The 121,896-nt window shown below is 39.3% G+C and overlaps 1 protein-coding gene, 1 long non-coding RNA gene and 1 pseudogene across 2 annotated transcripts; 2 read left to right on the plus strand and 1 right to left on the minus strand.

Moving 5' to 3' along the window:
- Positions 1 to 42,695: 42,695 nt before the first annotated feature.
- Positions 42,696 to 51,219, minus strand: LOC116277745 (uncharacterized). The gene is made up of 5 exons (XR_004187210.2): positions 51,116 to 51,219; positions 49,822 to 49,984; positions 46,683 to 46,740; positions 45,206 to 45,274; positions 42,696 to 43,148 (listed from the first exon to the last, which is right to left on the minus strand). It is a non-coding gene; the product is annotated as an uncharacterized lncRNA (long non-coding RNA).
- On the plus strand, positions 49,912 to 121,269 carry MAOA (amine oxidase [flavin-containing] A). The gene is made up of 15 exons (XM_006213397.4): positions 49,912 to 51,352; positions 66,952 to 67,046; positions 76,692 to 76,829; positions 96,391 to 96,495; positions 98,032 to 98,123; positions 103,550 to 103,691; positions 106,588 to 106,737; positions 107,027 to 107,186; positions 108,036 to 108,132; positions 111,454 to 111,507; positions 114,637 to 114,694; positions 115,883 to 115,980; positions 117,929 to 118,040; positions 118,246 to 118,308; positions 118,498 to 121,269. Exons 1-15 carry the CDS (start codon positions 50,056 to 50,058, stop codon positions 118,642 to 118,644), a joined length of 2,808 nt encoding a protein of 935 aa, XP_006213459.2. The 5' UTR covers positions 49,912 to 50,055; the 3' UTR covers positions 118,645 to 121,269.
- Positions 105,674 to 106,576, plus strand: LOC107034461 (large ribosomal subunit protein eL33 pseudogene; annotated as a pseudogene).
- Positions 121,270 to 121,896: the final 627 nt, after the last annotated feature.

A 121,896-nucleotide genomic window follows, 5' to 3' on the forward strand; every position in this document is an offset into this window, starting at 1 on the left:
TACATTCTGAATTCTACATTCTATATTCTGTATTCTGTATTCTATATTCTAAATTCTGTGTTCTGAATTCCATGTTCTAAATTCTGGGTTGTGTATTCCGTATTCTATAATCAATATTCTGTGTTCAACATTCTATATTCTACATTCTATATTCTGTACTCTGTATTCTAAATTCTGTGTTCTGAATTCCAAGTTCTAAATTCTGGGTTCTGCATTCTGTATTCTATATTCTATATTCTGTGTTCTACATTCTGTATTCAACATTCTATACTCTGTATTCTGTATTCTATATTCTAAACTCTGTGTTCTGAATTCCATGTTCTAAATTCTGGGTTCTGTATTCTGTATTCTATATTCTATATTCTGTGTTCTACATTCTATATTCTACATTCTATACTCTATACTCTGTATTCTAAATTCTGTGTTCTGAATTCCATGTTCTAAATTCTGGGTTCTGTATTCTGCGTTCTATGTACTATATTCCACGTTCTACATTCTATATTCTACATTCTATATTCTGTATTCTGTATTCTATATTCTAAATTCTCTCTTCTGAATTCCATGTTCTAAATTCTGCGTTCTGTAATTTATATTCTATATTCCATATTCTGTGTTCTACATTCTATATTCTACATTCTATATTCTGTATTCTGTATTCTATATTCTAAACTATGTGTTCTGAATTCCATCTTCTAAATTCTGGGTTCTGCATTCTATATTCTATATTCCATATTCTGTGTTCTACTTTCTGTATTCTACATTCTATATTCTGTATTCTGTATTCTATATTCTAAATTCTGTGTTCTGAATTCCATGTTCTAAATTCTGGGTTCTGCATTCTATATTCTATATTCCATATTCTGTGTTCTACATTCTGTATTCTACATTCTATATTCTGTATTCTGTATTCTATATTCTAAATTCTGTGTTCTGAATTCCATGTTCTAAATTCTGGGTTCTGCTTTCTATATTCTATATTCCATATTCTGTGTTCTACATTCTGTATTCTACATTCAATATTCTTCATTCTGTATTCTATATGCTAAATTCTCTGTTCTGAATTCCATGTTCTAAATTCTGGGTTCTGTATTCTGTATTCTATATTCTATATACTGTGCTCTACATTCTATATTCTACATTCTATATTCTGTACTCTGTATTCTAAATTCTGTGTTCTGAATTCCATGTTCTAAATTCTGGGTTCTGTATTCTGCATTCTATATACTATATTCCATGTTCTACATTCTATATTCTACATTCTATATTCTGTATTCTGTATTCTATATTTTAAATTCTCTCTTCTGAATTCCATGTTCTAAATTCTGGGTTCTGTGTTCTATATTGTATACTAAATATTCTGTGTTCTACATTCTATATTCTACATTCTATATTCTGTATTCTGTATTCTATATTCTAAATTCTGTGTTCTGAATTCCATGTTCTAAATTCTGGGTTCTGCATTCTATATTCTATATTCCATATTCTGTGTTCTACATTCTGTATTCTACATTCTATATTCTGTATTCTGTATTCTATATTCTAAATTCTGTGTTCTGAATTCCATGTTCTAAATTCTCGGTTCTGCATTCTATATTCTATATTCCATATTCTGTGTTCTACATTCTGAATTCTACATTCTACATTCTGTATTCTGTATTCTATATTCTAAATTCTGTGTTCTGAATTCCATGTTCTAAATTCTGGGTTGTGTATTCTGTATTCTATAATCAATATTCTGTGTTCAACATTCTATATTCTACATTCTATATTCTGTACTCTGTATTCTAAATTCTGTGTTCTGAATTCCATGTTCTAAATTCTGGGTTCTGCATTCTGTATTCTATATTCTATATTCTGTGTTCTACATTCTGTATTCAACATTCTATACTCTGTATTCTGTATTCTTTATTCTAAATTCTGTGTTCTGAATTCCATGTTCTAAATTCTGGGTTCTGTATTCTGTATTCTATATTCTATATTCTGTGTTCTACATTCTATATTCTACATTCTATATTCTGTACTCTGTATTCTAAATTCTGTGTTCTGAATTCCATGTTCTAAATTCTCGGTTCTGTATTCTCCGTTCTATGTACTATATTCCATGTTCTACATTCTATATTCTACATTCTATATTCTGTATTCTGTATTCTATATTCTAAATACTCTCTTCTGAATTCCATGTTCTAAATTCTGCGTTCTGTAATTTATATTCTATATTCCATATTCTGTGTTCTACATTCTATATTCTACATTCTATATTCTGTATTCTGTATTCTATATTCTAAATTCTGTGTTCTGAATTCCATCTTCTACATTCTGGGTTCTGCATTCTATATTCTATATTCCATATTCTGTGTTCTACATTCTGTATTCTACATTCTATATTCTGTATTCTGTATTCTATAATCTAAATTCTGTGTTCTGAATTCCATATTCTAAATTCTGGGTTCTGCATTCTATATTCTATGTTCCATATTCTGTGTTCTACATTCTGAATTCTACATTCTATATTCTGTATTCTGTATTCTATATTCTAAATTCTCTCTTCTGTATTCCATGTTCTAAATTCTGGGTTCTGCATTCTATATTCTATATTCCATATTCTATGTTCTACATTCTGTATTCTGTATTCTATATTCTTCACTCTGTATTCTATATTCTAAATTCTGTGTTCTGAATTCCATGTTCTAAATTCTGGGTTCTGCATTCTATATTCTATATTCCATATTCTGTGTTCTACATTCTGTATTCAACATTCTATATTCTGCATTCTGTATTCTATATTCTAAATTCTGTGTTCTAAATTCCATGTTCTAAATTCTCGGTTCTGCATTCTGTATTCTATATTCCATCTTCTGTGTTCTACATTCTGTATTCAGCATTCTATACTCTGTATTCTTTATTCTATATGCTAAATTCTCTATTCTGAATTCCATGTTCTAAATTCTGGGTTCTGTATTCTGTAATTTATATTCTATATCCTGTGCTCTACATTCTATATTCTACATTCTATATTCTGTACTCTATATTCTAAATTCTGTGTTCTGAATTCCATGTTCTAAATTCTGGGTTATGTATTCTGCGTTCTATATACTATATTCTATGTTCTACATTCTATATTCTACATTCTATATTCTGTATTCTGTATTCTATATGCTAAATTCTCTGTTCTGAATTCCATGTTCTAAATTCTGGGTTCTGTATTCTGTATTCTATATTCTGTGTTCTACATTCTATGTTCTACATTCTATATTCTGTACACTGTATTCAAAATTCTGTGTTCTGAATTCCATCTTCTATATTATGGGTTCTGTATTCTGCATTCTATATACTATGTTCCATGTTCTACATTCTATATTCTACATTCTATATTCTGTATTCTGTATTCTATATTCTAAATTCTCTCTTCTGAATTCCATGTTCTAAATTCTGGGTTCTGTATTCTATATCCTATATTCCATATTCTGTGTTCTACATTCTATATTCTACATTCTATATTCTGTATTCTGTATTCTATATTCTAAATTCTGTGTTCTGAATTCCATGTTCTAAATTCTGGGTTCTGCATTCTATATTCTATATTCCATATTCTGTGTTCTACATTCTGTATTCTACATTCTATATTCTGTATTCTGTATTCTATATTCTAAATTCTGTGTTCTGAATTCCATGTCCTAAATTCTGGGTTCTGTATTCTATATTCTATATTCCATATTCTATGTTCTACATTCTATATTCTGTATTCTATATTCTAAATTCTGTGTTCTGAATTCCATGTTCTAAATTCTGGGTTCTGCATTCTATATTCTATATTCCATATTCTGTGTTCTACATTCTGTATTCTACATTCTATATTCTGTATTCTATATTCTAAATTCTGTGTTCTGAATTCCATGTTCTAAATTCTGGGTTCTGCATTCTATATTCTGTATTCCATATTCTGTGTTCTACATTCTGTATTCTACATTCTATATTCTGTATTCTATATTCTAAATTCTGTGTTCTGAATTCCATGTTCTAAATTCTGGGTTCTGCATTCTATATTCTGTATTCCATATTCTGTGTTCTACATTCTGTATTCTACATTCTATATTCTTCATTCTGTATTCTATGTTCTAAATTCTGTGTTCTGAATTCCATGTTCTAAATTCTGGGTTCTGCATTCTGTATTCTATATTCCATCTTCTGTGTTCTACATTCTGTATTCAGCATTCTATACTCTGTATTCTGTATTCTATATGCTAAATTCTCTGTTCTGAATTCCATGTTCTAAATTCTGGGTTCTGTATTCTGTATTCTATATTCTATATTCTATGCTCTACATTCTATATTCTACATTCTATATTCTGTACTCTGTATTCCAAATTCTGTGTTCTGAATTCCATGTTCTAAATTCTGGGTTCTGTATTCTGCGTTCTATGTACTATATTCCATATTCTACATTCTATATTCTACATTCTATATTCTGTATTCTGTATTCTATATTCTAAATTCTCTCTTCTGAATTCCATGTTCTAAATTCTGGGTTCTCTATTTTATATTCTATATTCTATATTCTGTGTTCTACATTCTATATTCTACATTCTATATTCTGTATTCTATATTCTAAATTCTGTGTTCTGAATTCCATGTTCTAAATTCTGGGCTCTGCATTCTATATTCTATATTCCATATTCTGTGTTCTACATTCTGTATTCTACATTCTATATTCTGTATTCTATATTCTATATTCTAAATTCTGTGTTCTGAATTCCATGTTCTAAATTCTGGGTTCTGCATTCTATATTCTATATTCCATATTCTGTGTTCTACATTCTGTATTCTACATTCTATATTCTGTATTCTGTATTCTATATTCTAAATTCTGTGTTCTGAATTCCATGTTCTAAATTCTGGGTTCTGCTTTCTATATTCTATATTCCATATTCTGTGTTCTACATTCTGTATTCTACATTCAATATTCTTCATTCTGTATTCTATATTCTAAATTCTGTGTTCTGAATTCCATGTTCTAAATTCTGGGTTCTGCATTCTGTATTCTATATTCTATATTCTGTGTTCTACATTCTGTATTCAGCATTCTATACTCTGTATTCTGTATTCTATATGCTAAATTCTCTGTTCTGAATTCCATGTTCTAAATTATGGGTTCTGTATTCTGTATTCTGTATTCTGTGTTCTACATTCTATGTTCTACATTCTATATTCTGTACACTGTATTCAAAATTCTGTGTTCTGAATTCCATCTTCTAAATTATGGGTTCTGTATTCTGCATTCTATATACTATGTTCCATGTTCTATATTCTATATTCTACATTCTATATTCTGTATTCTGTATTCTATATTCTAAATTCTCTCTTCTGAATTCCATGTTCTAAATTCTGGGTTCTGTATTCTATATCCTATATTCCATATTCTGTGTTCTACATTCTATATTCTACATTCTATATTCTGTATTCTGTATTCTATATTCTAAATTCTGTGTTCTGAATTCCATGTTCTAAATTCTGGGTTCTGCATTCTATATTCTATATTCCATATTCTGTGTTCTACATTCTGTATTCTACATTCTATATTCTGTATTCTGTATTCTATATTCTAAATTCTGTGTTCTGAATTCCATGTCCTAAATTCTGGGTTCTGTATTCTATATTCTATATTCCATATTCTATGTTCTACATTCTATATTCTGTATTCTATATTCTAAATTCTGTGTTCTGAATTCCATGTTCTAAATTCTGGGTTCTGCATTCTATATTCTATATTCCATATTCTGTGTTCTACATTCTGTATTCTACATTCTATATTCTGTATTCTATATTCTAAATTCTGTGTTCTGAATTCCATGTTCTAAATTCTGGGTTCTGCATTCTATATTCTGTATTCCATATTCTGTGTTCTACATTCTGTATTCTACATTCTATATTCTGTATTCTATATTCTAAATTCTGTGTTCTGAATTCCATGTTCTAAATTCTGGGTTCTGCATTCTATATTCTGTATTCCATATTCTGTGTTCTACATTCTGTATTCTACATTCTATATTCTTCATTCTGTATTCTATGTTCTAAATTCTGTGTTCTGAATTCCATGTTCTAAATTCTGGGTTCTGCATTCTGTATTCTATATTCCATCTTCTGTGTTCTACATTCTGTATTCAGCATTCTATACTCTGTATTCTGTATTCTATATGCTAAATTCTCTGTTCTGAATTCCATGTTCTAAATTCTGGGTTCTGTTTCTGTATTCTATATTCTATATTCTATGCTCTACATTCTATATTCTACATTCTATATTCTGTACTCTGTATTCCAAATTCTGTGTTCTGAATTCCATGTTCTAAATTCTGGGTTCTGTATTCTGCGTTCTATGTACTATATTCCATATTCTACATTCTATATTCTACATTCTATATTCTGTATTCTGTATTCTATATTCTAAATTCTCTCTTCTGAATTCCATGTTCTAAATTCTGGGTTCTGTATTTTATATTCTATATTCTATATTCTGTGTTCTACATTCTATATTCTACATTCTATATTCTGTATTCTATATTCTAAATTCTGTGTTCTGAATTCCATGTTCTAAATTCTGGGCTCTGCATTCTATATTCTATATTCCATATTCTGTGTTCTACATTCTGTATTCTACATTCTATATTCTGTATTCTATATTCTATATTCTAAATTCTGTGTTCTGAATTCCATGTTCTAAATTCTGGGTTCTGCATTCTATATTCTATATTCCATATTCTGTGTTCTACATTCTGTATTCTACATTCTATATTCTGTATTCTGTATTCTATATTCTAAATTCTGTGTTCTGAATTCCATGTTCTAAATTCTGGGTTCTGCTTTCTATATTCTATATTCCATATTCTGTGTTCTACATTCTGTATTCTACATTCAATATTCTTCATTCTGTATTCTATATTCTAAATTCTGTGTTCTGAATTCCATGTTCTAAATTCTGGGTTCTGCATTCTGTATTCTATATTCTATATTCTGTGTTCTACATTCTGTATTCAGCATTCTATACTCTGTATTCTGTATTCTATATGCTAAATTCTCTGTTCTGAATTCCATGTTCTAAATTATGGGTTCTGTATTCTGTATTCTGTATTCTGTGTTCTACATTCTATGTTCTACATTCTATATTCTGTACACTGTATTCAAAATTCTGTGTTCTGAATTCCATCTTCTAAATTATGGGTTCTGTATTCTGCATTCTATATACTATGTTCAATGTTCTATATTCTATATTCTACATTCTATATTCTGTATTCTGTATTCTATATTCTAAATTCTCTCTTCTGAATTCCATGTTCTAAATTCTGGGTTCTGTATTCTATATCCTATATTCCATATTCTGTGTTCTACATTCTATATTCTACATTCTATATTCTGTATTCTGTATTCTATATTCTAAATTCTGTGTTCTGAATTCCATGTTCTAAATTCTGGGTTCTGCATTCTATATTCTATATTCCTTATTCTGTGTTCTACATTCTGTATTCTACATTCTATATTCTGTATTCTGTATCCTATATTCCAAATTCTGTGTTCTGAATTCCATGTTCTAAATTCTGGGTTCTATATTCAGTATTCTATATTCTATATTCTGTGTTCTACATTCTGTATTCTACATTCTATATTCTTCATTCTGTATTCTATATTCTAAATTCTCTGTTCGGAATTCCATGTTCTAAATTCTGGGTTCTGCATTCTATATTCTATATTCCATCTTCTGTGTTCTACATTCTGTATTCAGCATTCTATACTCTGTATTCTGTATTCTATATGCTAAATTCTCTGTTCTGAATTCCATGTTCTAAATTCTGGGTTCTGTATTCTGTATTCTATATTCTATATTCTATGCTCTACATTCTATATTCTACATTCTATATTCTGTACTCTGTATTCTAAATTCTGTGTTCTGAATTCCATGTTCTAAATTCTGGGTTCTGTATTCTGCGTTCTATATACTATATTCTGTGTTCTACATTCTATATTCTACATTGTATATTCTGTATTCTGTATTCTGTATTCTAAATTCTGTGTTCTGAATTCCATGTTCTAAATTCTGGGTTCTGTATTCTATATTCTATATTCCATATTCTGTGTTCTACATTCTGTATTCTACATTCTATATTCTGTATTCTGTATTCTATATTCTAAATTCTGTGTTCTGAATTCCATGTTCTAAATTCTGGGTTCTATATTCTGTATTCTATAATCAATATTCTGTGTTCAACATTCTATATTCTACATTCTATATTCTGTACTCTGTATTCTAAATTCTGTGTTCTGAATTCCATGTTCTAAATTCTGGGTTCTGCATTCTGTATTCTATATTCTATATTCTGTGTTCTACATTCTGTATTCAACATTCTATACTCTGTATTCTGTATTCTATATTCTAAATTCTGTGTTCTGAATTCCATGTTCTAAATTCTGGGTTCTGTATTCTGTATTCTATATTCTATATTCTGTGTTCTACATTCTATATTCAACATTCTATATTCTGTATACTGTATTCTATATTCTAAATTCTGTGTTCTGAATTCCATGTTCTAAATTCTCGGTTCTGCATTCTGTATTCTATATTCTATATTATGTGTTCTACATTCTGTATTCTACAGTCTATATTCTGTATTCTGTATTCTATATTCTAAATTCTGTGTTCTGAATTCCATGTTCTAAATTCTGGGTTCTGTATTCTATATTCTATATTCTATATTCTATATTCTGTGTTCTACATTCTGTATTCTACATTCTTTATTCTGTATTCTATATTCTGTGTTCTACATTCTATATTCTACATTCTATAGTCTGTATTCTGTACTCTATGTTCTAAATTCTCGGTTCTGAATTCCATGTTCTAAATTCTGGGTTCTGTATAAATACAAAACAGAAATAGACTTATAGACATAGAATACAAACTTGTGGTTGCCAAGGGGTTGGAGGGTGGGAAGGGATAGATGGGATTTTAAAATTGTAGAATAGATATACAAGATTATACTGTAAAGCACAGAGAAATATACACAAGATCTTATGGTAGCTCTCAGAGAAAAAAATGACAATGATTATATATATGTTCATGTATAACTGAAAAATTATGCTCTACACTGGAATTTGACACAACATTGTAAAATGATTATAAATCAATAAAAATGTTTTTAAAAAGTGCCTGGATTAAGTGTTGTCTCTGTTAAATTCTTGCATTACCACGTACTTTCAGCTATTTATTACAATTCCCACACACTGGCTACACTTAGAAATTTATGTTTCATCTTAACCCAGGATATAGTAAAATTGGCCCCCTGCCTTAATTTATTGTTAACAAACAATTTCATTACTCACCTGGACCACTAACTCCCAAAGACCAGGGACTGACAGGAGAAAACAGCAAAGAAAGTTAACTAGAGAGAGAGCTATGGTGCCTCAACAAAGGACCAACATAATTAAGAAGGGAGAAGTTTCTGTCTGGACAACATCCAGAAAACTTAAATGCTGCTCTCTTTATCTAGACTGGCTTCCTGACCTGCTAGTTGAATGCTGATATCTGGGACTTATATTTGACCTTATCAAACAGGTATTCTCTTTTATCCTTTTTTTTAAAACCAATATTTGTTTATTTATTTATTTATTTATTCATTCATTCATTCATATTGAATGATTCTTTAGATTCTATGGTGCTTCACAATTTTCAAGTTTCACACACATGATTTCATGTAATCCTGTAATAACCACTTTTACCCCTACCCCAAGGCTGCCCCTCCCCCATTTTATCTTTTGACTCAGAGGTATTCCTATTAGAAAACCATAGCCATCAATAGCCTGTTGTGGGGAAAACTGATGAGATTCTAATAAAGTAATAAAGTCTTTAGTTAACAGTATTATACCAATGTTGATGTCTTAGTTTTGATAACTATACACAGTTATATAAGATGTTAACATTAGGGGTAGCTATGCAAAGAGAACACAGGAACTCTCTGTAGTATCTTCCCAATTCTTCTTTAAATCTAAAATTATTTCAAAATAAATTATTAACCAAACAAGCCCAATGTTTGCCAGCACTGTGCTCCACAAGGCAATAGTTGGCCTCTGACAGCTGAGTATGCCCTTCCTGTCAACTGTACAGCTTCTACAGCCAACTCAGGACTGTAAGGGAGCATCCAACCCAGACTGCACTGATGCTCTGCAAAATGGCTTCTCTGATGATGAAAAGGAATGTTTCTAGGAGCAGAGTTCTGTCCATGATGGGACGGAACAAAGAGCTCTGAGAGACTTGTCACTGCCTTTCTCACCCCCACCCCCTGGATTCTGCCGCATCAACTGGATTCTGGAGGGAGTCCCTCTAGAAGGTCTCAGGAGGAACGTGACTGTCAGATAAACCTTTACTACTGGACAGACTGTTAGTACTTTCTCTCCTCTTGCAAAAGCTCCTTTAAAGAAAGCTCGTGTGCTACTCCACTAGCATGTGGACAAATGCTGCCAGTTTGATCTGTAGGCACAGTTAGTTCTCCATTGACACTTGTTGGCAGTCTGTTTTCATGAACGGAGTTTCTGCTTAGGCAAACCTAATGGTTCTTAGAAATATCCTTAGCACCCTTGTATGGAAGCACTCATACTGAGGATTCATAATAATAATCTAATGAGAGGAACCATGTAAAAGACTCTAGTGGGTATTTTCCTAGGTAGGGGTATTGTGCTAGATGATTTTTTAGCAAATCACTTCCTTAAGACAGTAGATTATTTACCTTCTTTGTTGCAGGGTTCCTGCCTCAAGTTTCGGATGTATTAAAGCTAACATTCTCTGCTCCCCTTCCCCAATATATTCTGTAGCCTTTCTTACTATTTAAAGGAGTTTTAAAGCCTTTTGGGTAAGCTTTATTTATTTACAGGCTTCATTACTAAGCTGTCCAGGTGACTCAGTGAAAGTTTTTACTGAAAAGGTGAATAACTCAGACTGAATCAATCAATAGTTTGCTCTGAATTTATCAAAAACTTTATACCATTCTTTATCCATTAGATACAGATGGAAGGAAGGTAATTAAAGATTGTGAATAGTAAAAGGGTGGGGGCAAGCTAATGTTTTGTATCATTCATTGTAAGATGCAAGGAGCACTGGGAAAATGATGATGAATGAGACAAGCACCCTGCCTTCATGGAGCCCACATGCTTATAGAGGAGAGACATAAAAATTAACGAAACACAGACATCAATAAAATAATTACAAGTTGTCACAGATACTACACAGGAGAGAAATAAGGGGCTGAGATAGAGAATAAGGTAGAAGGAAAGGGACATGTGCTTTGGAATGGGCTGTCAGGGGATGCTTCTCTGGGAAGATGACATTTGAGCTGAGACCTGGAGCGAGAAGGCAGCAACTCCACAAAGACTGGAGAGGAAGAGCTTGGCAGCAGCTTACATAAATGCCCAGAGCGGGAAGGCTGGGCATGTTGGAGCAAGTGAAAACGATTGGGACTGCAGCACACCAAGCAGGGGCAAGTGGTCCACAATTGCGTTGGAGAGAGAAGCAGGGACAAGAGATGCAGGGGTGACATGATCTCTTTTAGACTTTAAGAAGGTTACTTCTGCTGCTACTTGGAATGATGCACTAAAGCAGACCAAGAGTGGAAGAGGAAAGCCAGTCTGAGGCTGTTGCCATGCTCCATTCCTGGACTGGGATGGTGCAAATGGTGAGTGACAAAAGAGGGCAGATTCAGGATATATCTTGGAGAAAGAGAGCACTGGACTCTCTCATGGATTAGATATATGGGCTGAGGGAAGGAAGTATTATTGATATAATTAATAAAGTAATAATACATAACTTCAATTAATATGCACTGAGAAACACTGCAGTAGGCACCATGAAATATTATGGAGCACGGATGGGTAGAAGGCATGAGTGACGGCTTACAGTGATGAATAGGGGTAGAAAGGAAAGAGTGTCTACCATGTGACAGACTGTTAGTATACATTATTTCACTGAGCCCTTATAAGGCCACTGTGAGACTAAGATCATTGTGATTGTTTCAGAAACAAGGAAACCAAAGCTCAAGGACATTATGTACCGTGCCTGAGCATTAGCAGTAGAGTCAGAATTCAAGCCCACATCTGTCTGGTTCAAAAGCTTGTCTGTGCTTTCTTCTTTGCTCCACACAGCCCACAAGGAATTTACAAACCAGTGAGGCTATCACAATTACAAACCAGCTTAGCACTCAAATGTATGTTTATATTTATGCCGCAAGTTTTGTAAGTACTATAAAATACAGAAACAAATTTCTAAAACAGTCCCAATTGTGTGGGTGTACTGGTAGAGAAAAGCAAGGCAGACACTCATCTCTCAAGATTTTCAGCCAACTCTTGATGGAAAGATAGGAGAGTGATAGGGTTGCTGAAAACCAAAATGTTTCTTCCTCCCAACATTTTGGACCATTTCTCAAGTCCACCGGGAAACGACATGACTTTGGCATCACCACCAGATAGGCAGGCCATGGTAACAAGAAGTGCATAAACTCCAGTGTGTCCTGGAGCACAGCTGCTGTAGGACTGCAAATCAGTTTTGCTGCAAGTATTGAATCTTTGAGGTTCCCTGAAGTTTGACTTCAGCATAATATTAAATTAAGCAAACATATTTTTTCCATGGGAAAGGAGGGGGTAGGTTTGGGTTTGGGTATGTTAAATACAACTTTAGGTTAAATACAGTTTTGGGGAGCAACAATAAGGCATGAAATCCATAGGAGGTTTTTGCCTCTGATGAGGCATTGACTCCCTTGGAGATAGCATTCATCATTCAAACACAGAAAGAGCAAAGCAAATTATTCAGTTTTTTTAATATCATGAAGGTGGCACGCTCTTATGAAAATTACACAATTTTAAATGCAGAATTTCCTTCAGTTCTTTCCACAAAACCTAGAGATGTTGAGTCTTTATTCTCTACAAATTATTGGTTTCCCTGTTCTCTGTGTCACAAGATAAAGTCAAACTTCGGGAAAGAACTGAAAGACGCTTTTCCCATCAATATTGTATGTATGAACCCTTCACCCTCAGCTACCCAACATAGTGGATCATAGCATTAGTTACCTATGGCTGAGTAATAATTTGCCCCAAAACTTGGTGGCCTAAAACAACAAATATTTATATAACACTTCCTGTGGGTCAAAAATTTGAGAGTGGCTTAGTGGGTGGTACGGATTCAAGGTCTGCCATGAGGTCATAATCAAAATGTTGGCCAGGACTGCAGTCATCCTACACTCAAAGAGAAGGAAAGCCTAGGGCTGGAGGATCCAACTCCAAGCTCACTCATGTGGCTGTTGGCCAGAGGCCTTAGTTTCCTCACCAGATGGGTCATACCGTAGGACTGCTTGAGAGTCTTCACAACAAAGCAGCTGATTTCCCCAAGAGGAAATGATCCAAGACAGAGGGAAGCAAGGAGGAAGCCACAATGCCATTATGACTTAGTCTTGGAAGTTATATAGCATCACTTCTGCCATATGCTATTCATTAGAAGTGAGTCTCTAAGTCTAGCTCACACACAAAAAGAAGGAAATTAAACTCCACATCTTGAAAGGAGAAACAACAAAGAATCGGTGAACTTATTTTAAAACCACCATAATTATTGAAGTAGAAAACTAATGTACTTCCCCAAGAAACAGAGAAAGTTTCTGTTAAGTATTAGCGGTGCTCTGTTGTGATTGCCAGTTAAGAGTGATGAGTTGCTTAGTAAGAAGACAAAATAATGGTGACCTACTGTATCATGTAGGAAATCATTTTGATGCAACGGTGGCCATCACCAATATCAGGCAAGGTATCCCAGAATCCTTGAGGTTACAGAACAGAAACGTTCACAGACTACATTATGATGCAAATAATAAACACAGTTCATTAAAATAATTTAAAACACAATGAGAAAGAAAAGGAAAAAGATGGGATAGTTTAATACACTTAGGATAAGACAAGCAGGGTAGAAGAACCACACACCTGAATCTTTAGGATGTTTTCTCTCTCTCTCTCTCTCTCCCTCTCCCTTTTCTGCCACATCAGCCTTCCCCTACTGATGGTATAGTTAAAAACTATGTATTATCAACTCCAGGGACAGGCATCCCTAGACACAGATGTAGCTTGTCAACAAGCCTGCTGGACAGCTATGAGATTAATCTGTTTTTCTTGGGAAGAGCACATGTGAAGCCATAATTGTACCCTACAAGATGTCACCAATGGGTGGCCAATTTAGGGATGACATAACTGTCAATCAGAGATAGTATGATCAGGATTTGGTACTTAGTTTTTCCATTACTTTCTATTCATAAGAACACTCTTGTCTATTATATACTTATTTCATCTTTTAACATATCTTTTAGGTAACCTAAAGTTACCTAAACCCTACTTACTATCTAAATTTAAAACCTATTATATATTCTACCTGTCTCACAAGCTACGTGCTTACTCATTATCTATACTTAACACAGTCTATGAATTTTGCATATATATTATGAGCATCTAACTTTTTACTATTTATGCTTAACACGTCTTATGACTTTCATCTATCCCATTTAATTTTCTTTTCTGTAGCAGAATTGAATTATTGAATTATAGCAGAAATATGAATGGTAGCAGTTGTATTATTCTCAAATAATACCAAAAAAAGACATTTTATACTGTCTCTGAAAGCAGAGGCAGCCGTTTGCTAATTGAGGGAATTTTTTTTCTCAATATGTATTTGGATTACATGATCTCTAAAAGAAATGAATGATAGCATTTAAAAGAAGTGATTAGGTCACTGAGTAATGGAGCTGTGTGGCTGACAGCTCTCTTAGACAACGACAGATTTTCACCCATACACACAGCCTACACTACCCCCACCACTGCCCGATGCACTACCAGTGACAAACATCAAGGTCTACCCAGCAAAATGCAGGTGGTTTAGTGATGACCAGAAACCAGACAGGATCCAGAGAACCTCTTGCGGGCTGAGTTCTCTGGAAGCAGATGCTGTGATAGAGTTTGGGGTGCAAGATCCTTCCTAGAGATCAATATGTTTGAAAGAAAGGGGAGCAGAGGGAGAAGCTGAACCACAGTGCAGGCCCAGTACAGCCTAGTTCAATCCAGTGGGGATCTCTGAAAATACGACTGCCCATCAGGGTTGTCCCTCATCAGGACAAAACAGGTGGGCCTTTATCCCACTGCCTCCCTTAGTCATTGGATGTGAGCTGCCCCGGAAGGGCATGACCTCCAACAAGGCTGCTTTCTGCAGATGAGGCAAACCCTGAAGGCGCTGACAGCTGGCGGCTTCTTGCTGACTGCACTCCTCATAGCTGGGTAGCAAATCCTTCCCTAAAGAAAGATCTGGATGATGCATTTCTGTGTTGAACAGACAGCCAGATAAGTCTTTCCCTGTGGGAATGGGATGTGGTTCTCCTGACAGGGAGGAGAGAGTATTCAGATTAAAAAATTTGAAAGAAAGGATTCTCGGGAAGCAGAGGCCAAAACTAACGATAGAAAAGCCAATTAGGAATTAGGGGAAGCTAGTGAAGGGTGGTCTTCACCAAGGGAAGACCTATGCCTCTGGGTGCATCTCTCAGGAGATGGAAAGAAAACATTTGAAAATATTTTCATTTGAAAACAAGAACTTTAATTTCTACCTCCACTCTCTTTCCTCGTTCCTAAAGACATTTCATCCCTTTAGGGACATGGTAGCCAGAGGATATCCCGTATATCTGTGAGAGAGTACACAGTGGTGATTTCAGGCCCTGGAAAGCTTCCCACAGTTAAGCCAAAGGCAGCAAAAAGCACCAAGCCCATAAGAGAAGTGCTCTGGAGAGAACATAGGCAGAAAATAAGACCAAACCTTTTGGATGTGTTTATAGACAGGCAAATGATACCTCTTAAGAAAGAAGGAAGGAACCCCAGAAGAGTCTTGTTTACTTACAGACTCCCCTCATCATGGAGTACAGTGACTTTTTCTGAAATGTTTGCCTAGAACCAGAATATAAGTCTAATCTAAATACTGAATTTTTCAGTTCAGTCACAGGTTCCTATCAATGGTGGGTAGATTAGTCAGGAAACAGTAACAAATAAACCCTAAAAACATAGTGGTTTAACAATACAAAAGATTATTTCTCACTTATGTTATACAATCAAAATAGTCAATGGGAGACTGTGCTACACACTCAGTCACCCAGGTATAGATGCTCTACCATCTTGTGGGGGTGGAGGATTAAGTGGTACAAACCATCAGGTATAAATAAAATATGCTACAAGAACATATTGTACAACATGGGGACTATAGCGAATATTTTATAATAACTATAGATGGAGTATAACCTTTAAAAATCATGAATCACTGTATTGTATACCTGTAACATATAATATTGTACATTAACTATACTTCAATTTTTAAAATATGATATAAAATAAATACATAAATTAAAAAAAAACTCACAAAAAAAGAAGCTCCACCATCTTGAAGAAAACATGTTTTCCACCCACTTCTACATGCCAATTCATTATCTAGAATCCAATCTCATGACTGCAACCTCAATCCAATGGAATTTGGGGATGGTAACCTCCCTATGTATTGGGATATGAAATGGGATTTGGTGAGCACATAGTATCACTTCTTATACAGTAAGGAACAGATGGCAGTTTGGTTCTGCAGAAAAACCTGGTGAACCTTAAAACCCAGAATCAATAGAGGACTGGTAGTCTGTCAAAACACCAAGGAGCAGGATAAGCATTCTTCTACATTCTTCCTCAAACGGTAAGATAAGGTAGCTCCTTGAGGTTGTTTCTGTAGATTATTTCTTCTAAAAAATATAAATACACAATGTTTCCATAACATTCATACCATCCAAACTCATAGATAAGATGGCATCTGAATCTTTTATTCATTCCATCTCTTTTTCTTCTCAATAAAACCATGATAGACAGGTATCACAGGTTGCCTCCTTGAAATGAGTAGATGATTTACTTTCACTCTACAAATACGTATTGAGCATGTATTACATGTGAGGCAGTTTCCTCTGAAGATGTGACAGTGATAATACAGAAAAATTCTCTGCCCATCTAAAGCTCATATTCTAATGGGTAAAGACAGACAAATAATTCAGTAAGATAGAGTGTTGAAATATTCTAAGTGCTATAGAGAAAAAGGAAGGAAGCATGGAGACTCGGAGAAGACAGCGGAGTAGAAGGGCACTCATAGCTCACCCTCTCCCACAAATACACCAAGACCCACATCTACAGACCCACTCAGCCAACCAGAGTACCTGCGGAACTCCAACAGATCATCGCCCTCTTCAAAAGATAAAGACCCCAAAAATCTGGTAGGAGAAAAGGAAAAAAGAAAGAACAAAAGGCAAAGCAGCCTGGGACGGGTCCCGCAGGGAGGGAGCGGCAAAGGAGGACTGACGCTCGCTCGCTGGGTCTCCCCTCTCCAACTGAGAGGCCAGCGGGACGGAGGGGGAGCCTCCGAGGCTCAGATCTGTACAGAGCAGCCCTTGTCTGACAGAACTAAGTTAAACGGGCACAGAGCAACCCCCCCCCCCCGGCACCCAGCCTGAGACGCGGGCCGGCAGCGGCGGGCAGGGCCAGGCTGCACAAGCCGGGCGGAGGACGGGGGCGGCTGCACGGAGGCAGCTACGGGGGACTGCAAGGGGCTGGGCGCCGTGGCTGTGGGTGTACAGGACAGAACAACCTGGGCCCTCCATAAAACAGCAAGGTTGATGTGCTCTCGGGGGAAGGGTGCATACCCCCATCTCTGAAAACCCGCGGAAACTTTTCAGGGGAAGAGAGGCAGGGCCCAGGCACAGCCGCCATATTCTCCAGCGCTGAGCACCCAGGCAGGGGCAGGGGCGAAACCTGCATCCGCACCGAAGGGCTCAGCAGCCTCAAGGGCCAGACTGAGACGGGCCTACAGCCCGGGGAAGATAGGATCCTTCCATCCTGGTCCCTCAGAGAACTTGCTCCACAAAGACAAACAAGGAGCTGGGTCTTGGCTCCGAGCAGGGACTAGGCTGCCCCTCGGTCTTCCCCGAGCCCACCCGCGGAGCGCGGCCAGGGCGGAGCGCGCAGCCGCACAGAGCAGCGGAGCTACCGGCGGCGCAGGCAGAGGGAGAGCGCCCCCCCCCCCCGCCTGTCAGGCAGGAAAACAGCCCCTGACCTAGGTGCTGGGAGGGGGCACGACCCGCCCTCCTACCTGGCCAGTCTGCAACATTTGACTGCGGCATCGGGAGGGGCAGTGACCCGCCCGCCCGCAGCAGAGGAGAGCTGCACCTGACCCCGTGTTAGGAGGAGGCGCGATCTGCTTGCCGACAGGTGCTGGGAGCAGCACAGAAGAGGGCGCCAACGGAGGGCCTCTGAAAACAGCAAGCTGAGCTTCCAAAACAGGACGAAGACAAAAAGACTTCACATTAAAAGCACACAGACTTCTGGAGAACACCGACAACCACCCCCCCTGTTTTTTTAATCTGTTTTTACCTGTTCTATTTTCTATTACCCTCTTAATTTTTACTTCTTAATTCATTTCTATTTCTCTTGGGTTTTGATGTCCTGTTATTGATTAGACACAGGTTTCAAATACATCTATTCATCTTACCCCCCTTTTTTTAAAAGGTTTTAAAAGGACGTCTCAACCCGATTAATACTCTGCTTCAACTCACTCTTCTATTATTCATTATACACTGTTTTCAAACCCTCTTTCTCCCTTCTTTTAAAATTCTTTCTATTTTTCTTTTTTTCCTAAGTTCTATTCCTAAATAGGCATTACATAGATAAAATCCTTAAGGACCAAAATAGACAACTGATACTTCATAAACCACAGTGCCAGAGGTATGAGCAAGATGAAGAAGCATAGAAACCTTTCCCAATTAAAAGAACAAGAGAAATCCCCTGAAAGAAAGATCAATGAAATAGACATCTATAGCCTACTAGATCAAGATTTCAAAAAAGGAGTGATCAAATTGCTGAAAGAATTAAAAGAGATAGTGTTTAGAGATATAAAACATGTCAAAAATGAAATTGAAGCTATAAAGAAGAGCCAAGTAGAATGGGTAAACTCATTGACAGAGATGAGGAATGATCTAATAGCTGTGCAAAGCCGACTAGATAATGCAGAGGAATGAATTAGTGATCTAGAAGACAGGGCAATAGAAAGCACCCATTCAGAAGAACTACAAGATAAGCAAATAAAAAATAATGAAAATAGCATAAGGGACCTATGGGATAATATAAAGCATCCCAATCTTCGCATAATAGGGGTCCCAGAAGGGGAAGAAAGAGCAAAGGGGATTGAAAAGGTTTTTGAAGAAATCATGACTGAAAACTTCCCAAACTTAAAGAAGGAATCAGATATCCAAGTACATGAAGCTCAGAGGGTCCCAAACAGGAATAACCCAAATAGACCCACACCAAGACATATCATAATCAAGATGGCCAGAGTCAAGGATAAAGAAATGATTCTAAAGGCAGCAAGAGAAAAGCAAAGAGTACGTTACAAGGGGACCCCCATAAGGCTCTCAGCTGATTTCTCTACACAAACACTACAGGCCAGAAGGGAGTGGCAAGATATATTCAAACCCCTGAATGAAAAAAAGATGCAGCCTAGGATACTTTATCCAGCAAGGCTATCCTTTAGGATAGAAGGAGAAATAAAGAGTTTCACAGACAAAAAAAAGGTGCAGGAGTTTAGCAACACTAAACCCACGCTAAAAGAAATATTGAAAGGGCTATTCTAAATAGAAAAGCAGCAGGATACTACAGAAATGAGAAACTCACAACTGGAAAGGTAATAACTCATGAATTACAAATAAAGTAAACACGAAATTATAAAAGGACATACAAATCACTGAGAGTGGGGGAGGGAGGCAGGGAAATATAGAATTTTTTTCTTTCTTTTTTAAATTTTTTTAACAGTAGGATGGGTTTGAGATCATGTTACTATCAGTTTAATAAAAACAGTTATAGTAATGGGCTAATATATTTACAAAAAAGGGTAACCACAAGCCAAAAACTTACAAGGAAGTAACAAAAATTAAATAAAATCCATGATAATACAAAGAAAAATTACCAAACCACAAAAGGAAGAAGAAAGGAACAAAGAGGATATACCAATTCAACTGCAAAGATAAGTTCAAAATGGCAATAAACACACATCTATCATTAATTACTGTAAATGTTAATGGACTAAATGCTCCAGTCAAAAGACACAGAGTGGCAGACTGGATAATAAAGCAAGAACCTTCAATATGCTGCATACAAGAGACCCACTTTAGGGAGAAGGACACATATAGATTGAGAGTGAAAGGATGGAAAAGGATATTCCATGCAAATGGAAAAGCCAAAAAAGCAGGTGTTGCAGTACTGATTTCATACAAAATAGACTTTAAAACAAAGGCCATAAAGAAAGATAAAGAAGGACATTTTATAATGATTAAAGGAGTGATACAAGATGAGGATATTACACTCGTTAATATATATGCACCCAATATAGGAGCACCTAAGTACATACAAGAATTACTAACAGAGATAAAGGGGGATATTGATGGGAATACAATCATAGTTGGAGATTTTAACACTGTATTAACATCACTAGACAGATCTTCCAGACAGAAAATAAACAAGGCAACAGAGAAATTAAATACTACAATAGAAAAACTAGATTTGGTGGATATTTTCAGAGCATTACACCCCCAAAAAATAGGATATACATTCTTTTCAAGTGCACATGGAACATTTTCCAGGATCGATCATGTACTTGGGCACAAAAGAAACCTCAACAATTTTAAGAACATAGAAATTATCTCAAGCATCTTTACTGACCACAATGCCATGAAACTGGAAATCAACAACAGAGAAACAAAGGAGAAAAAAAGAAAAGCATGGAGATTAAACAATATGTTATTGAAAAAACAATGGGTCAATGAGGAAATCAAAGCTGAAATTAAAAAATACCTTGAGACAAATGATAATGAAAGCACAACCACTCAAAACCTATGGGACACAGCAAAGGCAGTGCTAAGAGGGAAGTTTATAGCAATATAGGCCTTCCTCAAAAAAGAAGAACAATCTCAAATAAACAATTTAACCCACCACCTGAATGAATTAGAAAAAGAAGAACAAAAAGCCCCAAAAAGCAGCAGAAGGAAGGAAATAATAAAGATCAGAGAGGAATTAAATACAATAGAGATTAACAAGACCATAGAAAAAAATCAACCAAACCAAAAGCTGGTTTTTTGAAAAAGTAAATAAAATCGACAAACCTCTGGCCAAACTCACAAAGAAGAAAAAAGACAGAGCATAAATTAGCAAAATAAGAAAGGAAAATGGAGAAATTACAACAAACAAAATAGAAATACAGAATATCATACAAGAATATTATGAAACACTATACGGAACCAAACTGGATAACCTAGAGGAGAGGGACAAGTTTCTGGAAACATACTGTCCACCAAAACTGAATCAAGAAGAATCTGAACACTTGAACAATCCGATCACTAGAAAGGAAATAGAAATAGCAATTAAAAACCTCCCTACAAATAAAAGTCCAGGACCGGATGGCTTCACTGGGGAATTCTACCAAACATACAAAGAAGAACTCATACCAGTCCTTCTCAAACTCTTCCAGACGATTGAAAAGGAGGGAATACTCCCAAACTCATTCTATGAAGCCACCATCACCCTGATACCAAAACCAGGCAAAGACACTACAAAAAAAGAGAATTATAGGCCAATATCACTGATGAACATAGACACCAAAATCCTCACCAAAATTTTAGCAAATAGAATCCAACAACACATAAAAAAGATTATACATCATGACCAAGTGAGGTTCATCCCAGGGACACAAGGCTGGTTCAACATACGCAAATCAATCAATGTAATACATCACATCAACAAGAGAAAGGACAAAAACCACATGATCATCTCAATCTATGCAGAAAAAGCATTTGATAAAATTCAACACCCATTTATGATAAAAACTCTCGCCAAAGTGGGTATAGAGGGAACATATCTCAACATAATAAAAGCTATATATGACAAACCTACAGCCAGCATAGTACTCAACGGTGAAAAACTCAAAAGCTTCCCACTAAAATCTGGGACAAGACAAGGATGCCCACTATCACCACTCCTATTCAACATAGTCCTGGAAGTCCTAGCCACAGCAGTCAGGCAAGAGAAAGAAATAAAAGGGATCCAAATTGGAAAAGAAGAGGTAAAAGTGTCACTATATGCTGATGACATGTTACTATATATAGAAAACCCTAAAAGGTCCACAAAAAAGCTACTAGAGCTGATTGAAGAATTCAGCAAGGTAGCAGGTTACAAAATTAATGTTCAAAAATCAGTTGCATTTCTTTACACTAATGATAAATCAACAGAAAAAGAAAGTAAAGAAACAATCCCCTTTAAAATAGCACCCAAAGTAATAAAATATCTGGGAATAAATCTAACCAAGGAGGTGAAAGAATTATACACAGAAAGCTATAAACCATTGATGAAGGAAATTAAAGAAGACTTTAAAAAATGGAAAGATATTCCATGCTCCTGGATTGGAAGAATCAATATTGTTAAAATGGTCACACTGCCCAAGGCAAGCTACAGATTTAATGCAATCCCTATCCAATTATCCAGGACATATTTCACAGAACTAGAACAAATCATAATAAAATTTACATGGAACCATCAAAGACCTAGAATTGCCAAAGCATTACTGAAGAGAAAGAAAGAGGCTGGAGGAATAACTCTCCCAGACTTCAGACAATACTATAGAGCTACAGTCATCAAGACAGCATGGTATTGGTACCAAAACAGACATATAGACCAACGGAACAGAATAGAGAGCCCAGAAATGAACCCACAAACTTTTGGTCAACTCATCTTCGACAAAGGAGGCAAGAATATACAATGGAATAAAGACAGTCGCTTCAGCAAATGGTGTTGGGAAAACTGGACAGCAGCATGTAAAGCAATGAAGCTAGAACACTCCCTTACACCATATACAAACATCAACTCAAAATGGATTAAAGACTTAAACATAACACAAGATACAATAAACCTCCTAGAGGAAAACATAGGCAAAACATTATCTGACATACATTTAAAAAATTTTCTCCTAGAAGAAATAAAAGCAAGAATAAACAAATGGGACCTAATGAAACTTACAAGCTTCTGCACAGCAAAGGAAACCAGAAGTAAAACAAGAAGACAACCTACGGAATGGGAGAAAATTTTTGCAAGTGAAACCAACAAAGGCTTGATCTCCAGAATATATAAGCAGCTCATACGACTCAGTAAGAAAAAAATAAACAACCCAATCCAAAAATGGGCAGAAGACCTAAACAAGCAATTCTCCAAGGAAGACATACAAATGATCAAAAAGCACATGAAAAAATGCTCAATATCACTAATTATCAGAGAAATGCAAATCAAAACTACAATGAGGTATCACCTCACACCAGTCAGAATGGCTGTCATTCAAAAATCCACAAATGACAAATGCTGGAGAGGCTGTGGAGAAAGGGGAACCCTTCTACACTGCTGGTGGGAATGCAGTTTGGTGCAGCCACTATGGAAAACAGTGTGGAGATTCCTCAAAAGACTAGGAATAGACTTACCATATGACGCAGGAATCCCACTCCTGGGCTTGTATCCAGAAGGAAATCTACTTCAGGATGACACCTGCACCCCAATGTTCATAGCATCACTATTTGCAATAGCCAAAACATGGAAAGAGCCTAAATGTCCATCAACAGGTGACTGGCTAAAGAAGAGGTGGTATATTTATACAATGGAATACTACTCAGCCATAAAAACTGACAACAGAATGCCATTTGCAGCAACATGGATGCTCCTGGAGAATGTCATTCTAAGTGAAGTAAGCCAAAAAGAGAAAGAAAAATACCATATGAGATCACTCATATGTGGAATCTAAAAAATAAAAACAAAAACAAACAAACAAAAACAAAGTGTAAATACAGGACAGAAATAGACTCACAGACAGAGAATACAGACTTGTAGTTGCCAGGGGGGTGGAGGGTGGGAAGGGATAGACTGGGATTTCAAAATTGTAGAATAAATAAACAAGATTACACTGTATAGCACAGGGAAATATACACAAAATGTTATGATAACTCACAGAGAAAAAATGTGACAATGAGTGTGTAAATGTCCGTGAATGACTGAAAAATTGTGCTGAACACTGGAATTTGACACAACATTGTAAAATGATTGGAAATCAATAAAAAATGTTAAAAAAAAAAGGAAGCATGGAAGACAAATGGGGAGTTGAGATGGTAGTTGTCATGGGCTTCAGGTCATGTGAGATTACTCCTGAGGCTCTCAAGGCAAATAGTTATGGTCCGGCTGTGATGCGGGAACAGGTGTCAGATACAGAGGTTTTACCAGAAACATGCAGAGCTCTGGTCTCCTTTTCATTTCTGCCAAGGTGATATGGAGACTGAGGAATAGATTACTATAACCAGAGAATGTAGAGTTCTGGAACTCCCTCTGGACTCCTGCTCTCCATTGATTTTTTTTTTCTCCTTTTCCCATTAAACTGTGAATTTCCTGAAGACAGGGACTGTACCTAGCACCTATTGGGATTCAATACATGTTGGATGAATAAATCTCTATGGGATGCATTTTTTTAAGTGCTGTGGTATTATTGATTAGCTAGCAATCTACAGGAGTGGTTTGGTAATTGTGGTGGCTTTATAATGTGTCAACTTGGCTAGGCTGAACTACATTTTCCAGAATTTCATTTCGTGTATGTTTTCAGTTAGGGTCAGCCACAGGGGAGATTTTGGGGAAATCTGGAGCACGGAAGGGAAGCAGAAGGCATTCTGTAGCTCACGTAAGTTGTTGCTCATCTGCTGACTCACTCATTGGTGTGAGGCAGTGGCTGGACCTTCAACTGTTGTATCTTTCCCTGGATTCTCCTGCAGCTCCTCCAACTCCTGAGGCAGGTGTGTGCACGTGTTTAACTCCCTGACAAAGCATAATAGCCACATCCACTAAGGTCAAGGGCTACAAAAACTGACATGCATTTTAGTCTGTCCTTGTGCATGCTAGTCTGTGTTTCCTCTTCCCCACTTTACAGTCATCTTTCCTTCCTGATTGCCTGCCCTGTGGACTTTCCATTCTAGCATCAGACACAAAAATTTATACACACACACACACACACACACACACCCTCATGGCTCTGCCTCTCTATGTGAACCATCATGGATACAAATATTTTAATTGTTAATGTCTTCAGGGAGTTAAGAGAAAATATTGCACCTGTGAAAAAATACTAGGATACTATAACAAAAGGAACATTCAGAAAATACAACCAAAAGAAGTTATTAGAATTCAAAAACAAGATAGCAAAAATTTAAAAACTCAATAGAAGGTTTGGAAAATATGGATGAGGAAAACTCCCAGAAATGAGAGCAAAAAGATTGTGACTTCTGCCTTGCCCACACTTTGGCTCTTCTCACCTGCCCTGATGCAGCCAGCTGCCCTGTTGTGAGCTGCCCTATGGAGACACCCACGTGACAGGAAACTGAGAATGGCTTCCAGCCAGCAGCCAGGGAGGAACTGAGGCCCCCAGCCCAATAGCCCGGAAGGAATTGAATCCTGCCAATAACCACAGGAATGAGCTGGGAAATGGGTCCTCGTCCAGTTGAACATTGAGATGGCTGTGGCCCCAGTGAATGCCTTCACTGCAGCCTCGTGAGAGGCCCTAAGCCAGAGGACTCAGCTAAGCTGCACCTACATTCCTAACCCACAGAAACCGTTAAGATAATAAAGGTTTGTTGCTTTAAGCTGCTAAGTTTTGGGGTGATTTGTAATGCAGCATTACATAACTAATATACTAATGGTAGATATCATTAATTTAAAATTAATTGATCTGTATTTAGAAGTTATGAGTAAAGCATAAGCACTCATTACAGACATCTCCTAATGCAATCATGTGCGGGTAAGACGGAAAGCATTTTTAGAGTATAATACACAGTGTACACTTTGTTCTATTCTTTGTCCCTTCCTAAAAGTATTATGGAGTAAACTTGGCAGTGAACAAGACATTCTCAGAAGAGAAAGATAGGTTTCCATGGGTCTAGGAGTAACCCCAGAATTTGGCAAATCTAAGAATCTTGATGTCTGAGGAAAACAAAAGACGCATTTGTTGGTCAGTGGTTAGGCTTTCTTGGGAAGTTTTCAGAAGTGAGTAACTCATCTCGTGATACACCAAGATACCTAACCCTAGGTGCAGTGTGTAATTATTAAGTTGTGCTATATATGTGTGTGTGTGCAGGACTGCTTTACTGTAAGTTACAAATCACAGAGAAAGGCCAAGATTATACAATTTCAAGATTAGTCTTAATTCTTTTTTTTTCTGATGTATAATTTTAGGGAAATTTGTCAATGTGCCAAGTTGTGTCGTATTTATAATGCCAAATATGTATGTTGGTCTCATATATTTTCTATACATTTGCACAGTATGTGTACCCATCATGTGACTAATAATTTCCTATATTTAGGAAATCTAGTCCACGAAAGCAGTGATAGCTATGGTATTATTTAGATAATGGTTCAAGGATTTCTGTATGAAAAAATGCATGTCACATAGAGCTGCTTTTGTAGTTTTTAAACAGAGATTTCATATTGCAATGACTCTTTCATACATGTTTAAAGATTTTGAAAATATAGAAAATACCAAAAATAAAGAGGATAAAATGGAATCTACATTGTTGAGCTCTAAAGGAATTAGTAGTCTTAGATTACAAAGCCTCCCAGGTAATATTCCACCAATATTATGCAATGCTCACTTAGCATTGATTTTTTTTTTTTTAGTGTTTATTTTCTCACTTCAACTGTATGGCTTGCCAAGTGAGTAGGAAAAACTCACTTGTCCTGTGTGTGTTTTCTTTATTACTCAAACAGAACACTTCAGTTCTGACACTTCTGGCCACCAAATGTGTGGTGGATTTTCCCCCACCAAGCAATTCTCTGTGACACTAGCTGGGTGTCCAATAATTCAATTCAATTTAATTATGACACTATCTATCCGGAGTTAGCATCAGATCCTTCAAGTTAAGAGTTCAATCCCACAAGACTGCCACATCCCCACTTCAGATGCCAAACCCAAGCCCCAGGCTGTCAACTGTATTTCTGACCAACCTGCTATAAATTGAATTCCCACGACCCCCTCCTTGGGTTGGATAATTTGCTAGAATGACTCACAGAACTCAGGGAAATGCTTACTATTTACCAGTTTATCATAAAAGGATAAGATAAAAGATAAAGATGAAAGTCCAGAAAGAAGAAATGCACAGGGCGAGGTATGTGGGCAGGGGCACAGAGCTTCCATGCCTTCTCCAGGAGCACCACTCTCCCAGCACCTTCATATGTTCAGCAATCTAGAAGCTCCCTGAACCCCACGCCTTTGGAATTTTTATGGAGGCTTCATCACTTAGGCAGAATCCATCATTAACTCAATTGCCAGCCCCTCTCCCCTTCCTGGAGTATGATACGGGGTGGGACTGAAAGTTCTAAGCTTCTAGTCATAGCTTGGTCTTTCTGGTGACCAGTCCCCATCCAGGAGCCCATCAAGCATTGCTTCATCAGAACAAAAGATGTCCTAGCGCTCTTATCACTTACGAAATTACAACAGCTTTAGGAACTCTGTGCCAGGAATCAAGAGCAGAGACCAATATATATTTTTTCTACTACTTCACACTAAGACATAGAAGCAAATCAGCAAATAAAAATGCATATGAACAATTATAGGAAAATATCATAATAAAAATTGACTTTAATCATTTAAAACTCTAAACACAGGGGCACTGTCAAATTTATTTTTGAGTATGATACTAGACTTTAAAAATGGAAGAACTGGCTAGAACAATTAGCAGAATGGCTTATTAAAAGAACAGCGTAATTTCCCCTGAAATTTAGGTTATCTATTTAATTTTTAACTATTTTTGCAGGCAGTGATGGTTTAAATCAGGAAAGCAGTTACTTAACTTCAGGTCTGGAACTTTTTTTGCCCATAAATATGAGAGGAAGAGTGCTAAGGAAATGTCTAACACCACACAGGAAACATCTATGCATTTTCCCCACCTTCTCTTTAATAGCTTAAAAGAAAGTCCATGCACTAAGTCCCATGTGAGTTATTCATACTAGAGAGCCCAAAACTGTCACTCTGAGTTTATTCACAATTCTAACAGGCTTCATTCATTCATTAAACAAATAACACCACTATAGGTAAACTCTTTAGGCTAGTTGTTGGGATTATGACAATGAAATAGAAACAGTTCCTGCCCTCGAGGATCTTGCATTGTATGGGGGGGTGTAGATAATGGAACAAATGGCTGTAATAAAATATATAGTTCTATAAAATAAATTTTTAAATGTAGTGCCATCATTGGAGGGAAATTATGGGAACACATGGCAGGGAGAACTCAACCAGAGAAGGCAATGAGGGAAGGCTGATTATCCAGCCAGGTAAGAGATGATGTCATTCATTAAGGTAATAGAGGAGGGGGAGCAGTTATGGCAGGGGGAATGAAGAATTTTATTCTAGACCTGTTGAGTGAGCTTATGGTGCCTACACACAAGTTACAACATTTTGGTGGCAGTCAGATGTATCTTATCTGGAGCTCACAAGAGACATCTGACTTGGGAGTATTCACCCTGTGGCTGGTAAAGGAAGCCAGCGGAGTAAATGAGCTTTCCTGATCAGAGGACGTGGGATGGAAGAGAGGATGCCGAGGGCAATATAGTGACAGACAAAAACATCCAGAAACAGGCAGAAGAAAAAGAGTCAGCGAGAGAGCTGACAGAAAAATAAATAGAAATCCAAGAGTGTGGTGTTCCAGAAGGGAAGGGAGAAGATGGCCTCGGGACAGAGGGAACACTGAGTGCTGTTGAAAGCCAATTGAAATGACAACTGAGGAATGTTAATTAGATCAGCGACAAAAAGCATACTGATAAACTTGGCAACACCAGTTTGAGCAGAGTGGTAGAGACAGACAGACTACAGATTGCTAACAGGTGGGAGCTGAATCAGGAGAAACATCAAGGACAGACAACTCACTCTAGGAGTTTGGTTGCGAAAGGGAGTTGAGCAAAGTGGAGACTGAGAGCAAGAAAATGAGAATGAAGTGAATAAGTGATACGTGAAGCAGCATGGGACAAAAAGAGACTGTTTTCCTTAGTCTTTTGAACGGGAGAAATGAGCACATTTACATTTCGATGGGGAAGACAGCTTAGAAAAGAAGGGTTAAAAGTAAAAGTGGGAGGGAGGGGAGGAGGAAAGCGGAGATGAAGAGGGAGGGAGAGGAAATGAAAATAGCCAGAAATAACACGAATACTAAAGGAGATAGGATTCAAAGCACAGTTTCTACTGGGGAAGGAATGAGGAAAAGACTGGTGCGAATGCTGATAAAAGTTTATAGATTTAATTGCAGGAAGTTGAGAGGATTTTGTTAGCTGGTTTCCCATAAGATTAAAAACAAGAAACTAGAAGGTGTGGACTTATTAGGAACAAGCATATTGACAATTATAAAAGGAACAGTTGATCTGAGAGGATATTCAGTTCATTTATTTAACAAACATTTACCTAGCACTATAATAGATTTTATGAGAAGACTTTGATGAAAAAGATATTGTCATTAATTTTATGAACGGGTAAAAAAAAGCTTTCCCCTTTCAGTAAATGGTGACTTTTCATCTAGCTGCTCTGAGGAGATACCCAAGAGTCAACATTTAAACTTCTTTCTTTCCCTCACATACCCTCTGCTACCTCCCTCTCCCCACCCCAACACACACACACACACACACACACACACACACACACTATCCAACTCACTGGGTAGCCCTGTCAATCCTATTTTCAAAACAGGTCTGGAATTTGACTGCTATTTCCATCTCTACTGCCTCAACCTTGATTCAAATCACTAGCTCTTTTCGTCTATACTACTGCTAGGTGAAAATGTGCTCTGTTAAAGAATAAAAATGCAACTGAGTAAATTTTAAAGATCTTATTAGCTTCATTCAGTGATTCATGAATTGGGCAGCATCCAATCTACCAGGATAGAAAAAAGCTCGGAGGAGCTATACAAGGCAAGAGATTTTATGGGAGGAAGGAAGCAGAAACCAGGAAGTTGGACTCAGCAAAAAAGCAGATTGATTACTCCAAGACTACTTTCCTTTAGAGGATGGCAGGGGCTTATCAGGCAGGTTACCTGACTAGTGCTAATCAGGTGATTCCTGATTGGCTGGTTTAAGATTCCAGTTCTGGAAGTGCCGAAATTGTAATTAAGTCTTGGTTTGGTGACCTGGGGCTTAGCATAAGCAACTCCATTTTGAGCCTGTTGTCTAGTCTTTAACACCTAACTTGTCTCCTCCCTGTATCCCCTTTCATCCATTCTCCTCACAGCAGCTGGAACATAGATCAGATCAATATACTCAACTACGTAAAACCTTCCAATGGCTTCCAATTGCTCAGAAAATAAAATCCAAAATCCCCATCATGCCCTGAAAGACCCTACATGAATGTTCTCCTGTACACCTTTCCAAATTCATCCTTAACATACTTCCCTCATTCAAAACACCTCCTCCACATGGGCCCCATCTTAGTTCCTAGAATATGCTAAACTCTTCATCAACTCACAGGCTTTGAACGTGCTGTTTCTCTGCCCCTGGCTTTTTGCATTTCTGGCTCTTACTCAACTTAGATGTCACTCCTGAAAAAGACCTTCTTTGACAATTTCACCAAAGGTATTTGACTTTATTCCCTGTCATAGCACTTTAATGATTCCCATCATAACAGTAAAGACAATCTGTATTAATTTTATGTGTTTTTTTTCTGTTTGTATTCCCCACTGGAATGTAAATACCACGAAGGCAGGGACTATGTGTGTCTTGTCCCCAATTCCTAGAACGCTGCCTGACATATAGCACATATTCAGAAATGTAGCTTGAATAAGTGAACTGATCAAAAACAGCTAACCAATTAAACGAGACAGAATGAAAGTATACTGAGTTACACATAACATAAAAGTTGTGAACATATAAGAAGAGGTGATAAATTCTCCTTGTTAAAGAAATATAATTCAATTAGACAGTGTTTAAGGTAAAACTAATCTGTGCTGGTAGAAGTCAGAGTGATGGTTTCTCTCAGAGGGGTGCAAGTTTTCTCTATTTGAGTGCTGATTTCCCAGTTGTGTTCTGTGTGTGCACTTTTCTGGATGTATACTGTGTTTCAATAAAAAAAAACTGAGGAAAAACACAGTTTATATGGACCATATGACGTCATGATATGATAACTGATGTTCATAATGGTGGCCAGAGTCAGCAAAAGATTATGTTTACTGTGAACTATTTTCAAAAATGTCAAGTGTATAATGGTAGTTTTTAAAGATTTCCACTAAAAATAGTTAACATTATGCCACCTAGTCAGGTCTATCGATCTGAAAAAACTGACTTGCACAGAACACCTTCTACGATGCTCATGAAATAAAGTATTAATATTTTAATGCCATTAAAACAACCAGGCCAGGACTACTGCTCCCATCTTACAGAAGAGAACACCGAGGCTCAGGGAAATTACTCAATTTCTTTATAGTTGCACATGGAGAAAGCCTAGAGTCAAGTTCCTCTGACTCCAGGAGCAGTACAGTATGCTTCTTACTACGGTCCACGTGGTCCTTTACACGGTCCATATAAACTCTGTATGAGTGCATGGCAATCTGGATGAGAAGAAGCAGAGCCAATGGGGTTGCACCATCCCAGGGAGTAGGGTGGGATAAGATGTTCCATGAGTGGCTCCAATCTTCAAGACTCCCCTTAACGTCTCCCATGACTCCTCCTTATCTGCTTTGAGTGGCACTTGGCATTCTTTTGAGCAATGAAACTATGATTCTTTATTAGGCATTTACCCAGTCTTAATATAGATATAGCTGGGCTCTGAATACAGCCATCTTTTATTTCTAGGGACCTCTGTACATCTGTTCCCTGGTTGTACATAGTAATATATATAAACAGAAACGACCCTGCAAAATGACTATCCTCTGTTGGGGCCTAGAAATTTCACCTCAAAGCTGAGAAGCATTTAAGCCAATGCCTGGATAGCCACTCCTTTAATATCCAAGTTCAAGACTGATTTATGACTAAAGCAAGGGCTACCGGGTCCAGAGTGAGTGAGAATGTGGGATCTCAGAGGAAAAGAAGGGACATTTGCTGTGTCTGCAGCAGTTCACCCACAGCAGGTCCTGCTTCCTTTCACTTCTCCACAGACGCTGATGCTGAGAATGATGCTGAATTTACTTCCCATATAATAAGCTATACGCTAAGCTCTGGCTCACAGTCAGCTTTCTGGGAATAGGGAACTTGACCTCAAACAAACCCTTATAACATATAAAAGGTATTACAAGTGTGGGAAACAGAAAGGCCAAGAACGCAAATAGCTAAAATACGAACGCAGACGAAAATAGCTTCCTTAGAATATTGTTTCAGAAGTACGTAAATGGAAACACTTGGAAAGGAGATCTCGACGAAACTGTCACCAGCCATGCCCACTAACAATTCCCGGGGAATACAAATAGAAACTGAGTAATAAAATAAAGTCTAACCTTTTTCTCTTCTTTTGTGCTTAGCCGCGTACAGAGGCCTTGTACCGGGTACTTCAGACGGGAGTTCCTAGGGCGAGCGGCTGTGGTGACACCTCAATTCAAGATGGTGTCAGCGGCAGCGGCCGCGGCGGCGGCTTTAGCGGGCGGTGTGCAGAGACCGGGCACTGCGCCTGCGCATACCGAGGAGGGGGGGCCCCCCCCACCTGCGCCTGCGCACACCAAGGAGAACCCCCGTCCCTTCACCGCCCTCCCCCCACACTAGATCCCTATACAGGAGCCCCGCCCACAGCCTGTGGGGAGAGCCCAAACTCTAGAGCTGGAACTCCCGCCCTCTGCATCCTTTCATCGAACAGTAAAACTTCCTTGTGCTTCTGAACCGAACTCAGTCTACTAGTTCGAATGACATCCAGCAGAAGGACTCTTGTTGGGGACTGACTCGGAAGGTAACAAAACCGCGATTAAAGAAAAGATTCAGGTGAAACTTAGTTGTAGGGATGTTTCAGCCTGGGGCTATTTTTGACCTGGAGACCCAGGCACAAGTGCTGAGGTTTTCATTTGTAGTAAATTGTGTGTAGATAGACCAAGAGTTGATATTTTTAATGTCTAAGAAGCTCATCTACATCAGTAAATAAAAGCATGGATACTTCAAAAGATATAAATGTTTAATGATATGAGTAGGTAACGCAAATGCAAGCAAATATTAAGAACAATCTTTAGCAATTAAAAATGCAATTAAAACAAAGGAATATTTTCCCTATTAAATTAGCATACATTAAAAAATTATAAAATGTCTAACTCTGGTAAGGTTTCATGAAACACCTTCTTTCTGCCAGTAGGGTGCAAGTTGGCACCGACTTTTTGGGAAGTGCTTTAATGTTTGATATTAAAACTGAGAGATTAATATCCTTTGTTAAAGTAATTCCATTTCTTGGAATCTATTTTCAAGAAACAGTTCCAAATATGGGGAAAGCTTTGTTCTACATATTTTTTCCATCACAGCATTAATTCAATTTGCAAAAACATGAAAACAAATAAATGTGAGACATTAAATAAGACTATATATGCATTTGATGGGCTATTATGCAAACACAAAAAGTCATCACATTAACACAATATTGTAAACTGACTATACTTCAATAAAAAAGTGATCACAACGAGTTCATAAAAATTGGGGAAATGCTCATAACTTAATGCTAAGTGAAAGAAAAAAGATACATATATTCTGTATTTCCTCTCTATTGTTGAACGGAAAATTTTTCTTCCAGCTGACACTGTTTTGAAACAATTATATCCTACACTTAAAGTATTATTCCTCTCAACAATTTTATACTGAAAATATATTATCTCTCTCAGTTTTGCTTAATTTTAAGGTGGTCCCTATTGTGTTGGACGTGCTTCATTCACATCAGTTGTCTCTAGCAATTGGACAGAATGGCTCGTTGAAACTTTGATTGGAACACAATGCAGTAGGAGGTTAAAACATTGTCCCATGATGGGATGACTTTCAAGAATTTTAGGGTTTTTAAATAGTCCAAAGCCCTGAATCATTGCCTAACTCTATTTTCTGTAACAAACGCAGTAAAAAGACTTTATTTACTGAACTACCAAAGGGATTTTGCCTCATGGTGACTCTCAACCCTTAAAGCCCTCAACAGTTAAAGCCCAAAGACTTTCTGGCTGGGAGACTTCATCCTGCTGGTGTTAGCTCTGGCGGGAAAAGCTGCTTCATCATTAACCAGTTAATTCCCATGTTATTTCAGTGGTGTACAGCCAGAAGTGAAGGTAATGGCTTTATGTTTCGTACAAATGTTCTAGTGTAAAATCTACAGTGAGGTACTAGAAACACAGATGAGCTTCTACTGCATTTCTCTGCATTTTTCAAACAATAATTCTTGAGGGGAAAAATGCTAATCAGATAGCTTGATCTGCAACTTACTTCCTTAGCCTCATTGCCCTGGATGAGTTTGATACATATAAAAATCTCTTCCTTTACCAGAGCAGTACTTGGAAAATCACTTTCATATTCCCCCCAAAATGCGTTCATCATCGAACACTCTGAATGTTTAATTTTACATTTCAAACCAAAAACAAATGTGATGAGAAATGTATTATCTATCTTTTTGTCATATAAATTTGCAAAAACTATTCCTAATATGTGTTAAAGTACCTTGGCTATTGAAATAAGAGGTCAATTGTTCTCTTATATTATATACTCGAATTTATTGCCTTATTTCTTCTCAGTGGGATATGTTTTTCTATAAGAAGGTAATAGGAACCTGAATTTTAAAACCAGGTAACATTTGTTCTAATAATATGATTATTTATGTCAACCATAGATTTACAGGCACTCCTATACCAAAAAGAAAAACAAACAAAAAAAACCTTCCTTAAGTGCAATTAGAGCAAGTCCATGTTGTCAAGATAACACTCTTAATATTCAACAGAATATAGCAAAGATATGGAGGAACTGGAACTCATATGTTGTTGGTAGGGATGTAAAATAGTACAACCTCTTAAAACAGTTTGGCAGCTTCTTAAAAGTTTAAACATACTCCTGCTGTATGATCCAGCCATTCCACTTGAAGGTATTATCCAAGAGAAATGAAAGCATAAGTCTATACAAAAACCTGCATGTAAATATTCATAGCAGCTTCATTTGGAATAATCAAAAACTGGCATTAACCCAAATGTCCATCATGAAGTGAGTAGATTAAGAAATTGTGGTATATCTACGATCGTCCATTATCTACATATACCACACATCAGCAATAAAGAATGAACTGTTGGTACACATAACAACATGGATGAATTTCAAAATCATATGCTGAATGAAGCCAAAATGTTCTGTTTTGAGTCCATGTATACAACATTCTAGAAAAGGCAAACTAATCTACAGTAACAGAAAGCAGATCAGTGGCTGCCTGGGTGTTAGTAGTAGGCAGGGGTAGGAGAGAAGGATGAAAAAGTAGCTCAATCTTTGGGGGCTGATGGACATGTTCATTTTCTTAAGTGTAGTGACAGTTTCAGTTGTATATATAGATATACAGTAAAATGTATGAAATTATACTCTTCAGATATGTGCAGTTTGTTTTATGTCAATTATACGTCAATAAAGCCCTTAAAAATAAATATAAATAAGATAGAAGGAATAATATTCAACAGAACAAAGTTTGTAAAAAATAATATATGATGACTGAATTTCTTTAAGAAGGGATATAAAATTTACACATCCTGTTTTTTAAAGAATTGCTTGGGAAGCTACATAAGGACTAGCCGTAGAGGTGGAAGAATCCTGTGGAAGGGACAATTAATTACTTAGTGACTTTCTATTGACCAGGTTATCAGCTATGTAATAATACCCCTGCGAGAGATAGGTATTCTATTAAAATATCCACAGTAACACAATCTCACCCTCAAAGATTTGGTGAGAGCCAAGTGGAAGACTGAGCAAATAAAATCCTGGCTCAAATATAATCTCAATTCCTCCATCCAAGAGAGAGGGATGTAGAAATTTTAAAGGAGCCTGGAATACACAGCAGGCACTCGCCTCACAAATTGCAGCCTATTAAGTAGGCAAGGAAAGGCAGTTTAAGAAGTGCCTGTGAGGACACACAGCATCCTGTAGAATCTCTTCTTTTAGTAAAACTCCACCCATGGCCAGTTTCCCCAAGCATCCATTATTATTTAAAACAAATGCAATTGAACGATTTTACATTTCACTTAGGTAAGAGCCAAGTGGAAAGAAAGAAAGAATGAGAGAGAGTCATAGCAAAGAAAGGCCAGAAGCCTGGGGGTCTGCTGTCCCTGATTTGATGTGCCAGCCACGGAAGCAGATATCCTAAACAGTTTAGGAATATTGGATCTGTCTTCTTTCTCAAAGCAAAGGATTAATACTACTGAATATATCTTCCCTCTGAGGCTGCTTTGGAACTGCTGTTTCACCCTAAATCTTCTCTGGATCCTTTCGGCGAATGACTTTGAGAAAACAAGATGAGAATGGGCTTTGGATCTTGTTTTTGATGGCTTTCATGTAAACAGAGAGAATAGGTTCGCATCTAAACGTTCTGATATGGACAGTGGCGAGCGTGGGGGTAACACAAGTATGAAACAGGCAAGAAGATGAGGGAAAAGACAAAGAACACAAAAAGAGATGAGAGAAGGGAAGAAAAACCCTAAGTTTGATTATTTGAGGGGAGGGGGAAAGAAAGGATATTGGGCTGCCTAGAAAGGCAGACCTTTGAAACAACTGGGACTCCACAACATTTACTAATAGATAACAGCTTCATAAGAAGATAATGATTAATTTAGCCTAGAAGAACAAATAGACATCATCCAGGCAGAAATTCATAAAGAGGGAGAATGAAGCCCAGGATGCAGCACAGATAAAGGTGTGGCATTATAAGACATTGTGCTGCTCTTGCTGGTACCTAGAATGTATGTGTAGGAGGCTGGGAAGTGGGGCAGGAGAGTACGGGGCCAAACAGGAAATTGACATCAGCAATACAATTAACTAGACCACCAACCTTGCTTGGATTTTACCAAATAACAATATTATTAAAATTGAAGTACTAGCATTTCAATAGTGATATGAATATAAGTCAAGGGTGCTTGCTAAAGGTTTATATGGACTATCAACTTCAGTGATGATGGTGAGCATGTACCAACCTATGCAAGTATATTTCCTGGTATGAAATGCAGACAGCCATTGCAACCAAATGCAGACAGTGGAAGCAGTCCTGTTGGAACAACTAGAAACTTGCCTGCAGTGATGACTCCATATAGTCCAAAGATAATTGGGCAGAAAATATTTTAGCCTAAGTGTTCAAAGGGCTGTTTGCTGTTTCTGCTTAGACAGCAGGTATTTATAAGCAAACCATGACTTTGACCTATTAAACTTGGCAGCTTTGTCCTTTGCTCCTCAATTGTGGGCAAGTGAGGTTTCCAAAATGGTGTAGGGGAGGAAAAGACTCTTTTTCCTCTCCCATCTTGGATTCTTCAGATGGAGCCCTATAAATTAGACTAATGAAAGACAGATTAACAAGGAAAAAAACAAGCAGAAGTTTATTAAAATGTGCATCATGCATACACATGGGAGCACTCAGTGATGAGTAACTCAAAGGAATGGTTAGGACTTGGGCTTATATAGTATCTTGACAACAGAAGAATAGATTTGCAGAGATTCAATAAGACAAAAAGGGTTTTAGGCTTCCAAGGGTAGCAAATGTAGGAAGGTAAATAAAGGGCAGAAACTAATGGAAGGGAAGGGTTATTTGTGTAAGTCTACTTCAGTACTGACTTTCCATCTTCTTCATGGCCATAAAACTTGCCTGGGAGAGGGGACTTATGATAGTCCTCATTTCTCAGAAGTGTCTGCTTTCATTTAGATAAGGAAAGCTCTGGAAGGCTTCATTTTGCTTCTGTTGATTCTCATTTGCCTCCAGTTCAAAATAATCTTTATGCCAAAGTGACATTTTGTTGTGGCATGTTCTGTTTCTCTTCAATGGTAACAGGCAAAGTAATAGAGAATGGATTTCTCTGATCCTAGGGACAGTATTCCTGGGAACATTATCTATGGATGTTACTCCCTCCTAGACTCAAAAGAAGTCAAACATCTGTTCTGATCATTCAAAAGTTAATGACTGAAGTGGTCATTGGGATCTAAACATCAATAGAGACTAGAAAACTTTTAAAGATTTCTAAGTTAGAGCTGGTTGACTAGGGCTGATGATTTTAGAGGTTTTTGTGCCATGGGCCTTTTTGGCAGTCTAGGTAATAATGTTTCTAAATTAATAAAGTAAGAGATCTAAGATTACAAAGGAAACCAATTACATCAAAACACAGTTGTTAAAGTATTAAAAATTTTCTAATATAATAATATGTGTGATTCTTTATTAGTGCATTAAATAGCAAGGTCTAGCAGTGGGTTTTGTGACTAATTTTGAAGTATTAAAATGAATATAAAGGATTTTCAAGATAGCTGCAAGAACTACTATATGATATAACAATACTTGTGATTCCTGTTGGTGACAAAGTCACAGGCGCTGCTAATACCACTATGGTTTGCTACCTACATTGATAATGGAAAGAAATGCTAATTTCAGTTGGAGGTTAGTGAAAGTAAAGATGTAAGATTTTCCCTTTTCAAGATTACAGATCCCCTGAATCCTATTAGTAGACCCTCAATTAAGAACCCCTATTCTAAAAATCTGTGGCCTTATTGTACCCCACCCCCCGCCCTGAGTCTGCTAGTGTGTTCTGAGAAAAATCCGCATTATATACCAAACTGCATGTGCAGAGAAATATTCAAGGCTTTCCAGACCCCTCCCCTTTTCAAATCATAGAGAAGTGGTCGGGAGTCTGAGCAGTGTCTGGAAATTCTGCTATTTGCATTGTATCTGTTTATGACTTTTTATCCATAACTCTCTTGGCTTCACCTGTCTCTGATATCCCTATGTGATTCTCATCTTTTTAAAGAATTTTATTATAATAATCATGATTTCAGATTTTAGTTCCCTCAGGAAATTTTTTAAAAACTTATCTTAATATATCACAGATGTAAACTGGAAGGATTTCCACAGACACAGGTGCTCTGTACTTGTAGCAAGAGCTGTCAGCTCCAATTTGTTTTTAATTTGGAACGTGAAGCACCTGAAAATAATGAGGCTAACTCATGCTCACACTTATCAATTCAAACTGTTCTAAAGAACTTTCACCCTCATGCAAAGGATCGTGGTAACTGATAACAGCTGTCAGGTCACACCTTCTCTTTTTAAACTTTCCATTCCTTTCCAACTCAGCAAATTTCAAATGGCATAGTCACCATGTATATACACTGTGATTACAAGCTCATTTTTGAAATATTTTTAAGAGATTCATTCAAAACTAGAACATACTAACTACTATATGTAATAGATAGACAAGCCTCTACTGTATAGCACAGGGAACTATATTCAATATCTTGCAGTAACCTATAATGAAAAGGAATATGAAAAGGAATATATGCATGTTCATGTATGACTGAAACATTATACTGTACACCAGAAATGGACACAACATTGTAAACTGACTATACTTCAATTAAAAAAATAGAACATAGAAAGTAAACATAGCTCTGAAGTCTTGCCTATCAAAGGGTCATATTGATGCAGTTGACCATTATTCCTGATCAGAAACACAAGACAAATTCAGCTGGGATTTTTTGAATGGACATGTTAAGAAGGGGATATTTACAAAGGTATGAGCTGCGTTAAGGGAACCAACAAGGGATGCTGAGACACACAGGGGCTAGCAATGGTGGAGAGCCATTACTTGATCTGACTGGATATGGGGAAGAAGTGATGTTAAGGGGTCCAGGCTGAGAGCTGGAGCTGTGAAAAACAGCAGGACGGGAGTTAAAGGGAGGCAACCATGGCCATGACCTCATATGTGTAGGGGGTGGGGGTGGGGAGAGATGTTGATGGCAATGCAATAAACACCCTGACCTTTCTCTCCTGCCCTTCAGTCTCTCAGCAACCCCCATCCCATGGACCAACCCAACCAGAAGCTAAAAGGCAGGGGTGCCAGACTGCGTATTTCATGGGTGTCAAAGCAGGGCAGAGAAAGGTAGAAAAATGTGAAGGGAGAAATGGAGAATAACCAGCACCTGCCCTCAGTTTTTTTGAACAGTATTTATACAAAAACAAGTTGAGGAAATTGAAAGCAGTTATCTGGTTTTATAATTCAAGTTCCTCTTAAGATGATGCTTTTAAGGAAGGTCTTGTTTACCTGTCCTTCCAGTTCCACATTGATCCAATTGTGTAGATAAGTGTTTGTTTACCTTACCATTTTACATTGCCCTCCTGGTCCCAGTCAGTGGGGATGCCTGGAGCTGCATCTCTTAAGTGAAGCTGATTTGAGCTTAATTGTTTATCCCCTCAAAGGAGAGCACTGCCTGTCTTTTTTTTTTTTTAATCTTTCTTCTTGTTCAAATTCTGTCCTGAAATATTGAAAGTTAAAGGGATGATTTAAAGAGCCTGAACTTCAAATTGCCTAGAGCTACATGACTCAGAGAGTTCTCCGACTCTTGTCTATTTAGGTGAAGGGAAGAGTAAACACGTTTATAAATGTCAGACACCCTCCAGGGGCTATTGATGCAGACAGCCAGAGACCACATTAAAAAAATTATCCAAAGAGCTTGATTCAATATCATTGCTGACCAGAAGTCTGGGAAAGAACTGATGTTGATGTGCTTGGAAAGCCTTACCTTTCTCTGATCCTGTCACTGCACAGAAGAACCTCTCTAAAGGGGCCAGCAGCTCTTTTGGTCTGAGTATAGAAACTTAACTTCAGTCATTGACCAGTTGAGATTATGTAGTTCCTACTTCATTGATCTACATTCAGTGCCTCACGCTGAACTTGTCACCTGTTGTTTATTAAGGAATTCAACCACCAACATTTCTATTTCTTCTTGTATGTGAGACAGTCTTCTGAGAATTTAATTCGGTCCACATATGTCATATCTCAATGATACCATCACTGGTTATCACCAGGATACTCAGTGTGGTTCCTTCCCACAATAGGTCTGCATCTCAAAGTATTATTCTGGTTGTGTTCTATGATTTCCCCTGCCCTCTCTGCTCTCACTGATACGCTGAGGGCCAATTTCACTCCTCCTGTCCACATTGAAGATGAAATAAAGATACATAAAAAAAAATTCAAAGAAACTTCTAACTTTTGTGTCAAATGAAGAGTCTCAGAAATGTGTGTGCCAGTTTTCCCTCTCCCAGAGAGTTAATGAGACAGAGTTTAGGCAAAGTGAAGAGATGGCAAAGTAGAGACTCAAATGGAAGAACAAGGGGTGAATAATGGGAGGAATGAATTTTCTGTCACAATAACCAGACTGCTGAGTAAAAGGAATTCCATCCTCCCCCTTCCCTTGCCTACTGACAACCTCAGGATAACCTTGTAAGTCTCCTTCCCCACCCCACTCTTGATCAGAAGTTGGGGATAGGAGGCAAGAAAGGAGAATCTTAGCCCCTGGTAAGGTGGAACTGAACAGGAACAGTTGGGAGTATCCTTCTTGAGCAGGGCAACAGTAGATATGTCTTGACTGTTCCACTTTCATTTAAAGAACTAGATCAGAAGGATTAAGTTCAACTGCTTGTGACTGAAAACCCCAAATAACAATGGCTTAAACAAAAAGAAGTGTATCTCTCATGTAAAAGAAGTCTAGAAATGCACAGATTCCTTCCAACTTATTACTCTGCCAGCCTCCTTTTACCTCATGCTTCCAGACAGCAACATGAATTCCAGCCTTCACATCTATATTCCAGGTAATAGGAAGGAAAGATAAGGGGACAATCACTTCCTTTAAGAAAACTTCCTGGGAGTTTCACATGATATTTCCCATTACATCTATTTGCCACAACTTAGTCACACTCGGCTACAAGGGAGGCTGGGAAATGACAGCCTTTATTCTGAGCAGCAAAAACTGTGGGTTCTATTTCTAAGCAAGAAAGGAAAACAATATTGGGGGATAACTGTCTCTTCCACAAAGATAATCACAGTAATCTTTTCATTTTGTTAAAAACAACAGGCCCAAAATGGGATCACCTATGCTAAGCCCCACGTCATCATATTAGACTTAATCACAATTTCAGCTCTCCTAGAAATGGAATCTTAAACTAGTCAATTAGGAATTGCCTGATAAGCACTAGTTGGGTTACTTAGCTAGACCCCTGTTATCCCCTGAGGGAAAGTAACCTTGCAATCACCATTATGCTTTTTTTGCCTATATAATTTTCTTTTTCCTGCTCCCTTCTGCCTATGAAAGTCATTTATTTTGTACAGAGCCTTGGTGCTCCTTGCCAGATTGGATGCTTCCTGATTCATGAATCATTGAATAAAGCCAATAAGATCTTAACTATTTACTGAATTTTCTTTTTTAACAATTTACAATGGAGTATGAGATGGGTAGAAAGTTAAGAGGGAGAAAGTCAGATAAAAGAACAGAAACAATGTATAAATTCTTGGAATTTATGCTTTTTAAGAGTAGAGAATACTAAAAAAAATTAGTACTCCATAATGTAGCAACAGATACATGAACAGGCAATTTTAATATATTTATACTATGTGCAGTAGAAGATGTAATATTCACAGTAGGGTAGGATCAGAGGATAGACATTTATTCAGGATTGGAGCCTGGTGAAGGAGGGCTATTGTCAGGGCTAGATTCATAATTTGCATGGCCCAGTGCAAAATGAGAATGCAAAACCCCTTGTTCAAAAAAGGCATCACTAATGTTACATGCAAATGAGGTGATAAAGAATAGAGTACATGAATTTTGTGCTTATCTCCTCAGTTCACGAGTATGTGCCATTGTCTCATTGGGCTTCGCTCACAAAACACAAGTTCAAAGACAAAATGATTAAGAGTTTCAAGACAGTGATGGCAGGGCATTAAAACAATGGCAGGAAAATAGATGAACATCAGCTTTCTTCTGTACAGCACAAGGAACTAGATTCAATATCTTGTAGTAACCTATAATGAAAAAAGAATATGAAAAGGAATATATGTATATATATGTATGACTGAAGAATTATGCTGTACACCAGAAATTGATACAACATTGTAAACTGATTATACTTCAATACAAAACAAACAAACAAAAACAATGGCAGGGCCTTTCTGAATGTGGGACCCTGGGAGACTGCACGGGTCACATGCCCAGGAAGCGGCCAGGTGCTGTGACAGGCATGTGCCAATCATTTTCCCCTTCAAGAAAGGATTCTTCTCAGAAGTGAGGCATGTGGTTAACTGCTAGTTTCTAGGTGTGATTTTCTTCAGGATCTGCCTCAGCTTTGGAGCCTACTTCACAATATTCTTGGAGAAGGAAGTGCAAGTCAGTGATTAAGGAAAAGCAGTCTTAGGGCAACTCGCAGTGAATGACAGCCAGGCGTTTGTACTCTGGACTGGCCATTCCCACCCAATGCAGGGCTCCTCTAAAGGGCATCCTTTGCTTGGAGCTCTCGCTGAGCCGACAGAGGCTGTTAGATCTACATAGCTATCTGCCAGCTCCTGGCCAATCCTGCTAGTGCCCATTTCCTTTCACAGATGTTACTCCTAACAAACCCTTTGCATCGTTAGTTCCAACTCAGTATCTGCTTCCCAGAGAACCCGATCTGCAGCAGCCTCATTTGGAGATTTGGTCTAGAAGAACGAATAGAGAATATCCAGGCAAAAATTCACATAGAGGGAGAATGAAGCCCAAGAAGCAGCACAGTAAAAAAAAAAAAATTACATAATGAAACATTGTACTCTTGCTGGTGGTTCACAGAATGTGTGTATTGGGAGTGGTGGGGGGGGGAGACAAAGAGGAGAGGAGAGTGGAGGGCCAAACCGGGAAATTGATATTGACAATACAACTAACTAGGCTACCGCCCTTACTCAGATTTTACCAAATAACAATATTTAAAAAAACTAAAGTGTTAACATTTCAATAGTGATATGTATGTAAGTCAAGGATGACTGCTAAGGACTTAATACGGACTTTCATTCAGAAATAACTACAGTGTTCCTGGTTGAGCATGTACCGACCTATGTAAATACATTTCCTGGTTTTGATAAAGAACTATGGTTACATAAGATGTTATCGTTGGAGGAACCTGAGTAAATGGTACACTGAACCTGTACCAACCTATGTAAGTACATTTCCTGGTTTTGATAAAGTACTGTGATTACATAAGATGTTACCGTTGGGGGAAGCTGAGTAAAGGGTACACTGGATCTCTCTCTACTATTTTTTGCAACTTGCTGTGAGTCTATAATTATTTCAAAATCAAACTAAAATTTTTAGCTTAATGTTTCAGTGATTCTCCATCCTACACATTTTAGTTTATACAATTGAGACCACCTGCCATTTACATTTTTATCATGCTTTTTGTTGCTCAATCTTATAATAGTTTTCTCATGCCATGAAGAAATTCTGTGTAAACATAAGTTTTGAGGACTACATGATCTCCAGTGGCATTTTTGTGACCTATTACTAAGCAATTCTTTATTGTTGCATGTTTAGTTGTTCTGAGTACCAATCCACTCTCCCAAAAGTTAAGCGTGAGATGCCAAATGTAGCCCATGGTAGTTTTGTGAGTCTGGAGGTTTAGTTGAACTCATGAAGACCCCTAATGGAAATGGCACTATTTAAAAAAGAATACTCAGAGAAATCTTACTCCCATCCGTGCCCCTCCATTGCATTCTGATACATTTCTCCATTTATGATTTATCCTTCCTATGTTTCTTTTTGCAAATACATTTTTTACACAAAGGTACAAAAACACACATAAAGATATATTATGTACTTTTTTCATACCTTGATTTTATCGTATATTCTTAAAATCAGTCATATCAGTTCCTAGAAACCATCTTCCTTCTTTTCTTTAATGGCTGCATAGTGTTTCATCATGTAGGCTTATCAATGTATGCAACCAGTTTCATACATATGGGCATACATGATTTTGTTAGATATTACTGAATTCCTCTCCACAGGAGTGGTACCATCCTGCACTTGAACTAGCAATGTACGGGAGTGCAATACATACCTGCAGACAGAGAAGAGCATTCTCAAAAACAGCGGATGCTGTCCCCAGAAAATGCATAAAACTAGGTCCCTGAGAAAGAAAATCAGCAAGTCAAAAGGAAAAAAATATACTGAGAGATACATGGCATAAATAAAAAATGAGTTGGATGAAATAAGAATTTAAAGTTTTTAAAAAATCTAACTGAAATGGCATAGTCAAAACCTACAGTACAAGCAGTAAAGAACAGAATTAGTTAACTGCAGAAAATTAAATGAGTAATATAAAGGGTACAGGTGACTGGCTCTCTCAGAATTCAGAGAAAAAGGATGAAGAGATGACAATAATGATAAAGACATAGAAAGATGCCCTAATAACATAACTATAGGTGTTTCTCAGGAAAAAAAACACATAAAACAGATGCAGTAGTCCAAGTAAGAGTAGAAGAAAAACTGTCCTAGCATGGGGATTAAAAAAAAACCCAAAATGAAAAAATCCACAGATTGAAACCACACACAAACACACACTCAACACTCATCCTCACAAAATTATTTTATTTTGGAGATAAATAAAACAGTTTCCTGTAAGTAACTTGAAAATTAAGACATCTTAAAAAAAAGATGTTAAATGAGACTGCCACATATATTGTATTATTTATTTATTTTACTTGGGGGGGTTATTAGGTTTATTTATTTTTAGAGGAGGTACAGGGGATTGAACCCAGGACCTCATGCATGCTAAGCATGTGCTCTACCGCTTGAGCTATGCCCTTCCCCCTGAGACTGCCACATGTAAATGTCCTAGATTCGTGTTTAGGAATAACCATCATCTTGATTCAATTAACCAAAAAGAGTTTTTAATGGATGGAATGATACTAAAATGTATTTAAATATATAAGAACATATTAATGGAAATAATATGCAAGAATATAATAAATAACTTGTAAAGAAGAGTATTGGGGAGGCATTAATCCTTCTTTCTGGTAAAACCTACTATAAAGCAACAGTAAGAAAATCAATGTGGCATTGATGGCAACGTGGCAAAAATAAGCAATTCAACATGGCAGAAGAAAGAGTTCAAAACCAGATCTCAGTATTTATGTTATATGAGGTGAAACAAATCAGTGGAGAATGGAAGGATTTTTCAACAGATAGTTTTGTTTTGATTGTTTAACTATTTGTGTGCGTGTTGGAGGTGGGTGTGGATTGTCTATTTAGTTCCACAGCACATAACAAAATACATATCAGTAGATTAGGATTAAATAAACCAGTTTTAAAATATCAAACCATCAAATAACAAAAGAGAACATAGATTTTTATCCTTCTGGTCTCTAAGTTTAAAAGCAGTGGAAGAAGTCACTGAAGAATAGATACAATCACATGCAATTAAAATTTCTGCATAAATAAAATGCCATAACCAATACAAAAATATAAGTTGTAAAAACTATCTGCAGTGAAAATACCAAACAAATTGTTAATATCTTGTTATATAAAGTACTTACAGAAATCAACTCCAGGAAGGCAGGCGGTGATCATTCACAACAGGAGAAATTGAAATGGCTATTAAATATATGAAAAAAGTGCTTCATTAATAGTCAAAGAAATGCTGATTAGAATAGCAATGCCATGCTGACTTTTCAAGTTAAAGGTTAAAAATTTAACTTGCTTAATGTTGCGTTGGGGCAGCAAGAAGACAGCCCTTCTTAGACGTTGCTGATGAGGTATAAATCTGGACAATCTCTTTAGCAAGAAATTTGGTAATTTCAATCAAAGAGCTTTAAAAATGGCACTACTCTCTTATCCCGGAATTTTACTTTTAGGGTTCTAGCCGAAGGATATTCTAAGAATTTACAATGTACAATATATTCAATATATTATGTACAAAAATGTTCAGCCCCTATGTTTTATATATATAAACAAATGGAAAGTACTAAATGCTTGATGTTAGAGGATAAAGGTTAAGTAAATTACAGTCCATGACATGAATATAATGGAGTTTTTAGAAATTAAAATGTGGGCAGGTATTGAGTAGTTATCTAAGTATTTTATATTCATTTGCACATTGAACCCTCACTACAACAGTACTGGATATCTTCTCTTGGCTCTTTCAGGTGTATTTACCACTTTTCTCTAGCTTATTATGTCCCCTGATCTGTATGGACAGCATCACCAGGTTCTCCTACCTCCTAGCTTCTGGCTGGGTTATGGAGAGGACCAGCAGGAGATTGAAGGGAGGGAGGAGAGGGAGGTTGGGTATTTATATGTTCTGGCTCCCCCTGTAGGTTTTCTGTGGGCTGACTGCCTCCCTGAACTAAAAACCACAGCTTGTGTCGGGTAGCCCTTTCCAAACACATCTGTCATCAGGTCTGATTACTGTTCTGCTCCTCACCCCTCTATAGTGATCCCTTCCTGTTATCACCAGCCTGGGGGCATGCATTATTCCTTGGGATTTCTCAACCATCTTCCTACATCTTTTAAAATACTTCCTTTATGATACATACTCTCTTTAAACCATCTAATCGAAGTTTGCTGTTTTCTTCTCAAACCTTGACAAATACAACAACTTAAGAGATTTTAAGGTTGAGGAGACAGGCACAGAGAAGTAATTTGATTGCAGTCAGAAAGGGAGGAAATAATACTTGTAGGGTAGATCGCAATCATTTATCTTAAAAGTAATTTTATTGTTTTTATTACAAAAGATTAACAAAATATACAATACGAACAAGTAAAATGAAGAGAGAAAATACTCATATTTCTGCTCATCTATTCCACCCATTATTTATTTAATATGACTCCCACATTTTTACCTGCAGCCAAACTTCTGCTTTGAGTCTCAGGCTTTATGCTCAATTGCCTACTCTATGACCTTCATCTGGATGTCTCAAAGGCACTTGAAACTCAACATATCCAAAAACATGCTCATGATCTTCCAAATCCTAGCCACAACCAAGTCCTGTAATGTCCTGGTTAATTTTACCTGTAAATGTCTCTAATACATCCACATCACTCCAGCTCCACTGCCACCACCGACCTTAGCCCAAGCCATCATCACCTCTTTCTTTGAAGAATTCCAAACTTTTGTCTCCCTGTATCTATCTACTCTTGTCCCCTCCAGCCCATCATTCACATGGCAGATAGATCTTTTCAAAGTTCAATCTAGTCATATTGCCCCTTTCTTAAAGTCTTGCAGTGGCTTCTACTGGTTTAGAATACAGACCAAGGATCTTACTTTGGCCCAGTTGACCTCTGCAGCTTTGTCTCCTGCACTGCTCCTCCTCTTGCCAAAGCTCCACCCCCTGGCTTTCAGCTATTCCAAAGACCCATGCTTCTTTCTATCACAGGACCTTTATCTACATTGTTCTCTCTTTCTAGGACATTTTTACATACTCCCTCCCAAAGTTAACCCCCAGAATGGTCAGGACACCCTAACACCTTGTCACTATGGGCCTTTCTAAAATAATATTTATCAGAATTTGAATTGACACACCAAGCATGTGGTTTATTCTTTCCATAGCTCCTCTAGTAGACTGTATGTTCAAGGAAAGTCTCCAACTGTCTCATGTCCCTTGTGTATCCCAAGTACCTTGCCCTGTACCTAGTACATAATATGAAATCAAATATTTGAATGACCAGAAACTAATACAACATTGTAAACCAACTATACTTCAATTAAAAAAATGAAAGCGATGAGACTAAGGGGAAAGTTGGACAGAATCACATTAGAAAGAGCTTAATTTTTTATATCCGTTACTTTCTCTTTATTTGCTTCAAAGTCTAAGATAAAAATGATACCAATTTAGTCATGTCTCAACTCCTTTGCTAGACAGTAAAAGCTCTTAAAACTGGATAAAGAAAAAACTAAATCTGTATTTCTTTACAGTTTCTTCAAGATATTATTTGATACAGATGGGAGTTGGGAGGAGGCGGGCAGGAGAAATGTTTACACTTGGGTACAGATACCAGTTAACTTCCTAGAGTTCTCATCATTTACTCTGAATGCATGTCAAAATTACATCTTTTTGAGGGTTCTAGTGATGACGTATTCAGCTCTAGGAGGATAAGATGTAAATTTAAGGAAGGGATAAAACTAGCAAGACAAGGGCTGATGCACAATAAAATATACATAGTAAATATTCCTCTTTTCAGTAGGATGGGGAAACACATCTTTTTTAATTTGGTTCTGCAACTTAGCCATCCTTTGACCTTCGCTTTTAAATTGCAGGTCCCACTTAATTTGTGATAGCTGAGTTCTTAATTTTCTCGCCTACTTGCTTCAATTTTAAGAACTTCAGCTTGAAAAACCGTATAGAAAACCAATAACTGCCAAGCCTCCCCCTAGGGACATTTCTCACTTCACCCCTCCCCCCACAAGGAGGGCGCGCGACTGCGCAGACCTCACCGGCCCCTTGTGACGTCACAAAGGGGCCAGACCAGGTGTGTGAGGGGGGGCGCCTTGCGAGTTCGCGGTCCGGGTCCGCTTTCTTCAGTACCGGCTTCCCTAAACCCACCCCCGACGCCCTCCGCCCAGTCCTATTTTAGTTAAAGTGTAAGAATAAAAGCACCAGGTTGAAACCCCCACGTGTCCCCGCCCACACCTTCATCCAGCCACACCCCCACTTCGGTGGCGTCGTCCGGCCTTACCGGGCGGGAGTGCGCCCCCAACGCGCGCGCGCGCCGCGTACAGGCGGGAAGGGCGGGGCCAGGCCGCTTCAGCGCCGCGTCGCCCCCTCAAAGTGGGCGGGGCTCCCGAGGCAGGTCTCCGAGAGGGCGGATCGGGAACAGCTTGGGCGGGAGAGGCGAGCGCCTGTGAGAGGGAGGGCCTGAGGAGAGCTGAAAGTTGCCCCCAGCACCGCCGCCCGCGCGCACTCCGGAACAATGAGCGCCCACAACTCAGAGGCCTCCCCCAGCAACAACAGCGGCGAGAGACGGCACGAGGCCGAGCGTCCACCCAGAGCCGGGGACACCACTGCCCAGATCCCGGACCCGGCCTCCACCTTGGGCACGGCCTTGCCCTCCACTCCCGAGTGGAGCATGCAATCTGAGTGGCGGACCGTCTCCGGACTGTTTTCCAGCTCCCTGTCGAACGAGTCCACACCAGACGTGACATACTCCCAAAGCGCCAGCGCGTCCGCCCAAATAAGCACGGATTTTGACCTGACAACTGACCCGAACACCAAGGTTGGCCTCTGGGACTTTGGCGCCCTCCGCCTTAGCGACCAGATCCCCATGTCTGTCACCCGTTCTCCCAACTCTGAGGGGGCCGTCCCAGCCTCTAACCCGGACACCAGCATCCCCCGGGTATCCGAACAGGGATCTGTCTCGCCCTCAGGCTCCTCCAGGTTGCCCCTCCATGAGTCCGGCCCATCCTCAGTACCTGGGTTCCCCCGGGTAGCAGGGACTCCTATACCCAGAAAGTTCCTCAGAGCGGCGGTACAAGAATCCATCTCGCCCTCGATGCCTGACTCCATCAGAATAATGTCACCTCCTCTATCCCGTAATATTCCGCAAATGTCACTACTTGGGCTCGTCCCGTCCTCACTATCCATCTCCTCCCAGAGTTCGGTAGAAGTACCTCCTACCCTCAACAACCCCCCGCGACTGCCAGTACAAGAGTCCAGCCAGTTCTCAATACCCGACTTCCCCCGGCTCTTGGACTCCTCCCTAGAGTCGATACAAGGGTCCTACCCGCCCTCAGACCTCAGCCTCCCTGGGAGTTCAGGACAAGAATCTGTCGTGCTGTCGGACTCCTCCCAAGCGTCGATACAAGGCCCTCCCCCGCCCCGAGTGCTCAGGAGCCCCTGGAGTTTGATACAGGGACCTCGTACGCCCATGAACTCCCCAGTGTCGACTCAACTGTCCACCGAACTCTCTGAGTTAGGTAGTCCCCGAACATCGGTAGAAGGATCGGCTCCACCCCCGGGTTCCCCCAGAGTACCAGTCCAAGGGTCCGCTCCGCCCTCAGCGCCCGGCTCCGCCCGGGTATCGGTGGAAGAATCGGCTCCGCCCTCGGACTCCCCCCGAGAGTCGGTAGAAAAGTCCGCTCCGCCCTTGGCCAGCCCCACTCCTGTACCCACGCCCCGGGAGAGTCTCAACCAGAGCATGGAGAATCAGGACAAGGCTGACAACGCGGGCCAAGTGTTCGACGTAGTCGTGATAGGAGGCGGCATCTCAGGTCAGTGTGGACGGTAGCGGTAGCCTGAGGGACCCTGGCCGGCCCGGGGGGCGGGGGGAGGGACTTGCACTAGCTAGGTGGCGTTTCGGGGGGGGGGTCTCCCTTGTGCATGACAGAGCGCAACAGCGGTCGGGCCCCTGATCCCGCGAGGAGAGAGTGGGGTTGAGCGGGTTTTGCTGGTGGTGTGAACTGCAGGAGGCAGGAACAATCATTTTACTCCTACTATTAAATACTAACATTTAAGGAGCTCTTGCCGTACGGTTATATTTAGCACTTTACGTGGATTTTCTCAGTCCTCAGCGGTCCCGTGAGGCGGGCAGTATATTTGTCACTGTTTTACAAAACCAAGAAACTGAGGTAACAATCCAGAGGTCAGACCGCCTGGCCGGGAAGTGACAGTGATTTTCTCCCATTTAAGACCCTCACTCCTAATTCCCAAGGTGGCTGGTTTGCCTCACTGGTTTCACATCCTTTGCCCTAAACAGAACAACAGTATATGGATTTTTGTAATATTGAGGTAGTAATCGTGTTTTTCAGGTCCTGCTCTTCTTAAAGCGCTTTTCCTTAGAAAATTTAGTAACTGAACAGGAAGGAGGAAGAATCATTTAGGAAAAGGTTTTTAAAATAGGCGGGGAGGAGAGAGCTCTTAGTTTTAACCTACTCTAGCCGTTTTTTTTTTTTCTTTTTTAAGAACTTGCAGGAAAGTGCAGGGCATTTATTGCTCAAATGGAATCCCTCTGTGAGAAGCAGGGGCAGAGGAATGGTATGTTTGTGTCCTTCCCCAAGGGCCTGAATCTTGTCCTGTGATGAGCAGCTGGCAATCCTGGGTTCCCCTGGTCCTGGTTTGAGTTTGTAGCTGACCAACTGAGTGGTGCATGAGATTTTTCTGAATCTTCCTGGAAATCTCATCCTGACTGATATATTAAATTGTTACTTATGTTGTCATCATTGGTAAAATGTTTGAAATTTAGGGATTGTGTTTCAGCTCTAGCTAGAGTCCCACACTAATCTGTCCAAGACATGGGAGGAGGTTAATTTCTGAAATAAACCTGAAGGATCTGATTTAGTAAGAGGGAGAAATAAGGTGGGAGGGAGTAAATAGGGTGTCCCAAAGTAGCCATTTTTATGTACAATCCTTTTGAGAAACTGCTTACAAATTAATTTTGAGTGGAGATAGCTTTTGACTTGGCCTGTTTAGGATAACAGTCTTAGTCACCAGAGAAGAGATTGGCATGAGCTGTTGCTTTGACAACTCCAGCCAGTGCCAGCAAAAACATGCATGTATTTTGGAGCATCAGGAAAACAGATCCTGGTGGAGAGTACGAAAAAAGAAGTGTCTCCCTTGTTTCCTCTTCATTCATTCGTTAACTTTGATTCATTCAGTCAACAAACACTTGTTAAGTGCTTGCAATAAAGTGGACTGGTGTTTCTAAAAACCTGTTTAAGCCTCCTAGAAGCAACATGATTATTGATCATGGGAAAATAAATATGGTGATGACGTGTAAATTGATTGGGAGTTCTGTCTCCATTCCCACCTCCATACCAGCCATATTTCACAATTCAGGGTTCTTTCTGGGATTTTTATTCTTGTCTTTTTTTGTTCTGTGCTCCAGTATTCCTTAAGGGGCATTTTGTCTTTCATTTTTCCCTCTGCCTGATTATTGGCTCTTTTTCTCCTTTTCTACACTTTACTCCAAGTAGTTGGTCGTGAGCAGAGCTGGATTTACAGTGTAGCTGATGATCCTTATGCTTTATGACCTTACAACTGCAGGTCTTTCTGGGTTCTCATTCTAAATAACCAGTTTCATACTGAATCTTGTCTTTGTAATTTTGCCTTCTTTTTTTTCCTAGAGAGGGCACCCCAATTATATAAGCTTCAGGCTCCTCAACCTGAATCTTTCTATGGTCACTACCAATGACTAATTTGTTCATTTCCATTTGGGGGAAGAAGAGGGCATTTCTTGCACGGTAGTTCACACTTCTATTCCAGAACCCAGCTTCCATTTCATCAGTGACAGTGGAAGACACTGGGCTTCCTTTAATATCATTTCTTATCAGTCAGATTTGATCTGAACACCAAAACTGACCAGAAACCTTGCTTTCTGGCTGTGATGTCTTGCCAGATGGTTCACAACTAAAATAAAAGTAGATGCAAGTCTGGCTCAGGATAAACCCAGCACACAGACTGGCGTTTCATGAGCAGGTGAGAGGTATTACTTCCTAAGGGTTCTTGAGAACTTAGAAACACATCATCTTTGTGTGTGCTTAGCAGTATCCCATGAGTTACTTAATAGCCCCATATCAGTTTTAAACGCTTCTGGATATTTCTTATAACTTTTGTCAGGACTTGCACATTTTAATATGATACCCACATACTTAAAATATATGGCCAATACTTAGTATATGCAGGATTATTCCTATTGTATAACAAAATAGCTCCCAGAAGACTACAAATTCTGACTAAATGTTCCTCAAAAGCAATCCAAATTAACTTTTTATAACTATCTCTGTCTGCACAAAGAATAGCAACATCTTAATTAAAAATCATAAAACAGAGCATGTATTTCAGCCACAAAATCCCTTTTTCTGCCCACTCACCAATTAAATAATCTTAGACACTCGGTAGTTGAGAAAGGAAAAAGCCCTACTCATTTGTAAGTAGTACAGTGGTATCTTCAACATGCTCTGGCTCTTATCCATCATCCATCATCTGTCATCAAGTCCTTTTTGAAACTTCTTTCATGCTTCCTGCGACCCTATTGGATCCTGAATTTTTATCCCACACCAATTGCTCCTTTTTCTGTTCCTGTCATTGTGCCCATATTCTTGTGCCCATTCTTCTAGTTTTGAAAAGGCCTCGAGGTTCAGCTCTTCATCACTTTGGGGCTCATATGCACTCTCTCCCTCTCTTCTTCCAAGATGTCAACTTTTCCTCATCTACAGAGAGCTCTCAAATCTCTAGTTTGAGTCCTTCACTTTCTCTGGACTCCTGTCCTATAGCTTATCTGCTCTTGCATATTTCACGCTTGAAAGTCTTGTTCTTACTTCATATTCAACAAGTCCAAAAGCCTCCTTGCCCTCCAACCCAGCTTCTCTTCCTCATTTCATTGACTCTGTTCTTGGCACCACCATCCTTTCCATCATTTTGGACACATCCTTTTGTTTTATCTTCTACACCCAGTCAGCAGATCCTTCTAACTCCTTCTTTGGGCTGTTCCTCTCTTTCTTTCCCAGTAACTCTTCCCCCATCCCCAGGACAGACTCTTAGCCCCTTCAGCTCACCAGGTTATGACCATCTTCCCAGTGGCCACCCTTCACTTTGGGCTCTCCCTTCATGTCCATCCTGCAGTGTTCTCCCAGATTTGATTTTTTTAAACACTTCTTTTATCACCTTGTTCTGTTCAGGACGTTCAATGATTTATTGTCCGCTTCTTAAGCTCCCCTCTCCACACCCCACTTATCTAGCATCCCCTTTGTTGGACAAGCAGCATTTCCTACCATCCCCAACATGGCTGTAGTCACACTGCTCTCTTGTCCTCAGTGCTACACCATGTTTATTTTGTCCCTCTATTCCTTCCCTGTTTTAGTTTTTTCCTTAACACGGAAGTGCTTCTCTGAACATTTCCAGCCTATCCTTTCTTCAATACCTGATTAAATCTGTTCTCCTTGATCATTCTGGCTCTGCTTGATTTTTCTCTCCTGTAGAGCTTATAATCTATATCTGACAATTTGAACTTATCTTCTGTCTCTGTTTCTTGATGTTATTTTAAGTATGGCAGTTCAGTTGCTGACTTGACATGTTAGTTCTTACTCACGACCTGACACAGACAACAAATGACAGAAACCCAGTGGCGGAAGATTTTAAAATCTGCCCCTGAGAATTTCTGAATTGACTCTCTTTAGGGAGAGAGAAAAAGGAAAACAGGGGAAAAAAGCCCAACTCCAGGGGACAATGCATCCTTCAGAGTCTTTGGGCCAAAGAACTTTTTGAATGGCAGTCTAGTCCAATCACCTAAGACTTTAATCTTCTCGACAGCATCTCCTGAGTAATTATCTGGTTGTAGCTTTGAACACATCTAGGGAAAAGGAATGCTGTACCCCTCAAAGCATCTCATTATGTGCAGAGGTGGCTCTGGTGCCTGGACTCATTCAAGCATTTTGGGAGCTTCTACCATATGCCAGGCAGTAGCCAGATCACCAGGAAAGAGGTATATGAAGAGGAGGAAGTAGTGTCCCTGCCCACAAGGTGCCCCATCCTCTTGCAAGAAGTAATCAAGGGAGAAAATAATTGACATTCATACAATGAGAGAAATGTTAATATCATGAATCTGAATGAAATTCTGGGACCTTGAGAGATAAGTAGGATTTTAACAGGAAGATAAGAAGATGGAAAAAAGACAAACAAAGCAGGAGAGACTGGAGAAGCACAGGTATGGAGTCAGGAGGCCCTAAGCCTTACATGAGCAGTGTTGAATTTAAACCCATGACAAGAGTTCCGGGGAAGGGAAATAGCTGCCTAGTGTACCTCTGTCGATGTGATCCTGGTTGTTACTGGGATAACCCCAGTGTGTCACTTCTGCCCAACAGTTAGCCAGGGCACAGTGACAATACTTTTATCAGAACACTGGGCGGTTACAGTTTTTCCATGTGTTTTGAGATTAAATTCCAAGTATCAAGTAGAAAGAGATATTTCCAAATAATACTCCCCCTGTGTTTTTATCCACGAGTTGAGCTCCACTAAAAGAACTGAGATCCCTAGCCACCCAGAACGCTATGCTATGTGAGAATAGCAGGGACTGAATCTTTCTCATCATCCGAAACAGAAAAGCCATTTTGCAAGAAGACTAATATTCAGAATTCTGCCAGTTGAGTCCACAGCATGCCACAATTTCCCTTTTTGCTGAAATACATCACCCTGAAGAATCATTTCTGCTAGAAGCGTTGTAGGCATTTTAACCCAGAACTTGGCAGCACATACTGTTATGGTTTTGTAGCGATAAAGAAAAGCTTACATTAAAAATTATGCCACTTAGTTTCAGTGCCTTGGTTATTTAGATACTCTGAGGTTCACTGCAGGCTGAACATTAATTTTCTGCCTTTCAGGACACTTCTTTGCCCTCATTTCTTTCTCAAAAATAAGCTAGGACTCATTTATTAACTTTTTTGGGTGAACGAAGAATACAAAAGTTGCATTTATTTGGGTTCTGATGTTTTGATATCTTCATGGTTGAATGAGCTTTGGGGTTTATCTAATATTTGGTGGTCAGTTTTAGCATTTGGCCAATGCCAATTGACATGAATCTAGACATGATCCTCAGCTAATGTGAAAAATATACTTAACAATCACTCTAAGTATAGTATAATTATACAAGTATAGTATAACTATAGTATAATTAGATCACAGAGATCAATAATTGAGAAAAAGAAATGTGGAAGCCTGTTATTGACAAATATTAGGTCATACAATCTTTGTGCAGGTGTGACATATATGTATTTTACCTATGACAAATCTTACCAGTATTTGGATGCAGGTGTACCCAAAAAGACTGATGTAATATTGTAGTTTCATATCACATACAGGGGCTTGCAAGATTGTGGACATCCAATCAGCGCCGGTTTGATGACTACACTTGCGTGTATGAGATAGATTTCATGACAGTTACTTCTCATTTAAAATATGACTGATTAGAACTGCACAGAGTGAATCAGAAGAAGTCTAGTTACATTTTTAAATGTTGGAAGCATTTGAGACAAGGTGTTTGTTAGGACTGCTGTATCCTTTTATTTGAAAAATATTTTACAGTTTGACCAGCAATTTGTATTTTCCTTTGGATGCTCTATTCTTGATTATGTTATGGACTAGGGCAGCTGAAGATCTTTGAACCACAGTTCTGTCGTCTGTAAAATCAGAGGTTGGATTAAGATATACGTGATAATCTTCGAGTATCTTTTTAAGTAATCGGCTTCCTAAAGGTCTGTCTCTTCAGCTTTTTTTTTTGGACCCCCTCCTCAACACTTTTTTTCCTTCCATGTAGTATTCTTAAAGTGGCTTGCATCACCTCGCATACTGACATCCTATACTAACTTAAATCAGAATCTGGGTCTCTCTTACAAGTGCTCATTCACACCTTGTCTATGATTCAGAGGAGCCTTAGTTTAAAAGCCCTGTTCTAGTAGGTGCTAGGCCAAAGTAAACAAACCCCACTTTATAGCAATATTTAATTGATTTATTAGGTAACAATGTCAATAAGAATTTTAAAACCAGATGATAAGCTTTGAGAGTTGAGTTAATTACATATTCACCATGTTCAAGGGTCACAGAATTGCAACCTGTTAGAGCTCAAAGGGACCAAAATAGAGGCTCGGGAGGGTCAAGTGAATAACCTAACGCTACAAAATTCTCAGTGGCATAACTTGACCTTGGATCGTACCCCGCCCCCCAGTAGACTTGCTTAATAGGCTTGTTCAGAGAACTGTAGTAAACTTTATTATTGCTTTACTTTGAGGTTAATATCTAAAACCTAGTGATTGTTTTTTCACAGTAATTTATATTTTAGAATGTATTACATGGCATGTTACTGCTTCATGAACATTTAAATTTAAAAATCTTAAGCATCTTATTAGGTCAGATGCCTTTCATATGAAGAATTTATTTCCTTTTTGAATTTATTTCCTTGTTTAAATAGTTTAGATCAGTTGTTCTTAACCTTTTGGAGCAAGTGTCCCTTTGAATATCTGATGAAAGCTATTGGATCTTTCCACCAAAAAAAAAAAAAAAAAAGGAATGTGTTTGCACATAGACTTTTTTTTTCCCTGCAGCAGGCCAGCAACTAATGTTATGGAAACCTCTTCATTGTCACTGTAAAGACTTGGGGCTGATACTGAGATTTCACAGAAGTACTGAAAAATAAGAATTCAAAGGATTCCTTAGGTCATTAGACAGTTGCCAGTAATGAATATGTAAATAGACAATAATAGAAACAGTCAAGACATCTAGGCTTAAAAATAAGGGACCAGAATTTCCTGCACTAAGGCCATGATAAATAGAACAGTGAACCCGCCATGTTTTGAAAAGAAAAAATTTGGGGAGACAACATTGATGAAGAAAATGGAAGGCTGTGGGGGTCAATGTGATTTTTAAATTGTTTTCTAAGATTGCTGTTTACAGATTTTACATATTGGAGTGAAGCCATTGATGATAAATATACATTTCTGATTTAATATGCATTTGTAATAACTTATAAAGGTCACTGAAGGCATCTGACAAAATTCAGGCCCAAATGGAAGAGTTAAGTTCTCCAGTTTATCTGTTAGTCCATTTGTCTCTCCAGTGACTGTGTAAGGCATAGGGCCCCCTATGTAGTGGGGGTTATGAACCTACCTGCTCTTGGTGTTTGAAGTTGGTTCAGGGTTCAGTGGTGGCACAGAGAAGGAAAAAGGAAAGTGACAGACAGGAAAGATTTCATAGAGGAAATAATGCTGGACAGAAATACTATAGATTTTGGATAAATTCCAGTGTGTAACAAAGATGACCTTTAAGGTGACTTTTTTACAGATTAAATGAGTTGGCTGTGAGCTGTGGCTTAAGTTAAAGATCTTTTTCTTGCATGTCTACACATATTCTTCATTCATTCATTTATTTATTCATTCAATAAATACTTGGTGATTGGGTGCTCACCATTGTGCTTTGAGCAAAATTTATGGTTTTTGTTGTTTTCCTGCTTTGGGAACATTGCTTCTAAAACTTCAGTATGAATTGATGTTTGACTGTACTTTTTATTTTCCTCAAAGTATTCAGTCCAAGAGTCCAAGTGTGCAGTTATGTAAGAATTCTGTCGGCCAGAGATCACTTCACTGAATAATAGAAAATTAACTTAAAATATTTAATCTGTGATGTACACTATACACATTCATAGGTGGTGTTGAATTGATGTCAGAGTTGAAAAAAAATGCCACTTTAAGAAATAAACAGGAAGAACTAGGAGAGCCAACAGAGTATAAGCCATAGCTACACTAAAGCTTTGCTTCAACACTTAGCTTGTCCTCTGGGTATTGTTCACTTGGGACCCTGCCCTGGTGAGTTTATTACTGTAAATATTTGAACAGTCTTTTAAGAGATGAAACTAGTTTTCCCAAAGTGTATTTTTTGAGATACAGTTTTTTTTAAAGGTAAAAGGTGGAGAAATGCTAAGTTAAACAACACTCTTCACTGCAGGACTTATCAGAGCCTTTAACATGCCAATGTACACCATACATTTCCCAGAAGGAGAAACAGCATATGCCTCAACTTTCATGAGCATTATACTTCCCTCAAGAGCATCTTGAGGACTAGGGTTACATAAAATATTTTGGAAATTACTTCCTAACCGCAGTGCATCCTAGTGTGCAGAATCCGAGGGCAGCAATGTGGAGTGCCCTTGGTGTGTTTTCATTTTCAGTGAAAGAATGGGGCAAATAATGAATTAAGGGGTAATTGCATTCCCTGACTTGGGTGAGATCCATTTATCTAAAGTGAAGATGAATGCTGAACAATAATCAAATAAATTGGGACTGTCTAGACAGCCAGTCTGTCGAATTCAGGGCAAATTGAAGTTAATTGTTAGCTTTCATCTATTTATCATTTGAGACAGTACTGTCTTTTTAGCTTATCAGAGGGACTTGAAGATTTGGCATTTTCAAAAGCAGATATTTGTCTGAAAGGAAGCACAAAATACAGGTATGTAAATAGATAGATAGGTAGGTAGGTAGGTAGATAGATAGGTAGACAGACAGGTAGGTAGCTAGGAATGGTTATATTGTATATATCTATGCATCAGGAACAAGTTTGTGTGCACATTGATATTCTCTGTTCTCTTTTGCTAAAAAAGCACAATACTGATTCAAAGACCAGAAAAGGTACTAATAGTATTTAGAATCTGCTAACTTACTTGGGCATAAAGATTTAAATGACTAGACACCCTATCCTTCCAAATCTTTCTTAGTTGCTTGAAATAGATATAATCTAAGTAGCATAGAAACTTACCCATTGCCCTCACCCAGGTGAGCATGGTTTTGTTTTCTTAGTTGTAGTTCCTCTGTTCATTGCAACAAGCATTTGAGCACCTGTAACATGGCAGGCCCTCTTCTAGGGTTGCAACGATGTATATAACACACCTCTGTTTTCAAGAAGGTCCTAACACATGAAGAGGCAGATCTCTGGGCAAGAGATCATGTTGCCTTGGACAAAGGCAAAAGGCCACAATAGTTTGGACAAGAGTGGCTATGGTAACAGTGGCGGGAAGCAGCAGATACATAGAGAGTGCCACGTGGTGATGTGTTCTAAGAAAGAAAATACAGCAGGGTGACAGACACACTGTGAAAGATGATTATATATTATTTGTCTGTATTGACAGTGGGGTCACTGGACATTTTTTGTGAGGAATACACTACATTTCAAGGTTTGTTCTAATAAGGAAGTGGAGACACCAAATCATTTGTTGTAGAAGAAGAATCAGAAATTGAACTGGAAAGGGTAGCAAAAGTCAAATGGACAAATTTCTATATTTTCCTAAAACAGAGTACTGTGAACATACTTGAAGAAGTAAGATAAAGGAAAGGGCCCTTGGCAGGGTAGAGAAGGCAGGGGTAAGTGTGAAGCTAGGTCCTATGGTAACAAATTTGTAGCCCAGGAAGCGAAGGACCATGTCCTCAAGGGCTTCATTGCAGATATTAATTCCTTTTCCAAGTGCTCTATGTGGCTTAAATCATTTCCTTTCCTATTTCTATGGGGATGTATTCATCTCAGGACATTGAAAACCCTGCAATCTGTGGAAATACAGTTTCCATGGGCAGTGGCTTTAAGAAGCTGGAGCTTGGTTTGCAGTTGCCATGGCAACACTGATGCTAGCTGCATACATCATCTCACCCAGGCTCTCCTGATCTAATAACCAGGATTAACAATTGTCTGAACTCTCATATGAGGTGTGCTTTTAGCAGACTTGCTTTTTTTTTAAAGGCCTCTGTAATAAAGCCATTAACCTATTTTATTTTGGTTTCTATAAAACCCAAATGATTGAAGAGAGAGAAAAACCAGAAGAAGGATTATATTGTTTTAAACTCATCATCCCTATTTAAAATACTTAATTGCAAAGTGATTAAAGATTTGCTTGTGCCATGATCTGCTCTTTTCCCTTTTTCAGGTTTTTGCATTTTGAAAGTGACCAGATACTTGTTTACACAATAGGGCTTTAACAAACTGTTTGTGAATGTAGCTTCTCCCTCCTACTGGCTCTCTATTGTCACAGAAAACCATAGGACATTTGGGAGTCCTGGGCTCTTTTCCTCCGAATGAGCCATGATTTGGGAGAGAGAGAGCTCTTGGTCAGAGCAGGGGCAGGGAGATTTTGTCAGTGCCCTCTTAGACCTCTTCCTCCCAAATGCCCTTGGGAGATTCAAAGACTAGACACAAGGACAGTTGAGAGTCTAGACACCTTTCCAAGATGGCCTTTCATCCCCTACAACCAATGAATCTCAAACACTTGCCTATTTCATAGACTCTGTCTCTCCCAGACTTGTTTATCCTTCCTCTCTCTGACCTGAGGCCAAGAGTCTCTGGGTCTAACAGTGTTGGAGCCAGCTTCTACTATTTTAAAAGAACTGATCCTGATTGAACACATCTCTTCCCAGTTTTAGGTTCATGATATCACATTGGTAGCTTGTAATCACACTGATAGTTTAAATCAGCCGTGATGAGAGTGTATGTATATACACCATGGAAATCCAAACACTGCAAATCGGATGTCTTCTCCATCCCCCAAGGCCAGGGATGGTTGTTAACCATTTACCGTCATACCGCTATGTTAAACCCTTTCCCTATCTTGGGGGTGGGGTGGGGTGCCAAGAGAGGTAGGTGGGAGCTCTAGATTCTTCTATTGCCCTAGATTTCATGAGGCCATTAAATGAATGACAGCAAGAGCTATAATGCACAATGCTCTTAGCTTTGGCTAATCTATATTTCTTTGGAACAAGATGAAAGAGGTTTAATATGAGATTTTCTCTTTTCATAAATATGTAAAGAAAAAATATTTGATTATAAAATCTGTTGTTTAGTAGCTACATTGTATTTGGTGACTTACCTTCAGACTTAAAAACCTTTTCTAACAATTTTATCCCATTTACCAAGAAAAAAAGTCTTTTATTTATTTATTTTGAAATATATGTCAACAACCCTTAAACTAATCTGTGGAGTTGATGTTTGAAATAGGGTTCTTTTTTCCATAAGTGATTATTGGATTTTGTAGTAGGAGGGGAGGGTAGAATGCATAATGATACATAGAATTAGAATAAATAGAATTAAGAAGTATAATTCAAGACTTCCATCTTGATGCAGGCATTATCTTATTTTTTTTTCCATTCGAATCAACCGACAGCCACCGTTGATATATTAGAAAAGCTTTTCTGGACCGCACATGTTTTCTTGTGCTTTGATTATGACTTACTGAGTTATTTATTCTAAATTAGTTATTAGTTATTATGCAAAAATAACTTTTCTAATGGCATCTTGATTGCGTTTCCATGTTCTGCATTTTCTAACTTTACCATGGAAGTTCCTTATCAGAGTCTTCTTCACAATAAACATGCAAACTAAAACATTATCCGCCCCCCCCCCCATTTATTCAGCATCTTAGGAGAAGTATTTTTCTAAATGACTTAAATCTTCCCCCTTCAAATTCCAAGACCTTTTTGAAACCATTTTTCTCAAACCCCCTTTTGAATGTTTTAAACATCTTCCGTATTTCTCAAAGAGCTTAAACTTGCTTTGCTGAGATAGGGTCAGTCATTTTCCTGTAATGCAGAAACAACCATTTTTGTCAGCTTTTTAATTTTGTTTATATCCTTAAATGCCAAAGTGCAAAATGACCTTTGTCATCGGTGTGGTCATTTGTCCTGGCTCAGCTAGCCTACCTCCCCCCTCCTTTAGCCTCCAGACTAGTGTTTATTTACTATTGGCACTGAACCCCACTCACCAAACTTGTTTAGAATTACACATTACATTCGATTTGATTAAGGCTGCAGCCTTATAAGTGAGGGTGTCAGAAGTAAAATTTTTCACTTTTTGGGAGACTCTGTTGTGGTCATATCGGGCTCTTGGTTTTCTTATCTGGAATATGGGGATAGTGAAATCTATCCCGCAGGATGGTTGTGAGAGGCAACAGGAAAGGCATCTGAAGCTGATCTGCAGGATGTGAAGCCCTAAACAAACTGTGAGGCGTCCTCTGGGGGCAGGATCGCTGCAGGTCCCACTGCTGCTGGAATTCAAAGCCACTTCTGCTTCTACTTCGGCAGAGGGCAAGTTTCTCCTTCCTTGGAAGAGGAGCCACCCGAGTAACTCCAGTAAAAACCAAGGGTGTTTCTATCTATCTAATTGGTTTATGGTTAGATTGATTAAGAGGAACTGGGAAGAAATTAAACTTTTTGCATCTGAGCTTCTCTGCTTTTAAATGTAGAGTGGTACTTTAAGCCTAAAAGACATTCATATCTTTTGACCAAATAATCTCCTTTCTAGGACTTGATCCTACGGAAATAGTCAGACATGAGAACAGAGATTTATGTACAAATATGTTTTTCATCACACCATCCTTTTTTAAAAATGATGGTCAGCATAAGAAGCCTTTGGCCCTGGCCCAGAAAACACATTGCGCCAAGGTTTGCAGACACTGCTTTGCATTTATTTAAACTGTCATGGGATGCCTTTCTTTGTGAGCAGATTGCAAAGATTTATTGCATAGCTAAATCTTGGATGGGTATCATCAATATAAGGGCACACTGTACTTGAAGGAGTCAAAAGTGCATTACAAACATTAGCAGATAGCAGTGCTGGCTATTATGGTTTAGCCTCCCTGTGTTTTAAATCTGATAGACACAAACTCATTTTTGATTCTGGCTACATATATTTCATGCCATTCTGTATATGAACAAAATACTGTGTCAGTCTGTGTCCTCTGAGAGCAGACATCAAGACAGAACTAGTGGTGTAAGCGGTTTATTATAGGAAAAGCTGGTGAAGTATAAAGAGGAGAGAGCAGGAGCAGGAGTAGGCAAGTTGTTTGAAGAAAAAAAACCCCAGAGTACTCTTGTATAATTTCTTACAATCTGGTTTTATTGATTGCATCCCAGTGGTATTAACATGTTTCTCTGGCCCCAAAGTATCAGATCTAGAGGCTTGATCACATTAGCATTTAGTTTATTTGCTCCTTCCCTTTCTCCCCTTTCTTCCTTCCTCACTACTTCATACATGGTGGTATCTGCTTTCATTAGGAGGCAGGTAACATCTGGTTATCTCTTTCTCTTTTTTTCCCGTCATGTTAGCAGCTGTTGACAGTCATTGCACTGAATCTGTTAATTCATTAGGGGTTGTAAAATGCTGATATTCTATTCTGTCTTCATTTATTAGCTAGCATGCTTTTATACAGGGAAACCTCCCTTTGTTAGCTATTTGGTTGCTTCGAGGTTTGGTGCAAATAGGGAAGGGAGGATGAATGTCAAATTCTTTTTTTTTTTAATGATAAGTTGGTTCCTTAGCATTCTCCAAAGGTGACCAATAAGAGTTTTTATTTGTTTGTTTAGTATTATTATGAATTGATTTAAGCCACTACAGTTGTTATTTTTATCTGATACTCAAATTGTTCCATCTTTGGCCAGTGGGAGTTTATGTAGGTAGGTTCCTGAGCCTTTTTGTAACCATCCTAGTAGCTTTCTGGTATGACTTGATGTTCCAGACCCATCTTGTATGTTTCCTGTCCCAGATTTCTACTTCTGAATTTCCTTATCCCCATGCCAAAAATCTTGGATCTCCGTGACACCAGCCTGATTACTCATTTGCTTTATTCCATACTACATACATTATGGCCTCAAAATAACAGTACTGATACTAGCACCAACAAAATGATTACTGAACATAATGTTTCTAGTTCCTTTTTGCCTTTAGGATCTATATCATTATAAGTGAACCGTCAAGTTACTGGGTTTTAAAGTCACTTACAATAGTTCCTCTTCTCAACCACTTGTATACATATTTGGGTATCATTTGTATCATTTTACTAATCTTATCCCTGGTGTCAGTCTTATTTCTCTTTCACCTTAATATTCTCTTTTTTATTTCTCCTCGAAATATATTTATCTCTGTAGTCAGCTTCATATTTTTTGTAATAGTGTAAAGGTAACTAGGTATAAGATAGCAATTTAAGTTAAAAAGTGTAGATTTAAAAATAAGTGTGTATCTTCATCCATTTTCTTACTCTGTGAGCTGAGAAATTGTACAATCAATGATACCTCAAAATGGGCACACCTAGAGCCCAGATCTTGGTTGCTAATACTGTTCTCCAATAAAATAACCAAGGCTCCCTAGAGAAATAGCTGATTCTAGGGCTGGGCAGAGAAAGACAAGATAAGCCTGGAACATCTTATAATACCAGAAAGTAAGGAAGTGCTCAAACACACACACACACACACACACAAACAAAATGATGAAAGCATGTCAAAGGGACATGGAAGCCAACTGAAAGAGCTTCCATTGACCAAAGGTGTAATAATTCAAACAACAGAATGAATAACATGGTATTGGATTATAATCCGAAGTATAAAACAACTATCTATGTGTCCATAAAATATAAATAAATGATTGACTAAAAAAATTAATGGGAGAGAAGAGACAAATCTGGGCAGAAGAATTTCAAATAATTTATGTCGATCCTCCACCCTCAGGGAAGTAGGACATAACTCCCTACTCTTTAAGTGCAGGCTGTGCACAGACTTCCTTCCAAAGAGTGTAGCATGGAAGGGGGAAGAAAAGAGTAACTTTTCGGTGGAGAGACCTGCCAAAGACTACCTCTACCAGGTGATCAAGATTAACATCAGTGATAAGTCATGCTGACAGCATGCACCCTTGATATAATATTAATCCACAACATTTTCCTCTACTTTCTGGTGTTACTAAGCTGGGTTTAACTTTTATGAAAGTTTTTATTCATGGGTGAAAGCCTGTACTCAGCTATGAGCCAATAAATAAAGTATGAAACATGGTTCTTGCCTTTGATAACTTTGAATCTAGTGGGGAAAACAAGATCAAGCAAGCATGTAATCCAGATATAAATAATAGGCAATTATGATGGCGAGGGGTTTAAATTAAGAAAAGGACAGGTATACTGGGAGCTGAAGTAGCTGGGAGAAGATTCCAAGAAAACATACTTCTGTTCATACAATCAGGATTTCTTGAAGACGGGCATAATAAGGACTGATTAGGTGTTCAACAAATTCTCTTAAATATGATTTGATTATCAGTAAACCAAAAATCTATATTTTAATAATTATCACTTTTTTTTCAGCCAACCTTATGATAGAAAATAAAATTATGATAGACAATGTAATATATGATAGACTATACAATTGGTGGCTCAGTGAATGACAGTGTGGTCAGAATTTACTAGATAGACAGCAAAATCAATGAATTGTGTATGATGCCCTGCATTTATATTATATGCAGGCTTTGGTTAAATCGTGGCTGTTTCACATTTAGATATTAATATGTTCCTCGATTTTGTTCTCCTATTTTTTCCTTTTAGGATTGTCTGCTGCCAAACTCTTAAATGAACATGGAGTTAATGTTTTGGTTTTAGAAGCTCGGGACAGAGTTGGAGGAAGAACATATACAGTGAGGGTAAATAATTTTAATACTTGCGTATAAAATCTCATGAACTAGAAGTGGGGTCATTGGAGGTCACAGAGCTAGAGGGAATCTCAAGAGTTCATGTAGTTAAGCCATTTGTCCCCCATAGCCCTAAACTCCTGCATTAAATGGCTATTCTTTTCAACAAACACCCACCAAAGAGTGACAGCCTCTGACCTTCAGTAGCTTACATTCTAATGAAGGAAAAAAACATGAACAGATAACTGCAACACGGTGTCATAATTTCCATACTAAAGACCTAAATAAGAGTACGTAGTGTCTCAGTTGGGATTATAGTTTGGCTGGACTTTAAGTGACTATATACTCACAACACACACACACATTAAATTCACACATGCTTAGTACACATTCGTTGTTTATTTATCCAAGGATACACAACTTAAAAGAAGTGTGACTACAGTAAGCAGAAGCAAATGTAACATATTTCTGGGTAACTTTTTCCTTATTCCTTGTTCCCTAAGAGGTGTGCTGCTGCCAGAGAGCCTCTTTGCTCACATAAGGTCAATGAGACATGAGAAGGAAGCCCAGTTCTTGCTCCATCACTGCCTTTTCATACTAAGGCTTACATCACCATTCTGGAAAAATACAGGCTAACTAGTACTTTACTGCTACTTAAAGAAATGGGTGCAGGTTGTTGAATCTGTGGGAACTGATGAGAGTACATAGGGAGATGTAGGGTGGGAAGGAAATAGGGACAAAGATGGAAGTTTGGGGAACATGCAAATTTAGGGGGAGGGGCAGGCAGAGGCAGAGGAGCCAGAGAGAAGCAGTGGAGGCAGAGGAAGAAGACCAGATTAGAGCAGTGACATGAAAATCAGCAGAGGAGAGGAAGGGAGTCTAAATAAAATCAAATGCCAGGGACATCTAACAGGATGAAGGCTGAGAAGAGGCCCTTGTGTTTGGCAGTTAGAAGGTCACTAATGAGACCCTTTGCTGGAGCACACAAATAGAGTGTCAGAGGCTGGGGATTGGCAGTAAGGACAAAACCAGACTGTTGAAGTGACTGGAGGGAGAGGAAGCATCTGGCTAATTAGGAGATGCATCAGACTTAGAACAGAATGCCTTATTCGGTGACAATAACAATGGCTTAAGCAGTACAAACACTTAATTATTTTACATAAGAAGCAGCCTGGGGGAGGTAGTTTAAGTTGGTGCAAGGATTCAGCTTTGTCATCAAGGCTTTAGGCTCTTTCTGTCTCTCTGCTCCACCATTCTTTGCCTGTTGGCTTATTGCCTAGTGGTAACCAGATGGTTGCAGCATCTCTCAGCATCAAGTCCTCATTCATGGCAGGAAAGAGCGTGAAGAGGCGGCCCAAGTCTTACCTGCAACAAAGCTTTTCCTTTACCAGAAGACCCCAGCAGACATTTGCTTTAGTCTCCTTGGCCAGAATTGGGGCACATAGCTACCCTTGGCTCCTTGGGAGCCTGAGAAAGCAAGTATTTAACATCTCCAGGCGGCATAAAAGAAGCAGGCATGGGAAAGGGAATACAAATGGATACGAAGTAGCCATCCAGCAACATCTGAACTAGGATATTGCACCTGCTCTTTCAGTCACACCAAACCAGGCTCCCCTTCTGTCATTCACTTCCTGCCTTTTTAGTTAATACAGGGTTGTATCATAGGCCTGTTGTCACTTTGCTCAGCTCTAAGTGTCCAATGGGCCAGCAGCCTCAGAATCACCCTGGAGCTTGATAGAAATGCAGAATCTCAGGCCCTGTCCCAGACCTGCTGAATCTGATGCTGCATTTTTGTTTTGTTTGGGGGAGACGTAATTAGGTTTATTTATTTATTTCATTTTTTAATGGCGGTACTGAGGATTGAACCCAGGACTTCGTGCATGCTAAACACACACTCTTCTACTGAGCTGTCCTCTCTCCGCACCCCCCACCCCTCACCATACTACATTTTGACACGATCCCTTGAGGACACTACATAAGTGCTGCTCTTTGGTGTATGTTTGCTTGCTTGCTTTAAATTAATGTAAATCCAGATTAATGCATTTGGAGGATTTCTGAGCATTGCCTCAGATGTTGTCCGCTGGGAGGCTGTTGGTTTGGGAGTAAGGAGACTGGGATTCGGGCCCCTTTTCTGGCTTGCCACACTTTCTTACCCTGGGTAAGTACTTTTAGTGCTTTACATCTCAGTTTTCTCATCTGGGTGGTGAGATATAATCTAAATGTACTTGAAGCTCCCTCCCTTCAAGTTCTAATTGAAAGCAGTGTGTTATAGTGCAAAAGAAGGATTGCATATTCTGCTTGTTTGACCTTATTAGATATAATTCTCCTGTCAGTTTCTGAAAAATATTCCTTCATTTTGGAGATAGTTATTAAGTTGTCCCTTAGCCCTCCTTTTCTTATCTCTCAAACTTTTTGATTATTAAATAGGAGCATCAGTCATGTTACAGATTTTTCAGTTAAGAACACATTTCTTTGTATAAGGGAAATGAGAATTCCAACATGCTTACCCCCATCTATGTTCTTACCCCAGGCTGCTTGTTCATGCTGCATCATTTATATATATCAGCACCATACAGGAAGTATTGTGTATTAAGCATAATATTAAAATTTCCTCTAGGTATGTGAGAAAGGAACTCTGAAATGCTTAGAAACTAGGACTTGACATCTGTAAGATTTCAAATGAATAGAAGGAGAAAAACGGGGTGGGGGGCTCTACAAAGCAGGGCCAGAAATTGTATTTAATCAGCAACTGAATTGAATATTGTTACAGTCCTTTCACTGGCATAATCAATTAGGATAATTTGGGGAGGAGATGCCATAGAAATCACTCTGGATCTTTAAGTACAAAAATGACAAATTTGATATTGTTGCTTGGCAGCTGTTAAGACAGATCTTCTACTGGTTCAGAACTTCCCAGTTTTTCCTAGTGTGATTCCTCCATAATTCTTCGGGACCAAAGTAATGAAGTTGAAATGCCTGCAAGGCTACCAAAGGGATGGTGTATTTTTTTTTCCTAATATAGTTGCGTGTTTGTGGCCTCTTCCAAGGCTGTCATGAGATCAAAATCAAGATCCTAAAGACTGAGGGGCAACATAGCAAAATGTGATGTTACAGTTCCTAGTATCTTCATGGTGAACATGGGGCACTTCCTTTCAAATGTTTCGACTTTATAAAGAAACATTCTGTAAAATGCCTCGGGGTTTTTACTACTTCACTCAGGATTATTTACTTTAATGTCAGTGTTCTAAAGGCATCATGTTTGGAAACTCCCAAGAGTTCTCTTGTCATCTTAGTTGAATTTGTTGGAGTACTGACTCCAGCCTTGTTCTTCATATCTTAAAAAGGATGTTGGAGACTAGAGAAGTTTTGGAGGACAGCACCAGTAATTTGTAAAAGGGAACGTTAAGATTATATGAGGGACAGAGTAAAAAAGTCAAAGGAACATTTCATTTCTGGCATTGTGGCAGAATGGAAACCCTGATAGACTCTCCCTCTTGAAATAAGTAAAATGCTGAATAAAACATACTGTGCTGCCCTGTCATGGAAGTTGAAATGTGCAGATCTCCTGGGTGTTGAACAGACATCTCAAACTGAACACATCCAAACCAAATTTCTTTTTCTTTCTTTCTTTTCTTTTTATTGAAGCATAGCCAGTCTACAATGTTGTGTCAATTTCTGGTGTACAGCATAATGCTTCAATCATACATGTACATACACATATTCTTTTCATATTTTTCATTATAGGTTACTGAAAGATATTGAATATAGTTCCCTGTGCTATACAGCAGGACCATGTTGTTTATCTATTTTATAAATAGTAGTTAGTATCTGCAAATCTCGAACTCCCAATTTATTCCTTCCTACCTCCTTTCCCCCTGGTAACCATACATTTGTTCTCTATGTCTGTGAGTCTGTTTCTGTTTTGTAGATAAGTTCATTTGTGTTCTTCTTCTAATATTGTCTTTTGAATAGCAGAAGTCAAATTTTTTTTTTATTGAGGTATAGTCAGTTTACAATGTTGTGTCAGTTTCTGGTGTACAACATAATGTTTCAGTCATACATGCACATACATATATTCCTTTTCATATTCTTTTCATTATAGGTTATTACAAGATATTGAATATAGTTCCCTGTGCTCTACAGTAGAAACTTGTTCACTCAAACTGAATTTCTTATCTTCTTCATCAGGAATGCCGTTCCACCAGCCTTCCCCATAAGGAAGGACGGCAACTCCCAAAAAATCTGAGTCATGTCCAACACTGTGAGGCACCACATGCATTTTGTCAGGAAATTCTTTTGGCTCTGCCTTCAAAATATATCCAGAATTGAACCCTTCCCTCCACTTCCACGGCTACCACCTGGTGGGAGCCACCATCATCCCTAGGGCAGATTATTGCAATAGCCTCTTAACTAATTTTTCTGCTATCACCCTTGCCCCCTATAATCTAGTCTAATGCAGCAGCCAGAATGAGCCTTTCAAATTCAATCAGATCTTGGCACTTCTCTGCTCAAAACCTTCCAAAGGCTCCCCTTCTCACTCAGGGTAAAAGCCAGTGTCCTTACAATGCCTTGTGAGACTTTCCATGATCTGCACCCCACCCCCCAACCTCGTGACTTCTCTAACCTCATCTCCAATTCTCTTTTCCTTGCTTACTCAGTTCTAGCCATGCTGGCCCGTGTTTCTTGAACACACCAGGCACACTTCTGCCTTAGAATCTTTGCACTGGTTCTTCTTTCTGCCAGGAATGCTCTTGTCTCAAATATGCATATGGATAACTCCCTCACCTCCTTCAAGTCTTGACGCAAATACCACCTTTTCAAGGAGACCTGCATGTCCCTTGTCTTTTAAGTTGAAATCTTTCCTTCTCTCCTCTGCAATCTGCCTTGTCCCACTCTAGTTTTTTTCTTTTTCATTGTTATCAACTTCTAAGATATTTATTATGTTTGTGATTCATTTTCTGTTGCTTCCTGTTGCATGAAAGCTCCTTGAGAGCAGGGTTCTCTGTTTTGTCCACTGATATAGCAGAAGGTCCTTGAACAGTACCTGGTACCTTCTAGCAGCTGAAAATATAGACGTTGAATGAACAAATGAGTCCCCAAAGCAAAGTAACAACAGGAAGCCTAGGAATTAAATGAACTCAAAATTTGACTTTCGCCTTGAATGCCTGCTGAACCCCAAAGACTTTGCCATGCCAATGTAATGGCTGTATGGCATGCAAGGAATAGGAGATAAAATCCAGAACCTGATGAAGGTAGGGAATTTTAATAAGAAGTACTCCAAATTGGAATCCCTAGTGCTATACCCTGTACATGACAGTGAAAGAGAAATAAACCTTACCATTCAGAAAGAGAGAAAAATAAAATTTGTCTTCATCCATGGCTTCTGCCTAAATTTACACTACCTATATGTATGAAAAACCTTAGGCAGAATATTTAGTTTACAGTGCCAAGGTGGCTGGCAGAAACAGACTCAAATATTTTCCACCCAGGCCTCAAATAACTTACACAGAGAAAGTTCTAAGGGAAATAAACAACTCATAGTCAAAAATGACAGCATACAAAGAAACAAGGCACCAAAAGAGGATAAGCAGAAAAAAATGACCCAGGAAGATTTTGTAACAGTTGAATTATACATGGAATAAAAAATTACTGTTTAGCATGTTTTAAAGAAAAGTAGTGCTTGAAACTCGGAGCAGGGAAACGAAACTAAAGAAATAATCAGATAGTTTGAAAACTAATTTCTAGAAATGAAAATGTACTAGTTAAAATGAAAAAACTCAGGGGTGGGTTAAACAGTATCTTTAACACAGATGAAGTGAGTGAGTGAACTAGATGTGAAGAAAGTATGTAGAACGCTGTTCAGAGATAAAGATTGGAAAATAACGTTGTAGGGGGCAAGGGCAGGGGCAGCTAAGACATAGAAGGTAGTGTTATGATGGTGTAAAGAAAATAATGGCTGAGGATTTTCTGGCATTGTTGGAAGACACCAGGAAGTCTAACAGGTCCACAGCATGATAAATGAAAAGAATTTCTCACCCAGACACAGAGAAGCTGCAGTTTACCAAAGAAAAGAGATCTCAAAAGCAAATTTTTTTTAGAAATGAAAAAAAGCAAATCGTAAATACTCAGAAAAAAATCAACAATTAGACTTATGAGTGACTTTTCAACAGTAAAAAATAGATGCCAGAAGCTAGGGAAATAAATAATATCACTGTTCTGCGAGAGAGAAAGTAACTAGAATTTGTTACTTGCTAGAACTATCTTTTTATCAGACTGACAAAAATAAAGAGTTTAGGACTCAGATTGGAGGAAATTACAAAGGATGTGTTTTAAGAAGAAGGAAAGTGATAACAAATAAAAGTCTGAGATTCAAGAGGGGACAGTGAGCAAAGATATTGGTAAATATTTAAATAAAATTCAACCTGAACAGAATAAAACAAAATAATGTCAAATTTGTAGGGAGACAAATGAACCTAAAACAAAGTACTTTTATGGTTTACAGATTAGAAGGATGATCACAGTTGATGCGTGAAGGATTTTGTATTTTTCAGTAGAAAGATAAGATATTGATAAACTTTAGACTGTACTAAGTATGCATGTTAATACAGCTAAGAAGATGTCTAAAAATAAAGATATGACTGTATGACTTCCAAACAAGTGGAAGAAAAAACTTAATTAAAAAGAAAACAAAAAGAAGAAAACCTTAATCCAAAAGAAGGAAAGAAATCAGAGAGGAAACTGTTAAAGTGGGGCAAATGGAAAGCCACAATAAAATAAGTAAAGTTAAGACATTTTAAATGAAATAATAAATATAAGTGGGCTAAACTTGTCAATTAAAAGAGGGGAAAATGTCAGAATAAAGAAAATTCTAACTGAAAGATAGAAAACAAATAATAACCTAAGCTGTTTTAATTATATTAATATCAGACAAAATAAACTTTAAATAAAAAAATGTTTCATTGAAGTAAGTATTCATACACAATGATAAAGGACCCAGAAACTGGGTCAACTCTGGTTTAGAATTGTACAATTCTAAAATTGTTTAGAACAATTCTAAACTTGTATGAACTAAATAATGTAGCCTCAAAATATAAAGCAAAAATTGATGGGAATCAAAGATAAGTGCCCAGTAGAATAGGGAGTTTTTAACATACTTTACTAAGTTAATAATAAATGAAGCAAACAAAAAGGCTGAGCACAATTGATCTTTTTCTGATAGACATGTATAAAACATGCATATTACTTAACATAAGACTACATGTTCTTTTCAAGCAGAAATGGAAAATCTTTGAAAAATCAACCATGTACTAGGTCATAAGTGACCCTCAAGGATTCATATCATCTAATCCATATTCTTTGACCACAATGCAGTTATCAGAAAGATAACTTTAAAAAAGTCCAGTTGTAGAAATTAAAACACAACAAAACTTTTAGAAACATGGGATTTAGACAGAAATTGTAATGGAAATTTGAAAATACTTAAAACTGCACAATAATGGAAGTACTAAAATAAAGTCTTGGATGTAGCTAAAATCATACTAGAAGAAGATTTATAGCCTAAATTTTTCTATTAGAAAAGAACAAAAAACTTAATATGGATAAGCGAAGCCTTCAAGGAATTAGAAAATTGAGTGTAATAAATCCAAAGAGAAGAAAAAAAGATCGTAAATCAATGATACAGAGAATAAATGCTCAATAAAGGATATCAATGAAACAATGATTCTTTGAAGAGACTTTTCAAAATAAACAAGTTTCTGATAAGATTTTTCAAGGAAAAAAAAACATCTCAAACAATAAAAAATAAAAATATAAGGGATGAACATGGAGATGTAACTACTGATACAATAAAGAATAAGTAAATGAAAAGACGTCATGAACTTTAAAACAATAGTTTTGAAACATGAAATGTGTGTATTACCAAAAATTATATAATTTATCAATTAACACTGATTTAAGAAGAAATAGAAAATATGAGTATCACTTTAGCCTTAAAAGAAATTGAATCTGTACTTTAAAATTTTCCGACAACGATAGTACTAAGCCTTAGATGGCTCTACAGGTGTGTTCTATGGAATGCTCAAAGAATAGATCATGTTGTTAATATATGAACTCTTCTAGAGAATAGAGGAAAGTGATCACTAAGTCATGAGATTAGCAATACTTTGGTATTAAAAAAAACAGACAAGGGCTGTAGAAGAAAGGAGAATCACAGTCCAATCTCAGTCTCACTTATGAACACAGATGCAAAAATCCTAAACAAAATGTTAGCAAGGCATATCCTGCAGTAGAAAAATAGTATCAGGTTAGATTACCCCACAAAGTCAAGGCTGTATAATTCTAGACAATCAACCTTCACACACACACACACACACACACACACACACACACACACACTCCCCTCCAAAGCATCTGAGAGCTCATAATTGAAGTAGTGAAGAATCAAGACTGAGGCAACATCTCGAAAAGACTGACCTGCTTTTCCTCCAGGGCTGGGGAGGTGGGAGTTTGCTGACCACTAAAGCAAGTGAGAGGCTGAGTAGTACTTTCAAAAGTCTTAACAAAGCTTGGGCAACTGAAGGTCAAGTCCAGAGCTCACCAAAGTGTGTGGATATGGAGGGAGGTGGTGGTAAACTCCTTGTGCTTTGAGTGTTTTGTACCGTGTCCCAGCACTAGGGGTGAACAGCGAAAGGTCGAGGCCACGTTTGCATGTCAACCCAGCTTCAAATTATCTCAGGCACAGAAAATGCAATAAAGATATCTAGTATTGTTAGCGTCCCAGGTGCTGGGAAGAAGCAGACATAAATCCTCTCTGAGAAAGATATAATCCTCCCAGATTCAGATTATTTCTGTACTTTAAAGTACTCAAATTCAATGAGTGGCACACAATAAAAAATAATCAGTCAAACAAGGAGAAAAGGCAACATGAGTTAGAACTGGTATAAATAGCAAAGTAAAAACAGACCCATAAGAAATTATTACATACACAGAGAAGAATCACCAGTATTCAATTTATTGGTTAAATCATGGGAAATGTGTTACCGAAAAAGCCGGGGGAAATGTAAACTGTATTTAAGAAGGGGAAAGTCAATTTCAGTTTATGAAAGAAGGTTTGCATATGTATAATTTTTTTAGGTATCTGAATCTTTTTAGACCTTTTTCTACTCTTTTCCTTTAATGTATTCTCCCCTGCAAGTGTTTTTAAAATAGCATCAGTATGAAAATGAATGTATGTACATTCATGGATGACAAGCATTGTGCTGTACACCAGAAATTGACACAACATTGTAAACTGACTATACTTCAATAAAAAAATAATGAAATAGCATCGGGAGCCCACCAGTGTGGGCTGATTGAAGATGTCATCTGCTGGAAATCAGAGTTAGGCTTAATAAATCTCTGGGTGGCTCCTCCAGCAACAACTCCAAAGAAAAGCATAGATAATAACCTAAATGCTTTGAAAAGGATCTAGACAAGTGATACAGGGTTGTGCCCAGTTCTTGAGTGGAGAAGAGAGGATTGCTATTTTCAGTTGTACTGTATATATGAGAGAAGGCACATTTAAATTGTGAAAAAAAAAGGTTATTTTTAATAAGACATAGAAACATTTTTTTTCAAGTTCTAACTAAAGTCTTCCGGCTACCTTTTCTCTTTCTACAGAATGAAAACGTTGATTACGTAGATGTTGGCGGGGCTTATGTGGGACCGACCCAGAACAGAATCTTACGGTTATCTAAGGAACTGGGTTTAGAAACTTACAAGATTAATGTAAATGAGCGTCTTGTTCAATATGTCAAGGTAAGCCTGAGGTTTTACTCAAGTGACCGGTGGGGGAGCATTTTATTTGGGAAAACATTTGCTTTTGTTTTTAGTTGGGTTTTTTTTTTCCAAAGCAATCAGAAAAGCAGACTCTGCTTTCAAGTGGTATTCTACCTTTCTTGTCTTTTTTTTTTTCCTTCTTCTTTTTAAAAAACATTCCCTGTGGACTCCTGGAATCAGTGCAAATGGTCATGTTTCTGCTTGGTCCTCCTTTATATCACCTACTGCGGTCCGTGAAGGCTATACCCTCACCCCTAGTCTAAGTGGGGTAGGGTAACTAAGAGTTCTTAGCTCCTACCCCTACTCCCTCTGAGGGCAGGAGGCACCTGTGATACACACAAACACACACACACACACACACACACAGCCCAGGCAGGAGGCACCTGTAAGGCCATTCCAAGGCCCCGAGGACCACAGTAGTTTGAGGTCACTTCTTAAGACTCGGAATGGGTTTTTCATCCCCATTCTTAACTGACATTTCTTTGCACACTTTGGTAATTTCTTCTGTAACCTAGCCATGACTCTTGGGAAGTCTAGCTCGGTGATGCAGTTTCCTACTGTTTAAACAAGAGATTGTTTAAACTCTGAGTGCTGATACCCACTCAAAAAAACAGCAGCTGTTGCCAGTGTTATTCTTTCTTACTGAAGCCAAACATGGAGCAGCTGGAATCTGGAAATGGGCCTTGAGAAATCAAGTTTCTGATCTGACCCTGCAGCCCACTTCCTGGAACTAGCGTCGATAGGGCAGGGCTCCTTTACTCATTCTAATGCCAGGATTCCCATCCCAGTAACCACATCACTTCTCAACAGACATCTCACCCGCACTCTACCCCAGCAATCAAATGGCTCTGGCATCGTCAGGGCCTTTCAGAGATGGAATTAAGGATATTTGAGGCATATGCACACCAGTGCCCAATCAGGGAGATCAGGATTCTTGGGAACCTCTGATAGACAGTTTGGGATGGTTTGGGATGCTTGGGACAGTCTGGCAGTGAGATTCATGAAAAAACAAACCAGTAAGTAGCCTTTAGAAAAACTGGGTTCAGAGATCAAGGGAGGAATGAAGAAAGTATACAAAAGTATACAGTGTTTATGAATGCTGGCTTCAATAGGCCATGATCAAAAGGGAAAAAACTCCTTTGCCTCCCCCCACTTTCTCTTCTCTGCACGGCGTGGTGTTTACCTGGACTAGTAAGTAATAACAACGGTAAGAATAATAGCAACTATCATTTGTTGAGTACTTTTACAGATATTAGCATATTTAATGTAGGGAGAGATACCAAATCCTTTGCACTCAACTGCTAATTAAATAGTCGTGTAAATTCACTCTTTAGTCCCTCTGGGAAACAAGTGAGTCTGATGATTATCCTGGATTCTGAGCTGACTTATGCTTATAATCTCCTCCTTCCTAACATTCAGGTTCTGAGATATTTTTATTTTCCCTGCAGGCTCACAATATACAACTAAGTACTTTTTATGCATGAACTCATTAAATCCTTATACCTACCTTGCTAGGCAGGCACGATTATTCCCATTTTATAGATGAGGAAACTGAGGTTGAGAGGTAAAGTGATTTAACAAAGCTGTAACGGTCTGCCTAACCCCACATGCATGCTCTTCGTGTGAACTTTTGGACTTACTTACAAATAAACAGTATATTTAAGATGCTAAACGCTGTTCTTTTCATTTAAGACAATCTCATCTGAAGAAAAGATGGAGACTAGAAATACCATTAAATCATCCTGTCACATACTTTAACCTGCCAAAGAACACATATTTTCACTCAAGGTAGATAGCAACGTTAAGGTAAAAAAGTAGTGAGTCAGTTAGAGGTTAATTTACTTTATCTGAGTGAGTGCCTTTCTGCTAGTGTTTCTAATAAATCATGTCATTTCTGCAAAGAGAAATACTCAGTGTAGTGGATGTTTTTATAATGAGCAGGAAACTATAAAGTGAGGAGGCCAGATTAGGGGAAAAGCAGGAAGATGTTCATTTAACTATTCCAGGTAAGATTAGTAATAAACTGTATAGCAACAAATAATTCCGCTGATTTAAGAATATCTTGGGGGTAGGAGTATAGCTCAGTGGTAGAGCATGTGCTTAGCACTCACGAGGTCTCAGGTTCAATCCCCGGTACCTCCATTAAAAAAGTTGAAACTTAAAAAAAGAAAAGATCCCAACTCTCACTGTTCTGTTCACTTCTAGGGGAAAAAATGAACTTTTTCCCAGCATGATAGTGTATTGGGTAAATAATGCAAATTGTCTTTGTGACACTCTGCATCAGCTCTCGTGACAGCCCCAGCTTTGACAATCTAATGCAGTGTATTCTTTTCAGTAAATAACACTGAAATGAAGTGGAAGTGAAATGAGTCACTGGAAGATTGCAGCCGTCTAGTTACACCAAGCCATATTCTCTATGATCCAGACTGCTTCAGCTCTTACATTTTCCCAATGTGCAGCCTTAAAGAACGCCTCAATTGTTTTTTCTGTCCAGCTTCAACCTACTCTAGGGTGGTTTTCCAGTATTCACCAAAGATCTATTCTTGACCTTCACTAGATTGTGTTTACACGGCAAATTTTGACGTGAAAATGTGAAGTTCTAAGCCTGAGCCTCCAAGCTGAGCACTGGGTTCAGTGGTGTTTTCTACCCCTTTTCTTCCCCAAGAGACTAAGTCTATCTGCTTCACTTTTAGAAGGTTCCCATGGTTATGCCAAACTTATTTATTGGTTCAATAAGTAAATAGTAGGCTGTCTACTCTGTACCAGATATTGTTCTTGGATGGAAATGCAGTGGTGGCTACATGATCTGCTCACATGGAGACTGCCATCTAAAGGGAAGAGATAAGTAAGCAATAATGGTAAATAAATAACACTAGTGAACATTTCTGCCTGTGTCCTTCATGGCTCTTGTGAATAGCATCTCTATTCTAATTCTGGTTTAGTAGATCCTGATTCTCATATAATAGGTTCCTATAGTGAACAGGTTTTATGAATGTTGTGAATTTGATACAGGTTTATTTGGGAGATCATATCTGATTTGTGAAATTAATATAAATTAATCATGTTGTCTTTAACCTGAAAGGTGGCTTTGAAGTGGTATCAGCTAGGTATGTTTAAAACGTTCTCTTTATCGATTCTTTTCTTTTGGAGGGTATAAAGGAAGCAGGTGGATTTGAATGCTTCTGGGGTTGATTGATTACTTGCATTCGTCAAGAAGACGCACCGTCATTACGATTGTTTTATGAATTAATTTCAATGAGTTGTGGAGGCTTTTCTGTTAAATTTTGCAGTGCCAGGTCTTAGAGATGAAGGAAGAAGTGCTTGATTCTTTTTTTTTTTTTTGCCTTCCCTGGGTTCCTCCAGATCACAATAATGCAGGTAGGGTGTCAAGAGGGAGAACGAGCCCAGAGATGGAGCAAGGCATTTTGCATTCTGCTTTAAAGCAGAAATTGACATTTTCATGCATTCTCACTTTCTCCCTGCTTTTCACATTCTCTCTAAATAAAAACAGAGACTATAAATATATACCACACATTTGTTTTTAGAGAATAGTGTGATAAAGAGTTATTTAAAACAACGTAGGCTTTCCTGATAGTAACAGCTTCGCAAGCAATTTTTCCTGGTATTGGTTCTGTTCTTCCCACAGCCACTTACTCCAGGTTTCTATGCCAACGACTGAAATCAAAGGTTTTTCAGAACGTGTGTGTTCTGGAATACTAAGTAATTTTTTTTGTTGTTACTGCTAAGAGGTGAACTTTGTTTTAGCCGGTAGGCTGTGTTGAAAGCACAGGAGGTATTTTTGTTAGTTGGTCTTAATACTTGCCAGATAAAACTGTGTCTTTGACCCTGTGCTCATAATAGGGTGTTTCGTTTGGATTAGGGACATATATTTTTAAGCTGCTTCTAATGCTTTTCCATACCAGCTCACAGGAGTATTTTCTTTTGTCTTCAAAGGAAGTTACTTTCACTTTCAACCCTTGTCAGGAAACTCGGGAAGCCAGAGGCGTTCGGCTCTTGTAGGGACGTTGATTGTCCTGTCTTGCCTCCTTTCTTTTAATCACCAAAGTTCATCCCTCCTGACTCCAGCCATCAGTGTTGCCTTCCATCTGTAATGTATCAGTACCTGTGTTACCTCATTTGTGCTTCTCAATGATCCTGTGAGGTAATGTGCATTATTTTCCCAGCTTACAGATGAGAAAACTGAGGCTCAGAGAGTTTAGGAGCCAAAGTGAGGCTTTCCAGCTCTTGAGCCCAGGTTCTGCGGGTTACATCACATGTTTCCTTATTCCATGGGCAAAGAGTTAACTTGTGAACCCCATTAATAAGCTGCTTCAAGATAGACAAAAATCACCTTACCCTAACAGGCTTTGGAGTCCTAAGATGCCAGTTTGGTAGTAAGGGCTCCTGTGGACTCCAAGGGTTGGTGGGGAGTGGGTGTGCCTTGTAGTCATATGTGGCACTGTTCACCAAGGTGGCCTCTTCTCTTGTACCCTGAGCTATAGATCTGGTCCCCCTCTGGCCTTCAGTGACCACCTGACTCCTAAGAAACCCCCAGGTCCCCCGAGTTAGGCTCAGCAGGATGAAGAAGATGGGTTCTATTATTGTGTTAAAATACGAAGGCTAGAGGTCTGGGGCATGGTTTGGTATTGTTGGTTCTATGTTCTTTTTCAAAAGTGACTTATTTAGACCTATTAGTCAACGTATGATTGAGATAAGAGTATTTTATTTTATACCATTATACTCTACCTGATTTAAAAAAGGTAAAAAGAGGATTGAAAGTAATTTGTATAAATCAAAGTAGATGAAAAAAAAATGGTCGGCAGGCAAGTGATAATGGGTGTGTGTTCATGATAAGAAATTCTGTCTTGGTCATAGAAATGAAGTAAGGCAGAAGGATTATTTACTTTCTTCTCTAAGTTACAATTATACATAGGATTTTAAAAGTAGAGAGACTAAAAATGTTTACATATTTTCACTTGGATCTATCCAGTGTTCAGTATAAAGATACATGGACATAACTTGTAAAAAATAGTTATTAGTAACTTCCATTCTCTTTCATCCTCTCCAGGTGTAAAAGACTGAATTTACTTCTTGTGGGTGTAAGGAAAGCTTAATGACAGAAATTACTCTTCAAACCTTGTACTGCTTAGAAAGCTAGGTCAGAATTAGCCTTTTTCTCTCAAAGGCTCCTTTTTTCTCCCTGTAAACTTTTAGGGCTAAATCTCAGATTTAATTTTTAGAGATTAAAGTTTCTAGTCAGTTGAAGTGGCAGCCCAATATATAACAAAGTCAGGTTAATTATTAGATTTTTTTTCCTTTCACTTATTTTTTTTGAATTGTGATAAAATACACATAACATAAAATTTACCCTCTTAACCAGACTTAGGTGTACAGTTCAGTGACATTAAGTACATTCACATTGTCCCATGGTACATCCACGGAACTCCTTTTATCTTCCTTTCTTTCATTTTTAATAGAAAGCAATTCACGATAGAAATCATTTTCTGGCAATTCATTGAGAAGTACTCTAGAGATGCCTCCTGTCTTGGACTGGCCTTCCATGGCAACACAGAAAAGGGGTTAGATCAGACACAAAGGATTTCTATCACTAAGGCTGTGAAACTTTTCTATCACCTCCTCAAGTGGGGCCTTGGCCTTTTGGTTAATGGCAAAAAGAACCTTGTGAATTGAGTGAAATATTACAGTAAGCAGCTTCCTCAAGAAAAACTGCTCTGGTCTTTGTGATAACCCAACTCCTGGAGGTTCAGAACTTTCAGGTTAGAATGTAGTTGCCAGTTTGAGGGTCATATCTCCCCTTCCCTCCCCTCTCCTTGCTTTCTATTTCCTCCCCATTGCCCCCACTCTTATAGCCCCTACTGCCACCCCAGAGCACACACCCAAATACCCCAACCCAAAGGCTTAATCACTGCTCCTGAATTTTGAAACTTTTGCAGAGTGGTCTTCTAATAGTTGAAACCTTAAAAACCCTCTGATGTTCTATGAATCTGTTACTAGACTCAAGTTCATGTGCCCGAGGCACAGTGAGGCCAAACAAACCAAAACATCAGAATTTGGAGCAGAGAAAGGTTTATTACAGGGCCAAGCAAGGAGAACAGGTGGGTGGCTTGTTCTCAGAAAAAACACTTGAATTCTCTGATGGTTTTCTGGGAGAAGTTTTTCAAGGCAAAATTTGGGGTGAGGCCAGCGGGGTGTGTGACTTTCTTCTGATTGGTTGATGGGGAGGTCACAGGGCGGTTCTCCAGGAATCTTGGGCTCAGCCTGAAGTTACCATCCTCCACGTGGGTGGAGCCACAGTTTATGAGCAGAACTCAAAGATATTGTTGTGTATAGTCCTGGTGGAGGAACCAGGACCCTGCCCCAAGCTGCACTATTGTTTCTTCACTGCTCCTCCCTTGTTTCTGCGTTCCCTCCCCTCCCTGGTTAGCAACTGTTTGAATCTGCCCTTTGGAACTCGGGGAAGGTCTAGGAGGCTGAATGAAGCCCATTTCCTACAAACAAGAAACTTAGGGGGGGGGCATGGAAAGGATTTGTACCCGGGAGGGCCCCACAGGGTCCTGCTGGGTTTCAGTGCCCATATCTTGTCCATTCTGAATCTCCTGAAGAAGGGAAGTTCTACTGTCCCACTGACCCACTGAGTCTTTTCTGTCATTGCCTTGTTCTGCTACTTAACAGGATTGATGCTGCTTATAGCCCTTTGTCTCAAGTGTGGACTCAAGCAGTTTCCCTTGTGAAAACTCAATGAGTCTTAGAGTTTTAGTAAGTGACAGGTATCCTCACTTTAGAGACAGGAGAAAGTTGTAAGAGTGCAAGTATTTGGTTCAAGGTGCTACGGAAGTGAGAGAGAGACAGACCTGTGAAAGCCTAGTTGATAATTAACCTGAGCAAACAGAACTTGGAACTGAAAAGAGACAAATAATGGTAATGTTGCCACTTTATATTTAAACAGCCCAGTATTGTTTTCATAGCACTTCATTTTGGTTTTTTGCCTCCTGCTTGGGTTTAGTGCAACTAGAAGAAGAAAATTCTAGGTAGAATCACAGAAAATTTAAGTGTTAATTATAGTTAAATATAATGAACACTTCGATCCCAAAAGCTGCTGAACTGAGTCCTTTTCATTTAAAAGACTTTTCTCATCTCAGGTTTTTCAAACAAAGAAAACAATGACCAAACTTTTAGTTCATTTCCTTTCATTCCCATGGCTCTCCTGTAATTTGTCAGACTCGAATGATACACAGAGAACCTCAGGCTGAGATTTAATTTTGTGTGTTTGCCAAAGTACCCAGTGGCCTAGTTTCCAGCAGATAAACGTCTCTGAAAAAAAAATCAGGCTTTAGAGACATGGGAAGAAATCACTATTGGCTTACACTGGCTGACCAGCAGCAGGTGATAAACGTAGACCCTGGGCACAGACGTGGGTGCAGTCACTCACTCATTTACATAATTATTTGGACACCCACCAAAGAAATCCTGAGTTTCTGTGACGTTCCTCTAATCTGTAGATTTAAAAAAAATACTTTTCTGATGTCCAAATGTTGGGAAGATTGTGCTAAGAATCTGATGGCTCCTGGTCCACCTTCCCTCCCACTGAAAGCCCTCGTCACATCTCTCCCATCATGCTCACCGGAGCCATCACTGAGGTCACTCCATCCGGTAGAGGGGCAGGGCTGCATCTACTTGGTCACTGGGTTATGCAAAGTGAACGCTCTCAGTTAACAGCCTGTCTGGCAAGAAGCTCTGCTTTGCCCTTGACCCTCTCAACCTGCTCTGATGTACTTTCTCTCTATACTGCTCTCTTCCAAGGGGCAGAGGCCCAGACCCAAGACTCAGCACAGAGCACTTGCAGTTTTAACTAGATGTACAAGTGGTTTCACTTTATTTCTCCTATTCGACTCAGTGTTGTGGGATGCTGTCCCCTTTTGTGCAGGAGAGGTATGCATGCGAATATATTCCCATCTGTAGCATTTGGAAAATAAATATTCTGGTTATTGTAGGTCTTCTTTGTAGCCTGTGTTTTCCTGTGTTCTCTCAAGGCCCTACCAGTGCCAGCCAGAAAACGAAGAAAGCATGCCTAAGGGAATATTTTCCAAGCAATATTAATCCCCACAGTGCTTTGCAAAATAGGTGATTTGTTGCTTAGATAAATTTTGGAAGTGCTCCATATTCTATCTTTGAGAGCCAAGATGTCCATTAGCAAATTAGGAGTCTTATGAGGACAGGCAGTTAAAACAAAAGTTGTTTAACTGTAAGTCAGGATTCCCCAGATTTATGACCATGGACTTTGTTTTCGTATCATATCCATAAAGATCAGCATGAGAAATGCTAACATAGGAAATGTTTTTAGGGATTTAGGTTCCCTAAGAAAGTGAGTTTCCCATCTTTCTCTTCCCTTTAGCACCTTATACTAAGTCAGTTCTAGTAAATTTGATGGTAAGATTGATTGTGGCTATTTTAGACAGGGTATGCGTTTGGAATTGATAATTAAAAATCAGTGCAAAATTGACATTCACTACAAGGTCTTGTCTGAGGTGGGAAAAGAGGGAGTCACTTGTGTGGAAAGAGACTGGACACTTTCTGGGGCCTGGGAGAGCTAGATGTGATGGGAGATGGGCTTTAAGAAAGCAAGAATTCCACTCCCCCCTTTATTCCTTCATTTAACAAGCATTTCTTAGAACCTTGCTATTTACAAGGCAGTGTAGGAGATATAAACACGTGTGAGGTATAGTCCTTCCTCTCAGGTGCGTTGAGACTAGTCTGGAAGGTAAGACATGTACTTAATTCAGTCTAATACATCATGGAAAATGGAAAAGTGCCAAAAGCAATGAACAAAGTGCTCTAGTCTGTCAGGGCAAGCTGAAGTGCTTTCCAGCCTAGGCAGCGGGGTGAGATCTTTGGGTCCATGTGTCTCTCAGATCAGTGTTCACTCATGCCTACAGCCTCCGGGCCAAGAAGCACATCCTAATAGACTCTCAATGGAGGCCCCAGCTCAGTGGCACTGTGGGTCCAATCTTTCTGACAGGGAGACTGAGGCACAGAGGTAGGGGCCAGGGGAGTCTGAACCAAAAGCATGGAGACATGAACTCTGGTTCTGTCTCTGCCAGCTACCAGCTGGGTTTAAACAAATTTGACACGCACACACATACGCACACGAACACATACACAGACGTACCTCGGAGATATTGTGGGTTCGATTCTAGACCACTGCCATTAAGCGAATATCACAATAAAGAGAGTCACACGAGTTTGTTTCCCAGTGCACATAAAAGTTATGGTTACACTATGTTGTAGTCTTAAATGTGCAAGAGCATTATGTCTTAAAAAAAACAACATATATACCTTAATTTAGAAATACTATTTTTTTGTCTAAAATGCTAACCATCATCTGACAACCCAGGCTTGCCACAAACCTTCTGTTTGTAAAAAAAAAAAAAAAAAACAGTATCTGTGATGTGCAGTAAAGTGAAGCACAATAAAACAAGGTCTGCATATATGTTAGAAATTTAATTACACATGTAATGTGGACCTCTGAATATCTTCAGAGACATAGTGAACTTGCTAAATTTATCAAAAGCAGCCCAGATTTATTACCTTACAATGCATCTCACTTACGATCACAAGATTTTTACCTTAGAGCAGTGAAAAGCAAGAGAAATCAGACATGGAATCCAGGCATCATAAAACCAAAGATATAAGGAAGGAGACTAAAGTGACTAAATGATTTTTTAAGAAAAAAGTTTAAGAGGAAATAAATCTTAATGAAGTAAATGGACAACCATAACAGAAATCATCATTACCTTTAGTATTTTTTTAAGTTTAATAAAAATAAGGATTGAAAAGAAATGGTTTATGAGATTAGGTATTTTAAAATTATTTTTACTTCATTCATATAATTTGACAATATGCATAGCTAAATTAATTAGAAATTTTACACAAACACTGTAATGGGATAATACCCAAGCTTTAGTGAACATTAGAATTACCCAAGATTTGTTAAAAATATAGATAGCCTGGCCACACCGCCTGATTTAGTAGGTCTAATGGCGGGATCCCTATACTCTACACCCTGAGTCATTCCGAGGCAACTCTGCTACAAATCCAGGAATCTTGCAAATGGAAAGTGTTGGGTTCCAGAAAAGTTGATGATATTCACTCACATTTGTGTATTACTCTACAGCAAGGTTTCTCAACCCAGGCACTACTGACTTTTAGAACTGAATAATTCTTTGTTGTCGGGGGCTGTCCTGCACATTGTGAGATATCTACCAGCAGCCCCCACCCAGTTGTGACATTCAAAACTGTCTCCAGACATGGCTAAATATAACCTGTAGAGCAAAATCACTCTTGGTTGAGAACCCCTACTCTACAGGAACCAAAGCCCCTTCAGTCTGACTAGAGATAGTGATACTGATGTTTCTAGATCAAATCTGTTAACAGTACCTTTCCCTAAGAACTCTAGGTCCCCAAAGAAAAAGTTCTTAAAAGGGTCTGTCCACCTATCCTCTAATGTCTCAGCTATTCCACTCATGTATTAGACACATTAGACACCAATATCGACATATATAGACTTTGGTATAAGGTGCATTTTCCTCCAAACTCTCTATAGGAGTTTGTATTGCTCAAAATATCCAAGGGATCTCAATATAGCACTTTACTAGCCTCCAGATGTAGAACCTGAAGACCCCTGGTGCATTTTGAGTCTCTATGTTATGATAAGAGCATACCAATTTTGGTAACAAATCTTAAAGTTAAGATACTAATAATAAGCATATAAATGAGAATTGATAGAGTCTAGGCAGCCAATATGATGGATTCAGAGCAAAATGAAGTGAATTGCTAGTTTTCATCTTTGTGTCATTTAAGACAGCAGTGTGTTTTTAGTCTTCGAACTGGCACCTTCAGATCCACTCTCCATTCTTCTCCACCCTACTCTCTACCCAGGGAAGTTGACCTGGGTAGATGGAAGCAACAGGCTCACATGTTCAATGGCTTTGGTTTGGTTTTGGACATGGAGCACTGGTAGTAGTGTAAGGTTGGAATGTCTATTCTCTTGCCTCTGTCCGTGTAATGTACCACCATCTACCTATGTCCCTCAACTGAAGGTCACTGCTCCCACTGGGTAGCCCTTTCCCCATAACTTTTTCTGTCTACAGGTTTAATAACCATATCTCCTGTCTTGCCTCCTCTCCCCTTGAGGCCTAGATGTAGCAGCCCCATTGTTAGTGGTTCTGGAGTCCTGCACTGTCACTTGTAGTCCTCCTGTACGTTGCCTATATTTTTGAAAGTGGTCCCTTTATTAAATAGCCCTTAAATTACCAATTTGAATGTGCCATCTATTTCTTGCTAGAATCCTAACTGATACAGTAATTAGTACCAGAGCAGTCCCAGAAAACCCAGGAATTCTGTGATTGGGTTGCTCACCTATATGAGGAACACAAGGACAACTTCCTTTCTAGGAGGAAATGGGGCATGGGCAAGGCATGGTATATGGTTGCTTTATAATCTCATAAATTATCATTGTCAATGACGTAGGTTGAAGTATAGGGGTAGGGCAAAGCATTGGAAAATCAAGGAGCTTTGACATTTGGTTGCTATGGCAAAAATAGTCATTATAAGGATTATTGAATCGCTTGATGTCTACTGATGGTCCTAGGGAGCATAAACAGAGAAAAAGAGAAATTGAAAATTGTGACTATCCCGTTAAGAACACTGGTAGTAGTGTAAGGTTGGAATGTCTACACTCTTCCCTCTGGAAAATCAGAGTGCCTCCGTGGCAGCTTGAATGGGTCAAGGAATAGAAATGGATGAGGATTCAAACCTAGGACCTGAGTGTAAAGGTTGCAGAGTTGGAATACCAATTAAAAGTTCTCCCCTGCTAGGTTTCTTGTGCTAAATCAGAGGCAATGGAACAGAAACTTGAAACCTGGAATTTAGGACATTTGGGTAGGTACAGATAAGACTGAGAACTTTGAGTCCCTAAATCCCCCCTTTAGATGACAGAACCAGCCATTTCCTGCATACAAGCCTTTCATTGTCTGTACCTGGGGTAGTTACCTCCCAAGATGAGGCTGATTCGCTCACAGAATCTACTTGTACCACTCCTCACCATCTTCAGACTCATGGGAATTAGATCCCAATATAAGTTAGATGGAGATGGGTAAGACCTGGTTCAAAGTACAGGCCAGCTGCTAGAAAGAGTCACAAAGTACAGTCGACTTCTTTGGATTTCAGAAGCAACGTGACCATACCAAGGCCCACTGCTCCAATACATTTGCCTATTAATTCATAAAGCTACCAGTTTTGAATGAGGCTTAGAGTAAGGAGAGTATACAGCAGGTTATGGCTCCAGTGTAAGCTGCTTTGCCATTTGGCCTTGATGATCCAGGAGAGTCAGTGATATTGGAAATATGGCAGACTGAGATGGTGTCTGCAGCTTTTGGTAACTTCAAGTAGGAGAATTGGAGCAGCAAACCTCTTAGGATTTGAGTGAAGCCATGCATGTCCTTTTCTGCTGACAATCACTCTTCATTTGGAAAGCCGTTCCTGACCTGTAGCTGTGTCCTGGTAGGAACTGAATAACTGACCATGGAACACCAAGTGGTCATAGATTCAAACCACACATCATGAATGGAGGTAATATCTGCTCTGCCAAAGTATCGAATTAGACATGCATGGCATTATGAAATTGATGAGCCCAGGCCTGAGCAGGTCCAGCAGGCAAAAATAAACTGCATGAACAAGACGTAGTTCAGGCTCCAAAGATAACTGCTTCTACTGCTTTGGTTCCTGTCCCTCAACTCATACATACAACTCAAGGACAGTACCCTCTAAGTAGTTAATGGGAGATGATGAAAACACAGGCCTGGTTTACAGAAGGATATATACCTTCTGCAGTTGTCAACTGGAAGTGGATGGCTACTGCATTTCAGTACCCCTCCGTGGGACCCCTACAGACAGTGATGAAGGCATATCATCCCAGAGACAGTACTTCAGGCAGCACATCTAGCTGTCCTTGTCGTGCAGAAGGAAAGATGGATTGTTGTCTTGTTTTGTCCCCAAAACAGACTTGAGAATGTTGATTGTGCCCCCAAAGTAGACCTGACATCACTTCCCAAATAAACTACCTGCAGGGAAGGGAATAAATGCTAATAAAGGGTATATTAATGAGTTGTCACAGCTGTGGGCAACTGAAGCTCAGTTACTCTAAGTTTTCCCTGAGAAACTGTGTGGAAAGTGCCAAAGAATCGCCCTCCAAGAACAGAGAAGCTGAGATAATTTATCCATGTCCCTTATTGGCTGGAGTTGCCCCTGGGTCCCATGTGAATGCTGACCATTGGGCATCTGCTGCAGAGAAGCTTTAATAATCAGGTACAAGGTGATCCATCCTTTGGATTATCAGCCTATATCAGTCAAGGTTCAGTGAGATAAGCAAAACTGCTAAAGGATTTATTATAAGGATTTGGCCTTACTAATTGTGGGAGTTGTTGTAAGGCTCTTGTCTTTGCATCTGATGCTGGAGCTTGAAGTGCAGGCAGTCAGGAAGGGAAGATAGATGTAAGATGGGGGAAAGCAAGAACAAGCTGGAACCCACAAGCATGAGCTGGAGCCCATGTCAGTCATTGTTGCCTCTGATCTTGACACTGTGAGTGTCTTGCAGAAGCAAGGACCCTTCATCACAGAGCTAAATACATACACCTGGCCTAGGAGTTGAAGAGGCTAGAGGAGGATTCCAGAGGGTGGAGTAGTTGCAGGCCCAGCCCCTATCTTGTGTAATGAGAATCAGCAACAATGTGTGTGAACTACAAAATGAGTGCTGTTTCACTTTTACTCTCTAAATTTCCCTTAAGAATTCCTCTTGTGAAGTGCCCTAACAAGAAATACATAGGAAAGAAAACTCTGGGAAATCCAGTTCAGCCTGAACAAGTTGACACAGCACAAAGCCATCACACCATCTCTTTCCACTAGCACTTGCTCAGTGGGCCCACATACAAAGTGGCCATGGCACCAAGGATGGAGACAATGTATGGGCTCAACAATCTGACCTTCCACTCACCAAGCCTGATTTGACTTAGGCTGTCGTTAGTCATTCGGGAAATGCAAGTTCAAACCACAATGGGAGACCACTTTGCATCCACCAGGATGACTATAATCAAAAAGACAGACAATAGTGAGTGTTAGCAAGGATGTGGAGATACTGGAACCCTCATATGTTGCAGGTGGGAATGTAAAATGGTGACAGCTGCTTTGAAAAATAGTTTGGCAGTTCTTCAAAATGGGGTGGGAGAGAATGGAGAGTGACTTTTTTATACATCTGATTTTTTAATTTTATTTTTGGGGGGGAGAGGTAGTTAGGTTTATTTATTGATTTATTTATTTTTGGAGGAGGTACTGGGGATTGAACCCAGGACTTTGTGTATGCTATGCATGAGCTGTACCTCTTGAGCTATACCCTCTACCCCGAGAGTGACTATTAATGAGTAAAGAGTTTCTTCTCGTGGTAATGAAAATGTTCTAAAATTAGCTGTAGTGATGGTTTCACAACTCTGTAAATATACCAGAAAGCATTGAATTGTACACTTCAAATGGATGGATTATGTAATATGTGAATGATGTCTTATTAAAGCTGTTAAGGAAAAGCAGCCACCCATCCTCACAGTATAATATTTTCATCTTTTTTTTCTAACTGCCTATTTCTCCTGAGTTAATGGCATTTGTGAAAGAGGAAAAATATTTTTTTCAATGCCCTGTCCTTCATCTGTACTTACCCAAGAGCCTCCTGAAGAACTCATATTGTTTCTATCTTAATTACCTTGTTTGTAACTTCTGTACATAACTAGAGTCCCTGGGAAAGATGATGTAATTATTCATTTGAAACCTTTCATTCTTGTTTTTATGGCATCGTTTATACCTTAGTTTAATGGTTCTTTTTCCAGAGGAGAGGGGGGACCGAGAATAAGATGAAATATCAGGTCATGAACTTGAATGTGCTGCCAGCTCTTGAAGTTGTATGAGAGGTAGAGGGAGCAGAGGCATGAAAAATGCAAAGCATGACACTGTGCAAATATAATAATAATAAATCCAGATGATGGGTGAGTTCCCCAGGGAAATGGGTGGGCAGAGGAAGGCTGAAGATTGGACCCTGTGGGAGTCAGTAGGTGAGAGAAGGGAGGGTCTTTCAAAGAACAGAGGAACTAGGTGGACACTTGGGAAAACCAATACATTAAGATAGGATAGATGTCTCCATATTGATTCTGATAACTTTTTCTGAGTAGCAGTCCGTATAATGCTTGGCACATGGAAAGAAGAAGAAAATGATTTTTTTAAATTACTAATACAACACGATCCTATTTAATGGATCTCTTTTTAGATAATTTCTTTATTTAAAGCACTATTATGAACTATAGAAAATAAACCACCAAAAGATTTCTTTTAGAGGCCTGTTACAAAACAATGGGACTAGAAGGGTGCCAAGGAATTCGTATGGGTTGGGCAGACATATTTCTAAATCAATCCAGAACATATCTGTTTATTTTCAAGATGATTAAAGAAAAATGTTTGGCAGCTTTCCTCGATGGCCTATGATACTCTTTAATAAACACTCATTTCCTTTTGTTTAACTAAAATATAAAAGTACAGGGAGGTGAAAGTCTCCAACATCCCAACAGTAAGTGCTACTTGCTGGCTTATCTTATAGGACCAACAATAAGGAATGATGTGGGCGCTGTAAACTGTCCTCTCCAATTTCCAAGCTTTATATAAATGGACTCATACTGTGTGTATTTTTTGACTTGCTTTTTTCACCAACACATTTTAAAAATACATCCATGTTGATTGGTGGTGTTCATGGTTTATTTGTTTCCACTGCTTCAGAGTGGACACTAGGGTGTGTTTTAGTCTGTTTATATAAGGCTCAGAAATAGGAAGAACAAAACAATGTGTGTTTAGGTATGTATACGTGGGTGATGGAAGAAAAGGAAAGGAATGGTAAACACAAAATTCATTAGTGGCTCCCTCTCGTGCAAAGGGAGGAGCGGGACATGCTCGGGGAGAAGCACATGGCATACTTGTAAATTTATGATGATATCACTCTTCTCAACCTGGATGGTGTGCACATGGTTGTTCATTTCTATTATTCCTCTTTGAACTATACATATATTTTTTATCATAAATGATATATTTCATAACAAAATTTTAATAAAATAAACTAGCTTGTTCAGTAACATCAGTGTGTTGAGAACACAATCTCCCTGCCCTAATTGGGCAGGTATCCAAGGAAATTTAAAAATTAAAAAATATATATAAATTAAAAAAGAAAACTGTCCTCTCCTGGCGATAGTTTCCCTTTATTATGAACACTGGTAGATGGAGGATGTGGTTTCTCAATTCTTAAGTATTCTGGGCCCAATTCCAGGGACATTGTGTTCTACTTGACATCAACAACTTCTGTGTCAAACACGCTCTCCTTTAGAGATTAAAGGCCAGTTTGGAAGGGTAGGAAGGTTTCACAGTATAGGCACAAAATGAACTTGACCTTTACTCCAGATTTATTTTTATTTTTATTTTCAAAGAGCGACAGCCGTTTAGAAGTATTCCCAGAGATCCTGCCACACACCCTTAGGTCATAAAAGCATTTCTTGCTGAGAAGTGGTTCCGGATTGAGAACGAGCTGACACTTTTGTGAGAAAACTATAGAATCACATTTAAGAGACTGAGAAGGTCCGTGGGCAAGCACTTCTCAGTCAGCCAAGAACCAGCTCCAGGCCCTCCCACTGCCCTAATTTAGGATTCACACGTTGAGTCGTCTAGTTGAGATACAGGCCATGGAGGAAATAAGCCTTCTGGGGGCTTGTGGGAATGGAGGAGGTAGGTGCCTGTTCCCACATATATGCATTTCTTTAGCAAATTTAGATTTTCTGTGCAATAAGAGCAGAGAATCCCCAAACTGCTAAGAGTGAAACTAATGAAATCCCTTTATTCCTGGGTGCCTCTGTCAACAGGATAAAAATTTAGGTCATGGTGGGCCTTTGTGATTGTCTTTTAAAATATTCCATGGTTCCCACTCCTAGAAAAGATTGCCAGGCTAGACACGTCTCTCTCCCTGAACTGGTCACCTCTCCTGCCAGTTCTGTGTGTTTATCAAGGCTCAGACCATGGCGTCTTTAGGACGTTGTGTGAAATCATACTCTGGTTGGCATCATCCTATAAAGAACTTTGTTAGGAATCTGGGACATATTTTGTCGAATTATATTTATAATATTTCATGTCCCCAGATCATTGGGCATATTTAAGTTTTTTTAAATATATTTTTTCAAAGAAAAGAACAGTTTTGTATGAGACTATTACTTGAGTATAAGTGCATCCTACAGAGGAAAATGGAGATTTTTTTTCCTGATTTCAATTAAGGGAAGGATTATAACAAGAACCAGCTGTTCTGAAGGCTGCCTGTGAGCTATTACTTGACCCCAGTCTCCTCTTGATAGCTTATTTTTGTGTCCATAGCAATTTCTCTCAGAACATGCTTCAGCATTTTCCAAAGTTGACCCTATTTCCTCAGCAATCATCATACATACCCCAGAGCTTCTTAGTCTCCGTGTTTATTCCTTAGAAACATAGAAGATGTGTGGAAGATTTAGAAGTTTCACATTTCAAAATTCTCTTTTAGTTGGGAAGTTTAAGATGTCTCTAGAATGAAACTGTCTCAACACTCCCTCGACCATATAGGAGGCCTGAAAGCTTAATGTTTATGAACAAAGGCTTCAGGAACAGGAAATTTCTGGTCTGCTGTTTTCTAGCTCATATCCTTAGGCTTTAGTTTCCTTGTTTATAAAATGGGAATATTAATAGTCTTGCCTCCACAGGATTGGGGGGGAGCATTACATGAGCTAACGCATATGAAGAGTTTAGGCCACTGCCAGCATGGAAAGAGATCTTAATAAATGTTAGTAACAATGGTGGTGACGGTGGTGGTGGTGATGATAAAGGATTTGGAGTCTCAGAAAGTTGTATTGCAGCATTACAACATAGCCTTTTCAGGTAAGAAATCAGATCACATAATCTGCCAAGGTTATTTGAATTTGCTACTATGGAAGGGAAAATTACTTCATTGTCACTTAATCGCTGCCATATATTCTTTCTCAGTTGGAGTTTGTAAGTGTGCGCACATGAATGCAAATGCTATGTCTTGTGTCCCTGCCTTGATGGTCAGGAGTTTTGCTTTAGCCCTTTAAAAAAAATCAACACAGCTCTTAATATCATTCAGTGCACACAGTAGGCTTTCTACAAATCTTGAGTATGTTTCTCTTCGATAAAATCAAAATCTCATGCAAAATTGTATTAACAGACAATGTTTCGACCTTATGGAGATTTACAAGATGTTTTAAAGAAAAAGAAATTAAATCAGGAAATAAGACCTTAGAAGCTAATCTAGAGCCACTCTCTTTTCCTCAGGATTTTCCTCCCCTTACAGTAGCACAGTGCCTGTCACACCATTGAAATGAAGTAAATAGTGGCTGGTAATTAGCTGTCTTTGTTAGAGGTCTTAGTACCAAGCAATAGAAACCAACTCGGCTAATAAGAGAGGATTTACTGAAAGGATATCAGAGGGCCCACAAAATCAGTGGGAGGATAGAAGGGCCTCACTTGAGAATGAGCAAAGATCAGAGGAACTCTGGCAGGGTAGGGGCAGGAACCACCACCGTGGTCTTTATAGCAGGAAGCATCTGCTTGGTGTGCTACCATGGCAAAGGAGAACGCAGAGTCAACTTTCTTCTGTCCTTGGGTGACCCATTCCAGGGTCAGAGTGTGTGATTGGCTAAACTAATATCACAGGCTCACAGCCTGGCTGAGGGTGGTGGATGGGCTCTAACCCATTGCCTTCTGTAATGGGAGATGGTACCCAGGACACATATCCACAGAGGAGAAGCCACTGTTTCCCCTAGAAGAAACCAAAGTGCTCCTAGGAAAGGGGAACGGATGCTAGAAAACCAAAAATGGCTAATGCCTACTATTGCAAGTTTCTAATATTTTGATTCTTGACTTTGGGCATGATCTGTAGTCTAGCCAGTCTTTATTTAGCTTGTGTGAACCTTAATACATAGTTTGAGATATTTCACTTTGTTATTCCAGTCCTGTATGTAGTCCAAAGACAGTCTTCCATGTCATCATCCTGCTCTCATCTTAGTGGGAACATCCTTCCAAAGAGATTAGATAGGAAGTCAAGAGCTGAGAATATTGTAGCATCAACATTAGATACTGGGATGAGCTACCTTTATTTATTTATTTATTCTCTGTAAATAGAAATACATTCAAGGCTATTATTTCCTATAAGTTAAAAATGACTAATATGACACCCTGCAAATTTTGCTAATCTAATTGAAATTTGGGGCCTCTATAGGTAAAATATATTTACTGTCTGTCCAAGGTAATGCTTTTGACACAGTGGAGGATCCTGTTTCTTTGAAACTGGTTTTGGACTTTTAGAATGTCATCCTAATTTGAGGTATTGTCCTTTGCTTTTATGTTATAGGGGAGAACTTATCCATTTCGGGGTGCCTTCCCTCCGGTATGGAATCCCATTGCATATCTGGATTACAACAATCTGTGGCGGACAATGGATAATATGGGAAAGGAGGTAAAGTGTGTGTGCAACTTGCACACGACCTGTTACTGAAATGTCAATCGCAAATGGTTAGTATCCTTCCACAGTGCGGGGAACATCGCTCTGGACATTGGTGGATATCATTTCTAATGTCCCCAACAACTCTGCCAGGTTGCTAGTATTTCTACTTTACGAAGGAAGAAAATCAGTGCCAAGGGGTTACATAATTTCCCCAAGACCACACAACAAAGGAACCAGGATTCAAACCCACATGTCTCTGATACTAATGTGTGTGCCTGTGTGTTTTCAACTCTATGCCACTGGGAATTTATGTGACATATTTTTTGCCGGATATCCTGCTTATAGTTACCTTATGCATATGTCATACCACTTCAGATAGTAAAGGAGAGAAGGATTTGTTTCCCCAAAGTTTTTCTTTTTACTTAGTATCAGGCTTTGTAACATCACTCTCTCAAACATAAGTTGAGGACTTAAAATGGCTATTAGCTTTCAATAATAAATACAATGGCAAGCATCATAATTACATATTAATTTACACATATGTGTATTGTTATTTTGTTTTTTTCAGAATTATATTTTTTAACATTTTTTAATTGAGTTATAGTCGTTTTACAATGTTGTGTCAAATTCCAGTGTAGAGCACAATTTTTCAGTTATACGTGAACATATATATATTCATTGTCACATTTTTTTTCTCTGTGAGCTACCATAAGATCTTGTATATATTTCCCTGTGCTATACAGTATAATCTTTTTTATCTATTCTACATTTTGAAATCCCATTCTGTTCCTTGCCCGCTTGGCAACCACAAGTTTGTATTCTATGTCTGAGTCTGTTTCTGTTTTGTATTTATGTTTTGTTTTTTTTAGATTCCACATATGAGCGATCTCATATGGTATTTTTCTTTCTCTTTCTGGCTTACTTCGCTTAGAATGACATTCTCCAGGAGCATCCATGTTGCTGCAAATGGCGTTATGTTGTTGGTTTTTATGGCTGAATAATATTCCATTGTATAAATACAATACCACATCTTCTTTATCCAGTCATCTGTTGATGGACACTTAGGCTGTTTCTATGTCTTGGCTATTGTAAATAGTGCTGCTATGAACATTGGGGTGCAAGTGTCTTTTTGAAGTAGGATACCTTCTGGGTATGTACCCAAGAGCGGGATTCCTGGGTCACAGGTAAGTCTATTCCTAGTCTTTTGAGCAATCTCCATACTGTTTTCCACAGTGGCAGCACCAAACTGCATTCCCACCAGCAGTGTAGGAGGGTTCATATTAATTTACACATATGTGTATTATTATTATTATTATTATTATTATTATTATTATTATTATTATTATTATTTTGACAGCAGCATTAAGGCATAGAATCCAAAGAGCTATCCATCCCAACTCTACCACTTTCTATACATAGGATTCTATGCCAATCACACATTCCAACATAGACAGAGAAACCAGTTTTCAGAGTTCTCCTGAGGACATCTTGGCAGGGAAGTGGGCAGTAACCATCATACCTGAATATGGGCCCTTCTCATCTCTGCAGATCCCAGCTGATGCCCCATGGGAGGCTCCACATGCGGAGGAATGGGATAAGATGACCATGAAAGATCTTATTGATAAAATCTGCTGGACAAAGTAATCTTGACTGTTTAAAATGTATTTTTTATCTTCCCTTCAGATCTGCCCTATCCTATCTTGAACTGCAATGTTTTTCTTAATAAGTTATAGGAAAAAAGTTAAGAGGAAACTTACTGACCTTTCCATCAGTAGCAACTTTGAGGACACTTTAGACACTAAGAGCAGAGGTGAACATAAAATGAATCTAAAACGTAAGAAGAAAAGTAGGTGAATGAAGTTGAACATTTTTTAATGAAAAGGTTGTATGATTTGCAAGAAAGATGGGTGGGGTGTGTAGATGGTATCTGCCAAGAATGAGCCATTTGATGGGGGAGGAAGGAAGATTGGATGGTGTGAGGTGATGGTATCTTCAGGAATTAGCCACAGTGGATGAGGAGTCAGGAAGGTGGATAGGTGAGATGGTATTTTCCAGGAATGAGCTACAGTGCACGAGAGGGAACACAAAGGATATATGGTGTGGTGGGATAGTAACTTCCAGGAGTGAGCCATATACCATGGATCAGGTGTGTGGGGTTGGTATGTTCAGGAGTAAACCATATGTATGTGGGGGACAGGAATAGTGGATGGTGTGGCCGAATGGTATCTTCCTGGAATGAGCCACTATTGACAGGGGAAACAGGAAAGGTGATGGTGTGGGAGGATAGTATGTGCCAGGAATGAGCCATAGTGCACAGGTAGAGACAGGAAGCATGGGTGATGTGGTGGAATGGTGTCTTCCAGGATAAGCCACAGTGGATGAGGGGAGGTGGGGAGGATGTGTGATGTGGGGATAGTATCTTTAAGAAATGTGCCAGTTGATGGAGGATATAAGAGTAATGTAGTGAAATGATGGGGAGTGAGCCACAGTGGATGGGGAGAGAGAGGAAAGAGGGATGGTATGTGTGTAAGTTATCTTCTAAGAATGAGTCAGTTGATGGAGAAGACAGGAAGAGTGGATGATGTGGAGAGATGGTATCTTCCAAGAGTAAGTCAGTTGATGGGGAAACAGGATGAGTATGGTATGAGGGGGTGGTATCTTCCAGGAATGAGCCACAATGGATGGGGATAGATGGGGAATGGTAATGATGGAATGATATCTTCCAGGAAAGAGTCACAGTACAAAAGAGAGACAGGAAGGATGGATCATGATGTTATGTTTTAGGTATGGGCCATAGTAGATGAAGGAGAAGGTGGAAGTTGTGAAGGGATGATATCTTCCAAGAATGAGCCACAGTGCATGGGGGAGACATGAAAGGTGTATGGTGTGGGGGGTGGTATGTTCAAGGGTTAACTCATAGCTGATGATGGGGGACATGAAGAGTGTATGGTATCTACCAGGAACCAGCCACTGTGGATGAGGGAGACAGGAAAGATAGATAGTTGTTCCAGAGTCAGACAGAGTCGATGGGGTGGGAGAGATAGGGTGCCTGGTGTGCAGAAATGGTATATTCCAGGAATGAGCCACAGTGGATGGGGGAAATAGGAATGATGGATGATGTAGGGGGATTTATGTTCCTGGAATGAGATGCAGTTAATAGGGGCAGACAGCAAGGATGGGTGGTGTGAAGGGATGTTATCTTCCAGTAATGAGTCAGTTTTGGGAACAGACTAGAAGTTTGAATGGAATCTTCTAGCAATAAAGGAGAGTGACTTGTAGGGAGGGGCCAACAGGAAAGATGGATGGTTTGAGAGGAGGATATCTTCTAGGAATGAGCTACAGAGACTATAGGGGGAGACAGGAAAGGTGGATGATGTGGGTGCAAGGTATCTTCTAGGAATAGACAAGTGTTTGGGGGAGACAGGAATGATGCATGGTGTGAGAGATATTATCTTCCATGAATAAGCCGTAGTGGATGGTGGTGTATGGGAAAATGGATGGTGTGGGAGGATGATATCTTCCAGGGATGAACCACAGTGTGTAGGGGGAGACAGTGAGGATGGATGTTTTCCTGGATTGGTATCTACCTGGAATGAACCACAGTGCCCTGGGGGAGACAGGATATGTGTGGTGGGATGGTATCCTTAAGCAATGAACCACAGAAGATCAGGGGATGCAAGAAGAGTAAATGGTGTGAGGAGATGGTATATTTCAGGATTAAACCATAGTGAATGGTAGGTGACAGGAAGGATGGATGTTGTGGGAGGATGGTATTTACCAGGAATGTCCCACTGTGGATGTGGGAGACAGGAAGATGGATGGTATGGGAGGAGAGTAGGTTCCAGGAGTTAGCCATAGTCGATGGGGAGGAGACAAAAAGGATGGATGGTGTGGGAATACGGTGTCTTCCACATATGAGCCATTGTGAATGGGAAAGACAGGAAGAGTGGATGCTGTAAGGGAATGGTATCATCCAGGAATGAGCCATAGTGACTGGGGAGGGGGTGGAGAGGAAGGGTGGATGATGTAGGGGCATGGTATTTTCCAGACAGGAGTGATGGATGATATGAGATGCCATCTTCCAGGAATGAGTCACAGTGGATGGTGGTAGATAGGGGAAAATGGATGTTGTGGGAATATGGTATCTTCCAGGTATGAACCATTGTGGATGGGGGAAAGCAGAAAAATGAACTGTGGCAGGAGGTGGTATCTAGCAGGAATACTGCAGTTGATGGGGGATATAGAAATAGTAAATATAATAAGGAATGATATCTCCCAGGAATGAGCCAAATGAGTATCTTCCACCCTGCTTATCTCCCCTCACAGTCACTGTAGCTTATTCCTGGATGATACCGTTTCCTCATACTCTTCCTGTCTCCCCACCTTCCCCCCCCCACCATGCACTACATACCATCCTCCAACATCTTCTATCTTTCCACCTATCTTGTCTCCTCCCCATCACTGTGGCTCATTCCTGGAAGATACCCCTCACCACATCCTCCAGGAATAAGCCACGGTGGATGGGGGAAACAGGAAGGATGAGTGTTATGGTGGGATGATATTTTCTAGGAATGGGGAAGACAGAAAGGATGGATGATGTGAGGGAATGGTATGTGCCAGGAATGAGCCATAGTATGTAGGGGAGACAGGAAGAGTGGTGATGTGAGGAGATGGTGTGGCCCAGGAATGAACCATAGTAAAAAGTGGGGAGATGAAGGGTTGATTGTACGTTAAGATGATATCTTCTGAGGATGAGCCACTTGTTGGGAGAGACAGAAATAGTGGATGGTGTGAGGATATGGTATCTTCCAGGAATTAGCCACAGTGGGTAGGGGAGACAGGAAGGGGTGGGTGGTATCTTCCAGGAATGAGCCACAGTGATGGGGGTATAGCAGTATACAGTGAGGGAATGGTAGCTTCCAGGATGAGATACTGTGGTTAGGAGGAGACAGGAAGCCATTGGTGTGATGATATCTTCCAGGAAGGAACCATAGTGCTTGGAGTGGGGAAATTACAGGAAGAATGGATGGTGTGAAGGGGTGGTATCATCAGGAATGAACTACAGTGATTGTGAGAGGAGACAGGTAGGGTGAATGATGTGGGTGCAAGGTATCATGAAGAAATGAGCCACATCTGATGGGCTGTATGCACGGGATAGATGAGTGATTTGGGGGGTGGTATCTTGAAGGAATAAGCCACAGGAGGGATTGGGGGGCGATTGTTATCATCCAAGGATGAACTGGTTGTTGGGAGAGACAGGAAGAGTGGATGGTATCTTAAAGGAATGAGCCAGTTGATGGGAGATACAGGACTGATGGATGGTATTGAGGGATGATATATCTTCCACAAACGAGCACAGTGGATGAGTGGAGATCAGACATGTGGATAGGGGGAGGATATATGTCCCAGGAGTGAATCGCAATGAATTGTATAAAACAGGACCAATGGATGGTATGGGATTGGTTGGTATCTTACAGGAATGAGCCGCAGTGTTAGAGTCAGGGGAGACAGGAAGGATGGATGATTTGGTGAATGGTATCTTTCAGGAATGAGCCATAGTGTATGGAGGAGATAGGAGATATGGTTGGTGAGGACGGTGATACGTTCCAGTAATGAGCCACAGTAGACGGGGGGAAAGGATGAAGGGGGAGGATGTGGGGAGTGGTTTCTTTCAAGAATGAGTTACAGTGGATGGGGACAGACTGGAAGGATGAATAGTTTTTTCTTTTTACTTTTTTTTTAACATTTTTTATTGATTTATAATCATTTTACAATGTTGTGTGGAATTCCAGTGTAGAGCACAATTTTTCAGTTATACATGAACATATATATATTCATTGTCACATTTTTTTTCTCTGTGAGCTACCATAAGATCTTATATATATTTCCCTGTGCTATGCAGTATAATCTTGTTTATCTATTCTACAATTTTGAAATCCCAGTCTATCCCTTCCCACCCTCCACCTCCTTGGCAATCACAAGTTTGTATTCTATGTCTATGAGTCTATTTCTGTTTTGTATTTATGCTTTGTTTGTGTTTTTTTAAGATTCCACATATGAGTGATCTCATATGGTATTTTTCTTTCTCTTTCTGGCTTACTTCACTTAGAATAACATTCTCCAGGAGCATCCATGTTGCTGCAAATGGCGTTATGTTGTTGGGTTTTTATGGCTGAGTAGTATTCCATTGTATAAATATACCACAGCTTCTTTATCCAATCATCTGTTGATGGACATTTAGGCTGTTTCCATGGAAGGATGAATAGTTGAGGCATGATATCTTCCAGTAATTAGCCACAAATAATGTTAGAGGATGTGAAGGATAGTGTGGGTGGGAAATATCTTTTTTTTCTAGTATGGAGAACAGGGAACAGCTTATGAAGACTCTGAGATGGGGAGATTGGCATATTTTAGCAAAGAGTGGACAGTATGCCTGATCCATAAAGATGCCATGAGGAAGTGATGCAATGGGAGCTTGGAGAATTTGTTGCGAGTCTGATGGTGCAAGATATATTGGCTGTATTCAGAATTTTTGCCTTTTGCCATAAACACCATTGAAGGATTTTAAGCAGAGTGTTTGGGGTTTTTTTTTCATTTTGCACTGTTAAAAGACTTACTTGATTGTAACGTAGAGAAGGATCATAAGGGGATATAGTCAATATGAGAGGTAGGGATGACCAGGAGCAGCCACCATTGTTTTAACCTGAGTAAGGGACAGTGGTGGCCTGGACCAGGATGGGAGCAGTGGAGGTGGAAAGGAGAGGAAGTTTGTTCAAATAAATGAAAACAATATCCTTAATATACCTGACAAGTATATTTACCCTTTAGACTGCACTGGGATTAGCATGTTTGGAGCTAACTCATCATTTCCTAAAAGCAAAGGAAAAGTTTATTTTCCCCAAGAGTTAAAATGTGCATTCCTTCCGAAATTGAGTCCATGAGTGTTTTTTTTTTCCCAAAAGCAATAGAAATGCTTTCTAACCATACGAAATTATGTTTTAAAAAGATAATGTGCTGTGAAGCATATGTGTCTTTACTCCTAATGTTGCTCTTGTTCTGTGACCAGGACCGCTAGGCAGTTTGCATCTCTGTTTGTGAATATCAATGTGACCTCGGAGCCCCACGAGGTGTCTGCCCTGTGGTTCTTGTGGTACGTAAAGCAGTGTGGAGGCACCACTCGGATATTCTCGGTTACCAATGGAGGCCAGGTATGGAGTGTCCATTCCCATACTCAGCTTCATTTGTGATTTCGCCCTCACCCAATACAGTATCTTAGTAATTGCTTCTGTATTTTGCAACATAAGTAATTTGCAACATGAATTTTTGAAATGATCACAAAAAACTTTGCTGAAAACCAAATTTCTCCTTTCCTTTTGTCATTCCTGAAAGTAAGTTCACAGCTAAAGAATGTTTCATTTTAAATGAATTGGGTGTGGAGAATTCAGTTCCTTCCTGTTGGAGGTACATAAAATTAGACTATGTAGGAGGAGCTAAATTACTAAAATCAACTAATTTCCAAAAAATTCTAGTACTTGTAAAATTATTGTACTTAAAATCATCTCTGTTCCAGGTGTGAGACTTTTTTTGGTCCTGTTCTGTGTCTCAGAGTTATTATTTTATGTTAACCATTATAGAATGGAAGTGACTTCTTTTTTCTAATTCAAGTGATTGTCACTTTTTCAGTAGTAAATTCTACACTTTGGCTTCTAAATTTCTGCTGCCCATTAGCGTTTGCCCAGCTTCTATACCACCTCCATTACTGATGAATGAACTCATTTGGCTCATTGGTTGGACACACAGCAAACTAGTGATGAAGCCAGAATCCTTAATTCCCTGAATTTCCAGACTCTGAGATTCTTTGTTTCAAGGTTTTCCCTTATCAAAAGATAATGGGTATCTCTTTTCTAGTAATGGTATACCTTGATGGGATGAGGCTTAATTAGGAGCAGTTTACTTCTAACTTACCCTCTGTTTCATGTTTCATAGTATGAGGTGTAGAATCTTTGTCCACAAAGTGAATTATTCTTCTTGGGAGATCTCCGGAAGTCCCCAAGTTGTTCCTGTGGTCCCAAGAGCTATTGTCCATTTGACCCTTAACTTTAGCAAATGCAAGGCAGTTGCATTTTTAAGTGTCTTTACACTTAGAAATCCCACATTACTCCTTTTAACCTCTGTTTTACTTTTCAAGATATCTTGACTCATATTTTATATTTATATCTCTCATTCAGAGGAGCCAAGATACTTGTAGGCAAACTCCACATGACCTTTTGGAGGGCACAGTTCAGATTATGAATCTCAACCTTTATCACAATATTTTTATAAAGAACTTAGATTTATCCTTTAATTGTTTAGTTCAACAAATATTAGACATGAAGGAGTGGACAGTGAACAAGATGGAAATAGTTCATGATCTTTCCACTATACTAAAATTCAGAATGACTCTTGGAAGACAGGTCAAATGATTAAATGATCCCAGTTTCAGGAGGAAGGACAGATCATGAATTAAGGTCTAAATTACTATGGGAATATTTTTATAAAGAACTTTGGTGGTGCCATTTGAATAATAACCTGTTATTAAAGTTCAAAAATCACTATGTGGCTGTTGATGCAGGTTTTCTGGAGGAATGTGAGTGAGGTACCTAATTGTCAAATGTCGGCTGTGCCTCAGTCTACCTACATGTATTTCTAACCATTCAAAGAATCTTCTACAACAGGCTAAAAATATTCCCCTTGGTTCTTACAAAATGCACTGTATTAAGGCCTGATGTTAGATCAAGCTGGACCCATTTCCATGGTGAGTGTAGCAGATCGCAGTAGGGCCAAGCACTCGTGGTCTTAGAGGGCTGCTCAAGGGAACTGTTTACAGTGTCCGCAGGGACAGGCAGGCGCTCAGCCTTCACCCTTCTGCCCTCACAGTGAAACTTCCAGACATTTTTGCAAAATGTTCTCAACATCTGAGATTTAGATTCTTAGAACATCATTTGGTGATGACCAGATGAGCCTTAAGGACATCATGAGCCTGTTCTGCCTAGACAACCCTTTGCTGGGGCTTTAAGAAACCAAGAGAACTCTGTGGCAGTGGGGAGGGTATAGCTCAGGTGATAAAGTGCTTTCCTAGCATCCACAAGGTCCTGGGTTCAATCCCCAGTACCTCCTCTGAAAAAATAAGTAAATAAATAAGTAAACCTAATTACCTTCCCCCACAAAAAAAAAAGAAAGAAAGAAAAAGAAAGAAAGAAACCAAGAGGACTCTGTCAGGACTTCTGAAACGACAAATGTGTCTGGAAAGCTGTGCTCCAAGGCCATTTTTGCTGGCTATAAGCAGGGTCTACAGAACCAGAGGGAGCACACAGCTCTTCTTAAAATTGAAGGTGTTTATGCTTGAATGAAAATGAATTCTGTCTAGGCAAGAGATGTGCTTATGTGTACAAGGCAAAGAACAACACAGTAACTCCTGGCGGAAAACCAAACAAAACCAGAGTAATTGGGGACAGGTAACTCTCGCTCATGGAAACAGTGGCATGGTTCTTGCCAAATTCCGAAGCAACCTTTGTACTAAGGCCACTGGACATAGAATCTGTGTGATGCCGTACCCCTTAAGGATTTTAAACTTACTGAAAAGTAAATAAATAAAAGTGTGGACTTGTTCTCTTGTTAAAAAAAAAAAAGAAGCAAAGAAACTAAGAAGAGTTAGAAACATCTCAATAAAACAAGAAAAAGTAATTTTAAAAAATCCCCTGGGAGAAGTACAGCGCCCTCCCTGTCCCGGGGCTCTCTTGATGCACTGCGTTCTTGGGCATTTGAAACCCATGGACTCGCTGATGTTTGCATTCAGTCAGGGTGCCTCGGGTACAGGAGAACCTTTATTCTGATTCTGTGATTTTATGAACTAGTAACAGCTCGTCGTCACCAGAAGCTGTGCAGAACAAGATGCTCGAGGTGTCTTGGTAGTCTTTGCCTCTGATGAGTTCTTCCAGCATTTAAGGGTGCGGAGGGTGGAGGGATAGCCTGTGACTTTCTGGAGGTTTTCTAATCAGTGGCAAATATGATTTTCTTTCCTTGAGCTTTTATAACATTTCCTTTCCCGCCTGCCTTTTCTGGTAGGAACGGAAGTTTGTGGGTGGATCTGGTCAAGTAAGCGAACGGATAATGCAACTGCTCGGGGACAGAGTGAAGCTAAGGTGTCCTGTCACCTTTGTTGACCAGTCAGGTGACAATATCACCATACGGACGCTGAATCATGAACTTTATGAGGTAATTCAGTTTAGTCCAAAGGAGCGTATATTAAATAGGTCTTGTGTCTTCTGCAGCTTCTAACCAAATATAATCTAAGCAGTGGTGTAATGAATGCTGCCATGTTTCTGACTCAGTCTTCCAAATTTCAACCTTGATTGATCTCCCTTGTTCTGTTTGGTTGCCTCACGGTGGCCTCATTTTGTACATTGTTCCTGCTCAGTGTCATTGAAAATGATGTGATGTTTCATGCCGTCTGTAAAGATTGTAACTCACATTTGAGATGGTATTTTGTGTCTGTGTGTTTTAGTGCCGATACGTAATTAGTGCCATCCCTCCAACTTTGACTGCCAAGATACACTTCAGACCACAACTTCCATCAGAGAGAAACCAGTTAATTCAGCGCCTTCCAATGGGAGCTATCATTAAGTGCATGATGTATTACAGGGAAGCCTTTTGGAAGAAGAAGGGTAGGTTGCACACACTCATGTTTAAATTGTGTTAAGTGACAGGACCACACTCTTTTAAGAACATTATCTACTCCATCCTGAACAGGAAAAAAAGATAAGTGTTTCAAATTGATAGAGAAAGGATCAGAAGTCTCAATTTGTCCATCTCCTGATACCCCCTAGCCACACAAAATGACACCAAGAGCACGTGCTAGCAGTGAGAGATAAGGAAGAGGTCCCTCCAGTTGAGGGGCCGCTATGGCCCTGGCTCCTGCACGAGCAGAGTGAAGCAAAGGAGCACTATGGAAAGAGCGCTGCTTCCAAGTCACATGTGCCTGGGCTTCACTTGCTTACTAGCTGTGTGGCCTCAGGTGTGACACTTCACTTCTCTCAGCATCAGCCTCTGTGTAAAATGGGAACAATGAGACCTACTGTCGGGGAGTTGTGAGGATTCAGTGAGGCAGGGTCTGGGCGGAGAGGGTGGCTGTGGTTGACATGTCTTCCGCTCATACTCAAAGGACCACTTCCCATCACTTCTTCCAGGTTTCACAGGGGTGATTCCCTCTAACACACCTCTCTCTTTCCCCATGGATTCCAGGACTCCAGAGCCATCTTACAATTTTAGTTATGCATTGATCATACCTGACCTTTATGCAGAAGGTCATTTTTGAATGTGTCTGGGTGAATAGACATCCTTATATTGTCAGTGTGTATATTTAATAGAAAATAACTTCTAGGGCTGTGGCAAAGACCAATAGTCTAAAGTTTGCCTTTCTCTTAGCAAAATAGTTTTCTATATACATAAAAATGTCTCCCCTAAATCTCTGATGAGGTCAGCCTCACTTTTCTGTTGATTTTCTTCTGGTTAAGATTATTGTGGGTGTATGATCATTGAAGATGAGGAAGCTCCAATTTCAATAACCCTAGATGACACCAAGCCAGATGGATCGCTGCCCGCCATCATGGGGTAAGTTAGAACCAGGTGTTCTGCATTTTCCAGACTCTGCTGGTGTGTTGGTGTGCTTGCTGGCAGAGCATGTTGTTTTGGAGTTGAACTCAAGCAATGATAAGTAACCCTACAGACAATCTATCATGTCTCCATGTGCTGAACACTGGGAAACCTTACTAAGTTCACACCACTTTGAACTCATGCTCATACATTTCTTTCCCCCATAAAACTTACATGTTGAGGACAGAGTGAAGAAAGCAGCGAGACAGGCAGTGTGGTGGACAACCTCCCCTAGGGCAGAAGGTTGACAGCCATTCTGGAATGAGAATGGTTTTATCCTGTAAAACCTTCCAAAGTTAGGGTTTCTGGGCTTTATTCTTTTCTCCATTCAAGACATCACCACATAGCAAACATTAATATGTTCATTGTTACCCTGGGATGTAAGATGGATGACCATTGGAAAGTGCAGTTCAAAGTGGAGCCAGACCTTGAGTGTGGGGCCCTTTTTCCAATAGGTCACTCCAAGCTAGCCTTCACCAAGGATGGCCCAGGGCATGGTTCTGTGTCTGGAAGAGAAGAGCTCTTTCCTTCTCCTCCCGTCCCCTCACACAGCTGCTCTGCTGTCTGGGGACAAGGAGTCCAGAGAGGGGAGCAGGGCTCCCATGAAGGAATTGCCAAGGAGTGCCGTAGCCTCCCAGTTGCCATGCCTTTTAGTCTTCTTCAAAGCTGTACAAACAAAAGAGATATTTATTCTACCACATTTGCAATAAAAGAGCACAGGGTCCATAGCAGTTGAGTGACTTTTGGAGACCAGTGCCTTTCCCCTTCACCCTTAGGAGAGTTGAGCTCGTGTGCATTGCACCACTGAAGGGAAATGACAAAATCAGAAGGAGCAGACCCATGGCCCTAGGGACTTAGAAAGCAGGCTGTGCTACTGGCCTGCCAACGGGACATTTTGTAACCAGTCCTCTGGCTGAAAAATATAAGAAATAACACCAGCCTCACAGGAAAGGGCAGGGGTTCATGACGTAATGACTACAGGAACATGGCGCCCTCTTCACCTCTAACCCCACTGGGCAAGAAGAGACAGAGATTGTTTGGGCAGTTTGTCATCACTTTCTATGTGCCAAAGAAAAGCAAGAGATTGAGGTTGAGGTTTCAGGAGACTGTCAGTCAAGACCAATCCAACTGCAGATGAAAGAACATTGACATTCTTCTTGCCCTGGGAGTTCAGTTTTGTGGCATCTGCTCTTCTGGGCTTTTCCCAGCTTTATTAACAAGGACATGTATCACTGAAGCCTCCTAGATGGTAATGGAGTTATTTAGCTAGTTCCTAAAAAGTGATATTCTAATCTGTTTTATCTGGACAGTTGCTTCTGCCCTGTTCTTGCCTTGCAGCTATATTGCCTTCACCCTGCTCTTTGCTCTGGGCAATGAAAGTCTTGAAGATAGGGGTGGTATAATTGCCCAGCACTGTTTGTTTATAACTAGTGCCTTTTGGAAACTAGAAAGGACCTTGTACTTTAAAGCTGCGAAATGTTCCCAACCCAAAACAGGGTGTTTGATTTCCTCAATAAAACACCAAAGGAAGTTAAAAGAGAGTTATCCATAGTTAGAATTAGATCAAAGAGGTTATTTCATTCTCAACTTGAGATTTGACAGAAATAGCCAAGAGCAACTGCCCTTTAAAAAAGGAACTGTAGAAAGCACAGATCTGAAAAGCTTTTCAGATAAATGATTGTCGTTCATCGCATATTGGTGATTTTCATTGAAATACTGCAAAAGTCTAAAATAATTGATTCTTGCATAAACCCCCAAATTTTTTTGATTTTTATTTTTTATTGAAGTAAATCGATTTACAGTGTTTTAGGTGTACAAACCTAAAATTTAACTAAAATCATTATTAGCAAGCCACAACATAAAGTGTTAGTTAAATCAAGCAAAATTATGACTCTATCCCGTAAAGTTCAGTAGTTCAAATTTCGTGAATAGTCCACAACTTCCTCTGAAATACTATTCTCTGGGTTAACACAGATACAGTTTGTGTCTTTGCTTCCCAGAATGATCTCGAATAACAATTCTATAGGAATTGCCAATCAAAGTGAGGGACAGTTTAACTGGGGGGACTGAAGGAGAGGACAAAATATCTGTTTTCAGCCCTTGGATTTTCAGTCCTGATCTACTTGTCTTTTTGATCTAGAGCAATAACAACAAAATACACTTTTAAAACTTCTTTTAGATGGAGAAATAATTTCATTGTCCTTTATCTCATTTGGATTTTTGAAAGCTTCCTAATAATAGCTTAACTAAGGATTTCTTGTCACAATTCAATTCTTTAAAATATACATGCAATTCGTAATATCAACATAATAAATAGAATCTATTTGATTAAAGGGAAGCAGACAGATTATAACTGAGTTTGACTGAGTCACTGAATTTGAGGGCTGTGCTAGGCCAGTTTCCCGGGAAGCCACCTTGGAGATGGAGATGCGGGTGCAGGAAGTTCATCGTGCAGTGCTCTAGGGAGCACTACCCATGGTGAAGGGAAAGAATCAGGGTTGGGCAGAGAGGGAGGCCTCAGCCATCCCATGGGAAGCTCTGGAGCTGGAATGGCCCTTCAGAGGGAGCCTGCACTGAGGCCAGGGAGTGGGTCTCGGTACCCACTGCCCTCTGGAGCCAGCCATTCTGGGAAGGGGTGGGACCTTGAGCCAGGAGGTTCTCTGCGACAGAGTGCACTTGCTAGGGAAGGGTTCAGCTGTGAGCTGAGGGTAATGAGTGTTTGGTCCTGAAGAGGGATCTGGATGGCTCAGCATGGCATCCACTACAGGCATGGACTGATATTTGTTTTTCCAACTTTTAGCAAGTACTTGGCCGAAGGCAACAGTCATTACCAGGATAATCATTTTTTTTGATTTATAATCATTTTACAATGTTGTGTCAAATACCAGTGTTCTTCAACAATTTTGAAATCCCAGTCTATCCCTTCCCACCCTCCACCCCCCTGGTAACCACAAGTCTGTATTCTAATCATTTAATGCAACATTAATTCATCTAACGCTCGATTTCCTACTGGATGCCAAGAACTGGGCTAAACGTTGGGGGTAAAATATTGAGTAGGAGGTGACCTGTCATTTAGGAGCCCACAGCCTAGCAGGGCTTTTGGACATACGGGCAGCTGAAGACAGCATGGCATTTGCTCTGCTAGAGGGGAATAGTGGGCGAGTGTGGGAGCGTTTATTAATGCCGAGTAGGTGGAGGCAAGAATGCTTGAAAAAGAAGAGGCAACTCTTCAGATTAACCATTGTCACCTAATCATTCAAATGTCACCTCTCTCTCCAGCTTCATACTTGCTCGAAAAGCTGACCGCCTTGCTAAAGTCCATAAAGAAATACGGTAAGAATTTACATCTGAAACGTAAAGGGTTAGCTTTGTACTGAACTTGTTGCCCTAACAACCGTATAATAGCGTTATGAAAAACGCAGTAATTAATTAATATCCTCAAAATTCCAACAGATCATCTTTTTTGTATTCTTCTATGCCCCCTTGACTCAGTGCTGGCTCATGTGCTTATAGGAATTTAGTTTTATGTATTTGTGTTCATTTTACAGTAGTTGAGAGGCAGGGTTTCCCAGTGAGATGGATGGAGAAAAACCATACAAAACGTTAGCTGTGAGAAGAAGCTTTAGAGGCCAAGTCCCAATCACTTTGCGAGACCATTATCCCTTTTCCAGGGTTCTCTGATGTACTTTTTCTAAAAAGCAAATCTATACATAAGTGTTCCAACTTGATTGTCTAGGACACAGCTCTGATGTTCGCTTCTCCCAAGAGCTTCCTAGTATAAAACAATTATCTCAGGACAATGGCTTTCTTCTTTCTCCCTTTTCTCTTTCTGTCTTGTTGTATTTGTTTTGCCTTGGAATCCTTGGTTCAAATAAACTCTTATCTGGAAACACTCATTAGGCTATTGGGGAACTGCCTCTGGAGATTTCTGGTCTTCCCTTCTTTCAGGTGGCCCTAAATCTTTTGTCAGCTTTTGAAAAGGGCCAACACACACACAAATGTATATTTCTGTCTGCATTTAATTTAAAAGTTAAGCAGCAAATCCACTAGCAGCTCTTTCTTTGAAAGTTACTTTGATGACTTTGCAAGTCAGGGAAATGCCGCAGAAGTTCCCACATTTGCAGACGGATTTCTTTATTCAAGCAAGCATGAAATTTGATGTCAGGAAGGGAACTATTTTAGTGTCCACCCATTCCCTCAACAGAGGAAGAATTTGGGGTCCAGTGATGGGAAATGATTTGTCCAAGGCTCCACAACCAGCTTGTCACAAAGTCAAGAATAGTATCTAATGGGTCCTTTTTTTCATTATGCCACCCTAAGCTTGACATTTTCTTTTGGATTTCCTGCTTTCCCTCCTTATTAATAGCAAAATAAATACCAGCATGGATGTAGACATTTGGGTTATGATTCCACATAGTGGCTGAACTCAAAAATTTTTATAAGTCAAAACCCTTAGAACTCTGAATGTCATTGACTGAAGCAATGGTTCCCAGAACCAACTGCATCAAAATCAAAAGAGTGTTTGGAAAATATATTTTTCCAAGGCTGAACTACATTGTAGGTTGATAAGATTTTAAGTTTCACTCTATATTAATAAAGATTTTATTACATGTACCAAAAATAAGTTAAGCATTTAATAATGATTAGGCTCTTCAGAAGATGATGTCAATACTTTTGTTTTCTAAGTGACTCCAAATGTCAGAATTATTTCTTGTAACACTCATGTGAAGTAGGTGAGACTCAGTCATCTAACTCATCATAGAGTAGGAAAGAGGGTACCATACTAGATTGAGGATGGATTTTGATTCAATCAATTGTGTTGAGCACTTAGTACAGGCAGGATGCTCAGGAGAACAAGCCCTCAGCCGTGCCATTAATTAGCTGAGTGATGTTGAACCAGTCTCTTCAGTGCTCTGAGTCTCAGCCTCCTCATGTCTGGAATGAGGAGCTTGGACTAGACACAGAGAGACAGACAGGTGGACAATAGTCTTGAGACTTCAAGTTCTGCCTTTCCTTTCTCTTTATTGATCTGTAGTATGAACAGCTCCTTGAAGGAAACCAAACTTTGCCTGTCTGTACTGGAACTTAAATAGCCACCTAATGCTGTGTGACATCACCTCAGGAGTGGCACTTTTCTGTACCTTAAAACCTTCCATGGTAAAATGGTGTCAGTAGGCAACGTTTATAATCCCTCCTGCTCCTCTTGACTTCACGCTATATAGCCATGAGATAGAAATTCTACGAGGTATAAAAATATTGTAAGCGTGAACATTTGGATTAATTTATAGTTATATTTTGTCCCACATTATTCAGAGAAATTGGAGACATGTTTTAAAAATATTTTCTAATATAATTGGCAACATTAAATTGTCATTCGTTTAAAACCTGTTTATTGCTAGGAAGTATAACCTTCCTTTCTTTCCCTCCTCCCTGCCAAAATTTTTTTTTTTGGCCATTTCTCTTTAGCTTTTCATGCTTATCTTACAGATTTGAATTTAATGCTTTGCCACATTTTTAAGCACATTTTTTCCAATTGCTTGTTAGCCTGTAACAAATAGTTTGGAGCACTTTCAATATTTAAACTATATAAAGACTAAAGAAGGTAAATACCTAAAGTATATAACTGGATCAGTGTGATGAACCTGTTCAAACAAATCCTGAAAGAAAACCATTCATTTCTAAAATGGGGGATTTTAGTAAATTAGAACTTTTTAGTTTCACCATGAGTGGTTGTGAGTGTAAAATGTATCTGTTTCAAGAAGTGCTTAGATCAATTAAGCTATTGATTTTTAAGATATAATATGTGCCACGTTCTGTGCTAGTCATTTACATAATGAATTATAAGGGTAACCAAAGACTGTTTGAGGTAACATCTCAGGGCACATCATGCCCACTCCTCCAGATACCCTTTGGAGTACTGTGTCCACAGGCCGTCCTGTCAAGGGACAGATTACTAGCCTGGAATGACCATAGGCCTCTCCTGGTAGAGCATATTTTATGTTATGTTTAAAGGATTAAATGAGCTTTATGTGTTTGTAGATGTTTAAGACATAAGTATAGGATAGGTAAAAGACACCATCATACTTACTATATAAAAGGGGTTATTTTAGAATTCTAGAAAAGTGGCTTAGAATCAGTTCCTAAGACTGAATTTAATTTAATTTCATTCTCCCCATTTGAATCTTGAATTGATACGGTTTTGGGTAGCGAAAGAGGTAAAAACGTAAAAGAGAAGAAAAATTCTGTTGAATCCTCAAATCAAATGACTGTATTGAGAAAAAGAGGGTTAATTTAAGTGCAAAGATTGCTGGGACTGTTTATTTTGTGAAGTTATAGAAGGCCATTGATTTTAATTTTTCCCTTAATAAACCTGGTTCATTGGCAAGAGCCCTGAAACTCATTGTCTTTATTCTGTACTCATCAGTTATTGCTTCTTTAACCTGTTTTTGTTCTTTTCTATAGGAAAAGGAAAATCTGTGAACTGTACGCCAAAGTGCTAGGATCCCAAGAAGCATTACAAGTAAGAAATCCCCGACTTTAATCCCCAGCAGGTTCTGCTCTGTTTGCTCTAAGTGGTAAAGCAAAGCAGATTCTGGCTTCCTGACAGTCTTACGAAGAGAGCATAAAGGGATATGCTTACTGGAGGATTACCTTCAGCAGTCACAAAAGGCCATTAAAAGCCGCTGTCAGTGCTTGCAATTTCTGATGCAGCAGTTCCTTGGGCTGCTTAAATGTTCACTGGGTAACGGGCAGCCAGTTGTAACGACAGCCTGGAGCTGCAGATATCTCCAGGGTGTGTGAGATCAGCTCCCCGAATGGAGGGCCTGCCCTCTTGTCAATGTCAACTGACTGCTGCAAAGCAGAATCGCAGCTCCATCATTTGTTGGCGAAGGCACAGTAGTTTATACTTGATGAGATGGACCAAATCTCAACCCCCTGCCCAGATTAAAGTCATACTAATTTGTTTTTCTGTCTGCAGACTCAATTCACAGTTCATTTAGGAATTTCAGTGCTTTCAATCCACCAGTGAAAGCAATTATAAGAATGAAATTCTTTTCGAAGACCTTACCCGATAGCTGGGGGCTCTTTCAGGGAATTCTCTCTGAACTGTTCAAAGAAGAAACTTGCAGAGTGTTAGGGAAATCGGAGAAGGGTCTCTCATGTCCCTTGGGAAACATTTTTTTTTATCTTTGTGTCCCCTTTTTAGCACTATTCCCATCATTCACATTTTCAGGTTAGAGAAATGGTTCTGAAAAAAAGCCTTTCTTAGATACTATGCTTTTCTCCTACCTCCTCCCTTCCACCCTTTTTTTTTCCAGCAGTAATGCCTTGGTAGACGGAGAAGTAAAGTCTATTATTTAGAGAATGCAGAGATTCGAGCAGACCTTTCCAGAACCTGATTGTTGATGGGGTCTTAAAATGAAAGTCTTCAGAATCTGTGTGGAGATGCCCTGTCTTCCAGATATTGGAATATTTCGTGTCTCTCTTAGGCAAGAGGTTGAGAAAGTCAAAGTAGACATATTTTGTCAGTTGGTACCCAGCAAAAAGCCATTTACTTGCTACTGTCGTGTTTCCCCTTAAGTTGGAAAAAGAGGGCTGCTTTTTTTTTAAGTAAACTTTTTGTTAAAAAATGATAGAGCCTTTATTGTTGACTGGCAGCATTTCAGTTTTGTCTTCCCTTTGAAATATCTTCCCCACTGAACTGCAGCCGGTGCACTATGAAGAGAAGAACTGGTGTGAGGAGCAGTACTCCGGAGGCTGTTACACCGCCTACTTCCCCCCGGGGATCATGACTCAGTATGGAAGGTACTACCCAGACCCTCTACCGACTGATGCAAGATGTGCCCCGAACTTAGCAAAGAAAGAAAGTAGATAAGCAAAGCTCAATGGGAATTTTAGAAAGAAGAATCAGCATTCCTATTTCTAATGTCCCAGGTAGTCAGTTTGTAGATTTCTGGATGTCCAAAGGAAAATAAGTCCGTCTGTACATAGAACAAACAGGAGCTGACATCACACAGAACAACTGCAGAACACTGGTGAGGACTTCAGATGTCAACAGTACATGTGAGAATTCTGCAAGCTGCAGTGTCCTCCTGGGGGCCTCCTGGGGTCAACTGAACATTTAGTCTCACAACTATCCTAGGCTCTTGGGCACCATTCTGCATAGAAGGACATGGGTTAAACGTGTCTTGCCAGCAGAGCAGTATCAGACATTCCTCTTCACGGAGAAGCATCCTCACTGTATACGGCTCAGGTGTGAGGAGGTGATATACACACACAGTGGGAGAATTCACCTAAGCCTAGAGCCCCATGCCTCATAGGAGCCACTGTCTCTTATAACGGCCTCATAGGTAGCGTCCAGGGTCCCTGCAAAGGACATGCCCAGTTACAAGGGGCACCACATGCAAGAAAGCCCAAAGTTATAGACTCCTACCAGAAATTTACAATTCATGACAGTTTTCCCAGCCCAGATACAATTTACCAATGTGAGGGTGGAAGGGAGCCATTTTTACCATAAGCAGTGTTGCCTGGTAAGATACATGATGTTATACCTTCATCAGGTTTCTAGAGAAATAGAACTAGAAAGTTAACTCAAGGCCATGTTTGTCCACAGAGAAGGAAGAAGGATTTGTTAACCTTTTTCTTACAAGAGCTTTTTGTTGGTTTTTTCTTAATTTAGCAATGCTTTTAGATCAGTTTTAGGTTTCTGCAAGAATCAATCATTTTAGACTTGTGCAGTATTTCAGTGAAAGTCATTAATATCTGATGATTAAATGATTCATGGGAAGACCTATTTAGGTCTTGGGTGCTTTTTACAACTCCTTTTTCTAAGGGCAGTTAGTGTTGGCTATTTCTGTTACATGTCAAGTTGAAAATGAATAGCCTTTGTTAGTGATAACAGTATTGATTAAATGGAGTTGTTCTGGAGTCAAAGGAGAAGTCTGGAAGATGGGACTAGGAGCAGGAATAGATGAAGTCAAAGATTCCTGAGTTGGAAAAAGGCATGACAGTGGGTTGAGGTGAAGGCCTTCGGGGTGGAGGTATGCAGTTTAGGAGATTTCATGGAAGTGGCTGCAGATGTGGCAGGGGTCAAAGCCGACAGGGTAGGAGGGGACAGTTGCTCATTCAGCCCAGCCCTTCCATGGTTCTCCCCACCAAGACCTCTTCATATGAAAGGCCCATTCCACTACCCTCCATCAGTCTCCAGATAAACCCATGGAAGCTAACTGTACAGAGGTTGTTTTTTAAGGAGACAGATGATCAATGTCTCAAATTTCTCCTTTGCCGGAAATCAGTTACTCTCCCTGTCTTTCCATTCACCACCACGGTTCCTCCCAGCACCCTGGGGGTACGTGCATGGCTGGGGTCTTCAGTTAGATGTGATCTCATGAAGAAGTCGGCCCTAAGAAAGACCTTGGGTAGCAGAACAGACTGCAAACAGGAAACACACAGCAAATAAATCTAAGTGTGGATTTAATGCATGTTCTTAGAGTCTATTTCCGGCCGGCTAGAAAAAGGTTAACATCATCTTTAGTGATTGATGATCTGGCAGCCTGACTCTGTGACTTGAAAGTTCAGATCCTTGGGTGCAGGCCCAGGAAACAGGGAGGAGCGTTTCACCTTTGGCTGAGTGGCATGGGAGTCTTGGAAACAATTTGAGTTTCTTTTGCGGGGTAAGTGAGAGCAGCGATTGGCTCATTTATCCTCAGCACCTTCCTAGTTAACTCTGTGTGACCTCTCTGTTCCCTTGAAGGGTGATTCGCCAGCCAGTAGGCAGAATTTACTTTGCTGGCACGGAGACTGCCACACAATGGAGCGGTTACATGGAAGGAGCAGTAGAGGCCGGGGAACGGGCAGGTAGAGAGGTAAGAGGAGAAGCCGAGTCCCCCTCCCTCCCAAGTCCAGCGCCATATTGGGCATCTGGTCTTTCTAGATCTTGACACTGATCATCTATATGTCCACTTCTCTGCCCCTCACTCCACTCCAGAGGCTTATCTGTGGCCAGCAGAGCCTTGAATCTGTTCAAACTACAGAACCTCACTTCATAATACCATGGCCACTTTCTTTCAGATCTTGAATGCTCTGGGGAAGGTGTCAAAGCAAGACATATGGGTCAAAGAACCAGAATCATCGGTAAGTTCAGTGGCTCCCTCTCCATAGACCAGTAATTGCATGTAGAAATCTCTCATCTTCTAGCCTCTAATGTAATTGTAGTTGCCACCTCCAGGGCAGAGCCATGTCCTGATTTTACATCTAGAGATGTTTTGTCCCACCTTGTCTGTGCAAGAGTTTTCTGCTACTGAGCTCTGTTCTTTCATCCAGGATGTTCCAGCTATAGAAATCACCCACACCTTCTGGGAGAGAAACCTGCCTTCCGTGTCAGGCCTGCTGAAGATCATCGGGTTTTCTACATCTATAACCGCTCTGTGCTTTTTGGCGTACAGATTCAGGCAGCTGAGCCGATCCTGAAGTTTCGGCTTCGTGCTGTCTACTTACTCTTTCCCAGCACCATCAAAAGCAAAACCTCGGCAAGTGTAAAGGCTGTGTCATCGGATCATCTTTAAGTGCGCTGATTTAACCCTTTAGTTTAATCTCCATCAGTGGATCACTTCATTAATTTCAGTAAGATCAAGTTCCATCAAGTGATTTGTCTGTAGACCACCTCGTGTTAATTGGTAGAAAATAACCTTGTGATCAGTTTCTTAACTTCAAAAAGTTAAAGTTGACGTGCTCATAAGAAACAGTTTGTGTCCTGTTTTTCTCCCCTTTAACACAAAACACCAGACAATCGCAGAAATGCAGCATTTAACTTTCTCTCTGTGGAGGTTGAGTTGGTTGAGGCCCAGCCTGTGTGACTGGCCCTTTAAGTCCTTAGCAAAGGGTGAAGTGTAGGCCCAGAGCTCAGGGGCTCACAGTTTCCTGGGATGAGCAGCTCCCACTTAGGATGAGCAAATAGCAAAGGAAAGGATTAGACGTAGGATTCAGGCCCTCAGACCAGTGAGGGGACCATATCTTGTGGGCTGCTGTGTCAGGCCTCTCCTGACCACTTCTAATTCCTGTGACGTTTCCAGACATCTAGTCTTCATGCTAGTTTCTTTGTCTTTTTCCTCTTTTTCTTCTTAAAGAGGACAGCGTTTACCAAGGTCCAATGTTTAAATTGACTCGCTGTGACTTTTGTGTAGCTCCTCAGGTGAGCAGAGTAAAATAGTGGCAAGACTGTCCCCCAGGAGGCCTCCCTGATTAGCTCCACATAAGACCAAAGGCAGTCGGCTTCTTCTCATTCTCCTAGAAGGCGGCTAGACATCACTTCATTCATTGTTGATGATAACATTCTCTGCCAGTTTCTGGAAAGTGGTATTTTCCTTTTTTCAAGTAGAGTCTGGCTGAAGGCCCCAAGTGGCATATATTTTTTTCTCTTTCCCTATGGCCATTGTAAAGCAGATTTGTTAACTTAAATATGTCTTCAATGTGGTTACCTTAGAGTGAATATCGTTATGCCAGTTTCTCTCAAATAAGTGCTGAAATACACATGACAAATTTCTAATTGTTCTTTCTTACGACTATCAAATACAGAAAGGAAATTAGGCCTCTTATTATAACCTCACTTGCTTTAGTTATTTTATAAAAGACATGAAATTGAGTGATCTTATATGTGAAGACTAAGTTCTCTGTCTTAGGAGAAATGTGGGTTCAGAACAGTGCTCACCTCTTGTCTTTCCCATTTTAAAAACTGTCAGATTTTTTAAAGCCCCTTTCAGAGGTTTCAGCCATGAAGTACTTGTTTTTTTTTCATATAGTTAATCTGGGAAAAATCAACACAAATGTGATCAAATAAAGCAGTTGAGAAGATTCCATGGCCTCGGTTACCCAGGTGGTAGATACCCAGTAATACCTTATCCCACAACATGGATGAATGAGGCATTTCATTTTAAATGCGGCTTCCAGATAGCTGAAGCTTATTATTTTATGTGCCCCAATTTTTAGATAAATAAAAATGTTGATGAGCCTGTTTCCACATGGTATTACATAAGAAGCTAGATTCAAATTCACTTTTTTATTAATCAAGTCAATCATTATGCACCTAGATTATCTTATACTTTTATAATAGAGCATACCATTTATAGTATAGTGATACCATTTATAACAGTGATACCATTGTCTTTGCTCCTGGACTGAATGTCACACGATTGTTTTATAGCTGGTGTTTGTTTCTCCCATGTTCAGTATTTTATTTCATAGCCTTGTTATCTCCATTATCTCCCATTAACAACTTAATCTGCTATTTTTTTATTCAATGGGAATTAAAGATTGCCAGAGGAACCAACCCCAGTTTATTACATAATTAACCTTAACCTTATCTTAAATCCAAAATGAAGTCCTAAGAGCAAAGAGCGGGATCTTTCTGCCACTCTTCACCTTGCAGTTGAAAAGCATTCTAGCTGACTTAGGCATTTGGATGTTATCTTGGACATGCTCCGGTACATAAGAAGTTGCTGTATTTTATACCAAACTGCTTTGAGAAATCACATCCCTGATCTGTTTCAGTTTGCTTACTGATTAACTCAGTCCTGACACACCTTTTGTGAAATGCTGACTTAAACTTACTTGGCAACAGTTTTAACAGTCTATTAAGCTACAGATTGAGTATCCAAAATGAATACTAGCCCAAATGTGCCTAGACATGAACTTGGAGCTGAGAACTCTACATGAGGTGGTCCAACACCAAGATGCCCTAGGTCTTCCCTTCCACCCAGAAAAACACGAGTTAGTTTATGCTGCTGATAGAGCCTGGCCCTACAAGGACATCTGCTTCACAGTTTTGAAGGCCGAAGTGCCCTTGGTCCATAGCAAGGTTGAAAATGAGATTTAAAAAGCTAACCTCTTTGTCACCACTGTTAAATAAGGACTTATACTTGCCTGGAGAAAAAAAATATTGAAGGATCGTGAACTATGTTTAGTTTATGAACTTGGTGCCTAATGTTCTGTCTGAAACGTGCCCCCGTGCTACATGTGTGCATATGTGTTGCCACTGAAGTACGATTTTGCCTGTGTGGTACTGTTTTGTTTATTAATAAAGTACACTGTCACCCCTGATTCAGACCTGGCTCCTCTATTGAGGTGATGGTTCGAAGATTAAATGGCTTCTTGCAGCAGGAGGTCACAGTGAGGCGTTGTCCATGGAGGATGGGCTTAAAAAGCCACTGGGTATTGACTCGAAATTCTCAAAGTTCTGTTTGACATGTTTTTTCAAGTTTTCCTGGGTGCTGATTAAAGGCTAGAATATTGTCTGCCTGACTGGGCCACAGAAGATGTGAAATTTGATCAAAGCTTTCTCACCAAATTAGTTTATGAGTCCTTGAACACATCGCTTTGGTTCTCTGCCTCAGTCTCCCCATCTGGAAAAGGGCGGATGCACTTGATGACGCCTAAGGATTCTATTTACGGCAGCATGATGTGATTTATGCATTTGTGGCCAGCACTCTATCTGTGTTTGCTTGTCAGTAAGGCAGGGGCGAGTCACTCCACCTTTCTGTATCTTGGTTCGCTCCTTGTCTTAGGTTGGGTTTCCTGGAAACAGATGCAGGGTCAGGGCAGAAAATTTATTGGGGATGGCTCTTAAGAAACACGCATAAGGGGGTGAGGCGGGCAGGCTTGGGCAGGAGTGGCCCTACAAAGCAGGTGCAGCCGAGGCCTCAGCAGATACCAAGGGGGAGCTGGGAA

The sequence above is a fragment of the Vicugna pacos genome, chromosome X, assembly GCF_048564905.1.
Source record: "Vicugna pacos chromosome X, VicPac4, whole genome shotgun sequence".
Classification (NCBI taxonomy): Eukaryota; Metazoa; Chordata; class Mammalia; order Artiodactyla; family Camelidae; genus Vicugna; species Vicugna pacos.

Bases quoted from the DNA above. Each gene is read 5' to 3' on its own strand.
- MAOA (XM_006213397.4), top strand. From the start codon at position 50,056: ATGAGCGCCCACAACTCAGAGGCCTCCCCCAGCAACAACAGCGGCGAG. The intron at 111,508-114,636 runs GTAAGAATTTAC...TCTTTTCTATAG, and splicing joins AAAGTCCATAAAGAAATACG to GAAAAGGAAAATCTGTGAAC. The intron at 118,041-118,245 runs GTAAGAGGAGAA...ACTTTCTTTCAG, and splicing joins GGGAACGGGCAGGTAGAGAG to ATCTTGAATGCTCTGGGGAA.